The 144,179-nt window shown below is 37.0% G+C and overlaps 7 protein-coding genes across 18 annotated transcripts in view; 2 read left to right on the plus strand and 5 right to left on the minus strand.

Annotated features, from left to right (window-relative positions):
- The first annotated feature begins 1,220 nt into the window (after positions 1–1,220).
- On the plus strand, positions 1,221–13,564 carry LOC129256534 (uncharacterized). The gene is made up of 5 exons (XM_064096395.1): positions 1,221–1,281; positions 7,955–8,091; positions 9,108–9,311; positions 10,431–12,658; positions 12,793–13,564. Exons 2-4 carry the CDS (start codon positions 7,983–7,985, stop codon positions 10,706–10,708), a joined length of 591 nt encoding a protein of 196 aa, XP_063952465.1. The 5' UTR covers positions 1,221–1,281; positions 7,955–7,982; the 3' UTR covers positions 10,709–12,658; positions 12,793–13,564.
- Positions 13,565–19,375: 5,811 nt separating this feature from the next.
- Positions 19,376–33,257, minus strand: LOC129267283 (uncharacterized). 2 transcript variants are annotated; one of them, XM_064096397.1, is made up of 9 exons: positions 33,040–33,257; positions 28,533–28,818; positions 28,038–28,235; positions 27,350–27,443; positions 25,508–25,687; positions 25,074–25,274; positions 24,361–24,541; positions 23,861–23,937; positions 19,376–22,582 (listed from the first exon to the last, which is right to left on the minus strand). In XM_064096397.1, coding segments are annotated over exons 1-9 (1,491 nt in total). In that variant the 5' UTR covers positions 33,041–33,257; the 3' UTR covers positions 19,376–22,309. The 2 variants fall into 2 exon arrangements, with proteins under 2 accessions (XP_063952467.1, XP_063952466.1); XM_064096396.1 differs by lacking the exon at positions 33,040–33,257 and having other exon boundaries at positions 28,533–28,954.
- A 21,057-nt stretch (positions 33,258–54,314) lies between these two features.
- On the plus strand, positions 54,315–77,167 carry LOC129257813 (uncharacterized). The gene is made up of 8 exons (XM_064096398.1): positions 54,315–55,102; positions 63,031–63,141; positions 68,520–68,696; positions 70,368–70,544; positions 71,289–71,495; positions 72,632–74,748; positions 75,309–75,703; positions 75,949–77,167. Exons 1-6 carry the CDS (start codon positions 54,871–54,873, stop codon positions 72,853–72,855), a joined length of 1,128 nt encoding a protein of 375 aa, XP_063952468.1. The 5' UTR covers positions 54,315–54,870; the 3' UTR covers positions 72,856–74,748; positions 75,309–75,703; positions 75,949–77,167.
- A 4,187-nt stretch (positions 77,168–81,354) lies between these two features.
- Positions 81,355–93,340, minus strand: LOC129257810 (serine/arginine-rich splicing factor 3-like). 4 transcript variants are annotated; one of them, XM_054896218.2, is made up of 5 exons: positions 93,256–93,340; positions 86,691–86,961; positions 85,922–86,176; positions 83,850–83,915; positions 81,355–82,602 (listed from the first exon to the last, which is right to left on the minus strand). In XM_054896218.2, exons 2-5 carry the CDS (start codon positions 86,933–86,935, stop codon positions 82,596–82,598), a joined length of 573 nt encoding a protein of 190 aa, XP_054752193.1. In that variant the 5' UTR covers positions 86,936–86,961; positions 93,256–93,340; the 3' UTR covers positions 81,355–82,595. The 4 variants fall into 4 exon arrangements, with proteins under 4 accessions (XP_054752193.1, XP_063952471.1, XP_063952469.1 ...); XM_064096401.1 differs by lacking the exon at positions 93,256–93,340 and adding an exon at positions 92,964–93,097; XM_064096399.1 differs by lacking the exon at positions 93,256–93,340 and adding an exon at positions 91,259–91,434.
- A 5,894-nt stretch (positions 93,341–99,234) lies between these two features.
- Positions 99,235–110,026, minus strand: LOC129257808 (serine/arginine-rich splicing factor 3-like). 4 transcript variants are annotated; one of them, XR_010292923.1, is made up of 6 exons: positions 109,917–110,000; positions 107,350–107,620; positions 106,035–106,280; positions 104,852–105,462; positions 103,674–103,739; positions 99,235–100,813 (listed from the first exon to the last, which is right to left on the minus strand). XR_010292923.1 is itself a non-coding variant. In XM_064096402.1 (5 exons), exons 2-5 carry the CDS (start codon positions 107,592–107,594, stop codon positions 100,807–100,809), a joined length of 564 nt encoding a protein of 187 aa, XP_063952472.1. In that variant the 5' UTR covers positions 107,595–107,620; positions 109,917–110,026; the 3' UTR covers positions 99,235–100,806. The 4 variants fall into 4 exon arrangements, 3 of the variants coding, with proteins under 3 accessions (XP_063952472.1, XP_063952473.1, XP_063952474.1); XM_064096402.1 differs by lacking the exon at positions 104,852–105,462 and having other exon boundaries at positions 109,917–110,026; XM_064096403.1 differs by lacking the exon at positions 104,852–105,462 and having other exon boundaries at positions 109,938–110,007.
- Positions 110,027–119,603: 9,577 nt separating this feature from the next.
- On the minus strand, positions 119,604–132,775 carry LOC129257807 (serine/arginine-rich splicing factor 3-like). Of its 3 annotated transcripts, none has more exons than XR_010292924.1 (6): positions 132,692–132,775; positions 128,277–128,547; positions 126,499–126,753; positions 125,337–125,941; positions 124,160–124,225; positions 119,604–121,179 (listed from the first exon to the last, which is right to left on the minus strand). XR_010292924.1 is itself a non-coding variant. In XM_054896213.2 (5 exons), the coding sequence occupies exons 2-5, from the start codon at positions 128,519–128,521 to the stop codon at positions 121,173–121,175; spliced, it is 573 nt and encodes a 190-aa protein (XP_054752188.1). In that variant the 5' UTR covers positions 128,522–128,547; positions 132,692–132,775; the 3' UTR covers positions 119,604–121,172. The 3 variants fall into 3 exon arrangements, 1 of the variants encoding a protein (XP_054752188.1); XR_010292925.1 differs by having other exon boundaries at positions 125,334–125,941; XM_054896213.2 differs by lacking the exon at positions 125,337–125,941.
- Positions 132,776–141,167: 8,392 nt separating this feature from the next.
- LOC129255895 (serine/arginine-rich splicing factor 3-like) overlaps positions 141,168–144,179 on the minus strand; it is a 12,035-nt gene continuing 9,023 nt past the window's right edge. For all 3 annotated transcript variants that reach the window (XR_010292926.1, XM_064096405.1, XM_064096406.1), the window contains 2 exons: positions 143,824–143,889; positions 141,168–142,612 (listed from right to left, as the gene is read on the minus strand). Coding sequence is in view for 2 of the 3 variants with exons in the window: in XM_064096405.1 (XP_063952475.1) it covers positions 142,606–142,612; positions 143,824–143,889 (73 nt within the window). In the remaining variant the exon portion in view is untranslated. The remainder of the gene's footprint in view (positions 142,613–143,823; positions 143,890–144,179) is intronic.

Here is a 144,179-nt window from a genome sequence, read left to right on the forward strand (position 1 = left end):
TGCAACCAACACACTTCCCCGATATATTAACCGGAAGAAATTGGGGGAAGAGAATTGAGCTCATAAGGGATTTTGAGAAACCAAGATACATGTAGTCGCATTTATTGAGTAATATTATTATATGAATTTAAAATTAGGGAGGTCAAACATGGAAACAAGCAGACAGCATCGAAATTATAGCTATGATCTTTTTTTTCAACAAAAGCTATTTACGCCATTGTTTTATATTGGTTTAAACGGTGACTAAAGGTCGCCTCTTTTATTTTCCCTGTAAGGGGCGGCACAGGGTTTTTTCAGGGGAGGGGGCAGCGATGGTGAATCGAGAAATTGGTCAAAGCACTCCCCAGACTCAAGCTCTTAATATCCCCCCAATTGTTTGGTGGAAGTGTTGTGCGATTTTACTTTGCTGCCCGTTAATTTCATCTATATCCCTATTGTATTTATTTATTTGAAGGGTATGGGTGTGTATCGTCATCCTTGGTGTTATAGCAATCAGCTATGAATTTATCTTTTTTACAATAAAATGAAGAAAAAAATACCTTAAAATCATCGTTTCGTTTTCCTAACTCATGAAAATAATATTCTCGCTTCACTAAGGGCATTAATCCATAACTTTCTCAGAACTTTTGTCCTTGTTTGAATAACCAACAAATTAACAAATTTTCAAAGAGGATAACGAAAACAGAAATGCATGAAATTAAAATCATCTTTCGTTTTCGTAACTAAACAGCATTCATGGCAATATTATAAGACTTTCTCAGAACTTTCCTCTTGTTTCCTTTTTGGAAGTTATGAAAATGGAATACTCGCTATACTAAAATCTTTAATATAATAGTTTTCTTATATATATTAATGTTGTTTGTAAATCATTTAGTAGATAAATGTCAATACTTATAAAAAAAATGAGTAAATCATTTTCAAATACAATAAATACGACAAAGTTTAAGAAAAACAATGGAAAGACAACGGAAACTGTAGCAACAGAGAAGGGGTGGGAAGGAAAAAGGGAAAAAGGAAGCGCGTCAATATTATGATATGCAAGTATTACTCATGGTCTGAACAGTATTTGGAATCGGGGTACACAAGTCAAACAGCTGTCGTGTCTACAGACTCGTACAGGACGGGAAGAGTTAAACGAGTCGTCATGTATACGACGCACCTATATCCAGCAGCACCAATGATTTTCGAGAAAAGAGTGTGACTGAATTGCCTCGGATGTGCTTCTCGCCACAAAAAACTGGGTCCCCTGAACAAAGAGGAATCCTTTTGTGATTTCACAAGGTCGGTATATAAGCATTGAGGCTCGGAGGGAGTCCCACAGATATGTTTAGACTTTGCGCGCCAAAAAACCGTCAACACATTATCGAGGATTTGTAGGAGGTTTCAAGGTACCAAGGAAATATAAACAAAGTTCTATATTGATTACTGGCATCTAATTGAGTTTGATCATCGTCGTCTGTCAACTGCATTCGATCACAGAAATTGGTAAGCAATGCTATTTTGAGTTTAATGAGTTTTTGGTGTCGACTGTCAAACGGACTGCAATAATAGTGTAACTTCGGCGTTCATTCATGTCATTAATAGGATTCCAGTTTTATTTTCTGATTCTTCGGTTTCTTTCCCTTTTCTACGTCGCATCTTTATGTTTATTTGAGTTGAATGTGTTTGTTTATGAGTTACTTTTGATCGTCCAATAGTGTTTTATTGTATTCATTTATCATTATATTCATAAAATGTACGTAAACAAAATCTTCCTACCTCTTCAGTCAGGCAAATGCTAATAGCTAAAATGATTAGTTTTAATTATTCGACTAACCCTCAACTACTACAGACATGATAGACCTGAGATCATGAGGGTACTCAAATTTTCACTCTTATTTCTCCTTTCCGTTGCTAAGCATCAATCACTCATAAACTATTTTTAAAGAATGGAATCGGAAATATACCGTCACACACGCCTTTTCTTTTGCTCCTAGGATAACAATCTCCCATGCTAGTTAATACCTGTTATACCGTCGCACCTTGCGCAAAGGGGGCTTGGCAAGACATCACGAGGTAATTACAGTTGGCAAACTGTAAACCTGTCCCAAACCTGTTAATAAAAACAATATCATTGGCAACACGAAAGAGGATTGTACATGAAGGGGGAACTTATATAGGAAATGCAATTCGATTTATTTCCATGTATGTACATGTAGGTCAGTGATTGTCAAAAATGGAGTCATATTTCGGCCTATCTCATTTTTCCATCGTTGCTCACACGGATGTATTTCAGTGAGGGGTAGGTGCCGGTGTGGATTTTGAGGGGAGAGAACTGACTTTCGTTTCATGAAATATATCGAATTGCAATGACTTCCTCTATCGGCTGTCAGACGGTCAAGTTTTGCGTGATTATTAATTGCCGTCAAGATCCCAGATTTAGTCCGTTACTTTTAGACGCGTAGCTTGAAAGAACAATGAAAGCCGGTAAGGTGGTTTTAAAAAAATGAGGATCCTGTTGGCGGGAAAGAAATACATATATTTTGTCTTAATAGCACATACAAGCTCATTGAAATATGATAATTGCAGATACTTTATGTAATGTAAACACTGTTATGAGAAAGGTTCGTCGCACACAGCAGTTGCACTGGCGATGCCAGATTTCACCTCATGCAAATGTCAAAGACATCTGTGGTTAAAGCCATCACCTTTTTAGTTAGGGTCTGAGGTTTTACTGAGAATTGTCATATTGATGTTCGGATAGGATATCGTCAGCCTATACAAGTGTGTGGGAAAGGAATAGGAACATAAGCATTTGGGATTACTATATAGAACAGAACATATGACAGAGGTACCAAATTGTCGACAACCTCAACAAATGTTTCATTTTCTTGTTAACCCATACTGCCTACTGGAACTACATGTAGGTAATCCCTGTACAAAGTCTTGTCTTTTCGTTAATGCCCACAATCATTATATTGATTATTATAAGGGAAGTCTAAGGGAATCTGAAAAATTACTAGTCAACGGTAATAAATGTGTAACATTTTGCTATTTCTTTTTTTCATTACTGCTCGAAAAACGATATCAGCACGGAATCATTTCTTTCAGCTTCGTGATTTAGCCAGTCCGATCCTTTAAAGTCACGATAATCTGAAGAGACTACCGTACCGTTAAGGAAATGTTCAAGACGGAGGACATGTATTATGTTGGCTTCTCCATGAAAAGCTTAATCAGTTACTTCCTCGTGTTAATGATAATTATGCGACCGTCATATCAACAAAATGGACTCCAAACTGACCGATAGTATGTCATTGTAAATAACGCAATCGATTTAGTGGATCATGAGTCGGTTTGGTTACGTGTGACTGTGTGGTATTAAAAATCTGAACAATCAGCATTACACGAAATTTGATTCGAATGAAAATATTAATTCGTTTTCTTTATTTCAGAAGTTTCAACACGTCGTATGTCTGTTTGATGTATAATGGCAAGTTGGTGACAGTTTTGTTCACCGCGACCACAATCATATTAAAGGGAGAAGAGAAATAAGAACAGAAAATGAGAAGAATGAAACTAGATTGTGGAGAGAGAGAGAGGGGGGGGGGGTGGTAAAGCTGATTGAAATAAATATTTGATTTTTTTTTTCACAAAATATGATACGTGATATATATATACATGTACATGATGTACATATACATGTTTAAAAACATTAACCTTAACAATGCACAATCCATATTGTGGCTGTTTGTTTCGAATAAAAGTTTGAATATAATGGAGTACAGTATTTCATTAATTCGGTTTAATAATCATTACTCACATTGGCTCCTGATGACGCGTGCCATCAGTGCGGAAGACATTTATTTAAGAGTGACGTAAGCCTAAATCCGGGACTAATTTCACTTCAAATTGATTACAGAGGACAAAACGAAATTGTGCCCGGCTTGATGCATGTCAGACTAAACTGGATAATGTTGATGGGAACAGTTTTCCATGACGTGCTACTGAATCTACTGTATCCTGAACATAGCTAATCGTTTGGAGGTTGACGAAAACAGTTAACTAGTTCATCGCACAAAATACAGAATAGTATTAAAATAAATGGAAGGCTAATTTAAACTGCAATTAACATAATCGGGATATAAGTAATTTGGTCAGTTAATATTCTTATTGAGGGGGGCGTAGGGGCTTCTGCTAAAGTATGTTAAGCGGTTAATGTTCTTTGCCATTTTCACTTGACTAATTATTGATTCAATTACTTTATTTTAAATGCCCATGTATTTGTTCGTGGTTTTTATTTTATTTCATTTTTTACATTTGTTTCTCTATTAAATATATGTATATATATATTTATATATATATATATAGCTATATATATATATATATATATATATATATATATATATATATATAGCTATATATATATATATATATATATATATATATATATATATATATATATATATATATATATATATATAGCTATATATATATATATATATATATATATATATATATAAATGTGTAAATTTATACATGTACAACAGCTTTGGCAACTCTTTTATTTAAATATTGTAAAGATATTGTATTGTAACATGTTGTACATGTATAAATTTACACATTTGTATACTTTCTCCCATACCTGTACTGTATCAAAGCAATAGCTTTGATCCAGCTGAAGCATGGCGGCTTGTCATTGTTCGAAACCCACCTTCACCCGACAAAGGAAATTATAATTGGTATAGTGTCGAAAATCTGTCTATCTGACGGTCAATCGGATCGGGGTCGTCCTAGCCACTAACCCGTCTCTGTGGTCTAGTGGTTAAGGCACCGGCGTTCAAAGCTGGGGGCCCGGGTTCGATTCCCGGCAGAGACATTTTTTCGGCATCATCAATTTTTCCAAAGGGTAGATAGCTCTGGGGAACCTTGATTTAAGCTACGCCTACCATTGTTCTCTTCATCCATTTCTTTACAATATATATATATATATATATATATATATATATATAAGACATCAGAAATGCGAAACAAATTCACGAGTAATGCAGTTTTTGAAGTGCCAACCACTAAGTTCTTTTATTCACTCTCCAAATTTTCGGTAGACATCTACCTTCTTCAGGGAAGATTCGTGAATTGTGACAAGTTTGAATGACAGTTGTTTTTATATATATATATATATATATATATATATGTATGTATACATATATATTCATAAATATTTCAGGATCTATTCATTATATTTCATTCAATTTAAATATTTTATTTTTGTCATTATGAAAAGCAACAATAGAAGCAAGTTAGTGTAAAACCATGATTAGAATTATAACACGATAAGGACAAGAACTGCTTACAAAATGAAAATAAATTGTTTCCTCTTGTTGATCAATTCAAGAATTCACACATTTTGAAAACGAACGATAATTTCCCTTACGTTTTATATTCTCAGAAAAAAAATAATTACGTATCAAAACCAATTTGTGGGATTTTCCCCAAACGTCACAAATATTAATTGCCAAATTAGGGTAGCACTCCCTGTCAAACTATAGGAAATCCCACATAATGTCCGATAATAATATAATATTTATAATTAGTTATTATACAGTGCGTCCCAGAAAAAACGAAACCGAGATTTAGCGATAATTTATCATAACTTATCCATAAATAAAATATACAAATGACTTACCAATGTAAAGCTTAGAATCTTCTCTTTCATCTGGTATTACTTAGATTATTCCTCATTCACGCATGATTGAGCAAAAAAAAATCGAAGAAAGGATGCCAAAAACTCATTTGGCGGGGGGTATCTGAATTTCAAAAAGAAAATCACATGACTAAAAAGTTCAATATCTTCTCTTTTCTTTGATACCTAAATCACAGAAAATGGTCAAGTAGTAAAAAAGTTATGATCCCTCGAAACAATGCTTGTATTTCCATAATTTCATGAAATAAACGTGTTTTCACCGGTTTCCCACTGAAGCTATCGCACGGTAACAAAAGACTTAATGCATGGCTGATCGTCAACAAAACAGAGTGTCGAGTGAGTTTGAACGCTAGCCTGTAAAACCTCTTCATTTTATGAAATTATTGAAATTCAAGCCTTATTTTAAATAACCATAACTTTGTTATTTCTTGACCATTTTCTGTGATTGAGGTATCAAATTAAAGAGCAGATATTGAACTTTTTAAAAATTTGGTTTTCTTTTTAAAACCCAGATACGGCCCGCCAAGTGACTTTTTTTTATCCCCTTTTCAAATTGTTTTTGCTCACTCATACGTGAATGAGAAATAATCTAAGTAATTTCAGATGAAAGAGGAGATTCTAAGCTTTAAAATAGTAGGTCATTTGTCTATTGTATTTGCGATTAAGTTATGATAAATCATCGATGAATCTCGGTTTCGTTTTTTGTTGGACGCACTGTATATTCAAACTTAAGGTAACTGATAAAAAAAGCAAAAGCTACCCCGAATTATGGGGATAAAACCACATATATAATATCCATGGATATTTTTTTTAATTTCATTTATTTATTTATTTATTCATAAATATTACTATTATTATACTTATCATTTGTTTCTGCGGCTGGTGCTTCTATTGATTTTAAAAATTTCGTCTTAGAATTAATAGAATTGGCATGACAAATATGAGAGGGAATATTGTTTAAAAGATATAAATAGAAAATCAATTTTGTGGAAAGTAATAATAGTTAGGTCTTCTGATTATTGTGTGTTACTTTCAACGAAATCTTGAATAATTTGCGCCAATACCAATAGCGTATAATGAGACAACAAATTTAGAGGACCAGACACAATAATATCAGATTTTGTGATAGATTTTGACATGATATTTAGAAAATAAAAATCATACTTCACCCTCTTCCTTTCCTTTGCTTTTTAACTCTTATTTTCTTGGTGGTTTTTTTTGGGGGGGGAGGGGGAATGGCCCCAAGCCCCCACCCCAACCCTCTTCTATCATGGACCTACTAGAGAGGTCCATGCTTCCATACGCCAGTGACCAATGTAGTTTTGTTCTGTTAGAAGATTCAAAAGGGGGCCTCTTAATGGAGGTCGAGGAAGGCTTCAAAACTTTCCTCACAACAAATACTCTAAAAGTGACAGATTGTTTCAACCCTCTCACTCCACGTGTGCCCTGGCTTTGATTAGCTGTCTGTGTTGATTATTACTAGACCGGTGTGAATCGGTGAATCACCATCAATCTCATGTCCGCCCTCTCTAAGATGTGTTTAATCTTTGACAAATAATAAGGGGTGATTCGAGGGCTCATGAGTGCGTTAGTCATGAAGTATCAAAACTTAGTCATCTAAGAAGATGAGATTATTCGGGTGCTATATCGAGACGCTTGAATCTGGATGTCAACAGGTCTGTTATTCTTGGCTAGAATCTTCTTTAACCGTTTGTGAAATTACTCTTACGCTTCTATTCATTTCCTTTAGATTTGATGATGCATGGATTAAACTTGTTAATCGAAAGCTTGGATTAAGATATTTTATCCCAAAAAAAAAACTTCCCGTGTTACCATTATGACTCACATCATTATAAATCAAAATAGACATCGATTTTCATGCTATCATAAACATGATAAAGTGTTTGTTGGAAAATTGTTCCAATAATAACCAAGAATTAGACCTCACTGAAAGGAAATTTCGTCACCACAAGAAAAAGGATACAACGGTCTATTACTAGATCCACTGGGGAGTTTACGATTCACAACTGGAGTTCGTATTTATAGTATTATAAAAGTTAATTGTATTAAATTTAACAGATGATAACAACAAGAATCGAAATCATACTAATAACTGGCATATAATTGTGGCAATATTGACATGACGAATGAATGATTTAATAAAATGATGAAAGAATTGGTGAATGGATTTATTTATCAAGTTATTGAGTAAAGAATGAATAATACACTGGTAACCGTTGTGAAACTGTTTTTCTTTTTCTTTTTTATTTACAGACCTTTATTCGAGAACGGAGAGAGAGAGATGAAGGCTCCATACGTCATCATCCTCTTGGCATGCATCATTCTCCATGGCAACGGAGATGATAGTGAAGAAGGTTCGGAGGATGACAGTTCAGAGGAACAAGTGCCAGGTAAGTGTACAATTTCTTACAAATTACAAAATGAGTGAGGTGTTGCTAGTTACACAACAAAATTCCCCCAAAAATCACTTTATTATTTATTTTATATTCCATTTCTAAATTAAAAAAAATTATAAAATAAAATAAAGATGTAATTTAACAATTTAATTGTACTAGTTAAGAAGTTTACGAAAAGATGGCGGACGGCATGCAGGATGGAAGGCTGAAATATATATAAATAAATATATATATATATATATTCTGCGCATGCTCTGTCCTGGAGTGCCTTTGACTAAACACGGGCAGCCAATCGGTCTTTTTTCTCATCCGTCATGTGTTGCAAGCTCCCTCATAGCGATTTTGTTCGCAATTACAACTGGAACGGATTCTACAACACAGTAAATCAATGAAAATGCCCGTCAAATAACAATGGACAGCTTAAATGACTTTGTCGAAAATTGGTGTTACCGGGACAGCAGATCGATCGTCCTAAGATTCGGAGCTCACGAAAAATTGCAAATAATTTCGTTTGTCCAGAGTCCAGGATGGCACTGCTGTTTTGATTCACCGACTTTCGACAAAGAATTATATGTCATGAAGGGCTTTTGACAATAAATTCTCAACGTTCCACAAAGTGTCTGTGTTGTGCTGCGAAACCTCCCTAAATATTGCTTGACTCTAACCCTTCATGGCTTAAAAGGCAGACTGTGATAGAAAATGATTTATTCATTAAACCCTAGTGTTAAATATTCCATGCAGTTGATTTTCTGGTGACACGACATTTGTTCCTGCGACAAATGCTCTTGGCTTAATTTCGTCCAAGATTTGGGTTTGGGGATAGGTTTAGGACAGGGTATAGTGTTAAACCCAGGGTTGAAGTTGGTCATTCAGTCAGTGTGTGGAATGTAGAGCGGAGCAATTGTCGCCGGAGCAAATGTCATGGAACCGATGTCCTTCTTTTAAGCTTGGAGAAACACAGATAAAACAAGTTATATTTTTATGTTTTCATTTTTTTTCTTTGGTTGCAGCCCAAAATAATTGTCCAAGATGCCATCCAAACCCTGATCCGAGATCTACTGTGTGTGGTATCATTGGTGGTATATATAGAGGAATATATAGATCGGAATGCCACCTTCGACAAGTCGCCTGTTACAATGGGAATGCTCAGTCGAGAGTAGTGCATTGGGCAGAATGTATGACACGCCCACCGGTCAAGCCAGTAACACCAACCCGTAAGTTACATCGTATTTATTAAAAACATGAATGAAGTTAATAACTTAATAGCAGACGAATCAATGTCGCGTCATCATGGTCATGTTGCTTGTTTAAAAAAGTTTAGATTTCGACGTTGATACCCCCAAAATTGTCAACTTTCTAAGTTATGGTGGCATTTCAGAAACTTTACCCTTTTTACCTGGGTTAAGATGTTAACGACGTCTATAGTCTACCTCTACTATGCAGGCGAGACCCCCCCCAAAAAAAAAAATTAATAATAATAAATAAATAAATAAATAAAGAAATAATAAATAAAGTGATAATAAATAAATAATAAAAAAAATGCAAAAACAAAACAGAAGAGAGAGCATGTCTTTTGGAGAAAAATTTTACCCTGCCAATAAGGTGATTTCAATAAAAGCAGGATAAATAAATACAATAATAATTAGTAAAGCTTTGATGAAAGTCTGTCAAAGAATAATGCAGATATAAATGTTAAAAGATTAAATTTACAGAAACGGGAGTTTTAACTCCATCCTTACTAAATGTATGCTTGACATGGCTTTTGATTATGAATGAAGTAGCAGTCACACCAATTGGTCCATCTCTTGACCGATCAAAACTTATACGTTGCCGTAAATGGCATACCGTGGTCGGTTTGGGGTCTTGTTTTGTCTGTGTGAAAGGGGCAGTATTGGGAGTTTCCGCAAAACTACGCAGACGCCTTCTGGAACGTTGAGAATCTATTGTCTAAAGCCCTTCACCACGAAGGAGTCTTTGTCGAAAATCGCTAAATCCAAACAGCAGTGTCGTCCAGGACTCTAAACAAGCGACATTTTTCGCCTGCTCCGAAATCTAGAAGGATATCCTTAGTGTCCAGGTTCACTAATTTTCGACACTGGCATGTTCAATAGATTTTCAACGTTCCAGAAAGCGGCTGCGTAACGTTGCGAAAACTCGCTAATCTTTACTCAACTAATCACAGGTCTCCCAAACCAACCAATCGTGTGACACTGAAAATAATAGCTAGACTGGTCTGGAGTTGGTTCCGTAGATATGACTGTGGTCATATCCTTTTACAGTTCCTTATGCTGTTCACAACACTTAAGTTCTCCAAAATGTCTGTCTTATTCTAGGAGTCCCTACTACCAGGAGAATTAAACCAACTCGTCGTGTTACTCCAGCTCCAACGACAAGGAGATCGACTCCGGCAACGACCACGACGATGGCCCCCGTGATGACGACGCCATGTCCAGATTCGTGTGACCTGGTACTAGAGCCGGTATGCACGACCGTAGGAACCTACCAAAGCGAATGCACTTTTAATTTAGTGCGATGTCGAGGTATCATAGCGTCTACAGAAACCATTCTCTATATGGGGAGGTGTATCGATACATCTACAGCGGGCCCGTGATCGATCGGAACTAGGGTTCACCCGGAAGTACTACAAACTTATCAAACTTATCGTCTTAGACCTATTCATCCACCTTTATCGGACTGAGTTCTTACCTTCCAGCGAATAAAGATCATCTGGACCCTATCCTAATAAGACAATCGAAGGAACTACACAGACCTGTTGGTCATATTTATTGAACTGGTGCAAAAAATTTGTTTATAATGTGGATATATTTTTATTTAATATGGGCATGGTCCAGGTGCAGACCCTCCATAATGTGTGCCTTTATGTCGACATGTGGGTTTGTGCGGGTGTGTACATTTATGCGTTTGTGTAAATTGTGTGTACGTGTGTCGATATGTACTTAACCATGATGGAAAAGGAGGACTCATACGCGAACTTAAACCGAGGACACAAGTCATATAGGATGTCCTCAATACGGGGAACCATTGCTCGAGACGGTCCCAATTAGATATAACATGTATAAGATGTCCTCGGATGTAGAGTAAAGTTTCATATCCATATACGAGACCGGCACAAGAGTCTTCGCATATGTAATAACGTATTTCCATAAACAAAAAGTGTTTCGATTTCCGCCATAAACGCATTTAATAAATATATTTGTATACTACTGATGTGAGCAGTCAGGAAAGCAAAGTATACCTTCCTGAGACCCGCGAATAAAAAGGTTTTTACAGCATTTATTTCTATAAGGCCTATTTTGGTGTGCGGTAGGACATGTAGGATGGATTTGGATGTCCATGTTGGGATGTGTTTGTAATTTAAATGATAAACTGGACCAATCGAACCAAGCTATTGAACCAAGACATTACCAAAAAAATGTTTGTGTGTGTATTTGCAATGACTCGATGGCCAACTCGATGGGAAGGTCAATATTGTAAATATATTAGCTTATATTCTGGAGTCCAATTTTACATGGTCTAACCCTGCGCTGAAATTATGGAAAGCCGAACGTGTCAAAATGATGTTTACATTGTGTCTCTTATACTTGCTGTGCTCTCTCCTTATTCTTTGAAGCCAACTATCTTATTTATCATTCCTAGACAGTTAACAATCATGATTTGAGTTGATTGATCCTCTACAGTGAGAGGAGTACAGTATGTCACATTTGGCTTTCCATAGTTAAACCACAACTTTAGAACAGAGTTTTTATCAAACCCGACTTCAGGATACGGGTCTTGGAATTGTATTAATTCTAAATTCATTTCATGTGGATGAAGCGTTGAATGACCTCAGATGATGTTAAAGTATCTCATATTTATTTTACTTATGGAAAGGTTCAGATAAACTGTCAGGGGAATGAATGTTTTGAAACACTGAAAAATCGAATGAATTTGAATATAAACTATCAAAACGATGATAATAGAATTTTAAACATCATAAATATCCCTTTTTTGGTTGAAAATACATTGTTCCCACATCGTGTTGATATTGTAATTACAACGTGTTCACATTTTGTCCACAGCGTGATTCACAGTGAATTTAGTTTGATCACAGTGCATTCACTTTCTGATCACATTGTCTTCATATTGTGTTCACAGTGTATTCACAGACTGTGTGTTTGCAAGATGTTTACAGTGTGTTCACATTGTGTTCTTAGTGTGCTCACAGTGTGTTCAAAGTGTGTTCAGATTGCGTTCACGTCGCTTTCCTTGGTTTCACATCGTGTACACGGTGATTCACAATTGGAAACGATCGAATTGAACACACAGGGGATGGTGGCACACTGTGGGCATCTGCTGTGTGTTAATTACAACAAAGTTACCTCACTACAAAGTTACTATTTTCAGTTTAATAATTCGCAATCTACTTAGCAATTGATAATACGTGACACAACACTTAAAACTAGCTCTTTCATCCCGCAATAAAGGCAATGTGTGACACACATTCCATATTCTTATTTTTCAACAAAAAAGACTATATCTTTTTGTTAAGTGAAGTTAATACGTATATATATATATATATACATATAGGTTGAAACAAAGAAAAGTATAAAAACTCCGTGGACAGTAATATTACTGTCCACGGAGTTTTTATACTTTTCTTTGTTTGAACCTACTTATAATCTCCGAGCAGATCATTTGACTATATATATATATATATATATCTTGAACGTCCACATAAATCCTTATTTTGTATGTACGGAATATACAGAGAGAAATTTATCAAAATATATAATAAAGGATAAATCAATTAATTGCTTGCAATACATTATATTCACCTCTTGAAGTGAATGGAAACAGTTGCTTATAAATGTGTTATCTCACATAATTTTAATTGTTCATAATATATTTCAAAATGATTCGATGACACAAAAGATAAATCCTTCCATGCAATTTACCCTATAATTCCTCAACTTTTTGAAAGTAGTGTTTGAAACAATTGGCAATAATTGACCATAATTTCAATCTTCAAGGCGAATACCAAATAAGATGACATTTCTTAATTATGGAGTGTCAATGACGAATACTGTGCCCTAATATTTAGATTTTTCAATTAAAGTTCTTTTTTTTTCATTTCGAGAACTAAGGTTGTTTTTTTTTTCTATTAATAAAACACGTTTAATAAACATTTTATATTTCGAATGTTAAAATGTCTGATGCAGCACTTCCCCCAAAAATTGTGATTGCTTTCACTGAGTCCACAGTTTGATGTACCACAGTTCTGAGCTCGTAATCACGAACTAGATACAATAATCAACCAACCGACTAAGAGCCTAAAACAAATTGCCTTTATACATTATTTGTAATATTACCGCATTTTTACAGTGATTGCATTGTCAATATATTATTTTAAGTGAATTGTAAATATTTTCAATAAATATTAAAAATGATGCAAGAACACTTTATATCATTTCAGCCTATCCCATCGAATTCGACTATCGTGTCATAAAATGTGATGTAAGACAAAGCATAGACCTATAGATCCATGAATAAAGAGAGGGAGAGGGGGTTGGGAGAGAACAGAGAGAGAATTAAAGTGGAGGAAAGAGATAGAGAGGGAGATGGTGATAAGGGGGCTAAGGGGGTCACTTGCCCGTCCTTTGGGATAAACTGAAGCCCCCTCTTAACATACACTATTCTTGTCTGACTGCCCTGCCCAGACAGAGGCAGGGTGAAAAAAAATCATCCCATCCTATTAAGACGCTTTCAGTGAGGTAAAAGCAGGAATGTGTCGGAATTTCGGCCTGCTCCGACTAGGGTAGAAGTGGCCTGGGGTAGAAAAACAACTCCACCCCGCCAACACCCGGACGCATGTTCTGTTAAGACGCTATCGGGGTGCAGTCTGTCTGAAAAGCTCTCTCCTCTCCCATTCCTTTCTCCCTTTCTGACCATTCACTCATCAACACTTTCTTTCTCCCTTTCTTCCATTCCATTTCTCTCCTCTCTCTCTCTCTCTCTCTCATTTCCCCTAATTTTTCATTCCTTTTTCCTTTTCCTTTCTCTCTCATTTCTTTTCTTTCTTTTTTATTTCGCCTCTCCTTTCCCTTCATTGTTTTCTTTCTCCTTTCCTCTTCCCTTAATTCCTTTATATCTTCCCTTCCCTTTTCTCTCCCACCTTTACTTTGTCTTTTTCTCTTTCTCCCCTTTCTTTTCAATGTCCTTTGTTACCCCTTTTCATTTTCTTTCCCTTCTTCTTTTGCTCCATTTTCCATGTTCTTCTCTCCCCTCTCCTTTCTCCTTTTCTTTCCTCTTTCTTCCCTCACCCCTTTCTCTTTTCTCCCTTCTACTTTTCTCTCTTTTTCCTCCTTTTCTGTCCTTTCTCCCTCTCCATTCTTTTTCATTCTTTTCCCTCTCCCTTTCTTTTCCATTTACTTTTTCTTTCTCTTTTTTCCTACCTTTTCTTGTTTCCCTTCCCTTCCCTTTTTCTTCTTCTTTTTTTCTCTCTCTTCCCCTTCATTTGCTTTCCCGTCTCCCTCTCCGTTCTTTTTCTTCACTTTTTTCCCTCTTCCCCCTTTTTTCTTCTCTCTCGCTTCGCTCACTCGGGACCTATTAAGCAACTTTTTACCACAAGCGCCATACTGTGCCCCCATCTCTTTTTTTTTTCTTTTAGGGATAAGCATAAAAAAATCTTGTTCACAGAGGCGTATACAGACCAAGAAAAAATAAAGAAAAAAGGAGAGAAAAGGGTGAAATATTAAATTATTTTTTCAATATTATGTCGAAATCTGTCACAAAATCGGAGTTTTGTAATAAAAATGTCGAAATTTTTACTCGCTTGCAACTTTTTTTAAATGATAATTTTTGCCCAATACGCCATTTCTGGCCCCCTCAAAATGCTTGCCTTGTTAAGCCATTGCCTGTTCAAACCAAAATATGACCGGGAATTTTTTTGCTCTTGCCAACCCCCCCCCCCCTCCCCGGCTACAGACCCCTAATACGACCCTGCACTCTGGTGGAGAACCAGCCCATCTCCATTCTGCCTACCACTGAAGTTTTGAATACCAATATTTGTGAAACTAAGAAAAACTTTAAGATATAAAATAATATCTTGAGAAATTAGTTTTCGATTGTTTTTTTCCATCCAGATCACTTCGGTAATCAAATTATTTAAATTATGGACCTATTACTTTCAAATCAAATAATTCCATGTAACACCACCCCGGAAAATAAAACGCGCACACTGCAGCTTCATTATGACGTCAGACTAATCCAGATAGCCAATGATTATTACGTCAAAGGCAAAAGCGCGCAGGCAGTGCGCTTCGATGGGATAAAACTGATATGTTTCTAATGTCAACATTAGTCTATCGTTCTCGAGTGACTTTACAGCTAGCTAGCTATCATTAGCTCTCTTATCTTGCTAATCATTTAGCTCTCATTTGCGATATCATTTCGTATTTCTGATTGCTATCAAAACTGTTATCAGTATGGGGTGCAATCGATCTAAGGTTATAGTTCTAACTAAACCTGGTAAGAATAAAAGAGGCTTCAAGGAGTTTCTTCGATGTAAAGTAGGCCTACAAACGAAGGTCGACTTTGGATTTCGGTCATTCAGACGTCAAAACAAGGTAACTGCATATATTCAGAAAAATAGGTATTATTTCTTTCTTCTTCTTGTCGATGAAATGTTTTTCATTGTCAACACAAAAAAACCCATCCTTATTATTTTCAATAATAAAATAACAGGTTTTAACTTTAAAAAATATCATGTTTATTGGCATTTTCTCATTACCGAAAAGAATGTGACTAAAAAACAAGTAGATAATCGGTTGCCCCAGGTCGCCCACTATCATTCTTTTTTTCTTCAAAAATCTACCTCTTTCTTTCTTCTTCTTTGCATCGTTTCTAAGGTGATGCCACTGCTTGTCCAACAAGCAGAAGAGCCCATTGTTACGTCACTAAACCAAAATGTTCAACCTGTTACGCGCAATACCACTGCGCCTCATCGCCACGTCACAAAGACCATCACTGCATCAGCCAATGTTCTGCCTCGCTGCTGGGACGAAACAGAGATCTCGAAAGCATTTGGAAAGCTTGGCCCTGCCGAAAAGGATAGTGCTTTCGAAAAGGAAGAGGACTGTCCTAGCAAAAGTGACGTAGATAAGGCGATCGACTTCATCCTTAGTCCACCTGCAGGTGAGAAGCAGCTTTTAACTACTATCATCTTCTCTTGGAATGAAAAGAAGCTAATTACACTCGTTTTGCAGGGATATAATTTAATAGAAACTTTGCTCAATAGGAGAATTATCGATTCATCATAGTTTTTTCATGTTATACACAGCTACATATTTATTTTTACTTTTTTCGACAGCGTCATAAATTTTGTTTTCTTATCCTGCTTTTCTTTGGTCATAGGTCGTGTTCTTATTTGGTTCTTATAGGGTTGCTTTTTTTAAATTCAGATTTCTTTTCTGTTTTGAAAACGTATACTGACTGACTCCTCTCCGCTCATTTCTTTACATTCTACATAGATATGATGACATTGGACCATTCTACGAGTGGACCCCCTAACATCTCTTATCAAGTCCAGGAATTTCCAGACATCCCAGGACTTGTCCCAAGTCCCACCGACCCTCGACCAATCTTCAAGGAGCTCGATATCTCATCATCATGGAGCGTTGGTCTTCGTCGTCCAAAAGGAAGAAGGCGATCAGTCTGCATCGTGTAATAACTTTGATTAGAGTGTTACTGACTCTCCCATCTCTAGAAAGCGAATCAATAGCCTTGCATGGCCTTTCGTTGGGATGGGAAGGATGTCCAAATATTGTGATGAAATCATGATAAATAAAGACTACCACTACCATTAATCGATGTTCTTTTTTGTTGTTGATTGACGTGGAATACAAATAAGAATAGGCAGATGAAGTGGGGAAATAAAGAGATTCCAGACCTAAGTCCTAGGGTTTCAAAATAAATCCCAATCAGCTGTGAATACTGCATTTATTATTACCACCAGAGAACTAACTTTTGAATATAAGAAACACAAATCTTTTAGCTTAAATCCGCAAGTTTTAAACAGCAATTGACCAAGTTTCGAAAATGGCAGGTTGCGGGTCCTAAATATGAAGACACCCGAAATGCCAATTCATCTGAAAAAAAAATATTCGAGCAAGACGTAGTATCAACTGGTGACATTAAACGGGGGAGGGGGATGAGGCATTTGCCCCGTCCCCCTCCATTTTTTTACCGTCGCCGCTCCCCCCCCCCCAAAAAAAAAAAAAGAGAGAGAGAGTATCCGCCCTTGCCCCGCCCTTGCCCCTCCCACCAACTTTAAAAATCTTCGTATATTGCCACTGTCAGTATCGCCCTAAATACTCTGGAATGTTCCCAGAGTGCATTTGTACATGAAAAGCCAAAGTATAGTCAACCTTTATCGTCAAGTTCTTTCAGCTATAGCGTGACTATACGTTTTTCCCTTGAGGATTACAACAAGAGGGCGGTTGAGGTATATACTACAAAAGTTACATCCAGTACACCACTTCATTTTTTCCCCCCAAATTTGACCGTTTGCCGACAGAAAAAAATATGTAAGAACTTCTATCTGTTCATGATGACAAGTCAGATCCTCTACAAATATCAAAATCATTTTTTTCATTCACTCTATATCATACGGAACTTCTCTTTATCAGAATTGTCATGTTTTTTTCACACATTCCACATTTCACTTTGGAAATGCCTTCTCGTTTGTTCAAACTTAATTTATTTTCAGTTATTTGGTTTCTTGTTTTAAGTCTTTCTTTCGAATCCTTCTCGGCATATTCCGGACTTTTCGCATTTTCAACGGAAAAACTCTCTACCACTCACTCATTTCTTTGATATTGCAAGTCAAATCACAATAGAGAGCTGAGGGGCTTTTGTCGAAAGTTGGTGGAACGGGACAGCATCGAAATCTCTTGACTCTGGACAACGACATATTTGCAATTGTTCGTCCGGTGAAAATCGTCTGATGATCTGCTGCCCCAGACCACCAACTTTCGAAAAAAAAGATTCTGCCAGTTCTCCATTGTGATCTAATTTGCATTTTCAAAGGAATCAATGCGTTGAAGAGAGTTTCCGCCGTAATAAATGGGAAAACTACCTATTGACCAATGTGTTGAAATATACTAAAAATCCCACCGCTGCCACCAGTCAGTTAAGAAAGTTATAGAAGATTGGAAATTACAAAGTCACTAGTCAACATAGGCTTGCACGGATCTCTATGATTTCATCAACTGTTCGTCACCTCTCACTGTCAATGCATTGATCGTCAACTTCTCACTTGATTTCTCGCTCTCAGACCTAAAAGCTCCTATCACGTTGCACATGTTGACAGATTATCTCTGCAGGTATCTATAAGGTCTCACGTGGCAGAAAAATGACAAAAGAAGTTGGATTTCTCTTTTCAAATAAAACATCTTCTTTCCGATTATTTTGTTCATAAGATCTTTGAAGAATATGACACAGTCAATCTAACTACGATCGATTGGACTAAAGTCCAGCAGTTGTGCTGAAAGACTGCCCTCTCACTTTGGAATTACTGGCTTTTATACACACAGAGAAATTAGGGTACAAATTTGTACCCCTAGGGGTACAATCCAATGCAACACCGGCTGCACCCTATAGGGTTCAAAGTTGTACCCCAAAGTTGGGGTACAAGTTTGTACCCCATGATGGGGTACAATATTGTACCCCCGGGTACTCCTGGGGTACAAATTTGTACCCCTTTTGGTAAAATTGTATACCCCTTAGGTAGAAATCTTTACCCTTTTCGTACAATTTATACACTTTTTCATTCATTTCCGGTGCAATATAATACCCCTTTGGTATAATTTTATACCCCATTTGGTACAAGTTTTTACCCATGTGGTACAATTTTGCACCCTTTTTGAGACAATGTTATACCCTTTACGGTATAATTTTATACCCCTTTTGTACAATTTTACACCCTTTTGGTACAATGTCCTCCATGTAGGGTTCAAATTTCAGACCCCTTAGGTACATTTTCATACCCTTTGTGGTACGATTTTATACCCTTTTTGGTTCAATTTTATATGTTTGGGGTGCAATTTTTCACCCCGTTGGTACAATTTCATTCCCTTGCTGGTACAAATAATACACACAACCACACACGTACACACCCACCTACCCACCCACAGCACACACACACGCTAACACGCACAACACACACACACACAATAAAAACAAACCAACTAACAAACAACAACAACAACAATAATAATAATAATAGTTATAATAATATTTTCAAATGAGCTGCAATAGGTCCTAATTGTGACACATGTATATGTATATGCCAATGAGGAGCTATTACAGTACATGTACTAGAAAGGAGAGTAGTGAATATACATTTGGAGTTCAACACATTTAATACATCATACATATTAAACACCATTTCTTGGCACAGACTTAATCAAAATCTGTAAACATGCCTTCAGACGAGCAATAATAATTATGTAAAGCAAAAAGGATGTAGCCTCACACTCTTTGTGGACATACAAGGCAATCTGACGTGTGGAATATCTATAAGCTTATACATTGTGATGTAAATAACAAACCAGCTGAACCAAGTGTCACCTATTGCGAGAAATGATGAGAAAGAAATATTTTCTCATTCATTGAAAAGGTACAAAATAATCGCATCGGTATCTTAAAAGTTTTGGTATCTGTTTTTGGAGGAAATATATGGACAAAAGTTTATATTAAAAAGTACAATCTAAGAAAAAACAAGTGGAGTGCCTCTGGTGGTTTTGCCTGCTTCAGGCAGCAGCACTTTTACAAAGAAATCAGGAAATATCACATGATACTCCTACCATAATACAGTCCCAACACCAAATTTGAATGTGACTGGACAAAAACAATGACTAAAAGAAATCTGAAAAACCATGATTACCATGGCAATAATGATTATGCCCACACCCTAATTCAATAGGCTTCTTAATATTACACATCAACACCAAATTAGAATATGAGCAGATGAAACATCTGGCCTGTAGAGTGCTCACCCTGAAATCTTCATTATTTCTTTATAAAAATTGTTACCATGGCAACAATGACCCTGCCCATATCCAAGAATCGACAGCTTACTTCCACTTGCCATAATACACGTCCACACCAAATTTGAATAAGATTGGATGAAAATTTTGGTCTGTAGAATGCTTACTAGACAATCTTAATTTTTTTTCAATATAACCATGGTTACCATGGCAACAATGACTCCACCCACACTACTAATGCATACGGAACGATTGGTGATGCTTAATGACCCTAATTACAAAGTTTCATGGAAAGAGACAAAAAAATTTTAAACCTACGTTGACATTTCTAAAATATAACCTCCAAGTTAAGTTTTTGATGTTTTTGGCTTGACATACCAAAGTTTGATGACCTCTGGTAACCTTTGACCTTGACCATGTGACCAGAAACTCATATTGTAACGATTTTAAGAACCCACTAAATAGTTAAATTGACGTTTGCAACAAAACTTTGCCTTGTTTCAGCACATTAAAATGTAGCAAATGTAACAAATTAATACTTTTGAGTTGATATAGGATAAAAAACTTGACTTCATTTCAGCACATAAAATAAATGAATCAATCGTAAAAAATTAAAATGTTTGAGTTGATAAAAAACTTTGCCTCATTGCAGCACATAAAATAAATGAAGGAGGTGTAATAAATTAAAATGTTTGAGTTGATACAGGAAACAAAACTTGGCCTCATTTCAGCACATAAAATAAATGAATCAATCGTAAAGAATTAAAATGTTTGAGTTGATAAAAAACTTTGCCTCATTGCAGCACATAAAATAAATGAAGGAGGTGTAATAAATTAAAATGTTTGAGTTGATACAGGAAACAAAACTTGGCCTCATTTCAGCACATAAAATAAATGAAGCAATCGTAATAAATTAAAATGTTTGAGTTGATAGAGGAAACAAAACTTGGCCTCATTTCAGCACATACAATAAATTAAAACGTTTGAGTTGATGTAGGAAACAAAACTTAGCCTCATTTCAGCACACAAAACATGAAATAAATGTAGCAAATGTAATAAATTAAAGGGAAACCAACCCCTGGAATTATCCTCACCTCAGGATATGAAGAAAATCCAGATGAACAAACTGAAAATTTGGGCAAAATCGGACAACCCGTTCAAAGGTTATGAATTTTCAAAGTCACAGAGATTTGACGATCACTGCCGCTCATGGGCATCCGTGCGATCGGCAAATTCGACGGAATCTGTGACGTCACGTCGGACAACTCCTCATTCACTCTGTACACCAAACTTCACATTTTCTCCTTTTTCTCGGAAAAGTCAACAAAATACCATTTTTTGGTTGCGGTATAGCATTTCTATATTGTTTTTGCTTGTATTTTGAAAAGATTCATGCTGCAACCTCACTCTAAATTTGACATTGATCAATTTTTAAATATTCTATGTACAAAGTGAATGAGGAGTTGTCCGACATGACGTCACAGATTCCGTCGGTTTTGCCGATCGCACTGATCCCCATGAGCGGCAGTGATCGTCAAATCTCGGTGACTTTGAAAATTCATAACTTTTGAGCGAGTTGTCTGATTTTTATCAAATTTTTACAGTTTGTTCATCTGATTTTTCTTTATTCAATGAGAGCACGATAATGTCAGGGGCTAGTACCCCTTTAAAACAAAACTTGACCTCATTTCAGCACATTAATGTAGCAAGTGTAATAAATTAAAATGTTTGAGTTGATACAAAACTTTGCCTCATTTCAGCACATTAATGTAGCAAGTGTAATAAATTAAAATGTTTGAGTTGATACAAAACTTTGCCTCATTGCAGCACATAAAATAAATTAAGCAGGTGTAATAAATTAAAATGTTTGAGTTGATACAAAACTTTGCCTCATTGCAGCACATAAAATAAATGAAGCAGGTGTAATAAAAAAAGTTTGAGTTGATCATGTTGATACAGGAAACAAAACTTGGCCTCATTTCAGCACATAAAATAAATGAAGCAATCGTAATAAATTAAAATGTTTGAGTTGATACAAAACTTTGCCTCATCTCAGCAAATGTAGCAAGAGAGTGTAAATCTTCTCATGTACACAGAACAGTCTTTAATTTTAGGGCAAAATAATAGAAATTTACGGCGGAATTTCCAACCAGAAATAAATCAGTCTAAACAAGGCTGTTAAGAAATCGCTGGACTCTGGGTGGTAGGGGACTTCCATCATCCAGTCCTGCAAAAAATTTCTGGTATAGCTGTAGGGTCCTCTTTCCACGTTGTGGGTACTGGACCCCAAACACATAAAAACTTGAGAATGTTGCAACAAACCCGGATGTGAGATCTGATGCTCGACAAACTTCTATCCCGTCCATGAATATGGCTAAATCACGACATTCAAAGGGGTTCCCTGATATCACTAGGGTAGGAGTAGGGCTCTGGGGTTCCTGACAAAATTGAGAAAGAGAAAGCCAATCGGAAATATAAAAACATATAAATCTTTAACCCTATTCCAACTGGGGAGGGGGGGGGGGTCAATTTGACCCCCCCCCCCTCGACAAATTTCGCGATCACTCAGCCGCGCAAAATTTTTTCACCACGAGACTCGCTGACTTTTTTCTTTAACGTCTTGCGCAACTTTTAAGACTGTTTTCGCAAAAATCGGGTATGTGGTTATGTTGCCGCACCACTTTTTGTACATGCATGTCAGACCGAAAATGGCTCAAAAACGTGATTTTGTGTGCAAAGTCAATGTAAATTGTGATTTCAGTCAGAATCCATAAAGATGTAGTTATTTTTTGTTTGATGGGCTGAAACTAATTTATTTCAGCACAAAAATGCTTCAAAAATGTCCTGCAATAAATTTCATAGAAAAAACAATAGAAAACACAAGGTCTAAAAAACAAAGAAATACATAAGAAATTCATAAATCAATAAAAAACATAAGAAATAAATTGTCATACCAAATTTTTTTCAAGTTGTGTCATGAGGGATATTATAAAGAATATTCACACCAAAAATTAGCCTTATAGGTGCTTTATTGAGGGAAATAGAGCAGAAAGTGTGATTTCATGCATAAATTTGCATAATTAATTATTTAAAAATAGAAATTAGGAATTTTCGGAAAATCAATCCATACAGTCTTGTAGTTTACACTTTGCTCTATCCGTGTGCAAAATTTTGCGGCGATTGCGCGATCCACGGCCGAGATCTGAAGTATAAACTTGGTCTCAAAAAGCCCAGTTAAAATAGGGTTAAAAAAGATTCTCGATATTCATTATTCCCTTGGAGGGAAAACAAATCAATGCAAAGAACTCTGACCAAAAACATTACTTTAATATACATGCATCAGTGATCTTTATAAAGAGGTTAAACTGTATTATTGATGGTACATTTCAGGCACCATGGAACGTTTTTGAAGAGTGGGGGGGGGGGGGGGCTGAGAGTGCGGGGCCTGTGGATAACGATTTTTACACATTGCCATAGGCTTGCACGCAATTTTTAAAAAGTGTGGTGGCTGCAGCCCCGAGCACCCACCCCCCCCCCCCTCCCCCCGCCCCCGGTTCTGCAGTCCCTGCAATTGGTGTCTATCTTAAATTAGAATTGTTAACATAAAAAAATGATAGCCTGGAATGACCTGGAATGACAATTAGATAAAGCCGACAAATGCAAAATTTAATCAATCCCAAGGAAAGTAGATACTAAATGCGGAATCTGAATGTTACCTTGTTTATAGTGTACATGGAGTCCTTTTCCCCAAATATCAAAGGAAACAGCAAGCATGACAATGCCACCAGTAAATCTAAAACAAAACCAAACAAAATAGATACATGTAAATACATTGTATTTCAGTTTTACGCTTTTGGAAGCTATTTCTTCTAGATCATAATCATGAAGGAAAGATAACGAAATATCCATGTTAATTGTCAAGGAAACACGTCCATTTTTTCTTCTCTTCTCTGAAAGGGTGATGACAGGGAAATTGAGCACCATAATAAATTATGATAAGAATAATAAACAAAGACTATGACAACTAATGTGGGATAGTTATGTTCCTCCTCATGCAATTAACTGATTTTGAAGGCATGGACGACAGTGACTTTAGCAGTACCAATTCCTTTTTATATGTAAGCCGAAATAAATGTAAATATCGCAAATAATTCCATAGCTTTTGGTACTATCCTCTACACCATAAAATAAATTGGAGGTATGAGGCACAAAATACCTTTCTTCTGCTTGTCTGTAGTCGCACCATCAACTTTGTCCTGATATTGCTCGATCACTTCTTGTGCTGCTGGCACCTTCAATCCTTCTCGGAGAATCACTTCTCCACTAGCTGTAACCGATTCGGCAATAGCGGCTGCTATTTCCTTTGCCCCATACGTATTTTGAAGCTCACGTATTAGCTAAAAAGAATGGATGGACACAAATTAAACAAAATGAGCCAATGTTCATAGAAGGTAATCAATAGCGCACTTATAACTAGCGCCTGGAGGGCATTTCATGAGGCTTGTTGCAGCAACAATACAAGCCTCATTCTCCGACACTAATATTTATTAAAGAGTAAGAGACGATGCTTTTTATCCAATCAAATTCATGGATTTCATTTGATTAATCCGCGCTGATTAATTTTCATTAAGTTTCATCAAAATATCCTCCATATTTCTTAAATGAAAACTGAACATCACACATGAATAAAGTAGTTAACTTGGTCGAAGATGTGCAGTATCTATAATCTATTGCATTTTCATCCATTTATTCCGAAAAATAGGAGCCGATATTTATAACTTTGCAGTTTCAATATTTTTTTGTACATGTACAATTTTAATAGTAAATAATAATCAATGTTGCGTTAAGATCTGATTTGGTGCGCGAAGAGATTGATGTGTACGTAGTAGTTTTAATGTTATCAAAGAAAGAAATACATTTAGTACTAACCTGTTTTTCAAACCTCAGTATCGGATATTCATTCAGAACATCCTGCAAAGCATTGGCTTGAATAAAACAAAGTCTATGACTTCGCGTCCGCTTCATTTTGTCCTGAATAATTGACGGGTCTGCGCCCCTCTTGGATGCCAGATCTTTTAATGACGCGATGTGTCTTTGGATGCTGGCTTCGTCTTCTCCCCCATGTGAGGTCTAAAAAAAAAAAAAAAAGAGCACATTAATTTTAAACAAAACGTCACATGAGTTCTTGAATGCATGAAAAATCATCGGCACACAAGATTGAAATTTCATTTGTTTCTATATATAAATCGACACATGTATTACAACCAACAATCTAATAGATGGCTTCTTTCACAATAAGTCATAACATTGAAATGCCAGATAGATGCTACAGATAACTCTAAAAAAGTATACGGTTGCTTTACCTCAATGCTATCCCGCTTCTTCCTTTTAACAGGAGATGGGGCCTTTTCCACGTTGTCCTCAGCACGCTTTCTGGGGCCATTGCGGCCATACAACTCCCTCCTCCTGGCTACATCAGTTGATGGTGTTCGAATCCCTCTCTCGTGTTTAAACTTTGTCCTCAGCGACTCTTTTATTGTATCCTACAATGCAAAAATAATGTGAGACATGAAGCATAACAGCATATTAAAAAAAAAAACCTGGTTATTTTAATAATTAACCCTGCATTAACCCTAACTAGGCCGGGGGCCGACGGATTTCGCGATCGTTTCGCTGCACGAAAATTTCTGATAACGCGGCTCGCTGACTTTTTTCTTTCAAGTTTCCCGCAACTTTTAAAACCGTTTTCATGATAATCGGACTTACCGTTACGAAATTACGTAACATTTTATACACGCATGTCAGCCTCAAAACTGCTCCAAAACGTGTTTTTGTGTACAAAGTCAATGCAAATTGTGTTTTTTCAATTAATTCACATAATAATTCATGTTTTTGCTTTCAGTGGCAGAAATCAATTCATTTTAGCATAATTATACTTGAAAAAATATTTGTAATAAATTGTGCCCAAAAAACAATAGAAAAAAAAGGTCGAAAAAACAATGAAATACATAAGAAATTGAAAAAAAAAAAAAAAAAAGAAATTCAATTTGTCAGTGCAATTTTTTTTATGTGGAATTGTTAGATATGATACCAGGAATACTTAGACCAAAAATTAGTTTGCTATCACTAGTATTTTGTGATTTAGAGAACAAAATGCCTTTTTATGCATAAATTAGCATAATTAATTAATTAAAAATAAACGGTGTATTTTTTCGAAAATCTGACGATGGTAATTTGTAGTTTACATGATGCTCTACTCGCGTGCAAATTTTCGCGGCGATAGCGCGATCGACGGCCGAGAACAGAAGGGGGGGGCCTGGGAGGCCCCCCCCCCCCCCCCGGCTCTGAGAACTCTCAAAATAGCCCAGCCTATTTAGGGTTAAAGGCCAAGTACAGTTTTGGTAAAAGCGAAATTTTTTATCACCAAATTTTGACTTCAAATCGGTATAAAATGAAACATGATATCATGAACATGTTGTACAAAAGATTGTGCAAAAAATGAACAAGTTTTGGAAAAGTTATAACCTAAAATGTGCAAAATATTTCAGCGTCGTGTCCCCCGATGCGAATTCAATATTTTCTTTCTTGATAAAGGACAACTTCTCATGCATAGAATTGGATGAAAATTTCAGAATTTATTCTTTGTGTATTCCTTTTTATCATGCTTTAATCAAGTCTTGGAAATAACTTTGTATATGCCCGATAAGAAGCAAATTATTGTTACAACCAATAGAGGGCGCTAAATACGATTTAACGGTCAAATTCAAATTTCCAAAAGAATTAGCTCGTAGAAAAAATGCTATGGTCTTAAAATGTGTATAAAAACTATATGTCATGGTAGATATCCCAAAAATTCACATTTCTTAATCCTTACCAAAACTATACTTGGGCTTTAACGTAATGAAGTGGAATGATTGAAAAGGTATTTAACAAGTTATATATTCTGACACATAATACACAATCAAGTTCCAGTCAAATCTGTGCAAAATCGATCTTTTTCATGGTATTTTTCCTCCATTTTGAAGTGGTATCAGACTCGCAAACACAAGATGTGTAAGGAAACACAAGATGTGTAAGGAAAAAAAAAGAACAAAAAATGTTTCAATATTGCATATTTGTTCACTACAATTTACTACTTATTATATGTTATCATCTCAAGAATCATTATCATTATTCTCACACACATGCGCGCATGTAAAACTTACATATCCCGAACCATTTATGGTTCGATCCTTCAAAATCGGGTGCTTGTTAATCAGTGCACTGCACACAGCATTGTACTCCCATGAATGAGGGTACCTGTAGTTAAAGAGAGAGAGAGGGAGAGAGAGAGAGAAAGAAAGAAGAGAAGACAGAAACACACACACAGATAGAAAGAAAGAGAGAGAAAGAGGGAGAGAGGAGAGGAACCAAACATAATAATGTACATGCACAAGATTCGATTAAATTTTTGAGGGTACATCAAAGCAATACAAAAAAATTGGTAAATCTATAAATTATGTACAGCTGATCCCCTGCATACAGGGCCTTCATAAATTAACTTTCCATCATTCATATCTGATTTGCAAACTCGGTGTAATGGTCTTTCATGATGATGGCCCAAATAGTGAAATAGCAAAGTAAAATAGCAGAAAAGTGAGGTCGGACGTACAAAAGGTTGATCAGTTTACGGAATTGCCCGTATACATGTATAATAATGATACAAATGTTTGAATATGTACACAAACCAAGCAATATATATTTTGTTCAATACAGACTTAATATTGTAGGGTTATAATAAGCTTTATATGGTTTATTATAGATTATTGTAGGGTTCGGGCGCTGATTGAGCCAATATATGTCCTAATAATGAAAACTCACTGAGGAGAAAGACAAATTTTAACGCAAACTTACACTGCCACTTGAACCATGTTGTCATACAGATGCGACACAATTTTTCTCCTCCACTTCCTTTCCAGAACAGCCTTGTTGTTGTCATTTAAGAGTTTTTGCACATCGTGGGGCATTTCAGGCACTTTAAAATTTACAAAAAAGCTACTCCTTGCTCCTTCAGATGTCAGCGTCTGAGGACATGTGGAAGCGACTGAAGTCCTGCGCAAAAAGATGATGATAACAATTATAATGATAATAATACTAATAATATTAATGGCAATAACAACATCTCGTGTATATAAAAATCAGCCAAATGCTTAATTGATTTACAATAATAGAAATAAATCATTGAGTGAATAAATTACAATCCGATTAAAAGAAACATGAGGAAAAATATAAGTCTATGACATTTACTACTCCAGGCGTTTGCCTCACGCATTAAAATGGAAAAGATGAACAATATATGCGGATAACGTCAACATAATATGCATACAGAACAGACAAAAAATAACCTACTGTCTTGATGGGACCTCCCTGTCTTCATGGATATCAGAACTCGCTTTGTCTTCTGTGTCCTCGTTTGGGTCATCCAAAACCTTCACCCTTGACATTGTTGGAGGAAGTTCATCCTCTTCTTCCAGGTCCAGCCAGTCACCAAAGTCTTTATTGAAGACCTGCAGGCTGTCGGGTCTCCTCATGTTAAATTTGGAGGCAATCTTCACCCTCAAGTCATCAATTGTGGCATTTTCTTCAATGATAACCTGCTTCTTTGAAGTCCCACAAGAAACATGATACTGCAACACTAAAGGAAGAAAGAAATATGCACGATATGTCATTGATTGTCTTGATTGGGTGTATTGTTGAAGCAAAACAGTGCGCAAAATATCTGAGAAGTATTATTGTTTGTTGTACTGCACTTATTATATAGAGTAGCCATGAACAATGACAGTAATTATCAATAAATAACACTGCTAACAATAATAATAATAATAATAATAATAATAATAATAATAATAATGATAATAATAACAATATTATTATTATAATATTATTATAATAACAAGGCATTAGCAATATTGTGTCTCGCCCACTTGAGAAAATAACCAGAAATATTGTGATCTCTGTTGCCACGCAAAAGAATTGTATCTATGGTTGATTGTGAAATATCTGCCATAGAATGTAATATCCCATGAGAAGGGTTATTTCATGAAATGCTACTTCCTCTATCTACTCCCCCTTCCCCCACCTTCCCCCGTCTTTGAGACAGAAGAAAAAATCCATTCGTATGATTTTTCTGCTTCTAATCAAAGCAAGATATTTTTTGGCCGGAGCGAGCCTTTAAGCCCGTGCAGGTAAGTTTTTTTCTGGTCCCCAAATAGCACCTGGGTGAAAGTGGCAGATGTAGTAAAATTTCTTGCCAGAAAGTCCCAGGAATTCACATCTAGACCACGACACCTCCACTATTCATGACAAATTTGTGAATTTCACACTATCAACATCAAAATCGTATCACACTGACATTCAGAGAGGATTATACATACCTTTTAGTCGGCTTAGAGATGACCAACTGACAAGCTGGGTCGATGCACTCTCACCCCAAAATTGCCATGATAGTGGCTGTATAATCAACCTACATCTCTCTCTATATATACATTAATTTATTCATTCAATTGTTAATTTACCATTTAGAGAGTAGCAAAACTACTTGAACGCATTGGAAAATATGTTAGATACTTATTCAGACTCAGTATCTAGACTATTAAAAAAAAATCTTCTTTGCTAGGTGAGATGAGCATTTAAATTGTAGCCATTATAGAACCACAAAATACAATATATGTTAATTGGAAAAACACGAAGTAAAAGAGCCTGAGCAGTCAGTCCTAGCAGAACCTTTGTCAGAGACAAATGACACATGTATGAGATAAACGAAAAAGTATATAAAGAAGGAGAGAAATAAAAAACTACTAGAAACCTAAAAAGAAACTGGACAGCACAGGACCTCTACTGTTTTCTGAACACACCACAAAAATAGCAATAATTGCATGAAATGCTGAAAATAGGTTAATAGAGGGCAAGATTCAATTTTCCTTACAACAACAAAGGTCTATGTTTCAACGATACCATGCACTTGTCATCTATCTCATAAAGACTAAGACTCTGGAAATCCCTTCTTGGTCCTGCCTTCATCACACTCCATCTTTCTGTTACACCAATTTCATATGCATGAAGATGCCTGTTAAATCTGCACGTATCAAACTCCTTGATGCATATATACCAATGTGTGTCACATTGTAAAATATGCTTAACCTTCCCAAAGACAGGAATTTCTTCATGCTTTATATCTATGATGATAACATCATCATCTTGATAAGTCATGGAATTTACTTGCACAGAATTTGTCTTCCACAAATTGCCTTCGTGGACAAGACTCATTTCAGTCAAAACTCTTTGGAGAGCACGAGGCAGTTTAAGCACTGAAATCTGTCTGCAATTACTAAGAGCACTCTCTTGCTGCTGGAAAAATGACCCTGCATTCATTTGCCAACATTGGAGAGACTGATGACGTGTTGTCAGGGTTAAGGCAACATTTCTAAAGTTACGGACCACAGACGATAGATTCTTGAAATATTGGTGCTTAGATTCAAATCTCATACACCAAAAGTTTCTAAGAGGTCCAAAGTCTGAAAGATGTCTGTGGTAATGGATCAAATAATGAAGTTTGCAAGGATATTGATCTTGTGAATATTTTGCAAACAATTCACTTAGATCGATTACCTCTTGCTGCAGATATGGAAGCCATGATTTCTTTACAATGGGTGAGAGGCAAATATCCACAATCTCTCTGCAAGAAAGATAAAGCTCCCATATATCTGCATCTTCAGGCACAAATTCACCTATCAAAAAAGGCAATAGCCTGAACAAGCATAGTTTCTGTGACGCAGAACCAACTATATTGGGCTCATTGTGCTTCACATTTTTGGCCTGAATTACAACGGGCTTGCTCATTGCATCATTACTACCATATTTAAATTCTTCCATTTTCTTCTGCAGTTTACTACTGGAAAAATTCAAACATCGTTGTGTCAATAACTCTTTGAGGACAACTCTTATCACATGATGGACAACTCCCTCAAGCAGATCATGCATGGGATCAGGGGGTAAACACTTTGTAACATCAAAATATCGCAATTCATCGAGAACACATGGACGATAAACACCATAAACAGAACAATTGTGACTGTCTGCTTTAATGGCATTTAAATGATATGCATGTACTTCTGTGGTTCGGAGAACAAACTGACTTTCTTCAAATTTTGTGCAGATCTCAGGTTTCAATGCCATACAGTGCCTACAAATACGCCCAGAATTGAAACAACTGGAAAACCCACCAACAGCATGAGCCGAGAGATTGTCACCACACATTGCAATGACAGAACCAAGGCGGTGATGCGTTGTGCCATTCACATTTATGAAGATGCCATCTTTTTCCAGAATCTTTAGGTCAGTGATGAGGGGTTTAAGTATCCCTTCATATCCATATTTTTGAGCGATTTTGTTCCTAACAAGGAGAGCAAGATGGATATTTGACAAGGTTGATCGATATTGAGCCTCAATATTTTCCACCATGTAGTACACTGCAAGCAACTTTTGCTGACCACGTTTTGCCCCCAATGGGTTGACAATTTCGAACTCGTCAGTGTACAACACAATCCTCAATGCATGTGGATGGGCAGAGTAAAATTCACTACTCTGGAAATGAGCCCCAGCTTTATATCCTGCTAATATATCAGGATCAGAAACCTCCATGAAGTTGGCATTCATACTAGCCCATACATCTTCCTGGCCAAGGTATTGTTTTAACACCTCAAGAATGGGAACATACTGCATTGTATGTTTGACCGGCCGACCATTTACCAATTCTTCACCTAAGATCTTTTCGTGAGATTCTATCAAACCTAAATTGGCCTTGCAATATTTCTCAAGAAGAAAATCGGACCCAATCGACTCAAAGATTGTATCACATGTAAGATCATTGAGTTCATCTTCTGGTTCTCGACATGCAGGAAAATTATAAGGACCTTCGTGATCTGTGGTACTTGTATGGGACTCATTTACAAATGACACGAGAGAACGTACACTACTCATGATATCTTGTACAACTACTCTAGGGAGATTATATTTCTCCCTAGTTTTAAGAGCAAACATTGCCAAATGCTTTTGTAGCATTTCCCTGTTTGAACTACGATCTCTTTCTCCCAGTTGCACATCATCAAGCACGTGACCATAATTTTCAAGTTCATCATCAGAATGCTGTTCATCATTTTCCTGGGCTAAGTGGTTAGGGTTCTCTTCAAGATCAAGGAATAATCGATGCTTTCTATACATATGTGATCGATAGGAATGGAATTTGCTAAACCCTTGTACGCAACCCTGTATATTGCATGTGATATAAAGGTTGGGCTCATGCTGATGAACTGCGCCTACATGACTTAGCAGTCTTTGCAGAGACCGTAAATGGATACCACACAATGGGCATCGAAATGGCAAAGGTTGAGGAAACATGACAATAATTACCGTTCTGGTCAAATGATAAACAAACTGATGAACGAAAATTATAAAATCATGAAAATGTATCATCCAATGACTAACAGTTGCAGTTACACATATGCCATATGGCTATGTAAGTTATAATGTAGCATATTTATTTAGATTCCACGTTAAATGCACACTCTCATTGTTAAATTCCTCAATTTTTTAGTTTCTCTGCTCTGGCCAGAAGGAAATTAACTAAAGAAGTTGAAAAATAAGTGTCAAAGTGGTAATTAGTAATTTTTATGTCTCGATTCACGTTAGTCGCACCACAACGAAAATGAAGGAGTGGGACTGGTCAGAATTTCTAACCAGCGTCCGTTCGTGGCAGTTTCGCTACTCATAACTGGAAAAATTTGCAGGTAAAAGATCAATATTCTGGCAAAATTATGATAACATAGAGAATAGATGCTAAGCGGCTGAAAATACTCACTTTTAGACGGATTTGACAATGATTTCCAGAGAAATTGCACCACCGTTCACAGCTTGCACGAGCGTCCACCGTTCACAGCTTGCACGAGCGTCTTGCACGCCGGCTCAAAGTTGGCGGCAAAGTTGACGGCATGGTCTTATCTTTAAAACCCATTTAAGGATGATTCTTATTTTAATTTGAACAGTATTAAATATTCTACCAAGAATGACACTATCTTAGGGCTAAATCGCATAGTAAATAATATATATTCATGTTTAATGCGTTAATCATACATTGGGAATTGAATTATCTAATATTTATGTAATATAAAGCTTATGTATGGGTCTGGAAACCACACTAATCTTAACACAAGAAAGGTTCAAAATTATACCCCTCGCAAGAATCCGCTGTTCTTGGCTAAAAACCAGTACCCCAAGGGTACAATATGATCGCGTGGGTGATAATGTCTCGAAATGTACCCCAAATGTACCCTAATTTTTCTGTGTGTAGAGAGCTATGATACTTCCGAAGCATCCTTGAGCTCATGTCTGTCCTTTGCACAAAAAAAAAAAGAAGAAAAAAAACCACAGGGTTTGTCCACGGCCATTCCGGCAAGGGGTCGCACGCGAATGGGCGTCAGTCCTTGATGTTATGTAATACAAGAGCAGACTCTGTTGACGAGCGAGACCCTAGATTTATGCCAAACAGAATATAATAGAACAGATCTGTCCTCAGCTTGGGGTCAGGCGAGGTCGCACGCGACAGAGATCAGCCATTCCTGGGCGAGGTCACACGCGAATGAGGCCGAGGGACTGGCCTTGTCGTTATGTAAGAGCAGGACAATCTCCCCTCACAACCAAGGTTCTGGTCATAAACAGCGTCTGACCTTGGACTTGGGACGGTCTGACCTCAGGTGAGAATGCCTGGAGGATACGCAGGCAATCGGGATGCAAACATGCTCGCAAGCTCATAAGCTATGCCAAAGGCTATACAATTTATTGAAATACTCAAAAAATACTTTGTTCTCCCCCCCCCCCTCGCTTTCTCTCTCTCTCTTTCTCTTGTTAAGCTACGCTGAGAATGCTGGAAGTGTAATACAAAATTTGATTTTTTTTTTTGCACTATTTTGATCCAAGAATGCATCTCGAAATTTTGAGCATAAGCCAAAGAAGAGCCATGCAGTCTCTGTATATAATAGGCCCAAATTTTTGTTATGGGGAGGGATCCTCGGAAAATGAAAACGCGCATACTACAGCTTCATTATGACGTCAGACTAATCAAGAGATCCAGTGATTATTACGTCAAAGGTAAAAGCGCGTAGGCAGTACGCTTCGATGGGATAAAACTTATAGGTTTCTAATGTCAACATTAGTCTATCGTTCTCGAGTGACTTTACAGCTAGCTATCAGTAGCTCTCTTATCTTGCTAACAATTTAGCTCTCATTTGCGATATCATTTCGTATTTCTGATTGCTACCAAAACTGTTATCAGTATGGGGTGCAATCAATCTAAGGTTATAATTTTAAAACCTGATAAAAGTAAAAGAGGCTTCAAGGAGTTTCTTCGATGTAAAGAAGGCCTACAACCAAAGGTCGACTTTGGATTTCGGTCATTCAGACGTCAAAACAAGGTAACTGCGTACTTTCATAAAAATTGATATTATTTCTTTCTTCTTCGTATCAATAAAACGTGATTCCTTGTCAACAATGAAAAGCCCGACCTTTCCATTGACAACGTTTATGTAGAGTAATCAAAAGTTTCATTTTTTTTCTATCATGATTACTGCTAATTTCCCTTGATATTATCATTAATAATGTGATACAAAACAAGTAGTGATCACTATTCCGGATCGCCCAATATTATTCTTTTTTCTTTAAATATCTACGTCTATTTTTTTTCTTCTTTTCATCGTTTCTAAGGTGATGCCACTGCTTGTCCAACAAGCAGAAGAAACAATTGTGACGTCACTAACCCAGAATTTTCAACCTCTTGCGCGCAATACCAATGCGCCTCATCGCAACGTCACAAAGACCATCACTGCATCAGCCAATGTTCTGCCTCGCTGCTGGGATGAAACAGAGATCTCGAAAGCATTTGGAAAGCTTGGCCCTACCCTAAAGGAAAGTGCTTTCGAAAAGGAAGAGGACTGTCCTAGCAAAAGTGACATAGATAGGGCGATCGACTTCATCCTTAGTCCACCTGCAGGTGAGAAGCGGCTTTTAACTACCATCATCTTCTCTTGGAATTAAAAGAAGCTAATTACACTCGTTTTGCAGGGATATAATTAAATAGAATCTTGGCTCAATAGGATAATTAATCATTCATCATCATTTTTTTTTCATTTTATACATACCTACATATTTATTTTTACTTTTTTTCGACAGCGTCATGATTTTATTTTCTTATCCTGCTTTTCTTTGGTCATAGGTCGTGTTCTTATTTGGTTCTTAGGGTTGCTTTTTTAATTCAGATTTCTTTTTTGTTGTGAAAACGTATACTGACTGACTCCTCTCCGCTCATTTCTTTACATTCTACATAGATATGATGACATTGGACCATTCTACGAGTGGACCCCCTAACATCTCTTATCAAGTCCAGGAATTTCCAGACATCCCAGGACTTGTCCCAAGTCCCACCGACCCTCGACCAATCTTCAAGGAGCTCGATATCTCATCATCATGGAGCGTTGGTCTTCGTCGTCCAAAAGGAAGAAGGCGATCAGTCTGCATCGTGTAATAACTTTGATTAGAGTGTTACTGACTCTCCCATCTCTAGAAAGCGAATCAATAGCCTTGCATGGGCTTTCGTTGGGATGGGAAGGATGTCCAAATATTGTGATGAAATCATGATAAATAAAGACTACCACTACCATTAATCGATGTTCTTTTTTGTTGTTGATTGACGTGGAATACAAATAAGAATAGGCAGATGAAGTGGGGAAATAAAGAGATTCCAGACCTAAGTCCTAGGGTTTCAAAATAAATCCCAATCAGCTGTGAATACTGCGTTCATTATTACCACCAGAGAACTAACTTTTGAATATAAGAAACACAAATCTTTTAGGGTGCGTTTATCCGCCACTTTTTTACCCTAGAATCATGATTTGAATCATGATTCAAATCATGATTCTGCAGAATCACGATTGCGTTTAGTCGAAATTGAATATAATCATGATTAGAATCACAAACATGAAACACGAAAAAAGGGGCGTTTGGAAAGACGTTTCTGCAGTCCGCAAGTTTTAATCAGCAATTGACCAAGTATCGAAAATGGCAGGTTGCGGGTCCTAAATATGAAGACACCCGAAATGCCAATTCATCTGAAAAAAAAAATATTCGAGCAAGACGTGGTATCAACTGGTGACATTAAACGGGGGAGGGGGATGAGGCATTTGCCCCGTCCCCCTCCATTTTTTTACCGTCGCCGCTCCCCCCCCCCAAAAAAAAAAGAGAGAGAGAGAGAGAGTATCCGCCCTTGCCCCTCCCACCAACTTTAAAAATCTTCGTATATTGCCACTGTCAGTATCGCCCTAAATACTCTGGAATGTTCCCAGAGTGCATTTGTACATGAAAAGCCAAAGTATAGTCAACCTTTATCGTCAAGTTCTTTCAGCTATAGCGTGACTATACGTTTTTCCCTTGAGGATTACAACAAGAGGGCGGTTGAGGTATATACTACAAAAGTTACATCCAGTACACCACTTCATTTCCCCCCCCAAATTTGACCGTTTGCCGACAGAAAAAAATATGTAAGAACTTCTATCTGTTCATGATGACAAGTCAGATCCTCTACAAATATCAAAATCATTTTTTTCATTCACTCTATATCATACGGAACTTCTCTTTATCAGAATTGTCATGTTTTTTTCACACATTCCACATTTCACTTTGGAAATGCCTTCTCGTTTGTTCAAACTTAATTTATTTTCAGTTATTTGGTTTCTTGTTCTAAGTCTTTCTTTCGAATCCTTCTCGGCATATTCCGGACTTTTCGCATTTTCAACGGAAAAACTCTCTACCACTCACTCATTTCTTTGATATTGCAAGTCAAATCACAATAGAGAGCTGAGAGGCTTTTGTCGAAAGTTGGTGGAACGGGACAGCATCGAAATCTCTTGACTCTGGACAACGACATATTTGCAATTGTTCGTCCGGTGAAAATCGTCTGATGATCTGCTGCCCCAGACCACCAACTTTCGAAAAAAAAAGATTCTGCCAGTTCTCCATTGTGATCTAATTTGCATTTTCAAAGGAATCAATGCGTTGAAGAGAGTTTCCGCCGTAATAAATTGGAAAACTACCTATTGACCAATGTGTTGAAATATACTAAAAATCCCACCGCTGCCACCAGTCAGTTAAGAAAGTTATAGAAGATTGGAAATTACAAAGTCACTAGTCAACATAGGCTTGCACGGATCTCTATGATTTCATCAACTGTTCGTCACCTCTCATTGTCAATGCATTGATCGTCAACTTCTCACTTGATTTCTCGCTCTCAGACCTAAAAGCTCCTATCACGTTGCACATGTTGACAGATTATCTCTGCAGGTATCTATAAGGTCTCACGTGGCAGAAAAATGACAAAAGAAGTTGGATTTCTCTTTTCAAATAAAACATCTTCTTTCCGATTATTTTGTTCATAAGATCTTTGAAGAATATGACACAGTCAATCTAACTACGATCGATTGGACTAAAGTCCAGCAGTTGTGCTGAAAGACTGCCCTCTCACTTTGGAATTACTGGCTTTTATAGAGAGCTATGATACTTCCGAAGCATCCTTGAGCTCATGTCTGTCCTTTGCAAAAAAAAAAGAAGAAGAAAAAAACCCACAGGGTTTGTCCACGGCCATTCCGGCAAGGGGTTGCACGCGAATGGGCGTCAGTCCTTGATGTTATGTAATACAAGAGCAGACTCTGTTGACGAGCGAGACCCTAGATTTATGCCAAACAGAATATAATAGAACAGATCTGTCCTCAGCTTGGGGTCAGGCGAGGTCGCACGCGACAGAGATCAGCCATTCCTGGGCGAGGTCACACGCGAATGAGGCCGAGGGACTGGCCTTGTCGTTATGTAAGAGCAGGACAATCTCCCCTCACAACCAAGGTTCTGGTCATAAACAGCGTCTGACCTTGGACTTGGGACGGTCTGACCTCAGGTGAGAATGCCTGGAGGATACGCAGGCAATCGGGATGCAAATATGCTCGCAAGCTCATAAGCTATGCCAAAGGCTATACAATTTATTGAAATACTCAAAAAATACTTTGTTCTCCCCCCCTCGCTTTCTCTCTCTCTCTTTCTCTTGTTAGGCTACGCTGAGAATGCTGGAAGTGTAATACAAAATTTGATTATTTTTTTTGGCACTATTTTGATCCAAGAATGCATCTCGAAATTTTGAGCATAAGCCAAAGAAGAGCCATGCAGTCTCTGTATATAATAGGCCCAAATTTTTTTTATGGGGAGGGATCCTCGGAAAATGAAAACGCGCATACTACAGCTTCATTATGACGTCAGACTAATCAAGAGATCCAGTGATTATTACGTCAAAGGTAAAAGCGCGTAGGCAGTACGCTTCGATGGGATAAAACTGATAGGTTTCTAATGTCAACATTAGTCTATCGTTCTCGAGTGACTTTACAGCTAGCTATCATTAGCTCTCTTATCTTGCTAACAATTTAGCTCTCATTTGCGATATCATTTCGTATTTCTGATTGCTACCAAAACTGTTATCAGTATGGGGTGCAATCAATCTAAGGTTATAATTTTAAAACCTGATAAAAGTAAAAGAGGCTTCAAGGAGTTTCTTCGATGTAAAGAAGGCCTACAACCAAAGGTCGACTTTGGATTTCGGTCATTCAGACGTCAAAACAAGGTAACTGCGTACTTTCATAAAAATTGATATTATTTCTTTCTTCTTCGTATCAATAAAACGTGATTCCTTGTCAACAATGAAAAGCCCGACCTTTCCATTGACAACGTTTATGTAGAGTAATCAAAAGTTTCATTTTTTTTCTATCATGATTACTGCTAATTTCCCTTGATATTATCATTAATAATGTGATACAAAACAAGTAGTAATCACTTTTCCGGATCGCCCAATATTATTCTTTTTTCTTTAAATATCTACGTCTATTTTTTTTCTTCTTTTCATCGTTTCTAAGGTGATGCCACTGCTTGTCCAACAAGCAGAAGAAACAATTGTGACGTCACTAACCCAGAATTTTCAACCTCTTGCGCGCAATACCAATGCGCCTCATCGCAACGTCACAAAGACCATCACTGCATCAGCCAATGTTCTGCCTCGCTGCTGGGATGAAACAGAGATCTCGAAAGCATTTGGAAAGCTTGGCCCTACCCTAAAAGAAAGTGCTTTCGAAAAGGAAGAGGACTGTCCTAGCAAAAGTGACATAGATAAGGCGATCGACTTCATCCTTAGTCCACCTGCAGGTGAGAAGCGGCTTTTAACTACCATCATCTTCTCTTGGAATTAAAAGAAGCTAATTACACTCGTTTTGCAGGGATATAATTAAATAGAATATTGGCTCAATAGGATAATTAATCATTCATCATCATTTTTTTTTCATTTTATACATACCTACATATTTATTTTTACTTTTTTTCGACAGCGTCATGATTTTGTTTTCTTATCCTGCTTTTCTTTGGTCATAGGTCGTGTTCTTATTTGGTTCTTAGGGTTGCTTTTTTAATTCAGATTTCTTTTTTGTTGTGAAAACGTATACTGACTGACTCCTCTCCGCTCATTTCTTTACATTCTACATAGATATGATGACATTGGACCATTCTACGAGTGGACCCCCTAACATCTCTTATCAAGTCCAGGAATTTCCAGACATCCCAGGACTTGTCCCAAGTCCCACCGACCCTCGACCAATCTTCAAGGAGCTCGATATCTCATCATCATGGAGCGTTGGTCTTCGTCGTCCAAAAGGAAGAAGGCGATCAGTCTGCATCGTGTAATAACTTTGATTAGAGTGTTACTGACTCTCCCATCTCTAGAAAGCGAATCAATAGCCTTGCATGGCCTTTCGTTGGGATGGGAAGGATGTCCAAATATTGTGATGAAATCATGATAAATTAAGACTACCACTACCATTAATCGATGTTCTTTTTTGTTGTTGATTGACGTGGAATACAAATAAGAATAGGCAGATGAAGTGGGGAAATAAAGAGATTCCAGACCTAAGTCCTAGGGTTTCAAAATAAATCCCAATCAGCTGTGAATACTGCATTCATTATTACCACCAGAGAACTAACTTTTGAATATAAGAAACACAAATCTTTTAGCTTAAATCCGCAAGTTTTAATCAGCAATTGACCAAGTATCAAAAATGGCAGGTTGCGGGTCCTAAATATGAAGACACCCGAAATGCCAATTCATCTGAAAAAAAAATATTCGAGCAAGACGTGGTATCAACCGGTGACATTAAACGGGGGAGGGGGGTGAGGCATTTGCCCTGTCCCCCTCCATTTTTTTACCGTCGCCGCTCCCCCCCCCAAAAAAAAAAAAAAAGAGAGAGAGAGAGAGTATCCGCCCTTGCCCCTCCCACCAACTTTAAAAATCTTCGTATATTGCCACTGTCAGTATCGCCCTAAATACTCTGGAATGTTCCCAGAGTGCATTTGTACATGAAAAGCCAAAGTATAGTCAACCTTTATCGTCAAGTTCTTTCAGCTATAGCGTGACTATACGTTTTTCCCTTGAGGATTACAACAAGAGGGCGGTTGAGGTATATACTACAAAAGTTACATCCAGTACACCACTTCATTTTTCCCCCCCAAATTTGACTGTTTGACAGAAAAAAATATGTAAGAACTTCTATCTGTTCATGATGACAAGTCAGATCCTCTACAAATATCAAAATCATTTTTTTCATTCACTCTATATCATACGGAACTTCTCTTTATCAGAATTGTCATGTTTTTTTCACACATTCCACATTTCACTTTGGAAATGCCGTCTCGTTTGTTCAAACTTCATTTATTTTCAGTTATTTGGTTTCTTGTTCTAAGTCTCTCTTTCGAATCCTTCTCGGCATATTCCGGACTTTTCGCATTTTCAACGGAAAAACTCTCTACAACTCACTCATTTCTTTGATATTGCAAGTCAAATCACAATAGAGAGCTGAGAGGCTTTTGTCGAAAGTTGGTGGAACGGGACAGCATCGAAATCTCTTGACTCTTGACAACGACATATTTGCAATTGTTCGTCCGGTGAAAATCGTCTGATGATCTGCTGCCCCAGACCACCACCTTTCGAAAAAAAAAGATTCTCCCAGTTCTCCATTGTGATCTAATTTGCATTTTCAAAGGAATCAATGCGTTGAAGAGAGTTTCCGCCGTAATAAATGGGAAAACTACCTATTGACCAATGTGTTGAAATATACTAAAAATCCCACCGCTGCCACCAGTCAGTTAAGAAAGTTATAGAAGATTGGAAATTACAAAGTCACTAGTCAACATAGGCTTGCACGAATCTCTATGATTTCATCAACTGTTCGTCACCTCTCACTGTCAATGCATTGATCGTCAACTTCTCACTTGATTTCTCGCTCTCAGACCTAAAAGCTCCTATCACGTTGCACATGTTGACAGATTATCTCTGCAGGTATCTATAAGGTCTCACGTGGCAGAAAAATGACAAAAGAAGTTGGATTTCTCTTTTCAAATAAAACATCTTCTTTCCGATTATTTTGTTCATAAGATCTTTGAAGAATATGACACAGTCAATCTAACTACGATCGATTGGACTAAAGTCCAGCAGTTGTGCTGAAAGACTGCCCTCTCACTTTGGAATTACTGGCTTTTATAGAGAGCTATGATACTTCCGAAGCATCCTTGAGCTCATGTCTGTCCTTTGCAAAAAAAAAAAGAAGAAGAAAAAAAACCACAGGGTTTGTCCACGGCCATTCCGGCAAGGGGTTGCACGCGAATGGGCGTCAGTCCTTGATGTTATGTAATACAAGAGCAGACTCTGTTGACGAGCGAGACCCTAGATTTATGCCAAACAGAATATAATAGAACAGATCTGTCCTCAGCTTGGGGTCAGGCGAGGTCGCACGCGACAGAGATCAGCCATTCCTGGGCGAGGTCACACGCGAATGAGGCCGAGGGACTGGCCTTGTCGTTATGTAAGAGCAGGACAATCTCCCCTCACAACCAAGGTTCTGGTCATAAACAGCGTCTGACCTTGGACTTGGGACGGTCTGACCTCAGGTGAGAATGCCTGGAGGATACGCAGGCAATCGGGATGCAAACATGCTCGCAAGCTCATAAGCTATGCCAAAGGCTATACAATTTATTGAAATACTCAAAAAATACTTTGTTCTCCCCCCTCGCTTTCTCTCTCTCTTTCTCTTGTTAAGCTACGCTGAGAATGCTGGAAGTGTAATACAAAATTTGATTATTTTTTTTTGCACTATTTTGATCCAAGAATGCATCTCGAAATTTTGAGCATAAGCCAAAGAAGAGCCATGCAGTCTCTGTATATAATAGGCCCAAATTTTTGTTATGGGGAGGGATCCTCGGAAAATGAAAACGCGCATACTACAGCTTCATTATGACGTCAGACTAATCAAGAGATCCAGTGATTATTACGTCAAAGGTAAAAGCGCGTAGGCAGTACGCTTCGATGGGATAAAACTGATAGGTTTCTAATGTCAACATTAGTCTATCGTTCTCGAGTGACTTTACAGCTAGCTATCATTAGCTCTCTTATCTTGCTAACAATTTAGCTCTCATTTGCGATATCATTTCGTATTTCTGATTGCTACCAAAACTGTTATCAGTATGGGGTGCAATCAATCTAAGGTTATAATTTTAAAACCTGATAAAAGTAAAAGAGGCTTCAAGGAGTTTCTTCGATGTAAAGAAGGCCTACAACCAAAGGTCGACTTTGGATTTCGGTCATTCAGACGTCAAAACAAGGTAACTGCGTACTTTCATAAAAATTGATATTATTTCTTTCTTCTTCGTATCAATAAAATGTGATTCCTTGTCAACAATGAAAAGCCCGACCTTTCCATTGACAACGATTATGTAGAGTAATCAAAAGTTTCATTTTCTTTCTATCATGATTACTGCTAATTTCCCTTGATATTATCATTAATAATGTGATACAAAACAAGTAGTAATCACTATTCCGGATCGCCCAATATTATTCTTTTTTCTTTAAATATCTACGTCTATTTTTTTTTCTTCTTTTCATCGTTTCTAAGGTGATGCCACTGCTTGTCCAACAAGCAGAAGAAACAATTGTGACGTCACTAACCCAGAATTTTCAACCTCTTGCGTGCAATACCAATGCGCCTCATCGCAACGTCACAAAGACCATCACTGCATCAGCCAATGTTCTGCCTCGCTGCTGGGATGAAACAGAGATCTCGAAAGCATTTGGAAAGCTTGGCCCTACCCTAAAGGAAAGTGCTTTCGAAAAGGAAGAGGACTGTCCTAGCAAAAGTGACATAGATAAGGCGATCGACTTCATCCTTAGTCCACCTGCAGGTGAGAAGCGGCTTTTAACTACCATCATCTTCTCTTGGAATTAAAAGAAGCTAATTACACTCGTTTTGCAGGGATATAATTAAATAGAATCTTGGCTCAATAGGATAATTAATCATTCATCATCATTTTTTTTTCATTTTATACATACCTACATATTTATTTTTTACTTTTTTCGACAGCGTCATAATTTTGTTTTCTTATCCTGCTTTTCTTTGGTCAAAGGTCGTGTCATTCTTATTTGGTTCTTAGGGTTGCTTTTTTTTAATTAAGATTTCTTTTTTGTTGTGAAAACGTATACTGACTGACTCCTCTCCGCTCATTTCTTTACACTCTACATAGATATGATGACATTGGACCATTCTACGAGTGGACCCCCTAACATCTCTTATCAAGTCCAGGATTTCCAGACATCCCAGGACTTGTCCCAAGTCCCACCGACCGTCGACCAATCTTCAAGGAGCTCGATATCTCATCATCATGGAGCGTTGGTCTTCGTCGTCCAAAAGGAAGAAGGCGATCAGTCTGCATCGTGTAATAACTTTGATTAGAGTGTTACTGACTCTCCCATCTTCAGAAAGCGAATCAATAGCCTTGCATGGCCTTTCGTTGGGATGGGAAGGATGTCCAAATATTGTGATGAAATCATGATAAATAAAGACTACCACTACCATTAATCGATGTTCTTTTTTGTTGTTGATTGACGTGGCATACAAATGAGAATAGGCAGATGAAGTGGGGAAATAGAGAGATTCTAGACATAAGTCCTAGGGATTCAAAATAAATCCCAATCGGCTGTGAATACTGCATTTATTATTACCACCAGAGAACTAACTTTTGAATGTAAGAAACACAAATCTTTTAGCTTAAATCCGCAAGTTTTAATCAGCAATTGACCAAGTTTCGAAGGTTGCAGGTTGCGGGTCCTAAATATGAAGACACTCGAAATGCCAATTCATCTGAAAAAAAATATTCGAGCCAGACATAGTATTAACTGGTGACATTAAACGGGGGAGGGGCATGAGGCATTTGCCCCGTCCCCCTCCATTTTTTTTACCGTCGCCGCTCCCCACCCCCACCAAAAAAAAGAGAGAGAGAGAGTATCCGCCCTTGCCCCTCCCACCGACTTTAAAAATCTTCGTATATTGCCACTCTCAGTATCGCCCTAAATACTCTGGAATATTCCCAGAGTGCATTTGTACATGAAGAGCCAAAGTATAGTCAACCCTAATCGTCAAGTTCTTTCAGCTTTAGCGTGACTATAAGTTTTTCCCTTGAGGATTACAACAAGAGGGCGGTTGAGGTATATACTACAAAAGTAACATCCAGTACACCACTTCATCTCTTTTTTGTTGTTGTCATTTTGACCGTTTGACAGATAAAAAATATGTAAGAACTTCTATCTGTTCATGATGACAAGTCAGATCCTTTACAAATATCAAAATCTTTTTTTTTAATTCACTCTATATCATACGGAACTTCTCTTTATCAGAATTGTCATGTTTTTTTCACACATTCCACATTTCACTTTGGAAATGCCGTCTCGTTTGTTCAAACTCAATTTACTTTCAGTTACTTGGTTTCTTATTCTAAGTCTTTCTTTCGAATCCTTCTCGGCATATTCCGGACTTTTCGCATTTTCAACGGGAAAACTCTCTACAACTCACTCATTTCTTTGATATTGCAAGTCAAATCACAATGGAGAGCTGAGAGGCTTTTGTCGAAAGTTGGTGGAACGCGACAGCATCGAAATCTCTTGACTCTGGACAACGACATATTTGCAATTGTTCGTCCGGTGAAAATCGTCTGATGATCTGCTGCCCCAGACCACCAACTTTCGACAAAAGCCTCTCGGCTCTCCATTGTGATTTTAATTGCATTTTCTAGAAGGAATCGATGAATTGTAGAGAGTTTCCGAGTAGTAAACGCGAAAACTACCTATTGACCAATGTGTTGAAATATACTAAAAATCCCACCGCTGCCACCAGTCAGTTACGAAAGTTATAGAGGATTGGAAATTACAAAGTCACTAGTCAACATAGGCTTACACGGATCTCTATATTTTCATCAACTGTTCGTCACCTCTCACTGTCAATGCATTGATCGTCAACTTCTCACTTGATTTCTCGCTCTCAGACCTAATAGCTCCCATCCCGTTGCACATGTTGACAGATTATCTCTTCAGGTATCTATAAGATCTCACGTGGCAGCAAAATGAAAAAAAGGTTGGATTTGTCTTTTCAAATAAAACATCTTCTTTCCGATTATTTTGTTAATAAGATCGTTCGTCACCTCTCACTGTCAATGCATTAATCGTCATCTTCTCACTTCAGTTCTTGATTTCTCGCTCTCAGACCAAATAGCTCCCATCACGTTGCACATGTTGACACATTATCTCTGCAGGTATCTATAAGGTCTCACGTGGCAGCAAAATGAAGAAAAAAAAGTTGGATTTGTCTTTTAAAATAAAACATCTTCTTTCCGATTATATTGTTCATAAGATCTTTGAAGAATATGACACAATCTAACTACGATCGATTGGACTAAAGTCCAGCAGTTGTGCTGAAAGACTGCCCTCTCACTTTGGAATTACTGGCTTTTATAGAGAGCTATGATACTTCCGAGCATCCTTGAGCTCATGTCTGTCCTTTGAAGAAAAAAAGAAGAAGAAAAAAAAACCAGGGTTTGTCCACGGCCATTCCGGCAAGGGGTCGCACGATAATGGGCGTCAGTCCTTGATGTTATGCAACACAAGAGCAGACTCTGTTGACGAGCGAGACCCTAGATTTATGCGAAACAGAATATAATAGAACAGATCTGTCCTCAGATTGGGGTCAGGCGAGGTCGCACTCGACAGAGATGAGCCATTCCTGGGCGAGGTCACACGCGAATGAGGCCGAGGGACTGGCCTTGTCATTATGTAAGAGCAGGACAATCTCCCCTCACAACCAAGGTTCTGGTCAAAAACAGCTGCGTCTGACCTTGGACTTGGGACGGTCTGACCTCAGGTGAGAATGCCTGGAGGATACGCAGGCAATCGGGATGCAAACATGCTCGCAAGCTCATAAGCTATGCCAAAAGCTATACAATTTATTGAAATACTCAAAAAATACTTTGTTCTCTCCCCCCTCGCTTTCTCTCTCTGTCGTTTTCTTGTTAAGCTACGCTGAGAATGCTGGAAGTGTAATACAAAATTTGATATTTTTTTTGCACTATTTTTATCCAAGAATGCATCTCGAAATTTTGAGCATAAGCCAAAGAATAGCCATGCACTCTCTGTATATAAAAGGCCCAAATTTTTTTATGGGGAGGGATCCTCGGAAAATGAAAACGCGCATACTACAGCTTCATTATGACGTCAGACTAATCAAGAGATCCAGTGATTATTACGTCAAAGGTAAAAGCGCGTAGGCAGTACGCTTCGATGGGATAAAACTGATAGGTTTCTAATGTCAACATTAGTCTATCGTTCTCGAGTGACTTTACAGCTAGCTATCATTAGCTCTCTTATCTTGCTAACAATTTAGCTCTCATTTGCGATATCATTTCGTATTTCTGATTGCTACCAAAACTGTTATCAGTATGGGGTGCAATCAATCTAAGGTTATAATTTTAAAACCTGATAAAAGTAAAAGAGGATTCAAGGAGTTTCTTCGATGTAAAGAAGGCCTACAACCAAAGGTCGACTTTGGATTTCGGTCGTTCAGACGTCAAAACAAGGTAACTGCATACTTTCATAAAAATTGATATTATTTCTTTCTTCTTCGTATCAAATAAAACGTGATTCCTTGTCAACAATGAAAAGCCCGACCTTTTCATTGACAACATTTATGTAGAGTAATCAAAAGTTTCATTTTTTCTATCATGATTACAGCTAATTTCCCTTGATATTATCATTAATAATGTGACACCGTCGAAACAACTAACTAGCCCGGGTCACCCAATTATCATTCTTTTTTTCTTCATAAATCTACCTCTATTTTTTCTTCTTTGCATATTCGTTTCTAAGGTGATGCCACTGCTTGTCCAGCAAGCAGAAGAACCCATTGTGACGTCACTAACCCAGAATTTTCAACCAGTTGTACGCAATACCACTGCGCATCATTGCAACGTCACAAAGACCATCACTGCATTGGTTGATGTCTCTGTGAATATGGGGAATCTGCCACGCTGCTGGGACGAAACAGAGATCTCCAAAGCATTTGGAAAGCTTGGCCCTACCGAAAAGGATAGTGCTTTGGAAGAGGACTCTTTTAACCAAAGTGACCTAGATAGGGCGATTGACTTCATCCTTTGTCCGCCTGCAGGTGAGGGAAATTTTCTTAATTATCCCGGTCTTCTTCTGAAATTGAAATAAGCAAGTAAAACTGTCAGTTGTTTAAAAGTGAATTGATTTTTCAACCATTATCTTATACATACGTGGCTATATATGAATATTTTCAAGATGTTATAATAATGTGTTTTATTCAACAGCATCATTAATTTTGCTTTTGTATAATTATGTTTGTTTTGTTTTGTTTTTGATACCTACTGCTTGCAGTGGGTTTGCTAGAGGAGGGTGGTTCATGTACCCCCCCCCCTTTTTTTTTAGAGGTTCTTATGGCTGCCTTTCATTATTACTAGTATTTTTTCTGTTGAAAATGACATGAACACGAATTGAGAATTTGAATTCGAATCATACATTATACAGCGCTATTTGCCCTCTGCATGACAATGACGTTTATACACTGTAAAAAATGAAGTGCTAATTTTGCACTTACAGTGCTTGCATAGTGACTGCACTACGAGTGCTTTTTTTGTTTTTGTTCAAATTTAAACTAGAAAATCAGCACTCGTAGTGCAGTCACTATACAAGCACTTTAAGTGCAAAATTAGCACTTAAAGTGATTGTATATTTTACAGTGTATGAAAGACTCCTCTTAAAGGAAACGTGTAGTGGTGTACTGACTCAATCCCCATTCGTTTGCTTTCCTTCTATTATAATAGATGTGATGACATTGGATCATTCTACGAGTGGACCCCCTAACATCTCTTACCAAGTCCAGGAGTTTCCAGACATCCCAGGACTTGTCCCAAGTCCCACCGACCCTCGACCAATCTTCAAGGAGGACGGTATCCCATGGACCGCTGGTTTTTGTCGTCTAAACGGAGGAATGCGATCGGTCTGCATCGTGTAATGAATTTGATTAGAGTGTTACTAGCTCCCCCATTTTCATGAACCTTACAAGCTGATCAAGAGCTTTACATGGCCTTCGTGGGGGTGAGAAGGATGTTCCAATAATGCGATTAAATTATAAATGAGCACGACTACTCCTACTTGCATACGATATTTGTTATATTTTTTTCCGTTTGTTGGTTGGTGTGGAATACAAATTGGAATATTCAGATGAGTTTGAGATATAGAGAGATGCTATAGACCTATATCATAAGCTATTGACCAAAATTATATATTTTTCAGCGATTTCAAATGAATCCCGATCGGCTGTGAATATTTCTTTTATTATTAATCCGAATTATCTTTTCAATCTAAAGAGATCTTTTCGCATAAAATCCGCAAGTTTTAATCAGCATCTGGGGCATGAGGCAACTGTCCCTTCCCCCTCCCGTTGGAACCTTGCCCCCTTCCGGAAAAATGAAAAGAATGAGGAAAAAAAGATTACCCGCCCTCGCCTGCTAACCCCCCCCCCCCATTTTTAAATTCCTCGCATATTGCCACTGTCAGCATCCCCTAACACTACTTAAAGGTCAAGTCCACCCCAGAAAAATGTTGATTTGAATAAATAGAGAAAAATCAAAGTAGCATAACGCTGAAAATTTCATCAAAATTGGATGTAAAATAAGAAAGTTATGGCTTTTTTAAGTTTCGCTTATTTTTCACAAAACAGTTATATGCACAACTCAGTGACATGCAAATGAGTCAGTCAATGATGTCCATCACTCACTATTTCTTTTTTTTATTGTTTGAATTGTATAATATTTCAATTTTTGCAGATTTGACAATAAGTACCAACTTGACTGAACTACAAAATGTTAAAACAATGGTAATACAACACATTTCAAGAACTTTGTTTCATAGGACAACAGGGAGAAAATTTGAATATTTTATATTTCATAAAATGAAATATAAAATAGATAGTGAGTGAGTGATGTCATCAGTCCCCTCATTTGCATACCGACCAGAATGTGAATATAACTGTCTTTTTAAATTAAGCAAAACTTAAAAATGTCGTACTTTCGAATTTCACATCCGATCTAGATGAAATTTTCAGTGTTATGCTTGTTGGATTTTTCTCTTTTTATTCAAATCAACTCTTTGTTGGGGTGGACTTGTCCTTTAAGAATGTTCCCAGAATTTGTACATGAAGAGCCAAAGAAAAGTCACCCCTAATCGCAATCAAGTCCCCTTTCAGCGTAGAGCGTTCGCCTGAAGTTTTCCCTTGATGATTACAACGAGAGAGGGCGGTTGAGGCATATACAACAAAAGTAACATCCAGTACACCACTTCATCTTTATACCATTTTGACCGCTGGAAAGAAAGAAAATATAATAACTTCTATCTGTTCATGATGATCATTCAAATCCTTTACAAACAATCACAATCAATCTTTTTTATTCACTCTACAATCTACAACATACGGAAGTTCGCTATATCAGAATCGGCATGTTTTCCATATACTTCTGAATGCAGTGCTTGTTCAAACTCAATTTATTTTCAGTCACTACTTCATTACTTGTTTTAAGTCTTTCTTTCGTCTCCTTCTCGACATGTGTTGAAGTATATTAAAAATCCCACCGCTGCCACCAGTCAGTTACGGAAGTAATAGGAGGTTGGAATATTACAAACTCACTATTCAACATAGGCTTGCACGGATCTCTATGATTTCATCGACTGTTCGTTCGTCACCTGTCACTGTCAATGAAGTGATCTCCAAGTTTTCACTCTAGTTCTTGATTTCTCGCTCTCAGACATAATAGCTCCCATCACGTTGCACATGTTGACAGATTATCTCTGCGTGTATCTGTAAGATCTCACGAGGCAGCAAAATGGGGGAAAAGTGGATTTTTCTATTCAAATAAAACACCTTCTTTCCGACTGTTTTGTTTATAAGGTCTTCGAAGAATATGACACAATCTAGCTACAATCTAGACTGAAGTCCAGCAGTTGTGATGGAAGACTTCCCTCTTACTTTGGAATTACCGGCTTTTATACAGAGCTATGATACTGCCGAAACCGTGGAGCTCATGTCTGTCCTTCTCCCAAGAAAAAACTGCGTTTGTCCTCGGCGAAGGAGGTCGCACGCGACTGAGCGTCGGTACTTGAAGTTATGTAACACAAGGGCAGACTATGTTGACGAGCGAGACCCTGGATTTATGCAAAATATATCTGTCCTCAGCTTGAGGTCAGGTGAGGTCGCACGCGACCGAGATCTGTCCTCACTAGTGGAGGTCGCACGCGAGTGAGAGACATCCCACTGTCCTAACCGTTACGTAAGAGGGGGTAAGAGGACGACAACTTTGGGACGAACCATCTTGACAAGGCAGAACCTAGCCATAAACAGAGTCTGACCTCAGCTGAGAACCCTAGGAGGACACGCAGGCAATTGCGGATAAAAACAAGCTCGTAAAGTAGGCAGGGGGTATAGGCTTTCCTCTCTCTCCTCATAAGCGCCGAAAAAAAGTTTTGAGTACGAGTCAAATATTAGAGCCAGGTTCATTTTCGGCCAGAACACTATTTTGTAATGCTCCCAGAATGCAGGAGAGCCGAATAACAGTCACTTCTGATCGCATTCAGCCTGCGCGACCAGTGTGGCTAGCGTATTGACTTGGGGTTTAAAAACAAGAGAGGGCGGTTGAGGTATAAACCTTACAAGTTCCATCCAGTACACAACTTCATCGGTAAAGGATAGAAAGAAAATCTGGGAGTGATGGCTGGGCTGGATGCGACTGAATGGCGCGGATACAGTTGAGGGCGGATCAGGCGGACTTTGCTGGCCCACCCGTAAATTAAGTACCCCCCCCCCCCCCCCAAGAAAAAAAAAAAAAAAAAAAAAAAAAAAAAGTGTTTATTTTTACTTGATGCTCTTTCTTTTTGGCATCTCATTTTTTTAGGGACGAAAAGCACCCCTTTAACAAAATGCTGGGAGCGGTGGCTGGAGTGAATGGGCGGGGATTTATGGGGACCAATTGACAACAGATGGTGTTTGTCATGTTCAGCCTTGGTCTGATCATAAATCATTAACTGACACTTTCAGCCCATTATACTTTGACTAATTATGCTATATTCTCGTAGTAATACCACGAAAGGAAAATTTTATTTACTTAGATTATTGTGTTAGTGTGGAGGAAACATTTCATTTTATCCTAATATAATTCACAAGTTACAAAGTATTAGAACTTCTATCCATTAACTGACACTCCCAGTTCATTATACTTTGACTAATTATGCTATATTCTCGCATTAATACCACAGGGATGTTTCATTTGCTGGGGTATTTGTGTTAGTGTGAAGTTAACATTTCATTTTATCGTTATATAATTCACAAGTTATAAAATATTAGAACTTCCATCCGTTCATCATGTTCATGTTGTACAGTCAAATCTTTCAAAAACGATGATCACAAATCCTGTATTTTTTTTTCTTCAATCTCATTGCCTCATTGTGGACTTTAAAGGTAGATTGATAATTTCCTGTTTACCTGGTTTTTATGTAAATGGGGCGATTTCAGCACGTTACAAACGAAAAAGGTGCCAAACTTTATGAATGGCAAAATATATGTAGGCCTATAGAGGTTGTAAGTCATGCTAAAGTTATTGAATGCCAGGGGCGGCGAAACGGAGGAAGGTAGGGGCGACCACCCTGCATATTTTTTAGGTTAGAGGGGGTGAAGACGGAGAAAAGGTCAAAAAGAGAGGAAAAGGGAAGAAAAAAAGTATAAAAGTATGAGAGGACTGAGCCATGTAACCCAATACCCCTGTAATTCAATTGAGAAAAAAAATGGTTCCAACTCAGAGTTGTTTTGCGCCCCCCCCCCCATGCCGCTCCTGGTGCATTTCGAATACTTCTTTTACCGCCACTTCGACATGTTAGATATATAGGGCCTAATAATTGGTAAATCTTTGGTTTTTCTTTGGTTTATAAAAATCACAACAAAATACATTGCACAAGATATGAGATTAAATATAAATATATAGAAATATACGGATGGATCACTTTATTAAAAAAAAACATTGATATAATGACTCTATTCTTCTTAGAGGTCTAGTCAAAGTAACATGAGAAATAATATGACATATAAATATAATGATACATTAATGATTACACGTATTTGAATTACTATTAATTAAAAACAAAAAATAAATACTACACAAAAGCGAGTGGTAAACAAAATAATAATTAGACACAAAAAAATCTGAGCACAAAACGACTACTGTATGAATTTGGTCTGTCACTGGTGAGAGTAATAATTTTATCGCTGCAATTATGATCTTAGAATGAATATCAGTCGCGTAAAGATGGGGGGCTTGTGTGCACTTGCCCCCCCCCCCCCCACCCTCCCCCAAAAACATGACCAAGAAAAATAAAGAGAAAAGGAAAGCAAGAAGGGTGACATGATTTTTTTATATGATATGTATGGTTTACAATTATGTATGTTTGAAATTATTTGAAAATTGATATGTAGGCCTACATATTCATTAAAGGATACTAAATAAACTTTTTGAACGCTCGATTACAAAAAAAGTTTAAGTTAAAGAGCACACTGCCATGACAGAAGCAGCAAAGAAAATGATAAACAACCGGGCCTGTGTAGGTTACTATGTTAGCAATGAGAACATCAGAAAGTTGACAAAGGGTAGAAGGACGCCTGAGTTTCAATGTCATCGATATTATTTTGTTGTGGTAGTTTCATTCAATAATCATATTAACCCTCAGTGAACAACGAGAACAGGAAATCCGCCATATTGCAACGTCACCGTCTGCTAGTCATCGTCTCGATTATCTTTTTTTTTCTTTACCGATCCTAAGAGTGGTCTTTGTAGCTTTACTATAGTTATATAACGTATTTCCCCCGAATACATTGTCTTGTCCTAGATATACTGGTAGGTTAGTAACCGTCTAAGGAATTTTATGCTCACAAAGCAATATTCTCGTTCTGAGAAATTACAGGAGGAGATGTAGCAAAAGTTTAAGACGAGTTCATAGCCGTATATAGAATGTTTTCTTGGTGGGGGGGGGGGGGGGCAAGACGTGAAAAAAAAAGGTGACCGAGGTTGACATAAGGACGTTTTTGCATTTTCTTAAGTGAAATCAAAAGATTTCGTACACATTTTTGGTGAATTCTGTGAATTATCTTCAATAAAATAACATAAGTTTTCAAAATTTCGGGGAGGGGGGCAATTGCCACCCCGGCCCTCTCTAGTTTTCGTACGTTGCTTTTCTTTAATTGTGTCACGTCGTCACATGTGTGAGTGACGAAAAGGCTGAAACTTTTTTAAAACTCACTCTGTGCATGTGACTTGAAGTCCCCATTAGCCTTCTCGCATAGCTCCACCCTCTTTTGTCGATGTACTGCTGGTAGAAACGTCATAAAAATTAATTCTCCCCGAAGCGACATTTCTATGTAACTGTCTCGTGCTGTGAAATTACAGGCGGGATTGTAGCCAAAATTAAAGACTAATATTCATAATTTGCTATATGCTTACGTCACAACATATATTTGAGTGACCGACAAAATGACATCAGGACCCCTTAGCCCCCTCTGCGCAACCCTATAGACCCCAAACAATATCATGGTTTTCTATCACGTACACGGGAACCTGAGGGTGGAAAAGCCAGGACAGGTGGTCGAGGGCGGCCTGCTGTCAAGTAAATCCGGGGTTTTTTTAGCAGTCGTTCCCGCTTGACGGGAACACGACACGGCACCTGTGAGCAAACAGAAGGGTATCCCTGTGGGTTTCGTACCCGGAGCCATTCCCACATCGCCTAGGTCTCCACTTACCAGCGGTATCCTGCGCTCACCATCGTCACAGGTCATGCATACCAAACTAATTTGAGGGAACATTCACCATTTTCTAGCTACCCGCACCGGATGGTAACATAAACTACTCATGAATGACGAATTAATAAATACGTTCTGGAAACTATCTGGACTATTAAATTCGGAATACATATATCCATTGTTGTACGTGTGGGAGTGTACGTCTATTCAGGGAGGTGGATGGTCTGAGCTAGCCTATACCCGCGAACCTGAACTCATTGACCGCTGCTGTACGTGGAGTTTCTCCAACATCGTAGAGGGTAACAAATATTTGACATCATTAACCTGACTTTTTATAAAACATGGCTCTACGAAAAGCTGTGAGGACTGTATCCGTGATTCTCTTCGCCATCGTGATCAAATGCCAGACCTCGTCGACGAGAGCTGGCGACGATGACGACGGTAATTCATCTAAAGAGTACAGCGAACCCTTAACCAGATCTTCGTCGGCATCAAGAGCCCTGTTTAGTACGGTAGCTACCATGAAGCCGCCCTTGCGCAGAGCACCGAGAGGGCTAAACAGCAACAGAAATGGTAATGAATTTGTCATGATTTAACTCGTTTTGGTATAATTCATTATTGATAGAAGTATAGTCATGATATAGTGGCCATTTAGTCTTAGCATGGGGCCAAAAGAAGTGGCTTTATTAGTAACAATCCCAAAGTAACCCATTCATCTTGATTTCATTCCCCCTTTAATACCATCAGTTCTCGAAAAGAGAAGAACCCATATGGCACTGCACATCTGCTTATTTTATACAACATAAATGTAATCATACTTAATATCTCTCAGCTGTATTGAGTTTGTTATGGTTGAATTATGTAGAAAATATTATTTCAAAAACAACATCTATAGGCCTACTGTAATTTTCATAGTAGTTGTGGCGGGTGATGGATTTCAGAAAATACATCGGTGGTTATATTATCATGGTGAGATTAATGTCCGAAAGAAAATGTTAGTTCAAGATTGAATGGGTAGTGAAGTTGAATAATAGATATTTATAGAAAAATATTCCAATCGTGTGAGTGACTCAAATAATGAGAATAATAACAAGGCTAGAAGAGACACATGATACAACTGAGTAATTGTCCAAACATACGATTGCCTTGAACCATTCCAGTGTAATAATGCATAGCTTTGATATACGAGTGTTGACTTAGTGCGGGACAACTAATATTTAATCTTTTTGGTATATATCACGTGATTATAAAACTCTATACATATAGACCTAGTATTGTGGCATGAACAAAAATAAAAGGAATTCAAAACCTGCCTAAGTTGTCTAAAAATGTATAACAGAAGTAGATAGTTTAAAAGTTTGGGGGAATTTCTGACAAATAGAATGATACGATTAAAGTATTATCGCAACACGTTATACCTAATACATCTAGATTTGATTCGAATTAAGTAAGTTTAGGATTCATCCATGGCCAGACTCTTAGTAGACTTTTAGAAAGAATCATGGTCATGGTGACTAGAGTCATATCAAATAAAACAAAGAAGGGAATAAAAATGGTATACAAATTAGTTGTAGCCCAATGTTTTGGATAAATTTGTGAAGTTATTGGGAATATTTTGGTTTGGTCTGGTTGAGTTTTATTTACGTTCAGTTTAATGAGGAATGACTGCAAATGAAATAATACTTAAAGAGATAAGGATTGAACGCTGAAGTGTATTGATTCAGAGCCATTAATATAATGGCTCTGTTCTTCCGAGAGTTCCAATTAATAAATAAGAAAGCTAGGCACCCCCTCCCCCCTCCCTCGAACTTTGATAATCTGCAGAAAAAATAAGTGTACTAAACTTAAATACAGCATTCTAATTTCCGCTCCAAGGTATTAAGGGTCCCCTCTAAAGTAATTTATATACAGTCGGATAGAGGAGGAGTGTAAAAAGATACGGGTATACATCGTGTATATTACAAGTCATTATTATGGACCTGTTTAATTAATCTGTTGCGTAATCAGGTAATTGCTATTCATTACTCATTAGTCGTCGAGGTTAATTATCATCTACAGCGGAGTACACACAGGGATAGCTAATGAATGAATTATAATCTGAAAGCCAATGGCTTAGGAATTCAAAACAGTTTTGTTTGCCATTCCTGAGCGATCGAGGTTCTTGTTGATTTAACCATGGACCTATTGTAATAGGTCCATGGTTTAACCGTGATCTGTTTCTTGGAACTACAATATCATCTGCGGATGATTAGTTTTCAACATGTGAATATAATAAAGGTGACAATTATGAAGCAAAAAACGAATATGAATATGTAACATATTGACATCATTTGAAATTTAAAAAAGTAAGCAATCGAATGCTTGGCGAAAAGTGTAGGTCTCGAGAAATCCTAGGCTACCAGTTCGAAGAGAAGATAGTGATGGGAGTGATATTTCAGATTGGTCTCATGCCAATTCGTCCAATTCCCAACCCGTCTACTATTATTTTGGTCTACCATCAGTTCGTTTACTATCCACATGGTCTAATTGCCATTTCGTCTAATAACCAGTTGGTAATAGCCATTTAGTCTAATTGGAATTGGTGTTAATTGGGCGAAATTAATGAAAATAAAATGGATATTAGACCAACTGGTTATGACGGAAGTAATTAGGTAAAGGAACTATAGCACAGTCGGCTACTATCATCTAGTTTTCCGGAACTGGTTTGAAATTTCTGCTTATGTGTTCCATTTTCATAGTTGTTGTTTTAAGGTTATTTGCAGAATACATTATTTTTATGGAACTATTCTCCTACATCTTTATTTTGATTATGAGTGATGTGATGACGTCATAGTTTTTTTCAGTAATTTCCTTCAACGATTCAAACAATAGTCTATAATGGAACAATATGAACAAACAATATTGTCATAGCAATAATGCCTTCTTTTTATCCCTTCCTCTTTATGAGATTTGACGTAGACCTCCTCTACAGAAGGAGGGCGGGGGTGGGGGCTGTTTTCCTCATTTTCCTAATTTCCAGATGAAAATTGTGCTGGAAAAACAAGCCCCCTTTCACAAGCTTAACTACAGCCGAAACCGCTAATTCAACAAAAAAGGAAACCGCAGACACTTGGCCGAAGTTCAACCTCGGGTTGGTTTACATGAAAACGTTAGAACGTCCAATTAGTAGAGGTTGTCAAATGGGTCAATCGAACATATTGTTTTGATTTCATCATGGTCGGAATGGGTTACTTTGCGCCTGAACTTCATCAGCCGTGATAGGATACCTAATGAAGGATTAGGCCTACAAAACATGATAAAAATCATTCCGCAGGTCATGATAAGGTTATGTGGTATGCGATGATCGAATTATTTGGTATCTTAAACAATTACAAAGACAAAATTTTAATTTTCAATGGTTCTAAATATGAACTTCAGTTGTGACTTAAATACTGCGATTGATCGTGAGAATTGCGCAGTTCCCGGTGACACGGACTGATGGTTGCATTTCGCAATTTCACGATAATTTTGCGGAAAGTAAATCTACAAAAATTAGCAAATGCATGTATGTTAATTAAACTTACATAGATACTTATTTTCCTCTTGCGTATAAAGAAAAGGCTGTTGTTACTAAATATATGCATTGACAGAAGATGATGAAAAACAGGAGCTTGCAGGAAAATTCATGACAGGAAGTAATCAAAACAATTGGGCTGTTCGACTATTACCCCGAGCCAAATGTAATTATTTTGCCAGCAATAGTACAGAGCCACAGGTCAGTTAGCAAATAGATTACACCAAGGCATCTACTTTGGATATACACAAATAAATAAAAAAAATCGGACAAATCTCGCATTATTATAAGACAAATTGCTCAACCTACCTCAAAACAATCTAGAATGCTATTATGGATAATATACCAAAACTATCGTATACATGTAAATGGAATACAAGATGAATAATGAGGATTTCACATCAACAGCATCCCCATCAATTATACTACCCATTATTTTTGCGCATATCACTAAATTTTGAAACAAAGAAAAAATAATCATTTTCCATTTCACATCTAAGATTTGAAGAAATTTGTATCCCCCTCTCTCTCTCTTATTGAAATAAACTGGTATCATGTATATAGTTGATCTGAACTCTTGAGGGTGAATCATAATGATATTTCTCTTATATCTTTCATCATTCTAGCAATGTTATGTAAAATCATTTATACTTTTTCGATTTTGTTATTATTAGTGCTAGTTGGGTATTCACCTCTTTTTTCATTTTTGATTTATAAACTTACTTTCTCTTTCGATTTATCTTCTTATCAGTGTATTTGTTTCACATTAATTTACATTCATTAATAATTTCGTTTATTTATTTATGTATTAATCAATTAATTCATTCATTCATTTACTTGGTTCACGTATCATTTCATTCCGTTATAATCATTATATCAATTTGCATAATAAGATAAACACTCATCTAATACTAATCTGTTCATGTATTTATTTCATTCATTTGCTTGTTCATCTATATGTTCACTATGTAACGTTGCATATTATGTTTATTCACATATCACTGACTTTCGATTCATGCGTTAATAAAGCATTAATTCAAAAAATCATAATTACGCATCTCTCTTTTTGACAGAATGATAAACAAATTTCCCCTCATTGAACCAGATATCCTTTAGCAAAATGAACGTTGATAACAGAAATGCGAAAAGAAAAGATACCAGCATACCTCTTGTTATCGACGCGGATTGTGTTTCAGATTTTTATTTATTTTAAGCTCAAGTAGCCTTGGGCCGTTGTCTGAACTTGAAGTCTTACAGAAGTTCAAATTGGTGATGATATGGTACTTGATGTTTAAAGATCTTGTCTGTAACTTGATGATGAATGGGAATATATTTAGGAAATGGCTGGTGGAGAATATGGGGGGAGGGGTGTCGGTAAACTGCTATATGGCGTACATATGACGGCTTGGCTGTAGCCACCCCCCCCCATCAAAATAGTTCCACGGCCACCCCCCTCCTTCCCGCCAAGTTTTCCATATGAAGTCTGAATTTTGGGGGCCTCTTTTTGTTTAGCAAAGGGCACATTCAACCTGGCGCAGGTCTGTGGGTGGGGATTGTGTGCGAGCGGCCCCAGCCCCATTCTCACCCCCCCCCCCCCACTTTTGGTGCTTGTCAAACATATAAAATAAACATGTTCCTCGTGCTCATCGCGCGTGGTATTTGTTTTTTTTTCTTGTTTGTCATATTTAAAGTGCCCCCCCCCCTCTACGGGACAATCCTGATCCTACATCCAAGTTATAATTATCACATCCCATCTATCCCTGATAAAGCCCACTTTTTTTTACCTCTTTAATTGTAATAGTCGCGCCCTTTAATTTCCCCTTTCCATTCTCGCAAATGCCCTTATTAGTTGCTAATAACTAAACCTCCCGCCTGTTCGAGTTGTGATAGCTGGCCTCTGCAATTCAACCTTTCATTAGTTACCCTTACCTTCTGTTCATGACCAATATGTGTAAGAAAATTTTCATTTTGTAATTACCTTGTCCACATTATTTGAACTGAAAATTTCCTATGTTATTTTCTGAATTTCTGTATTATGAAAACTCTGAGAATCGAATAAGGTATGATTATAAGATGACTGTGTTCCATCCCTTCTGTTGATCTCCATTTTTATCGCCCTTTTCCCATAAAATTTGTAGGTCCTTCTTTTTTTTCCACAGAGTCTTATTGCGTGCTTATACGGGTGTCTGCCTCTTTTCTTTTTGATAAGTGTCATTTTCATATTTCTTTTATGAGAGCCCCATAACTTAATTACAAAGAATATTCACATATCAGTGGTAGATGTGCGATAGAGGAGGGGGTGGGGGTCGGAGAACTTATACCAACAAAGGTAAAAAAAGGGTAAAAATGGATAATCATGGATTTTTATTTTAGTATGAATAAGCATTCTTCACGAAGTGCTTGGCCCATTGCATAACTGCAGTGTATAAAGAGCTACCTAAAATCACTCACGATTATAAGATTATTAAATCTGTTAAGATTTTTTTTAGAAATACGTTGGCCTCTGATAGGAATTATCTTGTTATTTCATGGAACAAAACCGGTCATCTGATCTCTTATGTTGTGAATGAGTCATTATTCATGTTTAGGGGCTCCATATGGTAGCCTCGAAGCTATGGGTTGATTCAGCACTCTACCAAAATTAGAAGCAAAATATTTTTCCCTCAACCGGCATCTGTCATGTGTTGACAGGAATATCTCAATCATACCAAGTCTCTCTTTGCCAAGGTTATGTTTAAAGGAGGGTAAAACCCTTGGACCTTTTGGTTCTTACTTTAAGGTAACTTAAAGTTACCTTGTACACAGAAAACAACGCTGTTACTATGGGAACTTTAAAATATTGCTTTGCGGCTTACACAACAATTTCTGATTTATTGAAGTAAAATATTAGAAATTAAACTTTTTAAACACATCTGATAAACAAAATAATACTGCAAAGTTCATATAGTAAACATCGTTGTATTGTAAATAACGTTTTTACTGTTAGTTTTGACAACATAAAAAAAAATCAAACAAGAGGATTGATTAAAGTTTGTGCACAATTGCACCAACAAAACAATTAGAAAGTTATGATCGTTTGAATGGCGAAATCATTAATGATATGGAGATTCCCCCATTGGCAATGCGACCAATAACACGACGTGTGATCACGGTGATGTCGTACAGGTACATTTCTTCAATTACTTTTGTAGGCCTCCATATTTAACTTAAATTGATACTTTTATCAAGTCTATCCATGGATATAAAGTTTCATATGAGGACATGAATGAATGGACGAAGATTTGTTTTTCCATTTTCATTAGAATGAGCAAAAATTGATATCTTGGTGTATGCCTTCAGTGTACAAACATTGATAAAGGGTGGATTATATATATGTGACATCACACATCATAGTCGCATTGCCAATGGGAGGATCTCCATAATTATCATCAGTGATGTCAATTACTAAAATGGTCATAACTTTCTTATCGTTTGTAAAATTGTCGTCAAGCTTTCATTTATCTTATTTTTTAAGCTTTTATCAATCTTATTTCCCAAGGATTTCATTCTCCTTTAAAGTTCACATTCTTTGTATAACCCGAGACCTTAAATGCCATTTCCACCCAGAATCTAATTTGATTTGATATAAAGGAGTAACATCAAAGTGGCAAAACCGTAAAAAATGATCGAAATTGAATGAAATGTAATCTGGTTACAACCGCATGTAGAGCTTTTGCTATGTTTAGTGAAATAGTGATACAGCTAGGGGCGGAGTCATGTATTGATAAAGGTATGGGGAAGAATAATAACGAAATATTACAAAGTTTATTTCATTTTCATTACATTTTGTAAATCATAATTTTACTTCCTGTGGTATGGAAATCGAAAAGGATTTGTTATCTTGAAATTCACTAAACAGTCATCTTTAAATTATCATCTAGAGCATATTAGAAAAATTATTACTCGAAGATTAGAAGGCAATGTGAAGACACTTTCCGCAACTTACTGAGAATAGTTCATGTAAATTTGTTATTCGTTGATGAGTATATAATGCCTTTGAATGAGGTTTTATCAATTTATGGCACACAGAGCATGCACTTTTTAAGGACTGCATTAAGTTGTTATTTAAATGAAAAAAATATTCGTTAATCAAACCAGATAATAATTATTTTGTCAAGCCGATAACAGCGTATTTTAGTATCCACTTCGCAGACGCTTTCTGCAACGTTGAGAATCTATTGAAAATGCCCGTCAAATCACAATGGACAGCGTAGAGGTCATTGTCGAAGATTGGTGGACCTGGACAGCACATCGTCTTAAGCTTCGAACCGGATAAAATTTTGCAAATAATGTCCAAGAGTCCAGGACGACACTGGCGTTTTGAATGACCGGTTTTCGACAAAGACTGCTCTGTTATGAAGGGCTTTTGGCAAGAGATTTCCTGCGTTATAGAAATTGTCTGCGAAGTTATTGCTAAAATACCTTGTTCTCCTCCATCCCCAACAGGCAACGGGTAATTTTTTTTTAAGAAAGTGAAAAAAATAGCAGTTCTAACCAATCCCCAATGTATTATGCGTACAGATGAGGGGACGAAGCGAGCGAGCGAGCATAATAACACTTACATTTTTCTCTCTGTTCTTTTTTTAAATTATTTGTTTTATTGTTGCAAATCAATTAAACCAAGTCACAAAATTTGCATATAATTGTTAGTCATTTCGAAAAGAAAAGAAAAGAGGTAACAGGACCACTTTTCTTATGAAAACTTAATACAGAATAAAAAACCCAACATGATTTTTCATTAATATGTCCAATACTCTTGTTTATAGGAACGTATTCTATTTTAATGATGTAGATTACTAGAAGGGTTGATTAATAAGTTATCACACAATTAATGGGAAGGGTTAACTGGCATATGGCATAGATTAGAGGGAAATTATATTATTATTTTCTTTCATTTCCTTTATTTCAGACGTCTATATAAGCGAAAGGGTTTGTGGAGATGACGGGGTTTTCTATGACAATATAACAGAATTGAACAAAGCTGGCGCTAAGCTTCTGTTGGAAATATTTTGTGAATCTGGTAAGTCATGTCTTGGTGATCGTGGGGCGTTTACTACAAATTAGATCTTTATGTGGTCCTGTAATATTATTTATGCAAAACTGTAAATACTGGTTTGGGAGTGCACTTGGGTTAGAATCTGTAACATGTGTTTGCCGTCTAACATGCCTGTAATAGGGAGTTTCCGCAACCACTACGCAGACCGCTTTCCGGAACGTTGAGAATCTATTGTCAAACGCCATTCACCACGAAGCAGTCTTTGTCGAAAATTGGTGGATCAAAACGGCAGTGTCCTCCTGCACTACGGACAAACGACATATTTGCAGTTCTGCGTCAGCTCCGAATCCTTGGAAGATATGTTGTCCCGGTTTGCCAGTTTTCGGCAATGACCTCTAATCTGTTCGTTGTGATTTGACGGACATTTTCAATAGATTCTCAACGTTCCAGAAAGCGTCTGCGTATAGTGGTTGCGAAAAGTCGCTATTAAGATCGGATTGGAGAACATCATATGAACGAATTAGTGTTTGTTTCATAAACGGTCTCCGATACGTCCATTCCAGTTGTAACCCTATATCATACCCACATCATACCCATATATCATATCCACAGGTCACTTCATATCAAAGACAGAATTTTATCAATACGCCCTTTTCATGTCTTCGGTCCGTTCATATTCATCTGTTCATCCTATTCTAGGGCCAGGGGTCCGTTGAAGAAAGAGTTGCAATCAATCGCAACTCTAAAAATCATGCGCAACTTGATTTTCAACCAATCAACAGCGCGCATTTGGGACTTGCGATTGATTTTTTGACTTGCGTTTAAACGCAACTCTTTCTGCAACGGACCCCAGGAACATCTTTGTGCAGGCTCATTATTTGGGTACACCAACCTGACCGACCTACACTTAGTTTGCCACCCCAAATAAATGTTAAACATATCGCGGAAATTACTGCTATTATCTCGTACACTATTTTCATCTCTTTTCATTAAACATGCTTCGATTGATGACTTGTTTAGGTTATGTTTCATAAAGCTGTTCGTAAGTTAAGAGCGACTTTAAGAACGACTGGTGATCCTTTCTTGTGGTAAATGGTATATTCATTAGAGATGGTTTAGCGCGTAAGAAAGGATCACCAGTCGTTCTTAAAGTCGCTCTTAACATACGAACAGCTTTATGAAACGGCCCCCAGGATAGTCCAGGTTCATCACAGCTAACTTATACGACATTACATTCACAAGCGTGGGCGGATAAAAATAATAATAATAACGTTTTATTTACCCAGAGTAGTCACTTAAGTTAGGAAACTGCTCTGCCAGCGGGCCCTGCATAACATAATAATTAATGTTATTATTACCCTTCTCCAATCTCAATACAGAATTTCATGAGGGGGCACAGAGAGGGAGGGGGTTTCGGCTAAAATCCACCAAAGTGAGGAGGGCTATAAGTAAAAGAAGGTGACACATCTCAAGTTACAATATACATACAATACAAAATTTGACAATAACAACCAACTTGACTTAACCATAAAATGTTAAAACAAAGGTAATTCCACATTTAAGGAAGATATAAAACTTTGTATGACTGGACAATAAGGAGAAATTTACAATATTTCATATAAAGAAATACAAAAGAAATAGTGAGTGGATGACATCATCACTTCCCTCATTTGCATACTAACCAGTATGTGCATATAACTGTTTTGTGAAATCAAGCAAAACTTCAAAATGCCATAACTTTCTTATTTTACATCCAATTATGATGAAATTTTCTGTGTTATGCTTGTTGGATTTTTCTCCTTTTATTTAAATTAACTTTCTGTTGGGGTGGACTTGTCCTTATTTCTGGTTCGATTGCAGAAATCTTGTCTTTCCTGCATTGGATAAAAACCTTGATTTGATGAAGGGCTGTGAGCAAAGGTAGCAATTCTCACGAATTTGGCATCGAATATCAGGATGAAAAGGCGACCGATTGGAAAGGGGTGTCGGGTGGATAATTTAACAAGTACCTGTACCTATAGTCAGAAAGTCAATGAGTTGACTGAGGAAAAAACGGGCAGAGATGAAGGCATCGCCACATCGTGAAATGTATAACCAATATTTTCTAAACAGTTTCTGAGAAAACAAATTCTTCACTTCCTCCCATTCAAAAAGAATATATCGAAGGGCCTCAAAGTTGATGCATGTATTTGTAATTTGAAAAAGGCATAGTTACGTAAGTCTTTGTTTATCGAGTGATCGAAGCGAGCAAGCCATAATTTCGTATCTTTGCCATAAGCATGATTGTTCGCACTCTCTGGCATATCGTTCATTCAATACAATTGGGCAACCTTGCTTTCCAATTATCATTCTTAGCACGATGCTCATGCGAATGGAGCTAGCGAAATAAGACACATAATATTGTTGAAAGTAAGTTATCCTTGTCTACATGGAGTTTATAGATAGGTAAATAATTCATATGTTTCTTTTTATATTCTTATACTGACCTGAATGGAGGTAAAGGGGTGTGGGAAGGAAGACCTGTGGGTCATGGTAATTTAGTTATCTTTTCCAAACCCAGACAGCCCCTTCATCTCTATTCCAGGTCCTTTGTACTATGTCACGTATGTCCTATTGTTTATGTAATTTGTATTGTACTATAATTTAAGTATTTTGAAATGCCGAATAAATAATGATAATTAAAAAAATCAAATACGTTTTTAAGAGAGAAGTGATCACTTGCAAAAAGGGGTCGGAAATTATTATTTTCGTTTCGTATATAGTTTCCAGCAGAGTTTGAGTGCGGAGAGGATATTTTAATTTCTGTTGAAAATTCAAAAAATGTGAATTTCAGTTTTCCCCTCCGTTTATTTATATATACGTGTCGTCAAGAAAGTAAAGAGTAATTGCGACTAATAATAACAATAAGGCAAAAACAACATAAAAGTGGAATATTGAGAGCTATCCGATACTTGTATCGGTTAATTTCATTTGCGTATAGTTTGCAGTTCATGACTGTGTGCGTTTAAAGTCAATTATATATATATATATACAGTGCGTATCAAACAAAAGTTTACACTTTGAAAAAGCCCTGGGAATTAAAAAATACACAACATGTGGGTAATTTTTTCACATATAATCTTAGGTTTGGGTCTCATCTAACCAATGAAAGTAAAAGTTTTGACAGAATGTTACACTTGAGTGAGCACTGTCCATTTTTGTAAAGCTCGCAGAAATCTGTTTGCGCAGAAATGCTCGTTTTCACGCTGTGTCAAGGGGAAAGGGGGAAATCAAACTTACCCTGCGAACCGTTTCTCATACATTTCCCTTGCACTTTTAGTCCATTGAAATAAAACGGATACATTCAAGCATTTTGTAACAATTTTGCCACCCAAAATGAAATTTCAATAATTAGTAAGCACAACCTTTACCCTTTTTGTGCCAGCTGGATCTGAGGACATTACTGAATTTTAACAAAAGTTTATATCAGACATCTCCAGCAAGTTTTTATTATTTAAAGTGGGTTTACATTTCATTTTTCATTTAATACTTGTTTCTCCGCACTTTTTCCAAGCTTGACAATGATTAACAAAATGAAAATCAAGCCTAAGCCATTTCATGTCAATCACAGCTCAGCGTAAAGCAAATATCGTCACGATGGTCTCGGTGTGTGGGGGAGTGGGGTGGGGGCGCAATGCACTCTTCGAAGTGTTTTGGGCAAGGAAACAACTTAAAAAGGTAAAAGATATCTTCAAATCAGTTTTACTAGCTAAACTCGACGTGTTCTTCATGATTAAGGTATATTTTTATTCGCATTTCTATTTCAAAGTTCTGCGCAAATCATTTTTCACTAACTTTTCAAAAGTAAGTGGTGCTCACTCAAGCGGAAATATTTTTCGACAGTTATATTGTCATTTGCTTAAATGGACTTGTACCAATGTTGAAAAGTGGAAAAATATTCAGGATATTACAAATGTATAATTTTACAGGATATTTTCTAAGTGTAAACTTTTTTTTGATACGCACTGTATAGTGCATGCATAAAAATGTAAGAAAATTTCAATGCGATCCAATCCAAATCACATTCATTGGGTATGAAATAAAAATTGAAATATGATAATTCTAAGAAATAAATGCCTGGGTCTATATGAAATCCCCATACATAAAACATACAGGCAAACTAAAATATGTTGGAAACTACCCCTAGTGCAATGAAATGCAACATAATATCTTAATAAGTATATTAAAAAAAGAAAAAAAAATCAACACATTTTTCATTTTAAGAAATCATTTCAGTGGCAATGAATAATATCATAAATCTTCCATTACCTATGTGTAATTTGTGACACCCATTTAATTTTCACTCTTTTTTGTGGAGTTAATAAGAGTTAAAGGACACTGATAAGAATCCATCTTGATAAGAGACCCTTCAGACTAAATTAGGATATATATATATATAAATGTGTGAAGTTATACATGTACAACAGCTTTGGCAACTCTTTTATATAAATATTGTAAAGAAATGGATGAAGAGAACAATGATAGGCGTAGCTAAAATCAAGGTTCCCCAGAGCTACGTATATGTATTCCCGGCAGTTACATTTTTTCGGCATCACCAATTTTTCCAAAAGGGTAGATAGCTCTGGGGAACCTTGATTTAAGCTACGCCTATCATTGTTCTCTTCATCCATTTCTTTACAATATATATAATATTTATATACTACAGGTTCAAACTTTGACAATGAAAACATAAGCACTTATTCTCTTCAGCTTGTTCCTGAAGGTCGTTGATCTGGGTTTTCCGTGTTTTAGGTACTTGGTATCTAATTGTTGTCAATTTTTCTTTTTATAGAAATCAGTTTTTTAATCTAGGGTTGTGGAAGTAGTCGTTTTTCTCCTTGTAGTATAAGAGAGGAAACCTATTCTTATATGAAAACTGTCATTAAAATTTAAGGTTAAATTGCATTTTTAGTTTGAACATAAATAATGAATTACCTTGAAAGTTTAAGTTTAAAGAATGTTTTGTAGAACAGTCCTAGCTAACTCTTGTCAACACCAATGTTAGTTTAAATCTTCTAATGTGATTTGTTATTATTAGAGTTTATTGTCGATGGCAACTACTTAGAAATTTGCGAATTCATTTTGTTCAATGCAGTAATTATTGGCAGAAAATAATGTTTGTTATTTTCCCCCTTCTTCATCTTCTCCTCTTCCCCTCCTTCTTTTTCTCCTTCTTCCATTTCTCCTCTTTCTCCTTCTTCCCCTTCTCCTCCTCCTTCACTTTCGTCTTCCTCTGCTGCTTCTTCTTCTTCGTTTTTTTCTCCTCTATCTCACCGTTTTCTATCTCCTGTACTCTTAAAACTCCGAACTGATAAATATGTATATCTTTCTCAAATTCAATTTTCTCATCTCCTTTTCATCAGGTTGTCTATTAGCTCAAGAAAATCCATGCTCGAGCTCGGTACCAGTTTGCACGGGTCTTCCTGAAAACCGCAGAGTCTACGAGAACGAGTGCGAGCTCCGAAGGATTAACTGTGAAAGACTTGAAGACGGTCTCCCGCTAATAGAACAAGTTGTTCCAACATTCTGTGAACTAGAAAGTAAGTCTGAATAGTGTCGCAAAAAAATGCATTCAATTCCAATGCTGCGTTTGATATACTGTATGTCAATTTGATTTATATTTTTGAGCAAGAAGCAGACAATTGTAAATTTGAAATCGCAAGATATATGATTTCATAATTTCTAAAGATGGCTTGTAGAGATTGTCTGCTATAAAGTGAATTGCATCTTTTATTTTGATTTTTACATAATCACTGCTACTACTACTATTACTACTACTACTACTACTACTACTACTACTACTACTACTACTACTACTACTACTACTACTTCTACTACTACTACTACTTCTACAATCATTTATCATTAGTATTAGTAGCATTGGTCGTAGTATTAGTTATTATCATTATTGTTGTTATCACCATCATAATCATCATTGATAATATTCTGTCCTCATTAGGCCGAGAATTGTTGTGATTATTATATTATGAGGATAAAAATAGTATTTTGGTATACCATCAACCATTTTGCTCTATTTTGTTGGGGTCAGTGAAGTGATTCGTTTCAGTCGCAACTCCCACATAATAATTGTTCATATCAAAGATTCCTAATCAAACAGTATGCCACGGTGTACTATGTGTTCTGTTGGCGGGCCTACCTTATTTTCGGTCTACCTGATTAGTTGAGGCTAAGTCTTGGGGGAAATTGAAGATTTGGAATAATTTCACTTTATTTCAATCAACAGTGTGGTGACAATGAAATGAGTAAGAATACGATTAAGACATTATTATTTTTCCGTCATATCCCGTTAATTAAATATGTAATAATCAATAGTCCTAGCCCTCTAAAACTTAATTAGGTCTATCTTATTCTGATGGCTATAGCTAGTTCACAGCATCGCCACAACAAAGCATATATTTTTTTCTCTCTCTCATTGATACAAATTGTAGGCACCTTGGCAAAATTAAGAGCCACATATATCCCGCGGGCATCCTGCAAACCGCCTTCCATTACAAAATAATAATCACAGTCACCAAAGGCAAAACAATGGGGTCTGCAGGAAAGCTGCAAAAGCGGAATTCCTGCTAAAAGGCGCAACACGCTTTTTTTATTCAATTTTATTTCATTTCTAGGAACACAATTACACACATTACAATAGTAATTATTCATCATACAATATTCAAAATACAATATCAGAATGAAAGAGAAAAATACAGACCAAAGAAAGAAAATAACACCAGCTAATGGCTGAGGATTATCAAAAGAAATCAAATTTCTGTTAAAAGACTCTCCTCCTTAGCTGCATGGTGATAAAAAGAGCATGAACATTAAAATACAGTTCAAAATTATGAACAAATAATAATAATAACTCTTATTTACCCAGGGTAGTCACTCTCAGCTGTAAGCTGTTCTTCCAGCCAGCCCTGCATAACATAATTCATGTTATTATTACCCTTCTCCATTCTCATACGTCGAGCGCCCGGCAAGAAGGCAGAAGGTCCCATTGGTATGACTCGGCCGGGGATCGAACCCACGACCTCCCGTCCATGAACGGGCGCTCTACCACTGAGCCACCATGTCAGATAACAGATAACAAAGACATTTATAGACAAAATTCGCAAATGCAGGTATACAAGTTTATAAAGAAAAAAAAGTTGTCTTACATTATTTTTTTTCATGAAATATGATCTTTATTGTTGTTCTTGACCCAGGTTGTGGACAGCCCACACCCAGCCCATGTCCTACTAAGGTACCTGTGTGCGCGGGGCATGGAGAAAACTACACGATCTATGATGATATGTGCCATGTCGACCAAACAAGATGTAACCGAAAGGGAAACGATCTCAGACCAATAATTAGTGAAAAAATTGGCCGTTGTCAAATAGAAGGTAAATGTATTTTTCTGTTGCCGTGTTTTTTGTGTGTTACCTGTAAACATTTGTAGACAACGGTGACCATTTTTCTGTCGTCTTTCGGGGTCCACATTATACTTTTCCTTTTTAATAGATCCCCTTATTTCCAAGGAAAGATGTCCATTTGCAATTACAATGTGTAAGCTATTAGAATTAACCAAACTTAGGTAAAGCCATGTTTATGTATAATTATACATATTCAAAAATAATTATGTATAAACATGGCTTTGCCCAAGTTAATTGGCAAAAGCATTAACTGGATTTGGCTTGTTTTGAAATATATACATATACATGTATATAATCACATAAAATCGTAGATTTTGAGAAGGACCATAGCTCTCAAAAATGAAAGGTAAAATAACGCTCTTCGTCACTGCGCATATGACAAAAAAAAGAGAATTAAAAGTCCGTTTCTGAAACAGTCGTGAAAAAACGTGGGCATGGTAATACTTTCAAAACTTACTTTTTACACTGCCAAATTTCCAAAAAAAACTCCCAAAATGTCCAATAGATCTGAGGAAAATCACTCTGGTCGCCAGCTTGGACGCTTTGCCCCCCGCTTTTTAAACATAATTAGAACGTTGGATGCATCCTTGCTCACCCCTGAGTACGAAATTGTATAATTATTTCGGTCGCATAAACTTAAAAAGTCAAGTGAATTTCGTAATGAAATATTTAACGTTCACACAAGGGATTTTTGCTTTTCTTTCTTTCTTTCAGTAAATGAAAGCCAACTGACCTGTCACGATATTCTCCGGGGCAAGTGCCCAAGAGGAACCGTCGGGAAACAGGTTTGTGACATCACAAACACCACGACAGAGGTCGTGGCAAAAACCTTTCGGAATATTTGCAGAGCGTTACACAAGCGATGCAAGAAGATGGACGACACGTGCTATTCGATCGAAGGCCACTGTAAATCTCACGTCGGTAATGATTTCAATTACACCAATGTTAATTATGATAATGGAATGGACAACAACAATATCAATGATAACGATAATACTGACATTGATTATCAAGATCATCATAATGACTATGATAATATTAATTGATATTATAATTGATAATAATAATGATATCATTAATGATAATGATAATAATACTAATGATAATAATAATAATAACAACAGTAACAACACAAAACGGATAATAATAATCATGACAATGTTAACATACTAACAGTACTCCCATCATACGACTGTGCAAATATTGAGCTAGTTGTGCTACATGTATTTTAAGAAACGTGGCGTTGGTCTTCAAAGGACTGCTTAACCCTCAAAGGGCTGGGGGAGGGGCCATTATCCCCCCAACGCTTCGCGCGAAATTTCCGAAACGCAAAAAGGATAACGCTGCAAAATGTTATGCCTTTTGTTTAAATCTCGCGACATACGGGTATTTCATCGCGACGCTACATGACTTATACAAGACAATGTCATGCCGAAAATGGCTCATTTTTATAGTTTGTGTACTAAGACTATGGGAGATGAAATTCATAAAAGGGTGATTATTTTTTGTTCAAATGGTCTGCTTAATTAATTTGGTTGTTAAATTGGTCTGTAAAAATTTCCATTGAAAAACAAAAGATAAAAAAACAAAGAAAACAAAAAATTCCAAAAACAAAGAAATACATATGGAAAAAATTGGCTTTCGCAATTTTTCTTTAAATTAAAATTACAAAGATGACATTTGAAAAAAAAAGGAAATTTGAAGTGAAATTGGGTGTTTAATATGCAAATAATGTTTTTCACGAATAAATTTGCATATTTTATTCATAATACATAAAATTATTAAAAAATCTTAATTTTCAGATGTGTTTTATACTGGCATTTAGTTTATGTGGTAAAGAATGTGCGTGCCAAATTTTGGCGCGACCGCGGGAAGGGCGGCCGAGATCAGAAGGGGGCATCATAATTACCCCCCCCCCCCTGATCTCAAATAGCCCAGTCCTTTTAGGGTTAAAGGGTATTATCGCAATATATTTCGGATTCATGCATGCTTGTTATAGAAAGAATTTGATAATGTAATCGCTAATCTATTCTTAATTATCATCTTCATTTCTCCAGATAAATACAACGTCACGAATTACCCTCCGAGGCAAGATTGCGCAAGGTACATCCGACATAGCTTCCCAATGGTGGATGTCGGTAGACCCTGTTACCACATGCCTGCGGCGGCGGCAGCAGCAGCAGCAAGTAAACGGTACTGCAGGTGTGATCCTGGAGCTCTCTACAGTGCACCGACAATGCCAGAATACCCAGCAGCAATGGAACCGTCTTGGCTATCCTAACTCAAACTCTTCAATAAATCATTGTGGACCTATATACCCCCACCTTTGATGGTAGGTCCATGATAAAACCGATTGTGATATCAATATTGATAGAGGGTATGTATTTACCTGTGCAGGTAGACAAGGAAGAGCTTACTGACTCGCTACTCTTCAAGTAGACCCTACTTGATCATGATGATGAAGGCCTTCTCAGTTCTGAGGCCGAGTGCCTGGCTTGATGGCAGGACATTCTATTTTAATAGTCTGTATGACGCTTTGACCAACTCTTGAGAAGACGTTGGCCATTAAGACAGTTATAAGTAACGCTTGCTCATCATGATAGTAACCTGAAAAGAGGCGGTGAAATAAGTATGTTTTTGGTTTGCCCGACATGCCATCCGAGAGATGCAACAATGAGTCGTATCAGAGGGTCTAAGAGGTATTATATTGGCCTATATAGGCCTTACTCGTGAGCATTAAGTGCGGCATGCACTATTGTGTCGATAGTGTTCAAGTCTAAATTTCAAAGTTATACGGTTCCTCGACCCGTCTTACCAACAGGAGAGGTTAAGTTTTCAGCACATCTGGTGCTCAATTTATTCATCCACTATACTTTCTCGGAATAAATACTAAAGTAAATTCACCATTAAAGCACGGGTGAAGAAACAGAATAAACATGAAAAGCAGACAAAGTGAACAAAGTTTTGACATTTTCGGCTGCCCATAAGTTTAGTTCGAGGAAGACCATGCCCGAGGTTATACTGAACTTTTAGAATACGGGCCAAAGTGTCAAATTATTTAGATCTCCATTTTCTCTATGCATTAAAGGCAATGAAACATTTTAATGTGCCTGCGGTATGTAGTAAGTCTGATCATATTTAATTAGTCAATTAACTATTGTATACTTATCATTTCCACATACTTTTAATACTAGTTTGAATTGCAAAATTCCTGTTTAACAGAATATCTACTAAGCTGTTTCTTTGGGTGCTGGATGAAAAAATGTTGACATCCGGGGTTGACATGTAAAATTTGAGTGTTTAGAATTAGAATAGGCCTTCGGGTCTAACTCCGTCGGTATATTAGAGCAAGCAGCGATTGCCTACATCATTAAGGGAATTTTCCTTCAGCCTTGAATTATGAGTCTGTTTCTATTCGATTCAACAAACACAATGTATTCATTGATTATGTTATGAGATAAAATTGGGCTATTACGAACTATGCAGCAATGTGTCCATGGTGACGGGTCCTATTGCCAAAAGTGTCTATTTTAACCAATGTAAATGTGTAATCAAATATGAATCGATGTCAATGCAGAAAACCTCACTCAAAATCGTAATTTGCTCGTGCAAATGAAAGTTGGTAGCACCATTTTCCATTGCTCTAACTCAGTCATGCGTGCATTTTGAACGTTGAGATTGGGCTCAAAATTGAAAGAGGAGAAACACATCTTTCATTCATTTATATTTCACGAAGCACATTTATGATCGTGATAGATAAAAAGTACACTGAATCACGGTTTCCTTTTTCCTAGGACGCACTGAATCTGATTGCTCGGAATGGGATACCAGAAATAATACTTAGAATGTGGTATCCCATGGGGAAAAGGCATCCGATGTGACTACCATTACCGTTAATATGTTCATTATTCATTAGACTGTGCAATACAACACGATCATGACGATAATGCACATCAAGTTTTATCCTATAGTCTATAATATGGTAATTAGATTTCGGCGCATCGTGCAATATATTTTGATATTGCACAGGCAAACCATTCAACTAATACTGTTTCATCACTTCTTGATCAGTGTGCCGAACGGCCTCTTTTGATATTGATATTTCTGACACAATAAAAATGTTCTGATGGGTATTGAAATTTAGCAACATGAATTTACAGTATATTTTCCATAGGTCTTCTCTCTAACATCCCCATTACTCAAGTCGATCGCATTCAAAGGCTTCAAAATTGGGCAGCTCGAATAATTTATCAAGTAACAAGATATCATTTCTCTAAACCACTCCTTGAATCGTTACACTGGCTTCCCATACGACATCGTATAGTTTTTAAGTTACTTTTGTTAGTTTTTAAGTCTCTTAATAAGCAGGCACCTTTATACTTGCGTGATTGTTTGACCCTATACACCCCTCGCAGGAATGTACGATCCTCCAGTGACCCATTCCGTCTCACATATAAAATCACTAAGAAACTGGCTGGAGATAGGACTTTTACCATAACCGCTTCAAAATATTGGAATCGCTTACCCTTTACTCTTAGACAATCACCATCTGTTGCTTCATTTAAGAAAGGACTTAAAACATTTCTTTTTTCCAATCCAGATTTTTAGGATTGCATGGTTTCATTTTTATAGTTGTACTAATTTATTTTTCTTGTTGTAAGCGCTTTGGGCCATTCTGGGAAAAGCGCAGTATATAAATAATAATAATAATAATAATAATAATAATAATAATAGTTAGTAAAAGTCTGCTTACTGTCAGTTTGGGTTAGAATCAGAGTATTTCATCAGGAGCATTCCTACATAATTAGAATCGTAATGCATGTGAGATTCCTGAATTAAAACAATAACCAAACGAGTAACACGTGATAATATTTGTTGATTGTTCAATTGCTATGGTGGGCACGTAAATGGGAGTGACTGAAGTTCTTAACGATGTAGTAAGGAAAATGGTACGCCGCCCGCTGGATAATATTTACTTTATTGTTTCCATGATGATGCAGATTTCGAAGGAAGGAATTAGAAAGAAATGATGTATTTTTGCAAGAAAAATTTGTACGAATTTTGCATGACTGACATATTTGTTCATGTAGGCCTATCCTGTAGCTATCATCATGACTATGATAATTCTAGTACACAGCAAAAACTGTGGTGTTAACCGGTGTACATAGAGGACCACACCAGTTATTTTACACCGGTGTTAAATTGACAGTGTTATTTTAACACCTATAGGTGTTATTGCAACACCATCGGTTGTTACATTTACACTATTTGGTGTTATGGTAAATCTCGAGGGTGTAATTTTAACACCTCAGGGTGTGGTCCTCTATTAACACCAACTGGTGTCCGTTTTAACACCACAGTTTTTACAGTGTAGGTTATGACTTTGCTCTACAATTTCCTATTCCGTTCAAATTGGTTCGCCCAAGTACAACAGCGTCACAGAATGGGAAGGAGTGGGGGCGACCTCCCCGTGATTGGAATAGATGGAAAATGTGAGGAATCCGTTTTGGGCCGTGCAACTATACCATCATTTCTATTTAAAATACAGTGACCCAAAGACGTCACCTTCGTTCGATTGTCTTTCTATCGAAATACCAGCAAGTTGTTTGTGTTTATTACAAATTAAGCACGTTGCGGGATACAAAATAGGTAAAATTTACCAAGAAATTGTACAGAATGGTTAAGTGTGACATTACAAACATCCTCCGGAAATGTGAACGTTTTGTAACGTGTTTTGACCGTATAAAACGGCATTTACTGAATTGCCCTAATAGCATCATGACCCGGAACGAGATGTAGATGCGGCCCTGTCACACCTCTTCAGAAACATATATGGGATCAACCAGAATCGGAATGAAGATTAAAAAAATCGCGAGACATTCGAGATGGATTTCAAAAGCTCCCAGGATGCAGTATGAGCACTTGAAAACCCGAATGATTTACATTCCTAATATTGCCTTCTCCATGCATACTGGGGTTTCAGTGATATAACATCTTAGTATGACATCATCATCAAAATTCATCAATGGTTGTGGTATACCGATTTGTCCATAATTATTATGACGCAATCGTACCCAGCAGAGAACTGCGTACGCACATTGACCGATACTGAAAAAGCACAATGAATCGCCTTAAGTTTATCTGAGTCTGTTTCATTGGGAAATTGGGGTGGTATTAAAAGTGTCTCAAACCTCGGATTGAAATTGTTCGAAATTTGGCAAATTGTATCCATACTCAAACCTCCTTCTCACGCTATGATGCCGGGTTTTTTATTTTTTAATTAGTATTTTTATCAATGGTACATTATTTCTATGACCTCATCCATCATTATTGCCAAAATCTGATAATGCTATTACTGAGCATCCGTTCTCCGTTTTGGCTGTAACCGCTGTGATGATTTACCAAGAATTTGGCTTTTTTAATATTCTTGTTGATAACATTGCCTGTTGTGTTTGATTTATAGATGAATTTCGTGTCGTTGTGTATAGTGTCTTTTAAATGATGTAGATTATCTGATTATAGCCACACTTTCTTTTGACAACGCCCTATAATAAAGGCCGCTTTAACCGTATTTAAACTAGTATACAATTCTATTCATATGACTTTTTGTTTCAATCTGTCATTGTCTCCTGTGTTTACTTTCGTGCTGAACCAAACTTTAAATAGCTGATGAAATTTCTCATATTTTCAATTGCTATCTATTTTTCATACCGCTGTTTTCAAGAACACGACATTCAAATTCATATCGTTGCATTAGATAAGAGTTGGAGAAAACGAAGAGAGTTTGATTGGGAAATAGATGGGGTTCGTTTGGGAAAGAGAGGGGCCGTGGAGAGAAGGGGCGCGGGAAGAAAGCGATTTTTCCTTCAGTACTTGTGCACCCGACGCGAGAGGGCAGTATACCGTCTGGTGTCTGGTAGCGGCAACTTTTTTTCATGAATAAGTCAATGGAAATGACGAAATAATAGCATTGGCGTAACAGGCAGGGGGCAGGCTGCCCCCCTGGCGGAATTCACCGGGAAAATTAAAAAAGCGGGAAAAAGAGAAAAGGCGGTAGAAAGAAAGGGAAAAGTGAAACATACAAATATAAAAAGTGAAAAGGAAAACTAATAAAAAACATAAAAAATGGAAAACGGAAGGAAAGCGGCAAAAGGAACGAAAGAAGAACATGTGAGAAAGAACAAACCATTCCGAAATAGCCCTACTAATACATTAGCATGATTAAGAAAGGGAAACGAATTAAAAGATGACAAATTGGAAAACAAAAGCGGGTAGAATGGAGTGAGCCAAAAGCTAAATTGGAAAACAAAGAAAAGGGACAAAAAAGAAAAACTTAATAACACGGCCGGGCTGCCGAGGATTGAAAATAAAGAACGGAAGAAAGATGGACAGCATAAGCTTGGTAAATTTTATGCAATAATTTCGGTCGCAATCGTTTCTTTGGCAAAATTTCCAAAGCTACCGGAGCCTTTGCCCCAGACCCCCCCCCCCCCCAGACCTCACTCAGTAGGGGCTTCATCTGTGACCTTCAAAGGGCTCTATTATGCCCCCCCCCCCGTATGGACCCTTCCTTCATTAAGCTTTACGTTCAATCACTGGCGTACAGGGAGGGGGCTTGATTCCACACCCAAGGGGAAACAAAAGAAAATATAGGAGGCAACGTAATGAAATGAATGGAAAACAATGAAATGTTATTTGCTAATTATAATGGAAAATCTGTTACATGATTTGAATTTCATTACAAAAGGTCATTTTTTTCGGGCTCGCTTAGCTCGCTAGCGACTTTTTACAAATTTTCCCACATTGCTATGTTGTGTCCCCTCAAAATGTTTGGTTCATTACGCAACTGCGTTGAATTAATGTGTTGTGTAAAAGCTATATTGACCCGCGATTTGATTTAAAAAATTAAGAAAATATCTTAAAGTTAGATTCTCAAGAAAAGGTAATTTTTTCTCGCTTGCTTCGCTCGCCGGGGATATATGTTAAGCAGCTTTTTGGCACATGCGCCATACGGCGCCCCTCTTTTTCGCGCACAATCCTGTGCACAGTGGCGCACAGACCAAAAAATTAAGAAAAGGAATAAGAGAAGGGTGAAATATATTGTTTTTTTAATATTTTGTCAAAATCCGTCACAAAATTGCATTTTTGTAATAAAATTGTCAAAAAAATGTGCTCGCTCGAAGCCTTTTTTCAAAAGATAAATTCTGTACGATAAGTCATATCTGGCCCCCTCAAAAATGTTGCCTCATTACCTCAATGCCTGTTCATACCATGATATGACCCGGAATTCCGGGAAAGCTTGCAGTGAATACTCACCTTTTTATTTTTACAGTGTGATAAAAAAACAGTAAAATGATCGAGAAAAACGTAAAAGGGAAGAGAAAAAGGACAAATGCGATTTATTTTCTGTTGCAAAACACTTTCGAGATTTTAGGGTAGGAGTAACAATTTTGTAAAGCTCGGTCGCCTGGTTTGCTCGCATGATTTTTTTTTCAGAATAGCACAATTCCGCACCCTAAATAACATTGCTGAAACGACACCCCCCCCCCCCCATACTCATGAGCTAGAGTTGTATTATATATATTGAAACTTTTGTTGTGAACAGGGAGTTTAAAAAAGAAAATAATTAAATGACACAATAAAAAAAGGTGAGAAGAGAATTCAGACCCAATTTGGTAAAGAACAGAGGTTTTGAAGTCCTCAACAAGACAAGAAGTTTCAGTCATACGCCACTTATTACCGCCATCTAGCTTTTTTCCCCTTTCACTTTCACTAGGTTATCTCCCAACCGTCCCCTCTCAACCCAACTTCTCCCTCTCTCTCTCTTAAACGATCTCACTCAGTGGCGTAAGGATGGGGGTACTTGGGGTGTTCCCCCCCCCCAAAAAAAAAAAATATATATATTCCAGACCAATCCCAGCAAAGAAAGGAAAGAGAAAAGGGTGAAATTTGATATTATTTTCCGAATACTATGTCAAAATCTATCACATAATCATAATTCTACCCCCTTTTTAAGTAGGTTTCCATTGTCTTCTTTTCTTTATTGCGCCATGTCTATGATGGATACCGGTGCATTAATTTTCATATTATTAGTAGTAGTATTATTACATACTTAATTAAATTGTCGAAATTTTTGCTGGCTCACTTCGCTCGCTCACAACTTTTTTATATTTGGCCCAGGACACCATATCTAGCTCCCTCAAAATGTTTGGCTCATTACGCCAATGATCTTGCTCATACAGGCAGCTCACCCGTATTATATATTTTCCCGTCTTTCTCAAAGGGGACTCCAGGCTAAAAGAATATATAAAATTCAAGGAGTAAAGGGACATAGTTTGTAAACAGTAACTGAATACAAAAGTATAGGTCGGGAGCTAATATCATCAGCTTGCTCACTACATTTTCATGAGAACGGGTGTAGAATTGTTATTCCTCATCCATTTTTTATTAAGTGGCTTGTTTTGTTCATCTGATTTTACTCTTTCTGTTCAAATCACTCCTTTTTTCAGCCTGGAGTACCCCTTTGATAACTCATCTACACACTCTCTAGCTCACCCGCTGTCTCTCAACTATCGGACCCCCCCCCCCCCTCTCATTCATCTTTCTCGTGCCCTCTCCCTCACACCGGCCCTCTCTCTTCACACCACACCAGTGGCGTACCTAAGATTTCCACAGGGGGGCAAAACCGTCCGCCAAAAAATTTGACAAGCAAAAAAAAAAAAAAAAAAAGGTTTTCAATCACAACTAAAGGATTTCGTACCAGAAAAAAAATTAAGAAAAAAAAAAAAAAAGTCTTCAATCACAAATAAAGGATTTCGTACCAGAAAAAAAATTGAAAAGCAAAAAAAAAAAAAAAAAAAAAAAAAAGTCTTCAGGCTCGTCAGGGGGGGGGGGGGGGGGGCAAAAAAGGTCTTTCAAGCTCGTCAGGGGGGGGGGCAGGGATACGTCCTTTGCATGGGTTGTGGCTCGTCAGGGGGGGGCAGACTGCACCACCCCCCCCCCCCCCGAAAAAAAAGAGAAACCTTTCTAGCTTTTTTTCATCACTACTCCCTTTACATCTATGTCCAGGGTTCCCACATAAATTTGAAAACAGAATTCATGACTTTTCTATGACTAAATTGCTGCTTTCCATGACTTCCTCTGACGTCCCGGGAGTTATGAATTTGGGATGTCACAAAACTGGGAAAAATGGAAATCATGAACACCAATTATAATAGCAGAGTATGATCACAGGGTATGAGAGTTGCGACAAACTGGAAAGCTGCCGAAGCCAAGAGGTAAATGCAATATCACGACTTTTCCATGACATTCCACAAACTTTCAAAATTCCCTGACTTTTTCCTGACCACAATTTTTTTCAGGATTTTCCACGACTGTGGGAACCCTGATGTCCGTTTCCCCTGTCCATGTCGCCCCATCTCTTTCCACATTATCACATCTCCTGATAGTCTAGGCTCTCTCCCTTCCATCCCACCCCTTGTGAAATTTACAATGACAGAGAATCTCACCCGGCTCCTTACAATCAAAATACTTTCAAATACTATTGAATACATTCAAATACTTTCAATTACACTCAAATACATTCAAATACTTTTGAATACATTCAAAAACATTCAAATGCATTCAAAAGCTTTTGAACACTTTCAAATACTTCCAAATCCATTCAAATGCGTCTGAACGCGATCATGAATTACCTTTACCATGTGGAACTCTGTAGACTACTCGCCACTCTGGTTTTACAATTACTCTCAAGAATTCCAAACTTTCATACAAGTATGAATGTGATAGTGATAATCTTATTTATTGGTCTTTATATGACAAAAACTTACAATAAATGGTACTTTGTTATTACATCTGACAATCATTACATTTACACACTTAACACCCTGAACAATAAAAAAAAATTTTAAAACCCATGTGGTCAGAAACCAGGAAATATATTAAAATACAAGACTTGACTAATTGCAAGTTTGTGTCAATAAATAAATTTCTTTCAAGAATGCTGATGTTTTAATATTCTTGCATCCCCCCATACCAATACAATCATTTAAAACAGTATATCTTCATGCTATCTGTTTAAAAAAAGTTCTTAATATTGCATTAACAAGATGTGCCCGTAAAATGATAAACTGGTCAAAATGAAAAGCGCTGAATGGAGCAGATGTGAATTGATGCATGAATACACAATATGATAGTCCAAATTTGCATCTACATTCTACAGTAGACTAAATTTAAAGGCCCCTTGATAATATACAAATGCAGTTGGAAAGCTGTGTTTTGTACACAATATCATTGCCAGAGCTTTTGAATCCTTAAATATCCATTTACTCAAAAAATTATGAAAAGAAAAAAAAGCAACAAAGAAAATTAAAGACACTGCCATTCGCACCCTATTTCATGCATTTACAGTTTCAATAGACTTCCCAATACCAAAGGTTATTGTGAGGAAATTAGGATACTAAAATGGTATGAATCTCACATCACTTACATTCCCTTAAATGGTATATAGTTAATAACCGATGCCACTGAGTATCGACATAGTACAAATTAATTTCCTTCAATATTTCGCCAAGCGCAGGGAACAAGACATGATTCGAAATCAAAATCAATCTATGTCTGAGGTTCAAAAGCTTCCATTATAGGATGGTAGCACAAATTCAATGAATTCAATAACTTACAGGAACATTATAAAAAAATAATGCAGATACACAAACAAATGACTAAAAAATACATAGAGAAGAGCCTCTCCAACTTGCACAAAGAGTCGTACAGCAACCGCAGTAAACAACCAGAATATTGTGCCATGACCGGCAACAAGATCAGACAAACTTTCGCAACATCATGTAATATACGGATCAACCACTTACTCCACGAGAAAGATTATGGCTGGTAATTGGTGCGTTTGAAGAATGCTTCCAAAGAACCAGCCAATCAGAGCAGAGCTGGATTGATCCTCCACTTGATAATTTTAATCCATTACATTTAAAGCACATGTTGATCTTGCGACTACGCCTGCATCCCTTAACGACTGTAACAGAGAAAGGAAAAACAAACAGAAAACATCAATGTTGGTCATTTTTAAGATAAAAAATTTGAATTGTTTGATCTTTGAACCAAAGATGCATTCAAGATCTTTGACAGGTGTATGAAAGAAGGACTGTAGTTTCGGGAGACAATCCCAGACAAGGGAAGTACTTATCACAAGCTGTTTGTACTCTACAGGCAATGCAGTGTATTGATGAAAAAAAATATAAACAGTAAATTCAATTATTCGCCCCAAAATATACATCTTCTTAACCCTAAAATAAACTCAGTTCGTTACTCCATAAAATTAGCTTTTCACTTGATGAACAGAGTTTGGCAAAAAGTGCTGTTTCTCAAGTAAAAAAAACTAAGTTTATCGAGAAAACCTCTGTTGATTTTTTGTTGATAAACAGAGTTTGTCAAGAAAGTTTGCTTTTTAAAAGAAATACCAATTTTATCCCGAAACAGTGTTTTTAAATCAACAACTGTTGATCAAGAGATAAACTAATTTATTGGTTGATAAAACAACTATTTTTCTGGAAAAATAAGTTAATATTAATAAATCAAAATGTTTGTGAAAAACTTACATGTAGTTTACAGTAATAGACAGAGTTTTTCGATGACCTCTGTCCGTCGATTAACAGTTTAATAAAAAAATTAATAAGACACACTTTACACAGCAGTTGCTTATTACCCTTGTGATATTGCTGGCGAAAAATGAATATCTTCTTACTCGTCTTTATCACTTTGATTTGATATCTAATTATGGGAAAGCTTGAACACAAATCACTTAGGGCACTCCTGTGGTCTAGTTGTTATGACACTGGTCTAGTAATCCATAGGCTGTGGGTTTGATTCCCACCCTGTCTGCCTATGATTTTTTTCACAGGCAGACTTCACAACAGTTGCTGTGTTACCCTTGTGATATTGTTGGAGAAAATGAATATCTTATTACTTGTCATTATCACCAAATAAATGTATTATTCCTATGATGTGCTTTAATATCTGTGTTGGTGATTTACAGTGTGATCATTTTATTTTTAGCTTAGATTTGATGATTTCATAAAGTTCACTTTGATGGATCTAGATCACTATATCCACAATGATATAGTGGCAATTGATCTCGGTTTTACAGACTTTCTTGTGAAATCAGTGCTTACTTCAACTGTACTTTCAATGATCTTTAATCATCCGTATCGCTTTGTGAAACAGACCCATGCCTGTGCCCTTTTAAGCATGGCTATTAATTACCTTCGACTTCTGCTACGACTGTATCCACCTCGTTTTTGGAATGGAGAGCGAGATCGGGATCGAGATCTGTTAGGAAAAAGAAACAAAATATTTTGAACCCTGATTTCTTACTTATTAAGTCCAATACAAACCTTCCTGTTTCATGTCAGATCCTGCTGCAGACAAAAAATATGCTAATTTATACAAATAATAACAATATAGATGACATAAAACAATCTTCTTCACAAAATCATCACACCATAATTCCTGCTATTCGTCAAGCAATCATTGGGTACAGAAGCAACTTGAGGAAATCTCATTTGAAAGAGATTGCTTAAATACTAAACAAATCAATTTTGGAACATAATTTTCAAGCTTCTTTTGTGTATTCAAATATGAAATACAGTTAGATACTTCCCTATTAAAAAAATAATCAGAATAAAGCATGAATTTAGAGATTCCTACTTCTTTTGTGACTCGTAGTGAAGCAACAAATAAATCCGAAACTTGTTTTATAAAACAATTTGCAAGATATGCATGACTTTACGCACGACTGGTGACCCTTTCTTGTGGTAAGTGATGTAATTGGTTGAGGACCCAAGAGCATGTTCCAGTCATGAGTTCCAGTCATGAGTCACAAAGAGTTGCATGTGACTTACATGTGGAGTCACCAACACAACGCATAATCTGATTGATTAATGTCGTTGGCCTACCAATGAGCTGATGCATTATATACTGCATGAAACTTAAACTTCAACATGTATGCATATTGCACTGAATCTTTGTGAAACATCCCCAAGGTGTTGAAATATGAAAATGAAATATGAAATCTGCTATTAAAAAAATATACTCTTTAACATTTTACATATATAAATATATTTTAAATAGAAACCTGGACTTACTACCTCTTTTGCCTGTAGAAACAGAAGGGTGAAGAAATTGGACAAAAAGGGAGCTTAAGGTTCCCTTTTTGTCAGCAGCGAAGGCCTAGCGAAGGACTAACGCAGGAGAAAGCAGTAGGACGCGCATTGGATTGAGGAAGCCCGACGTATACGTGATCTTTTTACCAAGTGCAGAACCAAGTGACGAAAGTAGCATAACCCTGAAGCCATTATGAATTTGAAGGCCGCAGTCTCCGACTAACTGAAGTCACAAGTCGCAAACGTTGCAAATGAGTGCATATCGGCGTGACCTGAATCGAAGCCTTTGCAAGAAGGTGGTGGTGACTTGCCAATTTTGAAGCCCCTTTTTCGTCGCGATTTTGAAGCTTTTTATGATTTTTCTTAATGAACCCGAAGTGCAGATTTGGCGTAATGGTGCAATGTGAAGAAGAGGGTTCAAGCGCAAGACTTCTTTTTACCCTCTGCCGAACAGGTCTTTATCATGAAAAGATCACATTCCGTCGACTAGCTGCTCAAGGGTATAGAATGAAAGTGCATTATGGTGGATTCCTGAAGGGCTTTACAACAAGGCTCAAGGCGTTAGTTGGCTGTGAAGCCGTTAAAAGGAGAGTCCTGAAAAGGAGGAAGGATTGAATGGTCACAGTATTCTGACCAAGGTTTGTATTTATCATCATAAAATCTATAATACAAAAACACATAATTTGTAACATGCATGCATAATAAACACATAATATTTAAACAAAAAATTTTCTTGCACCAGCGAGTAAGGACCTTGGAGACATCTCTTAAATAACAAGTATCAAATCAAGAGGTAGCAGAACTTATAATGCTCCAGGAATAATACATAATGCCACAATTACAAATTCTATGTTTTAACTTTTAAGTCAATAAAGATTTCAATAAAAATATTACTAAGTAAGTAGCACATTCTGTTAAAGAAACAGCCTCATCTGAAACAAATCTAAATAATTTTTTTTGCAATCCTTTTTCTTCATAAAATAAAAGACGTCCATACACAAAGTAGGACATATCCTTGGTATGTCATTTCATCTTCAAAACACCTCCTTGAATTGAAGAAAACTGTTATTTCCCCATACATGATTGCACTACTTAAAATGAGATAGAAATAATATATATATGTTCAAAAACTTCATACAAATCTTGTTCAGTTTGTTAATAAACTAAGCATACCTGGAGTAGCTCCTTCGCCGTCCACCACCACTGCCTCCAAAGCTGCGCCTCCCACCACCCCCTCCTCCTCCTCCTCCTCCATCGGGACACTCTCTGGCAAAATGTCCATGATCCCCACAGTTATAGCACTTGCTATCTCCCCTTGGGGGACCACGGTTGCCTCCTCGGAAACCTCTTCCACCGCCGCCACCACCACCTCGTCTTCTTGATTCCCCCCGAGCTAGTTCCACACGAGCCCTCTCTCCACAGATGGTTCTTAATTTCAACAGGAATTTAAAAAAGGGGAATAAATAATCAATTCAAAGTTCTGGAACAAATTAAACAAACACCCCAATATGGCCAAAGCTCATTAGCCTTAAATGACCTTTGACATTGGTCATGTGACTTGAAACTCATGCATACTTGATTACTCTTATGTCCAAGTTTCATAAATTAGATCCATATACTTTAAAAGTTTTGGCATTTAAAAAAACTTAACCTTGGTTAAGATTTTGTGTTGATTCCCCCCAACATAATCTAGGTTCACAGACTCTAAATGGCTTTAACCCTAGTCATGTGACCTGAAACTAGCAAAGGATGTTCTGTGATACTTGATTACTCTTATGTCCAAGTTTCATGAACCAGATCCATAACCTATCAAAGTTATGATGGCAATTCAACAAATACCCCCAACATGGCCAAGGTTCATTGACCCTGAATAACATTTTGACCTGGTCATGTGACCTGAAACTTAAAGTCTGGGTGGTTTCAGGAAACGAGTGATACATACCTTGAATCCATACCTTTTACGGCATCTGATGCATCTCTGGGATCATCATACTCAACGAACGCGAAGCCTGAAGGATTCCTTGCAATCCAGACATTCTTCATGGGTCCAAAGGTACCAAATAGTTTCTCAATTTCAGACTTGTTGGCAGATTCTCCAAGGTTTCCGATGTACACTTTACAGCCCCTTTCAGCAGAGGACCTACCACCACCACCACCACCACCACCACTACCTCCATAACGAGACATTCTGATTTAGCCGGTGGTTTGTTGAGCTGAGATGTAAGAAATAATGAGAAATAAATGTACATGAGCCTTACCATGGATTAAAGATGTACATGTTAATGTTTGTATTAAGGACTGCATGTCCTCATAGAATAGAATTGGTTCACTGGACCTATTGTTCTTTGCTCATTAGTGTAATAGTGAGTTAAAGAATTGTGAATGGCAGCAGCTTGTTTAGATCTATATGACATCACAAATAAAAAAATAATAACTTTAAAATTGATTGGATTTTCTTTAAACCTTCACCAATACTATTTTTTATTTTATATGCGACAAACTTTTCATCAGGGTGAACTTAGCATTGCGCTAACTGCACTGGTTGTGCCCAGGAGAATGAGATAAGGGTACATACTTACATATGCAACGTCACATAACTAAACTTTCTCTTTGGAGACAGCTCGCCGTGCGCTGTGTCCGACTGATTACATGGTTTTTCAGCCATATGCAAAATAGTTTTTTAAATTCTACTGTGATGTTACACTAACAAACTATTTTGATCTTCAAATAATTTTATTTTTACTTTTTACTAATTTTTGTATGGTTCACAATCTTCACATGAAGGGGCTCTCGTGAGTCTCGACTAACACTAATAAAATAAAAGATAAATTTTGTTTGATTTATTTTTTGTAAAATGCAATCTAAGTAATATCGGTTAGTCCAGCAATTCTTTCTTTTTTTACTAGAGCTGTCTCCCGGGTAGCCTGGAGGCTTCTGGGGAGTAAAAGTCTTTCTACTACACGTAGGCTTACTCCCCATGAAGCATAAAATACTTGCATCGGCCGGTAAATATCATGGATTGTATATTATGAAATTTATCGGCCGATGCAAGTATCTTTTAAAATCTAGATTGGCACTGCTCATGATTTTGCCGCCCTCTATAGACGCGTTGCGTCGCTAAGATGCAATCACAAAGGAGACAAGATGGCGTCAATAACATGTAAGTAAAACGCTCTTCTACTTTTAATAATTTCATTTCATTTTAGCGTCATTCTTTAACAAAAACTAACAATTTTTTGCCAAACGTTGCCAACCAACATTATCGCCCATTTACATAGGTGTTAACATCACATTCTAAACATAACTAGCAGTTTGGCGCATTATCATTGTTGCCCAATTCGTTGGTACTTGTTAGCCAATGCCATCCCGCCCCAGGCTTCATGGGGAGTAAGCCTACGTGTAGTAGAAAGACTTTTACTCCCCAGAAGCCTCCAGGCTACTCCCGGGGGCCACTTCCATTGACAAGTGGATACCATGCGTGACCATGGAGTCTCGAAAAACACCCTAAACACGTATTTTCCATATTCTGAAAATGCACCCCTTAAAGGACAAGTCCACCCCGACAAAAAGTTGATTTGAATTAAAAGAGAAAAATCCAACAAACATAACACTGAAAATTTCATCAAAATCGGATGTAAAATAAGAAAGTTATGACATTTTAAAGTTTTGCTTAATTTCACAAAACAGTTATATGCACATCCTGGTCGATATGCAAATGAGGAGACTGATGACGTCACCCACTCACTATTTCTTTTGTATTTTAATATATGAAATACGAACTATTCTAATTTTCCAATCATTGTCAAGTGAAACAACGATTAGTTCCTCCCTGAACATGTGGAATTAGCATTATTTAATCATATATGGTTCAGTCAAGTTGGTCCTTCTTGTCAAATCTGTAAAAAATGAAATATTGTATCATTCAAACATTAAAAAACAAAAGAAATAGTGAGTGATGGACATCATCGACCGACTCATCTACATGTCACTGAGTTGTGCATACCACTGTTTTGTGAAAAATAAGGGAAATTTTAAAATGCCATAACTTTCTTATTCTACATCCGATTTTGATGAAATTTTCAGCATTCTGCTAGTTTGATTTTTCTCTATTTATTCGAATCAACATTTTTCTGGGGTGGACTTGACCTTTAACAAGTATTGGCATGTGAAACCCTACCCTTAACAAGTATTGGAAACAAACGATACTATTGGCAAGTATTCCCTGAATTGAACCCCTAAACAAGTAGAGCGATATTTCAATGTTATGTCACGGACGTCGGTTTCACCTTTACCTACATCATTGGGTTTAGTACAGCCCCACCTCCCACACCTCGTGCAAATCATACTCTAAACACGTACTGTTGACTCTTGGGGCAAAAAGTACCTCCTTTATAAAACATAGTCTTAATTTTTTATACCCTCGCAAATTTGATCCTTAACTAAACACGTAGCTTTCCTAGCGAAAATAGATACCCTTTGTTTCCTTGTTTTAGTGTTTTTGACACCCAACGTACGTAACATGCCCTTGAAAAAGACATCCTTTTTACGTGTTTTTTGGTCGCGCATGGTATCCACTTGTCAATGTAAGTGCCCCCCCCCCAGGGGCTGTCTAGGCGCATGTTTCCCCCTGGCCCTCAGCGCTGATCAGTCAGGATCTCATCCCCAGTAGACCAAAGCTTCGGTCTCTGTTATATATTGGTTGTTCTGCTGAACTCCGTTGGCTCCACTCACCAATTACAGAGACCAAAGTTCTAAGTAACTAACTCGATCTGTACAGGGACTCAATGACAATAGTTTAAGGACGTTCCACAGTTAAAGTGAAATCCATGTCATTTTCACCAAACTTTGCACATAGATACTTTAGAACCTTAATATTCGAAATATGCAAAAATTAACATAGGTCCATGTGCTTGATTTTTTGCTATAGAGCTTCAAAGTTCACCCAAATTGATGTTCTTAAGAATTGCGCATTCAAAAGAATTTGGCATTTTTAGACCGCCCAAGATTACTACAATGAGTTTAAACCTCCATTACTCATTCAAAATACATGAAAAAGTCATCAAATTTCGCAAGAGAGTTAATAATTGTATCGTTAGAATGGAGAATCTATTAATAGTGCTATTTGTTTGCAATTTTAAGTTTAACAGCACTGTCAGTTCTTAAAAATGGCGTAAAAGATAACAAAATCCCAATCTAAAAAATGTAAAATTTCAGTAACAAACTACAAACGTACAATAAATGCTGCACTTTATTCAAAATCCATGTCATTTTCACCAAAATTTGCAGAGTTGTAGAGGAAGGTATACCTAAGAGGTACAAACATTAAAAAATAGGGGTTCATGTGCTTGTGTTTGAACTATCAGCATTTTTATTAGAGCAAATGTGCTTTTTAAAACACCAAAAATGGGCCGAATGCTTAGTATCTATGTGAAGAAAAAATCAAAACCACTCTACCATTTATTCAAACTCGGGCTAATATTCGTGATTCTTGGCAGCACTGCAGAGTAAAGTATTTTGAAATTGTAGAGAATATTTTTTTGAATGGTCCATGGAATAATTCAATTTTTTAGCTTCATGAAATAACGCATCGGATCTGCAGTTAAAGTGCAGAAGATGAGAAAAATCAGCTCATACCCGCAGCTAATTAATCACCTGTTCATCCATTGTGACGTCAGTGCGCAGAGTGTAAACTATGCGCAGATCATAATGCGCACAAATATAACTGTGGAACGTCCTTAAGTTCGGATAAACCAGGGAAGTGGGAGTTGCGCGACAGTCACCATTTTTTGCTTTTAAGTTTATTTTTTTACGATTTGGTGCATTTCAGGCCAAAACGGAATAAATATCTTCATTTTGGTTTAGTTCTTTTTATATATTTTTATGAAATAAAGACAAGAATTGATGAGCCCCGTTGCCGTCGGGGGGATTTTGCATTATTAACCCCTTACAGTAATAATGGCGGCTGCACGATCACCAGCCGTCTGTGTACAAAGAGAATTTTTTAAAAATGTTTAAAAACTCCTCTAAATAGACAGCTGCTAGCTGTCTACATCCCCAGCCGCTTTCACTTCAATTAAGTGGGTCATATACAATAATACAGCCACAGGATCATGCATACATGTATGGCAAGTTCCCCCATTCCCCCAAGTCTGCGCGGTCCCCCTTTTCTGCGCACACGCATATCTGCGCGATTCTAGTAAAAGATATGCAACGAACACAGACATTAGCATTACACATGCAATATATAGACAGATATTCATTAAAAAATCCGACTAAAAATGGTGGAAAAATAATTAATTTCGGGCATTTCATGTGACGGCCTCAAAATGCAGCCTTTCTCATCAAAATCCCCAAATTGTGTGCAAAGTGAATGGGGGCGCAGACATGAGATACCAACTACCTTTTTTTTTTCAATCTCATGACTGCCCGAGATTTTTTCCAAGAAAATCCTATATTTCTTTCAAATTTTTATGAGATATTTAGTACACTTACTCATAATGGTACACTTACCCAGGTGAGGTAAATGGGTACCGGTAGGAAGTAATTCCTTAAAAAGCTGTGTGCACTATGAACGCCTAGCTTAGCCGGGTAATATTATAGTACAGAAGAAAGAAAGGTGACATGATTCAAGTGTACAAGATCACTCATGAAGTTGACAGGCTTAACCCAGACCATAACCTTGTTCATAGACCTTATCGCAAATAGATTCACGCAAAGGATCATGGGATCGCAAAGGGGGCAATAGCGCCGCTGTTGTCCGGATGCGACCATGCGAGCGCAAGCAGCCGACAATAAAGTGTACGATTTCCATAGTGTATCAAAATACGATCGACGCCCGCAGCCAACATTTTGCTAACTTCCAGTAAACGCCTCGTCATATTTGTTCCAGAGTCTAACATTACTTTTCTTCTTAATCATAGGTGGCAGAGATATATGTGCCGTCTATAGCTGCAAGAATTACCACAGATTTTATGAAGACAAGTGCAATTTTCTTTCATTTTCGCGCACTGTCTGTGCGTATTTTGAGCTGTGCAGCTGCTGTGTGCTTTGAATTGTATGCACGGACAGCGGGCATGCACTCTCGGCCCAGGGGTACGTCGGCGAGGCAGTGGAGGAAACTGGTCCCAGAATTCCAAGCAATAATAAAATGATGATCAATAAAACAAACTCTGCAGTAGATTTGATTACTTTATTCTAGTGTTATATTTTTGTAATATCAATCGATAGTCAAGAATACATGTTTCATAAATAATTATCTCAATCATGATTTTATTCAGAGTAGGCCTATAAACCGAGCTGTGTTTTCTTTTTCTCTCCACAGATAGGCTACATAATATTATTGCAAATTATTCAGGATCGTGGTCGGACATTCTGAAGTTTTATAAGTGGCATGCATAGACAAAATAATGAATGAAATATAACCAAAAAATGAGAATAGATGAAAGTATATTGATAGAAAAATAAGCACAAAAAAAAAGAAAAAAGAATTTAATGAGGAAGGTGATCTGAAAGAGAAGTGACTGAATGCGATGAAATTAATTGAATATGTAAATGTTGAAATAAGATTTATTTCAAATGAATGGAATATATATCATTTATATGAATTAAATATCCAGTTTCAGACAAAATAAAATTACAGAGGTTTGAGGGATAGGGCCTATACGGGATCATAAAATGTTTTTAATTTTATTAAAACTTAAAATGTTTTAAATTTAAATAAATTCAGATTTATAGTATTCTGCATGTCATAGGCCTATTAATATTATTATGTATATATAAATATATATATATATATATATATATATATATATATATATATATATATATACTAGCTTATTTTTGGCTTTAGATTTGTCTCATGCACCCCCTATATAGAAATTGTATGATCAAACTAAACAGCCCGACTTGCAAAAAAGGACTATATTTCCCCCAAAATAACAAAAAACTTGGATTTTGAGTGACACTACACAAAACATATGGCGTTGTATGGCTTCCCGAAAGCCGATTCCGCGTTTGCCCCCTTTCGCATCCCGTGATCCTCTGGCTCTGCGATGACAGACGCCCTCACGCGACAGATGCTATTTGCGATAAGGTCTATTGAATGAGTGACCCAGACCACTTTTTTCAACTAGTTGACAGTACTACAAGAGGTCATAGGTTCAAACTTGTAAAGCCAAGATGCAGAACAAATGTGAGAAGGCAAGCTTTTAGTCACCGAGTGGTCAATGATTGGAACTCTCTCCCACTCCCAGCCGAGGTAGTTGAAATGAAGCTCCCACACTGTCAGTGTCAAGGCCGGGGAAAGCCAGGCAGCGCAGTCTGACTCTGACTTTGTCTTTGAGTTTGAGAGAGGAAAGCCGGGTCGGCCGAGTTAATTTTGCACTCATCTCCATTCAATAATCACCAAAATCATCAAAAATTATGTACATAATCCGAAAAACCATTTCATAGTAAACTATTTTATCATATACGGTATAATACCCGATGAAAATATGTAATTTACTCACATGAAAACCGGCAGCTTATTAATGAAGAGATGTTTAACGCATGCAGCTTGAGCTCTATTACGGGCGCGCAGCGCAGGCACACGATATCGGCGCACGCGCACGACTTTTACATGACTATAGGCTATTCCTAAAGAAACATTATTCAAATTTTCCATTTTGTCCAATTACCAACTCATCTACTATCATTTGGTCTTCCAGTTCGTCCACTATCCACATGGTCTAATTGCCATTTCGTCTAATAGCCAGTTGGTCCAAAATAGCAATGTAGTCCATACCACTTTGGTCGAATTAATAAAGCGAAATTATAATGGGTATATTATAGACCAACTAGTTATGAGACGAAATGGTCAGAGACGAACTGGTGATTAGGTGAAGTGATCAAGGGGTGCATTTTCAGGATTTGGAAAATGCTTGTTTAGGGTGATGCTGGACCAAACGGTTGTTAGACGAACGGATGGCATTAGACTAAATGAAGGTAGACCATGTGAAGCGGCGGAACAAATAGGCTAAAAAAGGGCACTTACATGTATGTTACAATGGGGTTATTCATATATTGAGATTATATCTGCGTGAAGTAGTTGTGTGTTTTGAAGTAATATATCAAGTTGAGCGAAGCCTTTTTTTTTTATAGTAATTTCTGATTCATAAGATAGGCATTATTATTTTTAATTTTTTTAATTGGAAAAAAATCAAATCCGAAGTTGTAAAATTCGCTTTTTCTGGTCGATTATGGCGCTAATTACTGTGAAAAGGGCCGAATTGCGAGCTCAAACTTTTGGACAGACATGAAAATTAAACATTCATAGCAGTTTTTGAAAAATATGATAATCTAACCAAAGAATTAACACGAGCGCGAAGCGCGAGATATGCATGAATTTTGAAGTAATTGAGTTGAGCAAAGCCGTTTTAAGTGATTTCTGATTCAAATCTGAAGTTGTAACACTCGCTTCTTGGTCAAGGGCACGTGCCTTATGCGAGCTCAAACTTTTGGACATTTCATGTAATAAGACATGAAAAGTAAACATTCCGAGCAGTTTTTGTAATCATGAAAGAGATGTGTATCTAACTAAAGGATTACTCCGAGCGCGAAGCGCGAGATGAAATTTTTAATATAATGACCAGAATAAAAAATAAAAAAAATCTATACAGTGCGTATAAAAAAGGGACAGATTTGAAAATCTATAAAACATTTGTTTCAAATTATGATGTCTATATTTTGGTGTTAATAGAGGCTCTGAAGTCGTATCTTTCAAATGCCATTAAAAATTTTTAGTTTCGTTCTTGCTTGAGCGAACACGGAATGTTTTTGTCTTGGGTTAAAAAGGAGGCTTGCGCCAAAATGGCATACAATGATAAATAATATGATGATCGGAGTTCTTGCTAATCAGCAGACCCGGGCAGCAGACTTCATCTTAACCTTTTCATTATCTTTGCTATAATATTCAAATTATGTGGTCAAAATTCATTTACAAATCTATTTATTTGCCTGAATTGTTATGTCGTTTCTTTTTAATATGTTCTCTTTTAGCTTTGAATATTCCTTCTTCAAGCAAAAACAATATTTTGTGCGCGCTCGCATTTTGTTTAGTGACTAATGTATACATCTGTAGTAATTTTAGAACAAAATCCTTTTTAATGAAGATTATCAAAAATTTCGGCTCGTGATTTGCGCTTGCATTAATTGTTAAAAATATCATAAATCATGCATTCTATTCATATACAAGTGCTTAAAATGTCAAGTTTTCAGGCCTTAATGTCAAATTTTACGTTCTTTTTTAGATTACTAAGATAATAACATTTTCAATTAAATTGTCCCTTTGTTCAGAAAGAAATATCGGAATATCAAATATTTTCAGCTCGCGCTTCGCGCCCCCATTATTGATTTTCATGATTAAAAAAATGTGTTTAAGATGCCCAGATTCATGGTCTAAATCTAATATCTAAATCTAATATTCTTCCCTGCTGGGTAAAGGCATTCATTCATTATCTGTGTTGGAAACTACATTACCAAAAATAGCATATAAAATGGGGGGTATTAATCACCTTCAGTGTGGTATTACTTTTCTGCATCTTTATTCCTTTTCTCTTTTTGATTTACTTGTATTCATTTGAGCCCCTTTTCCTTTTGTTAGCCCCCTGAATATGGCGCCCGGGGCACGTGCCCCCATTGCACCCCTAGATACGCCACTGTTCCAACTTGAAAACTGGAAATTCCGAGCATTTTTGTAACCATGAATAAAACGATAATTGATGCGAGCGCGAAGAACAAGCCAACATTTTTGTGATTATCTAACCTAAAATGTATCATGTTTTACTTCATAGGGTATTTCATTTTGAAAAAGGGCACATTTCATTTTGAAAAAAAAGGTAATTTTCCATTTTGAAAAAAAAAAAATCCTATGGGGAATAGGTGGGGAAGTGCCCCCTGCCCCCGGTTCCGCCGCCCCTGTGACAAGTGGACGAGTTGGCAATAGAAGGATTGGCATTTTACCAATTTAACCCCAGAAATTGTCAATTTGAATTTTAAAAAAAAGAGACAAAATCAAACAAGTTATGACATTTTAAAGTTTTGCTTTTTTAACAATACAGTTTTTATGCAAAACTCAGCTCAGTGATAATGAGAGTCGATGATGTCACTCATTCACTATTTTTGCTTTTCAGTGTAAGTATTACATATTTCAATTTTTAAAGAATTGACAATAATTACCAACTTGACAACCACAAATATTAATACAATGGTAATTCCACATGTTAAGGGAGGAATAAAACGTTGTTTCACATGAAAATATGGATAAAATTAAGATACTTAATACATTTATCCAAAATAAAAAGTGAGTAGGTGATGTCATCCCTCATTTGCATACCGATCAGGGTGTGCATATAACTTTTGAGAAATTAAGCGAAACCATTAAAAATGTTATGACTTTCATATTTTAGATCCGATTATTTTGATGAAATGATAAGTGTTATGCTTTGATTGTTTTTTTTTAATTTTATTCATAAACTTTTTGTAGGTGTAGACTTGCCCTTTAATAACTTTTATGGTACAGACTTACAGACTAAAGAGTCTTCACTTGCTCAGTGCTGGGGCGGCGGAACGTATTTTCGTTTGGGGGGGGGGGGTCAAAGCAAAAAAGGCACTTATAAAGTGCGTCCTAAAAAAAAACGAAACCGAGATCATAACTTAATCACAAATACTATAAACAAATGACCTATCATTGTTAAGCTTCGAGTCCCCTCTTTCATCTGGTACAACAAGATTTCTCATTCATGCATGAGTGAGTAAAAACAATTTTAATAATGGATACCAAAAAGTCACATGGCGGGTGTTATATATGGGTTTCAAAAAGAAAATCACATTCTTAAAATGTTCAATATCCGCTCTTTAATTTGATACCTCAATCACAGAAAATGGTCAAGAAATAACAAAGTTCTGTTTATAATTTATATGAAAAAATGCTTGAATTTCAATAACTTCATAAAATGAAGAGGTTTTTACAGGCTAGCTTTCAGACTTACTCAACACTACGTTTTTTTTTACGATCAACCATACAAAAGTCTTTTAGTAAATAAAGAGGCTTAAATATTTGGAGAAAATTATAATTTGTAAAAAAAAATTCGGCACTACTCCTATGTGTTTAAGTCTTTTGTCAACCATGCGATAGCTTCGGTGGGTGAAAACACGTTTGGTAAACGAAATTAATGCAATACAAGCATTGTTTCGAAGGAACAGAAGTTTGTTATTTCTTGACCATTTTCTGTAATTGAGGCATCAAAATAAAGAGTAGATATTGAACTTTTTAGCATATGGTTTTCTTTTTGAAATTCAGATATCCCCGCCAAATGACTTTTTGGTAACCTTTCTTGAAATCGTTCTTACTCACTCATGCGTCATGCGAAATATTTTATGTTGTACCAGATGAAAGAGGAGACTAATGTTTACAATGATAGGTCATTTGTCTATTGTATTTATGATTAACTTATGATAAATCATCGCTAAATCTCTGTTTCGTTTTTTATTGGACGCACTGTATATCAAAACGGGCATTTTTATGCAAACGGATATTTTCACCATGAGATTATCATCTGTGTTAAGTAGTTGTGTGTTTTGTAGTAATTAAGTTGAGCAAAGCCCTTTTTGAAGTGATTTCTGATTAAATATATATGGTCAATTATCGCACAAATTATCTGTTAAAAGGGCATCCTTGCGAGCGCGAATAGCGAGCTCAGACTTTTGGACATGTACTAATAATACTGAAAATTAAACATTCCGAGCAGTTTTGTTATCATGAAAAAGATGTGTATCTAACTAAAGAATTGACCCGACCGCGACATTAAATTTATAATTATAGAAACCAGAAAAGGAAGCTGGTAAGGACTGCATTATAGTTACTGATTTAGAGAATATATATCTCACCAATCGAATAAGGCGAGTGCGGAGAGCGAGCTGAAAATTCGTCATATTCCAACCTGAAAACTGGACACTAGCACTTTTTGTAACCAAGAACAGAATGAGTACCTTACTAATTAACAATAATTGATGCGAGCGTGAGCCAAAAATGTAATTTTCTAACCTAAAATGTATTGTTTTACAAAAAGTGTATTTTATACTGAAAAAGGCACTTTCCATTTGAAAAAAGGGCATTTTTCCTACTAGCAATTACTTTTTTTGGGGGGGGGGGGTAAGTGCCCCCCCCCCCCCCGTTCTGCCACCCCTGGCTCGCTCAAGTCTCCTTTCACCTGGGAGGATAATCGTTACAATCTTAAGCAAAGAAGGAATTTTGCGAGGATAAGTTTATAATCATCTCTATTGTTCAATATGATCAGCGTCTTCTTTTCATTTTGGTTTCATTGGCAAAGGTCGGGGAGGGAGGGGCGCGATTCCAATGAAGCCCTGGACGTCATATCAGGAAGATTTTGCTCTTTGTCATGACGGGCATGTGACAGAGTACTTCATTTTCTCATTTCTTGAAGGATTCAAGAACTGAGAAAAACATGCCCGTCGTGACAAAGTACAAGTCTTTGTCGAAAATTGATGAACCTGATCAGCAGTTTCGTCCTAGTTTTGGAGCTGATAAAAAATTGCAAAATGTAGTTTGTCCAAAATCAAGGACTATTGATTCAACAATATTCGATAAAGATTTCTTTGATGTTCTTTGCCATGACCACTACCCCTTCCATCCATTTCCCTCTCCTCTCTCCACGCGTCACCCCTTCCCCCCCCCCCCCCAAATTATCAACTTTCTCTCCCTTCGATCTTTCTCCCACTTGCCCAAGTTTAATCACTTGGGACCACATAATCTGAGTCAGAAAATGTAAATAAGATTGCAAACTCAGGGCCCCCGTATCATAAAGCTGAGATGCTCATGGGGCCGATATTTACAATACATCATACACAATAATATACTCAATGCAAACAATCATAGAAATCGGCCCCATAATCAATCATTAGATTTCATGTTACGGGCCCTGGTCTGAACAATGCTTTAACTTACGGTATGTTTACCATCACTTGTGATGAAATTTACCATGACAGAGAATCTCACCCGGCTCCTCCCATTCAAAATACTTTCAAATGCATTCAAAATTTCAAATACGTCCAAATACATTCAAATACATCCAAATATATTCAAATACTTTTGAATTCATTCAAAAACATTCACATGCATTCAAAAGCAGGGGCCGCGGAACGGTTTTCACTTTTCAGAGTGGGGGCTGACCATGCAAAAAATCACAATCCTATGATAATTTTTACCTTTTTGTATACGGTTTTGGAAAAAAGTGGGGGAGCTGAAACCCCCCCCCCCCTACCGCTTCCGCGGCCCCTGAAAAGCTTTTAAATACTTTATATACTTCCAAATACATTCGAATGCATTCAAATACATTCAAAATTTACATTTACAAATGTGCAGCTCTGTACACTACTCACCACTCTGGCTTTACGATTACTCTCAAGAATTCTAAAATTTCATACAAGTATGAATGTGATAGTGATATCTTATTTATTGGTCTTCATATAACAAAAACTTACAATAAAATGGTTCATTTGATACAATATCTAACAGAGATTCCCTTTAAAACACCCTTTACAATAAATAAAAAAAAACTTCTGTAGTCAGAATCAAGAAATATATGAAAATACAAGACTTGACTAGCTGCAGCTGGTGTCAATAAAAGTAAATGAATTTCTTTCAAGAATGCTATGTTTTCATATTCTTGCATACCCCCCCCCCCTACCAATACACTCCTTTAAAAACAGTATATCTTCAAGCTATCTATCTGTTGAAAAAAGTTCTTACATGAAAAAAAATGTAGTCAGAACTAAGAAATATATGATAATACAAGACTTGACTATTACTGCAATTGGTGTCCATAAAAGTAAATGAATTTCTTTCAAGAATGCTGATGTTTCCAATTCTTGCCATACCAATACATCCATTTAAAACAGTATAATATATCTTGTTCATGCAGTATTAACCCGTTGAATACTGAATTATGTCATTCCCATAGACTTTGTACAGGTAAAAACCTGGTTCCAGTTGTCAACGGGCTAAGAATTTTTTTAATAGATTGCATCTTGATGCTCTCTATTAAAAAAGTTAATATTGCATGAACATGATTAGCCCATGATGATAAATTGGCCAAAATGAATAGCACTGAATGGAGCAGATTTTTTTAATCGATGTGAACTGATGCATGAATACACAATATGAGAGTCCAAATTTGCTTCTACAGTGGACTAAATTTAAAGGCCCTTTTATTAGTGGAAAGCAATACACTTTCGATTTTGAATCCATAAATTTTAATTTACTCAAATTATAAAAAGAAAACAAAAGCAATAAAGAAAATCAAAAGGTTTTTTACATCAGTAATGAATGTCATTGCGCATCTATTTAACGTATTTATATAACAATAGATTAAAGACCTCCCCAATAACAAAGATTGAGGAAATTAGGACACTAAAATGGTACGAATCACACATAATTTACAATATACATTCCCTTTAATGATATGCTACTGACGAGGTATCAACATAGTTCACATGCTAAGAATTCCAAATAAAATGCATAACTTGTTAATTTCTTTCGATATTTAGCAATGTGTGAGGAAAATGACATGATTTGAAATCGAAATCAATCCATTTTCACTGTTCACAAGGCTCCATAATTTAATGGTGTAGGATGGGAGCATAAAATAACTTACAGGAACGATATAAAAAAAGATTACGCTGATACACAAATAGATGACTACCGGTAAAAGTACATAGAGAAGGCTCTCTCCAACTTACACAAAGAGTTGTACAGCAACTGAAGTAAACAACCAGAATATTGTGCCATGACTGACAAGATCAGACAAACTTTGGCGATATGATATAATGTACAGATCAACCTCTTACTCCACGAGAAGGATTATGCTGGTAATTGGTGCGTTTGAAGAATGCTTCCAAAGAACCCACTAATAAGAGCAGGGCTAGTTTGATTCTCCACTTGATAATTTCAATACATTACATTCAAAGCACAGCATGTTGACCATGGACTACGCCTGCATCACCTAACGACTGTAACAGAGAAAGAAGAAACAAATGTAAAACATCGATGTCAGTCACATTTACAACAATAATTTTAATTGTTTGAACCATAGCTGCATTCAAGATTTCAACAGATGTATGGAAAGGGCTGTAGTCTTGGAGACAATCACAGACAAGGAATGCACTTATTACAAGCTGGCGGGGTAAGTTGAGCATAGGGGCAAGTTGAGCCACTAGCCCCAGGCCAATAATTAATGAGTCAGACATTGTGGTGGTGTCATGTATTGATGACCCATTGCATAACCCCTAACCCCACCACATTGTTTTCAACTTTGAAACAAAAAGTACTTTTTTAGAGGGAAAATACAAATTTCAGCAAAAAAGGTAAAAAAGGGTGTGAAATAGATCAGTGCTTTTTACACACACGTCTTTAAATATAATAAAGAGATAAGAACAATATTGTTAGTCGGAGTCCAGGTATGGATCTTCATTCTTGTCATAGTCGTTTGCATGATGGATTCATAAGAAATGTGTGGATGCGAAATTGTCGCATTAAGTTTGGACTGGGGTAAGTTGAGCCAGCCAACATGGGGCAAGTTGAGCCATAAAATTCTTAGGGTAATGTATATAAAAATAAAAAAACCTTACAAAACCATCGATATGTAGGCAGCAGGGGCAAATTTACATGACTCATTTTAGAGGATGTTAGTATTTACAATGTATAGAGAATTAGCAAATGAAAGACTTTAAATAAAAAAATGACATGCTGGTTCTTCCCGCATACATTTTGTACATAGTTTTTGTGGCTCAACTTACCCCACAGATGGGGCAAGTTGAGCCATTTGACATCTCTTTTTTCAAATGTGACAATGCCTTTAAGTGTGGGGGAAAAAGTTATATGTGTGAAAAATATTTAAGAAGAATTAAATTTTAAGGCAAGGTACTTATTTCTACAAGATTATTAATCATATCAATTCTAACATACAAAAGCAAAAAGTGTCACAACTTACCCCGTCTTCCCCTAGTTTATCCCCGTGGGGGCCACTTACATTGACGAGTGGATACCATGCGCGACCAAAAAAAACACGTAAAAAGGATGTCTTTTTCAAGATAGGGCACGTTACGTACGTAACGTGATAAGGGTGTCAAAAACACAAAAATAATGAAAAAAGGGTATCTATTTCGCTAGGACAGCTACGTGTTTAGGGTCAAATTTGCGGGGATGATAAAACAAAATTAAAATGTTTTATATAAAGGATGTCCTTTTTGCCCCAACACTACCTGTTTAGAGTCAGATTTGCAAGAGGTGTGGAAGGTGGGGCCGTACTAAACCAAACGTGTGTAAAGGTAAAACCGACGATAACATAATCAAATATCGCTGTACTTGTTTAGGGGTTAATTTCAGGGAATACTTGCCATGAGTATCGTTTTGTTTCCATACTTGTTAAGGGTAGGGTTTCAGACGCCAATACTTGTTAAGGGGTGCATTTTCAGAATATGGAAAATACGTGTTTAGGGTGCTTTTCGAGACCACATGGTCGTGCATGGTATCCACTTGTCAATGGAAGTGGCCCCCCCTGGAGTTTATCAATGAATTCAATTATTCGACATAAAATAAAATTGATCACTGATAAACCTATATGCTTATTTTTTTTATATACAATGTTTTACATCTTCTTTTCCCTTCAATCAACTCAGTTCATCAATCAATAAATTTAGTTTTTTACTTGATGAACAGTTTGGAAAGAATTGCTTTTTCTCAAGTAAAAAACTAAGTTTCTCAAGAAAACCTCTGTTGATCAGCCACGTTGTCACCCCAAATATAGTTTTTTTTTATAAACAGAGTTTGTCAAGAAACTCTGCTTCAAGAGAAATACTAAATTTATCTCAAAACTCTATTATGAAGCGATGAACTAATTCATTGGTTGATAAACAAGTTTACTGAGGAACTGTCTTTTCATGAAAAATCAAGTTATTGGAAAACTGTTTATCTGCCAAAATGTCGGCGATAAACTTACATGTAGTTTACAATAATAAACAGAATTTTTTTCATAAACTCTGTCAGTCGATTAAAAAAATCTGTTTTTCAAGCATAAGTTCATCATGAAAAACTTGTTTATCAATGATAGTTTATCGAGAACACCTCGATTGATCGGACACGTTGTCAGTAATAAACAGAGTTTTCTTTTTAAAAAGCCAAGTTTATCAAGCGACAAATTTTATCAGTGAAAAGCCAAGTTCGTCATTGAATTTTTTTTTATTAGTAATGAAGATAACCTTTTCAAAAGGGATCAGCCTATTGTCCTAATACCTGCCTGGATGGTCTAATGTGGAACATCATATGCATACAAAATTATTCATCCCCATAGTATAATATTTGGCTTTGTTTCTCAGATGGAATGAAACATGTACATGTCCATTGGCACTTTAAGCATGACTTTAAGGACAATGCCATATATTGTGGAAGCGATTTTGAAATAATTTTATATAGAAACCAATAAATAACCAGCCATGTGTTTATTTGAATAGAAAATATATACCAAAGCATTCTGGAAGAAATTGTATAATAAATTACTGAGAAATTAGCAAAACAAGCATGGGATTCTGGCAAAATGTTGGGTCTTTTTCTGAGCAATAATAACACAACTGTCTCACAAGTGTTTATCTGCGTTGGTGATCTACAGCATAATTTATAGCTTAGATTTCATGATTTCAAAAAGTTCAGTTTACCAGATCTAAATCCAGTGATATAGTGACAATTAATCTTGGTTTTACAGACTCTATTATTGTGAAATTATTGCTTACAGCTATTTTAATTGATCTATATCAACTTTATCGCTTTGTGAAACAGACTCAAGCCTGGGCCCGTTTAAACATGCCTATTAATTACCTGTGACTTCTGCTACGACTGTATCCACCTCGTCTTTGGAAAGGTGAGCGAGATCGGGATCGAGATCTGTCAGGAAAAAGAAACAATATATTTTGAACCCATATTCTTACTTATTTAGTCAAGTAAAAACCTACCTGTTTTAAGTCAGATCCCGCTGCAGACAAAAAAGCTAATATTTATATGCAAATAATGACAATATGAATAAAAACAATCTTCTTCACAAAAATATCACATCATAATTCCTGCTCTTCATCTAGCAATCATTGGTTTTGGGAGTGACTTGAGAAAATCTCGTTTCAGCAATGAATGTTTAAAACCAAAACCAACTTTGGAGGTAATATCATCATGAATCTTTTGGCACATTTAATTATGAATTATATGTACAGACCTGTACAGTTTTTCCTATAACAATAAAGCATAAATTTAGAGATTTCTACTTCTTTTGTGACTCATAGTGTAGCAACAAATTAACCCGGAAGTTGTTTCATGAAAACTGCTGGCAAGATACGCATGACTTTACCCACGACTGGTGATCCTTTCTTTTGGCAAGTGATGTAGTTGGTTTAGGACCCAAGAAAATATTCAAGTCATGCATAACATGCAGGGCTTGGCATTAGCAGTGGCCCGGGGCCACCAAAATTCTGTGAAAGCCCACGCTTGGTGGCCCAGTTGGGCTACAAATTTTTTGATGAATTGCAATGTTTTCTATTGTTTTAGGGCCACCAAATTTGCATTGCGGGCCACCAAAAATATGAAATTGATGATTTTGGTGGGCTGATCGGGCCACCAAGAACAAAAGTTAGTGTGGAGCCTTGCGTAAAGACATGCATAACTTTAGGAACAGCTATATGAAACACCTACCGGGTGCCCAGTCTGATGGTCTTTAAACCACACCAGGGGGTATTTCACAAAGAGTTGCGTGTGACTTACATGTAGAGTCACCAACACAACGCATAATCAGATTGATTAATGTCGTTGGCCTTCCAATGAGCTGATGCATTATATACTGCATGAAACTTAAACTTTAACATGTATGCATATTGCACTGAATCTTTGTGAAACATCCCCCAGGCAAGGTGTTGAAATATGAAAATGAAATATGAAATCTGCTATTAAAAAAATATACTCTTTAACATTTTACATATATAAATATATTTTAAATAGAAACCTGGACTTACTACCTCTTTTGCCTGTAGTAACAGAAGGGTGAAGAAATTTGACAAAAAGAAAGCTTAAGGTTCCCTTTTTGTCAGCAGCGAAGGCCTAGCGAAGGACTAACGCAGGAGAAAGCAGTAGGACGCGCATTGGATTGAGGAAGCCAGACGTATACGTGATCTTTTTACCAAGTGCAGAACTGACGAAACTAGCTTAACCCTGAAGCCATTATGAATTTGAAGGCCGCAGTCTCCGACTAACTGAAGTCACAAGTCACAAACGTTGCAAATGAGTGCATATCGGCGTGACCTGAATCGAAGCCTTTGCAAGAAGGTGGTGGTGACTTGCTAATTTTGAAGCCCCTTTTTCGTCGCGATTTTGAAGCTTTTTCTGATTTTACTTAATGAACCTGAAGTGCAGATTTGGCGTAAAGGTGCAATGTGAAGAAGAGGGTTCTAGAAGCGCACGACTTCTTTCTACCCTCTGCCGAACAGGTCTTTATCATGAAAAGATCACATTCCGTCGACTAGCTGCTCAAGGGTATAGAATGGAAGTGCTTTATGGTGGATTCCTGAAGGGCTTTACAACAAGGCTCAAGGCGTTACTTGGCTGTGAAGCCGTTAAAAGGAGAGTCCTGAAATGGAGGAAGGATTGAATGGTCACAGCATTCTGACCAAGGTTTGTATTTATCATTATAAAATCTACAATACAAAAACAAATGATTTGTAACATACATGTACATGCATAATAAACACCAATATTTAAACAACGATCTTGGAGAGATTTCCAACACATAAATAACAAGTTTCAAATCAACAAGAAGAAGCAGAACTTTTAATGCTCCAGAAATAATACCTGATATTGCAACAATTACAAAGTCTATATATGTTTTAAGTGAATAAAGATTTCAATAACATCCCTAATTAAGTAGCACATACTGTTTGAGAAACAGCCTCTTCTGAAACAAATTGGAATAATTTTCTACAATCCTTTTTCTTTATAAAATAAAAGACATCCACACGTAATGTAGGACATATCCTTCATGTCATTTCATCTTCAAAACAGCTTCTTTAAATTAAAGAAAAATGTCATTATTTTCCCATACACGATTACACTACCAGTGCTTAAAATAATGAGAGATAAGTATATTTTCAAAAAACTTCATATGAATCTTGTTCAGTACAGATGTTAAGAAACTAAGCATACCTGGAGTAGCTCCTTCGCCGCCCACCACCACTGCCTCCAAAGCTGCGCCTCCCACCACCCCCTCCTCCTCCTCCACTGGGACACTCTCTGGCAAAATGTCCATGATCCCCACAGTTATAGCACTTGCTATCTCCCCTTGGGGGACCACGGTTGCCTCCTCGGAAACCTCTTCCACCGCCACCACCACCTCGTCTTCTTGATTCACCCCGAGCTAGTTCCACACGAGCCCTCTCTCCACAGATGGTTCTTAATTTCAACAGGAAAAAAATATGAATAAATTAGTCAATTCAAAGTTCTGGAACAAATTAAACAAACACCCCAATATGGCCAAAGCTCATTGGCCTTAAATGACCTTTGACATTGGTCATGTGACTTGAAACTCATGCATACTTGATTACTCTTATGTCCAAGTTTCATGAATTAGATCCATATATGCTTTAAAAGTTTTGGCATTTTAAAAAACTTAACCTTGGTTAAAGGAGAATGAAACTCTTGGAGCAAGTTAGCTTTTGTGAGAGCAGAAAAATCAAAGAATAAGATCAACAAAAGTTTGAGTAAAATAGGACTAGCAATAGAAGAGTTATGAGCATTTGAATGTCGAGATCACTAATGCTATGGAGATCCTCCCATTGGCAATGCGACCAAGATCTATGACTATGATGTCACAGATGAACAACTCTCCCCTTTTGGACACTGAAAATATACCCCAAAACATCTCTTTTTGCTCATTCTAATCATATGACAAACGATTCATCAATTATATAATGTTGTGAAACCTCTGTACTTGTCCTCTCATAAAGAGAACACCTCACCTTGTGATAGACTCTATAAAAGTGAGAATATAAGTGAAATAAGTACTAAAGTAATGAGGGAGTTGTACGTGTGTGACATCACATATCTTGGTCGCATTGCCAATGGGAGGATCTACATGGCATTAGTGATCTCGACATTCAAATGCTCATAACTTTCTTATTATTCATTCAATCTTCCTCAAACTTTCAACAATATGTTTCTTTGATTTTTCTCTTTGATATGGATTCAGCTGGTTTCAAGGGTTTCATTCTCCTTTAAGATTTTGTGTTGATTCCCCCCAACATAATCTAAGTTCACAGACTCTGAATGGCTTTAACCCTAGTCATGTGACATGAAACTAGCAAAGGATGTTCTGTGATACTTCATTACTCTTATGTCCAAGTTTCATGAACCAGATCCATAACCTATCAAAGTTATGAGGGCAATTCAACAAATACCCCCAACATGGTCATGTGACCTGAAACTAAAATCTGGGTGGTTTCAGGAAACGAGTGATACATACCTTGAATCCATATCTTTTACGGCATCTGATGCATCTCTGGGATCATCATACTCAACGAACGCGAAGCCAGCGGGACTCCTTGCAATCCAGACATTTTTGATGGGTCCAAAGGTACCAAATAGTTTTTCAATTTCAGACTCGTTGGCAGATTCTCCAAGGTTTCCGATGTACACTTTACAGCCCCTTTCAGCAGAGGACCTACCACCACCACCACCACCACCACCACCACCTCCATAACGAGACATTCTGGTTTAGCCGGTCGTTTGTTGAGCTGAGATGTAAGATATAATGAATTGTATATTATGATATTTACCGGCCAATGCAAGTATTCTTAAAAATCTAGATTGGCACTGCTCATGATTTTGCCGCCCTCTACAGACGCTTTGCGTCGCTAGCATGCAATCACAAAGGAGACAAGATGGCGTCAATAACATGTAAGTAAAATGCTCTTCTACTTTTAATGATTTAATTTCATTTTAGCATCATTCTTTAACAAAAACTAACAATTTTTTGCCAAACGTTGCCAACCAACATTATCGCCCATTTACATAAGTGTTAACATCACATTCTAAACATAACTAGCAGTTTGGCGCCTCCAGGCTACTCCCGGGGGCCACTTCCATTGACAAGTGGATACCATGGTCCATGCGTGACCATGGAGTCTCGAAAAACACCCTAATCAAGTATTTTCAATATTCTGAAAATGCACCCCTTAACAAGTATTGGTGTGTGAAACCCTACCCTTAACAAGTATTGGAAACAAACGATACTATTGGCAAGTATTCCCTGAATTGAACCCCTAAACAAATACAGCGATATTTCAATTGTTATGTCACGGACGTCGCTTTTACCTTTACCTACATCATTTATAGGTTTAGTACAGCCCCACCTCCCACACCTCGTGCAAATCGTACTCTAAACACGTAATGGTGACTATTGGGGCAAAAAGTACCTCCTTTATAAAACATTTTAGTCTTAATTTTTTATACCCTCGCAAATTTGATCCTAAACTATTAAAACATGTAGCTTTCCTAGCGAAAATAGATACCCTTTGTTTCCTTGTTTTCGTGTTTTTGACACCCAACGTACGTAACATGCCCTTGAAAAAGACATCCTTTTTACGTGTTTTTTGGTCGCGCATGGTATCCACTTGTCAATGTAAGTGCCCCCCCCCCCCCAAGGGGCTGTCTAGGCGCATGTTTCCCCCTGGCCCTAACAAGGCTCAGCGCTGATCAGTCAGGACCTCATCCCCAGTAGACCAAAGCTTCGGTCTCTGTTATATATTGGTTGTTCTGCTGAACTCCGTTGGCTCCACTCACCAATTACAGAGACCAAAGTTCTAAGTAACTAACTCGATCTGTACAGGGACTCAATGACAATAGTTTAAGTTCGAATAAACCCGGGAAGTGGGAGTTGCGCGACAGTCACCATTTTTTTGCTTTTAAGTTTATTTTTTCACTATTTGGTGCATTTCAGGCCAAAACGGAATAAATATCTTCATTTTGGTCCAGTTCTTTTTATATATTTTTAGGAAATAAAGACAAGAATTGATGAGCTCCGTCGCCGTCGGGGGGATTTTGCATTTTTAACCCCATAATTTAGGGGCATAATGCCAATGGCGGCTGCACGCGCACGATCACCAGCCGTCTGTGTACACTACAAAGAGATTTTTTTTTTTAATGTTTAAAAACTACGCTCAAATAGACAGCTGCTAGCTGTCTGCATCCCCAGCCGCTTTCACTTCAATTAAGTGGGTCATATACAATAATACAGCCACAGGATCATGCATACATGTAGTGGATCGTATTACCGAACACTTTTCATGAATTCAATCATATCAAACACATTATTCTCATCAAATTCATCAAACTTTCACCATAAATACACAATTACCTACAAAATATAAATATGTACAAATTTTGCCGAAATCGTTTTTCTGTTTTACGATATTATTAGCTTCCAATCGAACCCCTCTTCGCATGTGAAATATTTTGGTCACTTGAAAAACGTATCGTATTACCGAACGTGTGTTTTCTAATGGGAAAAATTGAGAAAACAACAAAATCACCGATGGCGATGAGGTTTTTTTACCATATCTTATTATTTTTAGAATATTAAGACTTTGAAAATGTGTTTTTGAACATTTTTCATCATCTTTATATTCAGTTTCTCTTTGGAAGAATGTTGCAAAGTTTTGAGCGTATGAAATTATTTTCTGACGTGTATGATGCGCGCGTTCCGAACAGTTCGGTAATATTACAAGGCCTGTCGGTAACTAATACAATCACTCACTATATAGACACACGTTACAACAACTGGGTATACCGGGCGGTACGGCGCACTGGCACTGCCAAGGCCGGGGAAAGCCAGGCAGCGCAGTCAGAGAGAGGCCGAGTTAATTTTGCACTCATGCCTCATGGCGTCATGCATCTCCATTCAATAATCACCAAAGTCATCAAAATTTTATCCAAAATGTCTACATTATGTACATAATCCGAAAAGCCATTCCATAGTAAATGATTTTATCATATACGGTATAATACCCGATGAAAATGTCATTTACTCACGTGAATACCGGTAGCTTTAACGTTAATTATTAATATTAACGAGATGTTTTACGCACGCAGAGCTAGAGCTCTATTACGCGCGCGCACGCATACGATATCGGCGCGCGCACGTGCACGACTTTTACATGACTATACATTGCGTATCAAAAAAAAGTTTACACTTAGAAAAAATCCTGTGAAATTTAATATTTGTAATATCCTGAAGATTTTTCCACTTTTTAACATTGGTACAGATCCATTTAAGCAAATGACGATATAACTGTCGAAAAATATTTCCACTTGAGTGAGCAGAGCTTTGAAATATTTATGCGAATAAAAGTATATAGACCTATAATCATGAAGAACACGTGGAATTTATAGCTAGTAAAATTGATTTGAAGATATCTTTTACCTTTTTTAACTTGTTTCCTTGCCCAAAACACTTCGAAGAGTGCATTGCGCCCCACCACACTCCCCCACACACCGAGGCCATCGTGACGATATTTGCTTTACACTTTACATGAATGGCTTAGGCTTCGATCGATGATTTTCATTTTGTTAATCATTGTCAAGCTTGGGAAAAGTGTGGAGAAACAAGTATTAAATGAAAAATAAAATGTAAACCTACTTTAAATGATAAAAACTTAGTAAAAAAATGCTGGAGATGTCTGATATAAACTTCTGTTCAGATTCAGTTATGTAGTCCTGAGATCCGGCTGGCACAAAAAGGGTCAAGGTTCAGTGTGCTTACTATAAGTGTTGAAATTTCAATTTGGGTGGCAAAATTGTTACAAAATGCTTGAATGTATCCGTTTTAAATACTGTTATTTCTATTGACTAAAAGTGCAAGGGAAATGTATAAGAAATGTTTCGCACGGTAAGTTTGATTTCGCCCTGTCCCCTTAACACAGCGTGAAAACGAGCACTTCTGCGCAAACAGATTCTGCGAGCTTTACAAAAATGGACAGTGCTCACTCAAGTGTAACATTCTGTCAAAACTTTTACTTTCATTGGATAGATGAGACCCAAACCCAAGATTATATGTGAAAAAAAATACCCACATGTTGTATATTTTTTAATTCCAAGGGCTTATTCAAAGTGTAAACTTTTTTTTGATACGCACTTTATTCCTAAGAAACATTATTCCAATTTTCAATTTTGTCACATTATCAACTCATCTACTATCATTTGGTCCAAAATAGCAATGTAGTCCATATACTACTTTGGTCGAATTAATTAAGCGAAATTAATGGGTATAGACCAACTAGTTATGAGACGAAATGGTCAGAGACAGTGGCGTACCGTGGGTCACGGCATTGGGGGGGGCACCAGCAAAAATTTTGAGTCGCTCAGTGAGCGCGCAAAGCGCGCTCAATTACCAGGTATAGGCCTATTGACCTTATATACAGACATTTTAAGGACTGTGCCATTAAACGGATATGTAATGTATCTCACTGATCAAATGATGCGAGCGCGAAGCGCGAGCTGAAAATTTTTGAAATTCATACCTAAAAAGGGTCAAAATAAGCTTAGTATTAAAAAAAAAAAAAAAAATACGTATCTGTCTCGCTAAACAAACAATGCGAGCGCGAAGCGCGAGCTGAAATTTTTGTATTTATTGACCCCAAACAGAGACAGTTTAAGGATTATTTTTTAGAAATCAAATAAGAGAATACATATCTCACCATACTCATCTAATTTGAGTGCCAAGCGCTTGCTGATTTTGTTAGAAAACATGAAACACCTTTTGTAGTCATTGTAATCATGATTAGAATACGCATCTCACTAATCAAATATTGCGAGCGCGAAGCGCGAGCTAAAAATTTAGGAAATTCAGACCTGAAGAGAAGCATTCTAAGGCTTGTTTGTAGGAATTTACGAAGACCATACGTACTTCACGTACAAAATGATGAGAGCGCGAAGCGCGAGCTGAAAATTTTGTATATATTGACCCCAAACAAGGACATTTTAAGGACTATTTCTTTTTTTGAATCCATTAAGAGTATACATATCTCACCATAGTCATCCAATGCGAGTGCCAAGCGATTGCTGATTTTGTTAGAATCACATTCAAACACATGAAGAGCTTTTTGTAGTCATATAGTAATCATGATTATCATACGCATCTCAGTAGCGCTATGTACGAGCTGAAAATATAGGAAATTCAGATCTGAAGAGGGGCATTCTAAGGCTTGTTTGTAGGAATCTATTATGACCATACGTATTTCACTAAACAAATGATGCGAGCGCGAAGCGCGAGCTGAAATTTTTTGATATTTACATTAGAAAAAGAGACATTTTAAGGACCGATTTCAGGAATTCATGAAGAGCAGACAAATCTCATCAATCCACTAATTCGAACGTAAGCATGAACACGAACAAGGATTTTTTTTTATATACAGACCTTAAAATGGGGCTATCACTTTAAGTAGTCATGAAAAGAAGCATATGTCACTACATAAACAGATAAAACAATAATAACTCGAAGTGCGATGATATATATTTGGTGCATATTGACTTGAAAACAGGACGTTTTGGTACAACATGATTGTACATGTATATCTCGTTAAACAGACAATGCTAGTACCAGGAATAATGAACAAATAGGCCCTGAGCACATTATGTTTCATAAAGTTATGAAAAAAAAAATTCTTATGTAATATATAACACAACATATAATATATTATAACATTATAATGTACAATAAATTCTTCTTTCCCCCTACGTTTCTTTCTTCTCCCTCTTTTTCTCCCTTTTCTCCCGTTTTTTTTTTTTTTTTTTTTTTTTTTTGCCAGCCGATTGGGGGGGCACGTGCCCCCCCATGCCCCCCCCCCGTAGTTACGCCACTGGCAGTGGCGTACCGTGGGTCACGGCATTGGGGGGGGGGCACCAGCAAAAATTTCGAGTCACTTCGCGCGCTCAGTTGCCAGGTATACTGACCTAATAGAGACATTTTAAGGACATGCAGTGCCATTAAACGGATATGTATCTCACTAATTAAATAATGCGAGCGCGAAGCGCGAGCTGAAAATTTTTAGACCTAGAAAGGGACATTATAAGCAATTTTTTGTAATCACGATACGTACCGGATCCCTAAACAAACAATGCGAGCGCGAGCTGAAATTTTTGTATAATTATATTGACACCAAACAGGGACATTTTAAGGACTATTTTTTTGGAATCCATTTAAAGCATAAATATCTCAGCATAGTCATCTAATGCTAGTGCCATGCTTTGCTGATTTTATTAGAATTACATTTCAACACATGAAGTCATTGTAATCATGATTAACATACGCATCTCACTAATCAATTATTGCGAGCGCGAAATGCGAGAAGAAAATTTAGGAAATTAAGACCTGAAAAGGAGCATTTTAAGGCTTGTTTGTAGGAATTCATGAACGTATTTCACTAACCAAATGATGCGAGCGCGAAGCTCGAGCTGAAATTTTTGTATATATTGAACCCAAACATGGACATTTTAAGGACTATTTTTTAGGAATCCATTAAGAGTATACATATTTCACCATAGACATCTACTGCGAGTGTCAAGCGCTGCTTCTGTTAGAATTACATCTAAACACATGAAGCACTCTTTGTAATCATTGTAATCATGATTATCATACACATCTCACTAATCGAATACTGCGAGCGCTAAACGCGAGCTGAAAATTTAGGAAATTCAGACCTGAAGAGGGGCATTCTAAGGCTTGTTTGTAGGAATTCACTAAGACCGTAAGTATTTCACTAACCAAATGATGCTAGCGCGAAGTGCGAGCTGAAATTTTTTATTATTCAGATCAGAAAAATTGACATTTTAAGGACTGATTTTAGGAATTCATGAAGAGCAGACACCTCATTATTCAACTAATGCGAACGTAAGCACGAACAGGAAATGTTTTATACTAAGACCTTTTAGTAGTCATGAAAAAGAAGCATAATATTATCACTGTTACCTAAAACAATAATAACTAGAATTGCGAGGAAATATATTTGGTGTATATTGACTTAAAAACGGGAGGTGTTAGTACAACAGGATTATATATCTCGTTAAACTGTCTATGCGAGCACCAGGAACAATGAAGACACATGCCCTGAGCAAATAATGTTTCATAAAGTTATGAAAAAAAAACTTCTTATGTAATAAAACAGAACATAATTACAATATAACATTATAATGAACAATAATTTCTTCTTTCCCACTACGTTTCTTTTCCTTTCTCCCTTTTCCCGTCTTTTTTTTTTTGCCAGACGATTGGGGGGGGGGGCACGTGCCCGCCCCCATCACATGCCCCCCCCCCCCGTAGTTACGCCACTGGTATTACATATTTCAATTTTTAAAGAATTGACAATAATTACCAACTTGACAACCACAAATATTAAAACAATGGTAATTCCACATGTTAAGGGAGGAATAAAATGTTGTTTCACATGAAAATATGGATAAAATTAAGATACTTAATACATTTATCCAAAATAAAAAGGGAGTAGGTGATGTCATCCCTCATTTGCATACCGATCAGGGTGTGCATATAACTTTTGAGAAATTAAGCGAAACCATTAAAAATGTTATGACTTTCATATTTTAGATCCGATTATTTTGATGAAATGTTAAGTGTTATGCTTTGATTGTTTTTTAAATTTTATTCATAAACTTTTTGTAGGTGTAGACTTGCCCTTTAATAACTTTTATGGTACAGACTTACAGACTAAAGAGTCTTCACTTGCTCAGTGCTGGGGCGGCGGAACGTATTTTCGTTTGGGGGGGTCAAAGCAAAAAAGGCACTTATACAGTGCGTCCCACAAAAAAAACGAAACCGATATCATAACTTAATCACAAATACGATAAACAAATCGCCTGTCATTGTTAAGCTTCGAGTCCCTCTTTCATCTGGTACAACAAGATTTCTCATTCATGCATGAGTGAGTAAAAACAATTTGAATAATGGATACCAAAAAGTCACATGGCGGGTGTTATATATGGGTTTCAAAAAGAAAATCACATTCTTAAAATGTTCAATATCCGCTCTTTAATTTGATACCTCAACCACAGAAAATGGTCAAGAAATAACAAAGTTCTGTTTATAATTTATATGAAAAAATGCCTGAATTTCAATAACTTCATAAAATGAAGAGGTTTTTACAGGCTAGCTTTCAGACTTACTCAACACTACGTTTTTTGACGATCAACCATACAAAAGTCTTTTAGTAAATAAAGAGGCTTAGATATTAGGAGGAAATTATAATTTGTAAACGGCACTACTCCTATGTCCATGCGATAGCTTCGGTGGGTGAAAACACGTTTGGTAAAAGAAATTATGGCAATACAAGCATTGTTTCGAAGGAACAGAAGTTTGGTTATTTCTTGACCATTTTCTGTGATTGAGGCATCAAAATAAAGAGTAGATATTGAACTTTTTAGCATATGGTTTTCTTTTTGAAATTCAGATAGCTTGTAACATCTGCCAGTGAAAATCACAGACAAATCTTTTTTTATGGAATGCTCCCTGGATCATTCCTCTCGTTTGTTACTTTGTGAGATCATTAAAAAAAAGCAATTTGACATCACCTATCTAACGCATTATTCTATGTACGAACATGATTTTGATTACAAAATATATTGCATTGACTTTTTGGTAACCTTTCTTGAAATCGTTCTTACTCATGCGACATGAGAAATATTTCATGTTGTACCAGATGAAAGAGACTAAGGTTTACAATGATAGGTCATTGTCTATTGTATTTATGATTAACTTATGATAAATCATCGCTAAATCTCTGTTTCGTTTTTTATGGGACGCACAGTATGTCAAAACGGGCATTTTGATGCAAACGGATATTTTTATCATGAGATTATCATCTGTGTTAAAGGAGAATGAAACCCTTGAAACCAGCTGAATCCATATCAAAGAGAAAAATCAAAGAAACATATTGTTGAAAGTTTGATGAAGATTGAATGAATAATAAGAAAGTTATGAGCATTTGAATATTGAGATCACTATAATGCCATGTAGATCCTCCCATCGGCAATGCGACCAAGATCTGTGATATCACACACGTACAACTCCCTCATTACTTTAGTACTTATTTCACTTATATTATCACTTTTATAGAGTCTATCACAAGGTGAGGTGTTCTCTTTATGAGATGACAAGTACAGAGGTTTCACAACATTATATCATTGATGAATCGTTTGTCATATGATTAGAATGAGCAAAAAGAGATGTTTTGGGGTATATTTTCAGTGTCCAAATGGGAGAGTTGTACGTGTGTGACATCACAGATCTTGGTCGCATTGCCAATGGGAGGATCTCCATAGCATTAGTGATCTCGACATTCAAATGCTCATAACTCTTTTATTGCTAGTCCTAGTTTACTCAAAGTTTTGTTAATCTTATTCTTTGATTTTTCTGCTTTCACAAAAGCTAACTTGCTCCAAGAGTTTCATTCTCCTTTAAGTAGTTGTGTGTTTTGTAGTAATCAAGTTGAGCAAAGCCTTTTTTGAAGTGATTTTTTATTAAATGACATGGTCAATTATCGCGCAAATTGTCTGTTAAAAGGGCATCCTTGCGAGCGCGAATAGCGAGCTCAGACTTTTGGACATGTTATAATAATACTGAAAATTAAACATTCCGAGCAGTTTTGTTATCATGAAAAAGATGTGTATCTAACTAAAGAATTGACGCGACTGCGACATGAAATTTATAATTATAGAAACCAGAAAGGGAAGCTGGTAAGGACTGCATTATAGTTACTGATGTAGAGAATATATATCTCACCAATCGAATAAGGCGAGTGCGAAGAGCGAGCTGAAAATTCGTGATATTCCAACCTGAAAACTGGACACTCTAGCACTTTTTGTAACCAAGAACAGAATGAGTACCTTACTAAACCATAATTTATGCGAGCGTGAAGCGCGAGCCAAAAAGGTAATTTTCTAACCTAAAATGTATTGTTTTACAAAAAAGTGTATCTTATACTGAAGAAGGCACTTTCCATTTGAAACAAGTGGAACGCCTCTGGCAGTCTCGCCTGCATTACGCAATTTAATATAGCAGCAGTGCTAACTTTGAAAACTACTATAAAATAATCATTCACAAAAACATCATTTATATAATGACATAATACCACGTTCATTGACCATAAATGACATTTGAACGGAGACTTAAGACTGTCAACTACACCCATGTCCACATTTCATTCACTCTATCCATAAACTTTCAAAGTTATGATGGCACTTCAACAATTACCCCAACATGGCCTGAGTTTATTGACCTTAACTGACCTTTGACTTGGTTTTGTGACCTGAAACTCACAGGGGATGTTCAGTGATGCTTGATTACTCTTATATCCCAAGTTTTATGAACTAGATCCATAAACTTTCACAGTTAGGATGGTAATTCAACAAATACCCCCAACACGGCCAAGGTTCATTGACCTTTAATGACCTTTGACCATGGTCATGTGACCTGAAACTCGTACAGGATGTTCAGTGATACTTGATTACTCTTATGTCCAATTTTTATGAACTAGATCCATAAACTTTCAGAGCTAGGATGGTAATTTAACATATACCCCCAACACGGCCAAAGTTCATTGACCTTAAATGACAATTGACCATGGTCATGTGATCTGAAACTCGCACAGGATATTCAGTGGTACTTGATTAACCTAATGTCTAAGTTTCATGAACTAAATCCATAAATTCCATATGATAGTAATTCAACAAATAACCCCAACTTGACCAAAGTTCATTGACCCTAAATGACCTTTGACCTTGGTCACGTGACCTGAAACTCGAGCAGGATGTTCACTAATACTTGATTAACCTTATGCCCAAGTTTCATGAACTAGGTCTATATACTTTCTAAGTTATGATGTCATTTCAAAAACTTAACCTTCGGTTAAGATTTTGAAAATAATTTTCCCAACATGGTCGAAGTTCATTGACCCTAAATGACCTTTGACCTTGGTCATGTGACCTGAAACTCAGGCAGGATTTTCAGTAATACTTGATTAACCTTATGTCCAAGTTTCATGAACTTGGTCCATATACTTTCTAAGTTATTATGTCATTTCAAAAAATTAACCTTCGGTTAAGATTTTGAAAATAATTTTCCCCAACATGGTCTAAGTTCATTGACCCTAAATGACCTTTGACCTTAGTCATGTGACCTGAAACTCAGGCAGGATGTTCAGTTATACTTGATTAACCTTATGTCCAAGTTTCATGAACTAGGTCCATATACTTTCTAAGTTATGATGTAATTTCAAAAACTTAACCTTAGGTTAAGATTTGATGTTGACGCCGCCGCCGCCGCCGTCGGAAAAGCGGCGCCTATAGTCTCGCTCTGCTATGCAGGCGAGACAAAAAGGGAATTTTTCCTACTAGCAATTACTTTTTTTTTTTGGGGGGGGGGGGGTAAGTGCCCCCCCCCACCCCCCCCCCCCCCCCCCGTTCTGCCACCCCTGGCTCAGTGGGTCACTCAAGTCTCCTTTCACCTGGGAGGAAAATCGTTACAATCTTAAGCAAAGAAGGAAACTTGCGAGGATAAGTTTATAATCATCTCTATTGTTCAATATAATCAGCATCTTCTTTTCATTTTGGTTTCATTGGCAAAGGTCGGGGAGGGAGGGGCGCGATTTCAATGAAGCCCTGGACGTCATATAAGGAAGATTTTGCTCTTTGTCATGACGGGCACGTGACAGAGTACTTCATTTTCTCAGTTCTTGAAGGAGGATTCAAGAACTGAGAAAAACATGCCCGTCGTGACAAAGTACAAGTCTTTGTCGAAAATTGATGAACCTGATCAGCAGTTTCGTTCTAGTTTTGGAGCTGATAAAAAATTGCAAAATGTATAGTTTGTCCAAAATCAAGGACTGTTGATTCAACAATATTCGATAAAGATTTCTTCGATGTTCTTTGCCATGACCCCTACCCCTTCCATCCATTTCCCTCTCCTCTCTCCAAGCGTCACCCCTTTTCTCCCTCCCCCCCCCCAAATTATCAACTTTCTCTCCCTTCAATCTTCACTTGGGACCACATAATCTGAGTCAGAAAATGTAAATAAGATTGCAAACTCAGGGCCCCCGTATCATAAAGCTGAGATGCTCATGGGGCCGATATTTACAATACATCATACACAATAATATACTCAATGCAAACAATCATAGAAATCGGCCCCATAATCAATCATTAGATTTCATGTTACGGGCCCTGGTCTGAACAATGCTTTAACTTACGGTATGTTTACCATCACTTGTGATGAAATTTACCATGACAGAGAATCTCACCCGCTCCTCCCATTCAAAATACTTTCAAATCCATTCAAAATTTCAAATACGTCCAAATACATCCAAATATATTCAAATACTTTTGAATTCATTAAAAAACATTCACATGCATTCAAAAGCAGGGGCCGCGGAACGGTTTTCACTTTTCAGAGTGGTGGGCTGACCATGCATAAAATCACAATCCTATGATAATTTTTACGTTTTTGTATACGGTTTTGGAAAAAAGTGGGGGAGCTGAACCCCCCCCCCCTACCGCTTCCGCGGCCCCTGAAAAGCTTTTAAACACTTTATATACTTCCAAATACATTCAAATGCATTCAAAATTTACATTTACAAATGTGCAGCTCTGTACACTACTCACCACTCTGGCTTTACGATTACTCTCAAGAATTCTAAAATTTCATACAAGTATGAATGTGATAGTGATATCTTATTTATTGGTCTTCATATAACAAAAACTTACAATAAAATGGTTCATTTGATACAATATCTAACAGAGATTCCCTTTAGAACACCCTTTACAATTAAAAAAAAAAAAACTTCTGTAGTCAGAATCAAGAAATTATGAAAATACAAGACTTGACTAGCTGCAGCTGGTGTCAATAAAAGTAAATGAATTTCTTTCAAGAATGCTATGTTTTCATATTCTTGCATACCCCCCCCCCCCCATACCAATACACTCCTTTAAAAACAGTATATCTTCAAGCTATCTATCTGTTGAAAAAAGTTCTTACATGAAAAAATATGTAGTCAGAACTAAGAAATATATAATACAAGACTTGACTAACTGCAATTGGTGTCCATAAAAGTAAATGAATTTCTTTCAAGAATGCTGATGTTTCCAATTCTTGCCATACCAATACATCCATTTAAAACAGTATAATATATCTTGTTCATGCAGTATTAACCCGTTGAATACTGAATTATGTCATTCCCATAGACTTTGTACAGGTAAAAACCTGGTTCCAGTTGTCAACGGGCTAAGAATTTTTTAAATAGATTGCATCTTGATGCTCTCTACTAAAAAAGTTAATATTGCATGAACATGATTAGCCCATGATGATAAATTGGCCAAAATGAATAGCACTGAATGGAGCAGATTTTTCTAATCGATGTGAACTGATGCATGAATACACAATATGAGAGTCCAAATTTGCTTCTACAGTGGACTAAATTTAAAGGCCCTTTTATTAGTGGAAAGCAATACACTTTCGATTTTGAATCCATAAATTTTAATTTACTCAAATTATAAAAAGAAAACAAAAGCAATAAAGAAAATCAGAAGGTTTTTTACATCAGTAATGAATGTCATTCCGCATCTATTTGACGTATTTATATAACAAAAGATTAAAGACTTCCCCAATAACAAAGATTATTGAGGAAATTAGGACACTAAAATGGTACGAATCACACATAATTTACAATATACATTCCCTTTAATGATATGCTACTGACGAGGTATCAACATAGTTCACATGCTAAGAATTCCAAATAAAATGCATAACTTGTTAATTTCTTTCGATATTTAGCAATGTGTGAGGAAAATGACATGATTTGAAATCGAAATCAATCTATTTTCACTGTTCACAAGGCTCCATAATTTAATGGTGTAGGATGGGAGCATAAAATAACTTACAGGAACGGTATAAAAAAAGATTACGCTGATACACAAATAGATGACTACCGGTAAAAGTACATAGAGAAGGCTCTCTCCAACTTACACAAAGAGTTGTACAGCAACTGAAGTAAACAACCAGAATATTGTGCCATGACTGACAAGATCAGACAAACTTTGGCGATATGATATAATGTACAGATCAACCTCTTACTCCACGAGAAGGATTATGCTGGTAATTGGTGCGTTTGAAGAATGCTTCCAAAGAACCCGCCAATAGGAGCAGGGCTAGTTTGATTCTCCACTTGATAATTTCAATACATTACATTCAAAGCACAGCATGTTGACCATGGACTACGCCTGCATCACTTAACGACTGTAACAGAGAAAGAAGAAACAAATGTAAAACATCAATGTCAGTCACATTTACAACAATAATTTTAATTGTTTGAACCATAGCTGCATTCAAGATTTTAACAGATGTATGGAAAGGGCTGTAGTCTTGGAGACAATCACAGACAAGGAATGCACTTATTACAAGCTGTTTGTACTCTACAGGCAGTAGGCGAAGGCGGGGTAAGTTGAGCATAGGGGCAAGTTGAGCCACTAGCCCCAGGCCAATAGTTAATGAGTCAGACATTGTGGTGGTGTCATGTATTGATGACCCATTGCATAACCCCTAACCCCACCACATTGTTTTCAACTTTGAAACAAATACAAATTTCAGCAAAAAAGGTAAAAAAGGGTGTGAAATAGATCAGTGCTTTTTACACACACATGTCTTTAAATATAATAAAGAGATAATAAAGAACAATATCGTTAGTCGGAGTCCAGGTATGGATCTTCATTCTTGTCATAGTCGTTTGCATGATGGATTCATAAGAAATGTGTGGATGAGAAATTGTCGCATTCAGTTTGGACTGGGGTAAGTTGAGCCAGCCAACATGGGGTAAGTTGAGCCAGCCAACATGGGGTAAGTTGAGCCAGCCAACATGGGGCAAGTTGAGCCATGGTAATTCTTAGGGTAATGTATATAAAAATAAAAAAACCTTACAAAACCATCGATATGTAGGCAGCAGGAGCAAATTTACATGACTCGTTTTAGAGGATGTTAGTATTTCCAATGTATAGAGAATTAGCAAATGAAAGACTTTAACTAAAAAATTGACATGCTGGTTCTTCCCGCATACATTTTGTACATAGTTTTTGTGGCTCAACTTACCCCACAGATGGGGCAAGTTGAGCCATTTGACATCTTTTTTTTTCAAATGTGACAATGACTTAAAGTGTGGGGGAAGAAAAATATATGTGTGAAAAATATTTCAGAAGAATTAAATTTTAAGGCAAGGTACTTATTTCTACAAGATTATTAATCATATCAATTCTAACATACAAAAAGCAAAAAGTGTCACAACTTACCCCGTCGTCCCCTAGTTTATCCCTGGGGGGGGGGGGGGGGGGGGCCACTTACATTGACGAGTGGATACCATGCGCGACCAAAAAAATACGTAAAAAGGATGTCTTTTTCAAGATAGGGCACGTTACGTACGTAACGTGATAAGGGTGTCAAAAACACAAAAATAATGAAAAAAGGGTATCTATTTCGCTAGGACAGCTACGTGTTTAGGGTCAAATTTGCGGGGATGATAAAACAAAATTAAAATGTTTTATATAAAGGATGTCCTTTTTGCCCCAACACTACCTGTTTAGAGTCCGATTTGCAAGAGGTGTGGAAGATGGGGCCGTACTAAACCAAACGGTGTGTAAAGGTAAAACCGACGACCGACGGACCCGTGACATAATAAAATATCGCTATACTTGTTTAGGGGTTCATTTCAGGGAATACTTGCCATGAGTATCATTTTGTTTCCATACTTGTTAAGGGTAGGGTTTCAGATGCCAATACTTGTTAAGGGGTGCATTTTCAGAATATGGAAAATACGTGTTTAGGGTGCTTTTCGAGACCACATGGTCGCGCATGGTATCCACTTGTCAATGGAAGTGGCCCCCCCTGGAGTTTATCAATGAATTCAATTATTCGACATAAAATAAAATTGATCACTGATAAACCTATATGCTTATTTTTTTTATATACAATGTTTTACATCTTCTTTTCCCTTCAATCAACTCAGTTCATCAATCAATAGATTTAGTTTTTTACTTGATGAACAGTTTGGAAAGAATTGCTTTTTCTCAAGTAAAAAACTAAGTTTCTCAAGAAAACCTCTGTTGATCAGCCACGTTGTCACCCCAAATATAGTTTTTTTTATAAACAGAGTTTGTCAAGAAACTCTGCTTCAAGAGAAATACTAAATTTATCTCAAAACTCTATTATGAAGCGATGAACTAATTCATTGGTTGATAAACAACTTTACTGAGGAACTATGTTTTTTCATGAAAAATCAAGTTATTGGAAAACTGTGTTTATCTGCCAAAATGTCGGCGATAAACTTACATATAGTTTACAATAATAAACAGAGTTTTTTTCATAAACTCTGTCAGTCGATTAAAAAAATCTGTTTTTCAAGCATAAGTTCATCATGAAAAACTTGTTTATCAATGATAGTTTATCGAGAACACCTCTATTGATCGGACACGTTGTCAGTAATAAACAGAGTTTTCTTTTTAAAAAGCCAAGTTTATCAAGCGACAAATTTTATCAATGAAAAGCCAAGTTCGTCATTGAAATTTTTTTTATTTTTTTACGAAAGGTAAAAAAGAGTGGATTAGTAATGAAGATAACCTTTTCAAAAGGGATCAGCCTATTGTCCTAATACCTGTCTGGATGGTCTAATGTGGAACATCATATGCATACAAAATTATTCATCCCCATAGTATAATATTTGGCTTTGTTTCTCAGATGGAATGAAACATGTACATGTCCATTGGCACTTTAAGCATGACTTTAAGGACAATGCCATATATTGTGGAGGTGATTTTGAAATAATTTTATATAGAAACCAATAAATAACTAGCCATGTGTTTATTTGAATAGAAAATATATACCAAAGCATTCTGGAAGAAATTGTATAATAAATTACTGAGAAATTAGCAAAACAAGCATGGGATTCTGGCAAAATGTTGGGTCTTTTTCTGAGCAATAATAACACAACTGTCTCACAAGTGTTTATCTGTGTTGGTGATCTACAGCATAATTTATAGCTTAGATTTCATGATTTCAAAAAGTTCAGTTTACCAGATCTAAATCCAGTGATATAGTGACAATTAATCTTGGTTTTACAGACTCTATTATTGTGAAATTATTGCTTACAGCTATTTTAATTGATCTATATCATCTTTATCGCTTTGTGAAACAGACTCAAGCCTGGGACCGTTTAAACATGCCTATTAATTACCTGTGACTTCTGCTACGACTGTATCCACCTCGTCTTTGGAAAGGTGAGCGAGATCGGGATCGAGATCTGTCAGGAAAAAGAAACAATATATTTTGAACCCATATTCTTACTTATTTAGTCAAGTAAAAACCTACCTGTTTTATGTCAGATCCCGCTGCAGACAAAAAAGCTAATATTTATATGCAAATAATGACAATATGAATAAAAACAATCTTCTTCACAAAAATATCACATCATAATTCCTGCTATTCATCTAGCAATCATTGGTTTTGGGAGTGACTTGAGAAAATCCCATTTCAGCAATGAATGTTTAAAACCAAAACCAACTTTGGAGGTAATATCATCATGAATCTTTTGGCACATTTAATTATGAATTATATGTACAGACCTGTACAGTTTTTCCTATAACAATAAAGCATAAATTTAGAGATTTCTACTTCTTTTGTGACTCATAGTGTAGCAACAAATTAACCCGGAAGTTGTTTCATGAAAACTGCTGGCAAGATACGCATGACTTTACCAACGACTGGTGATCCTTTCTTTTGGCAAGTGATGTAGTTGGTTTAGGACCCAAGAAAATATTCAAGTCATGCATAACATGCAGGGCTTGGCATTAGCAGTGGCCCGGGGCCACCAAAATTCTGTGAAAGCCTACGCTTGGACGCCCAGTTGGGCTACAAATTTTTTGATGAATTGCAATGTTTTCTATTGTTTTAGGGCCACCAAATTCGCATTGCGGGCCACCAAAAATATGAAATTGATGATTTTGGTGGGCTGATCGGGCCACCAAGAACAAAAGTTAGTGTGGAGCCTTGCGTAAAGACATGCATAACTTTAGGAACAGCTTTATGAAACACCTACTGGGTGCCCAGTCTGATGGCCTTTAAACCACACCAGGGGGTATTTCACAAAGACTTACGTGTGACTTACATGTAGAGTCACCAACATAACGCATAATCAGATTGATTAATGTCATTGGGCCTACCAATGAGCTGATGCATTATATACTGCATGAAACTTAAACTTCAACATGTATGCATATTGCACTGAATCTTTGTGAAACATCCCCAAGGTGTTGAAATATGAAAATGAAATATGAAATCTGCTATTCAAAAAATATACTCTTTATTATTTTACATATATAAATATATTTTAAATAGAAACCTGGACTTACTACCTCTTTTGCCTGTAGAAACAGAAGGGTGAAGAAATTTGACAAAAAGGGAGCTTAAGGTTCCCTTTTTGTCAGCAGCGAAGGCCTAGCGAAGGACTAACGCAGGAGAAAGCAGTAGGACGCGCATTGGATTGAGGAAGCTCGACGTATACGTGATCTTTTTACCAAGTGCAGAACTGACGAAACTAGCTTAACCCTGAAGCCATTATGAATTTGAAGGCCGCAGTCTCCGACTAACTGAAGTCACAAGTCGCAAACGTTGCAAATGAGTGCATATCGGCGTGACCTGAATCGAAGCCTTTGCAAGAAGGTGGTGGTGACTTGCCAATTTTGAAGCCCCTTTTTCGTCGCGATTTTGAAGCTTTTTCTGATTTTACTTAATGAACCTGAAGTGCAGATTTGGCGTAAAGGTGCAATGTGAAGAAGAGGGTTCTAGAAGCGCAAGACTTCTTTTTACCCTCTGCAGAACAGGTCTTTATCATGAAAAGATCACATTCCGTCGACTAGCTGCTCAAGGGTATAGAATGGAAGTGCATTATGGTGGATTCCTGAAGGGCATTACAAGGCTCAAGGCGTTACTTGGCTGTGAAGCCGTTAAAAGGAGAGTCCTGAAATGGAGGAAGGATTGAATGGTCACAGCATTCTGACCAAGGTTTGTATTTATCATTATAAAATCTACAATACAAAAACAATTGATTTGTAACATACATGTATAAACACCAATATTTAAACAACAATCTTGGAGAGATTTCCAACTCATAAATAACAAGTTTCAAATCAACAAGAAGAAGCAGAACTTTTAATGCTCCAGAAATAATACCTGATATTGCAACAATTACAAAGTCTATACATGTTTTAAGTGAATAAAGATTTCAATAACATCCCTTATTAAGTAGCACATAATGTTTGAGAAACAGCCTCTTCTGAAACAAATTAGAATAATTTTCTACAATCCTTTTTCTTTATAAAATAAAACGCACCCACACGTAATGTAGGACATATCCTTCATGTCATTTCATCTTCAAAACAGCTTCTTTAAATAAAATGTCATTATTTTCCCATACACGATTACACTACCAGTGCTTAAAATAATGAGAGATAAGTATATTTTCAAAAAACTTCATATGAATCTTGTTCAGTACAGATGTTAAGAAACTAAGCATACCTGGAGTAGCTCCTTCGCCGCCCACCACCACTGCCTCCGAAGCTGCGCCTCCCACCACCCCCTCCTCCTCCTCCTCCTCCACCACCGGGACACTCTCTGGCAAAATGTCCATGATCCCCACAGTTATAGCACTTGCTATCTCCCCTTGGGGGACCACGGTTGCCTCCTCGGAAACCTCTTCCACCGCCACCACCACCTCGTCTTCTTGATTCACCCCGAGCTAGTTCCACACGAGCCCTCTCTCCACAGATGGTTCTTAAATTTCAACATGAAGAAAATATGAATATATTAATCGATTCAAAGTTCTGGAAGAGACTTGACCTACTTTGAATAATGTGGAATTGTGGCAGCATTGAGATTTAAACCATGCCAGGCATGCATTTTCATATTTTAAGGATACATGTCACATCAAATGAAAATAGAAAGAAGTTCCATGCTTTTTGTCTGCCCTGCCTTTTTTAACCAAATAAAATATTTGTAGAAACCGAATACATGATACCATGGATTGTTAGGAAGGAGTTAGAACTCTTGTAAATTATGCAAAATGCATTGATGGGTTCCAATGCTTTGAGCTTCCACACAATTCTTCAGCTGAGATGATTTTAGAACTTACATGTAGAAGCTCAATATCAGTTTTCAATTTATAAAAATAATGGTTTAACCTCATTTTGTGTTAGAAATAGGACATCAAACAAGTTTCTTCAACCTCAAATCTACATGTATAGCCCACCTCATAAAGGAAAATTAGATTTCTCCTAAATTATCTGAGCATCACACATTATACATTTGACCAGTCACTGATAAAACATGGTGGTTTGCAAACCACGAGTCTCACCTGATTTGCGATCAATAAAATGCATATGACTACTGTACCCTAGATGATCTTTGACCTTATCTTCCTCATTAACACACATGTGGCATTACCAAATTATCATTTGTAGTTTTGTACCAAGTAATACAGAAATTAAAAATAAGGCAAATTGAACAAAAACCTGAGTTATTGAATCTTGGTTCTTTGACCCCATTGTCCTCAACACACATGTGGTATTATCAAAGGATCATTTGATTTATGCATGCAATTTGCCTGTAAATCTATAAATAAAGCCATTTAACAGCTAATTTTTTGTAGAGACACTTAGTGAGATTCTGATCAAATTCACATCATAATATTTTCATTATGTATTTATTGGTTTCAAATTTTCTTTTGTTTTAATGTTTATTCAATGAAAATTGTTGGCTATACTTTTCTGATCATTAACATGAAAAAAATGCGATTCTAATTGGTAAAAATTGCATATCACCAGTTAGTCACTGTATACTTGGACCAAGTTTGAAGTTGATTCGTCAAATGCTTCTTATAAGGGACAAAAATGGGACAGATGTCCAGACCACCACAAAACATAGTATGCCTCTAGCAGTCACATTCAATGAGTAGAGTAAATTATACACAAACTTTTGAAAATGATGTAATTTAGATTGTCTGTAGGGGGCAGCAGAATTTCAATACAGTCTGGGTGGTTTCAGGAAAACGAGTGATACATGCATTTGTGCTTCAATGTAAAGTGAACCCCATTACAAAATACACACCGTCATTGTGGGTGTTGAATGTAAACAATAGCACTACAATGTTTGGCGAGCCCAGATATACAAAGTTTATTGCATGTAATAATATATCACCGAACTTCACAATTAAATAATTAAAACATGACAGAACCTGAACAGTTCAAATATGTTCATTTTCTGGTGGGGTTCACTTAAACTTTTGAGCACCACTGTACCTTGAATCCATATCCTTCACTGCATCGGATGCATCTCTGGGATCCTCATACTCAACGAATGCGAAGCCAGCAGGATTCCTTGCAATCCAGACATTCTTCATGGGTCCAAAAGTACCAAATACTTTCTCAATTTCAGACTTGCTGGCAGATTCTCCAAGGTTTCCGATGTACACTTTGCAGCCCCTTTCAGCAGAGGACCTACCACCACCACCACCACCACCACCACTACCTCCATAACGAGACATTCTGATTTAGCTGGTCGTTTATTGAGCTGGGATGTATGAAATAATGAGAAATGAAATGTAGATAGAAGCTTTAACATCAATGGATTAAAAATGTACAAGTTAATGTTTGTAAATTGCATGTCAGTCACACATTTTAACTCACAGAATAGATTTGGTTCTCTGAACCGGTAGTATACAACTATACATGTAGTACTTGCAGGTGGTCGACATTTGACACACGCTCCTAAAAAAAGAAAATGAAAAACACATTCAAGTCATCCCGAACCAATGAGATGTTATATTACATAAAATATGGGGCAGCAGCTCGTTTATGACATCAAAAATAAAAAACTTGTTAATTCTAATAACATGAAGTCCTGCGCTGGTTGCGCCCCGCAGAATCTGATCAGATAAAGAGTAAGACTAAAAAGTTTGCACTTTGGACCATAGCCATGGCATAGCCGAGGCATAAGCATTTCTAAAATGTAAACTTTCTCTATATAGTATGGAGACAGCCGCCGTGCGCTGTGTCCATGTCCGATTGATTACGTAATTTTCAGCCAGATGCAAAATAGTTTTTTTTTTATTCTACTCTGACGTCACAATTTTTATCTTCAAAGAATTTTAATTATAATTATTTTTACGTTTCACATGAAGGGATAATTTCATTTGATTTGATTTTTTTAAAGCTATTGCAATCTGCATCTAAATGTCGGTTTAATAGCAATTCTCTTATACCCCCTGGTCGGCCCTGCCCTCTTTGATATAGATCTGATTTGACATAAATTTCATTTGCGGAATTCTAACCGAAGTTCTACGAGGTATCGGATAGAGCGCCCCCTGCTCGCGTTTGAGAGACATAGCCATAGGGAGTACTTTTTGTACTCCTTAGACGCCATCGAAACGCACCTCGAGCCACTTGTTCACTGCAACCATCCTTGTGGGGAATCTACAGGTAGGACTATGGTATGCCAATGCTGTACATAGCACACACTTTAAAAATCATTTAAATATCACTTCTGTGATCAAAATTACTAATTTCCATACAGTTGCATTTTATTTTTCATTAGTAACTTGGGAATAATTTTTGTATTCACCAGAGCGCTCAAAAACATGAATTTTGGGCATATTTTTGTGTACGCCCTCTATTGGTGGAAAGTAATATGGCAAGAAAATTTTCATTTTTCAATCTCTATTTTTAATTAAGAAAAACTAATTCAAGAATCAAATTTACATAATACCAAGTTATATGATAAATAGCTGCAATGGAAACTGACAGTGTAAGAAAATCAAGCATTTGTCCCATAGAAAAAGAGAAAATAAGCCAAACATTGCCACCCTTATTTTGCCACACATGGAGATGTAACTGAGAACAAGGTTATAATATATCATAACCTTGTTCATTGAATGAGTGCCTCGAGCGGGCTTGTCAGGATAACGTGCAGAACAGGGCAGGAGAGCTGGTCTTGCAGTTGCACGATTTCCTAAGAACTTTTCTTTCCTCTCTTTCCTTTATACCCAGTTGTTGTGTGTCCGGACAGGTTGTGTGTCCGGACGATCAATTTTAGAAAATCATTTGGAAAAATTTAGAAGGGAAATTTTATCAATTTTTTGTACAAAATGTCAGGAAATATTATAGAGAACAAAATAGAAGATGATTACAACTACCTGGTATTGATTTCGTTACGTATTTTTAGTGTAATCCAAAGACAAAAAAGAAGGCTTCAAAAATAGAAAGTGTCCGGACACCCGACCCCCCATCCTACCATGTTTACTTTTCTAACCGATATAGATAGGGTGTCTGAAGCCACGCTGAAAAGTGTCAGCTTAAAACAGGCTGATTTAGGGGAAAATATGGCACATTTTTTCTGGAAATTCAGGCTGCTATAAAAATGTGATCTGAATTAATTACCGGGTATTAACTTGTGTTTGGCATGTATGGAAAGAGAAAATTCAGGGGCTTCTTTTGACAGTAAGGACAAGTTTATAGGATTATTTGAAATGAGGTTTTAGAGATAAATTGCAAACCCTTATTTGTGTGTGTGTTGAGATTGCCATTTCCCCATGCGTTTTCTATGGGAAAATGAAATTTTTGTTTTGCACAAATTTTTTCATTCATAGTGATCTGCCTGGTTTCCAAATCTTTATAAAAATCATACCATCAGAAAGAGCATAAAAATTCCTATTAGGCACTTTATGGACAAGTTTTTGGCATTAATAATGAATTTTTAACAGCTCTCGGAAGCTAAAATAGTAAAAATTTGGATTTGTGTGTGTCCATTTCTTAACTACACAGTCTACAGTAGAGGCGCACGGCCAATATTGGAGACTGTCTCCAATGTGGGAGATTATCTCCAATATCAGAGACTTTTGTAAAGAATTTGGGTATCCAATTTCAGAGACAGTCTCCAGTTTTGGAGGATTACCTTGGCGGCAAATAAAAATGTGATAAGCAGATTCCTCATGAAAAATTACCCCTTTTCACCGTCTACTTTAAAAATTCACCGTCTACTTTTGTTTTGATAAGGATTTTTGTTGTCAATCACACACAAAACAAATGGGCTTCTGACCTCAGTGAGACAAAATTTTGGGTGGAAAAAATCATGCTTTTGTTGGTGTTGTTTCTTTTGTCCTTTTGCAAAGCAAGTCTCCAATGTGGGAGATTGTCTCCCCTATTGGAGAGAGTCTCCCATACTGGCCGTGCGCCTCTACTGGTCTAGGCCCTATGGCAGGGAAATGCTGAAAATTGACCTAATTTCATTCTTTTTTTGCAGCCAATAGTTGGATTTAAAGAAAAAAAAAATTTCTGTCAGTCTGATGGTTATTTCTCTTCAAATTCACAAAGAAAATGTGATATTTTCTTGAAATAAGAAAACAAAAATTCTCCAGACACCCGAACATAGATTCAACAATGAAATTATTGTTTTGAAAAAAAAAGGGAAGCAAATTAACAAGACAACAATAGTCAAAACTGACTAGTTTGCCTATTCAAAATAACAACAGCTCAGCTCAGTCAGGGCCGCCTCATCCTCCCACTCGCTTTGTTCAGTTACTACTGATTTTGTATTGGGTCATACCATGGACCTATTACGAATGGACATTCAACGAGAGCATTTTATGACCACCACCTGTTTCCAGCTGTGAAAATTGCTGTCTAACCCTTAACTTTCTCTTTACGCGGTTTTTACAACGACCGCCCGGGGTGATTGTTTACACAAGCTCCTTTCGCCCGATGATCGTCACCGATCGATCACTGGCCCTCTTTCGACCAAAGACGGTCATGTTGTAGCCCCGATTGCCAATAGGGAAAGTCCTTACATTACCTAGAATGCAATGCGCAATTCATATCCGGTTTTTCAGTACATTATTTTAGGCTCTCTATAATGTGCGATTGTCGTCTGTCCATCAAAAAAAATCCCGTTAAATTTCATCAATCCTGTGGAATTTTATGCCCAAATGAAAATCAACTTCTGACCGAAGGTAAGCGCTACTATCGACATCGATACTGTCCGAAAGAGCTGAGATTTTAACGTTTTTCCGCAGATTTTTTCGTCGAATTTCAACTGCTTTTTTGCCGTAGATATACGGATCTGCAAGGTGATGTCAATGCATTTCATTTCCGGTTGTTAGCGATGTACGTAAAAAATACGTTTATGCACGCCTGTTTTCTTGTTTCTGCTATCATTTTCATAGCGCTAACGTTCGCTGCTGTGCGTTGCTTTTGATAAAGTGAACGAACAACATCGCAATGGGTAGGAGCAGCGTACAATTGATTTCCGCTGTCAATCAGTGAGAGCATGTTTTACGACCGGCTTGATGGGTGTCAGCTGCCAGCGCTCTGTTTATAAGAGGATTAGCGGCGACGGTCTCTGTGTCAAAGGAGGGGATTCGTTGAATGTCCATTCGTAATAGGTCCATGGTCATACACAGCCACACGATCCATGCATTCACACGCACTGGTACGACACACTGCACCGTCACTGGCAGTGCAGTGCAGTGACAAGGCCAAGCCCAAGCCAAACAAGGGAAAGCCACAGACTAGTTTTTTATTTCACACTCATCTCCATTCAATAATCACCGAAATCATCACAATTTGAACCAAACATGTCTACATTATGTACAGAATCCGAAAAATAATTCCATATTAACCGAATTTATCATATAATTGGTGAGAATATGTCATTTACTCACATGAATGCACGACTGCTCCTCGAGTTGTTGTACGAACGCCGAAAATGCACGCGAAACGCGCGCGCACGCGCACGCACGTGCATATCACGCGCGCATAGACAAAATAATAATCACGTCATGCGTCAAACGCAGCCACAATACGTAGTCTTCGCCAGATCAGACGTATCGCTTACGTTCAGTATAACAGCCTCCGCCTATAGATTATACAGCTACCTGCCAGGGACCTGGGAATTATTTTTTCAGTGGGGGTGCTGAAATCTCTCCTCAGAGGTGGGGGGGGGGGAGGACAGACACAATTGAGTTTTCCATAATTACACACACATCACACACACCCCCCAACACACACACATATATATATATATATTATATGACAGTCACTTCTTAGCTTTCTTCTTATAAAAGAACACAAATATATAATTAGATAATTGGAGCGCGAAGCGCGAGCTTTTTTTTGTATAAATTTCATGTATTTTGTCCTGAAAATTGAACATTTTGAGCAATGTTTGTGGTCCAAGATGCGTATATAACAATTTATGTAATAATAATTGTGAGCGCGATCAGCGCGAGTAGATATTTTTTATATACGCTCTGGCCTGATCGAAAGGGACGTGTTATAAGGACTGTTTGCAGTTATACCCATGAAGACGATACATATATCAACAATCAAATAATGCGAGCGCGAAGCGCGTGCTCAAAAATTTGACATTCCGACCTAAATATTGGACATTCTAAGCACGTTTTTTAATTATGAACAGGATAGGTATATATAAAATTGATGCGAGCGCAAAGCGCGAGCGGAAACAAAATTAAGATTTCAGACCAAAAAAACGAGAGATTCTAAGTACTTTTCTAATCATGATGAAGATAGGTATAAAACTATACAATTGATGCGAGCGCGAAGCGCGAGCGGAAATAAAAATGAGATCTCAAACCTAAAAACGAGACATCTTATGCACTTTTCTAATCATGAACAGGATAGGTAAATAACTATACAATTGATGCGAGCGGAAACAAAGTTGAGATTTCAGACCTGAAAACGGGACATTCTATTCATGTTTTGTAAATCAAGAAAATTATGGGTAATTGGATATATTCTTAAATTAATAATGTGAGCGCAAAGCGCGAGTAGAAAATTTTTGATATTCTGATTTGAAACTCACACTGAATGTAAAATGGTTTGAACGGATAAAGAAAACTCAAACGAACATAAGAATAAAGATTTGATCAAAATCAGACAAGGAATATCACAGTTATTGCATTTTAAAGATTAGCATTATTCCCCACTTGTTCCTTTGTATTTTATTATATAAAATTAGGTTTATTCAATATTTTCTTTTCAAGAACCAAAACAGTTGAATTGACAACTGATTTAGTCCATTAGATATTCTTTGTTACAACTTATTTCATTATAAGGGAGACATGTCATTCATTCTGGTATGAAAAAATTGAACAATTTTGATTCCACAAGGAACAGCTAGGATAGTGGGGATGTGACAGCATCAGCCCACCTATTAAATATTCATGACGACATGCATATCACCATTTTCATAAAATATTACTAAACTTTAGAACTAAATAACTAAACTAATCGTTATCAGATTTTGATAAAATGTATTTGATATAAATATTTTCAGCCCGGAGTATCCCCCCCCAAAAAAAAAATCAAGCTGCGTATCTGAATAAACATGAGTGCGCATGTTTAGAGTTAGACCTAGTATCTGGGCATTCTAAATACATTTTTTTATTATAAAATCAATAATGCGAGCGCGAAGCGCGAGCAGAAAATATTTGATATTCCGATCTGAAAGAGGGTGAATTTAAACACTATTTCAAGTAATGTGTCGGAAAATTCTGAAGTGGGGGGGGGGGTTCTACAAAACGTCGTTCATTTTCATTACATTTCTGTTATTTATCATACCTACCACTAGATTTCCAGGAGGTGCGCTGCCTATATGGAAAATAACACACAGCACCCCCCCCCCCCCCCAAATTTTGGGGGTGCTTCCCCGGGGTGCTTCACCCCTAGCACCCCCGCTTCCCAGCCCGTTGGGACATGGGGCAGGGCGAAAAAGACTGTAAAGTTTGATTTCTATTGTCTGACTTATAATTATAAGTATACATTACACGGGCGGTCGGGCGCCCGCTCACTCAATTGATTCGAACCTGGAAGTTTCAAGTCCAACCACCCCATGTCCCTCCCTGCTATCGAAGAGTGTGTATGGCTATCACGTATTGCGCGCGACCACGTCTGTATCGGAGTGCTGCCCCGCTGGAGCTTGATTGAGTCGCGTTATAGGAGGGATGTTATTGGAATATGTGAAAGACTATTAAATGATTTGCGATTGTCGGATGTGATAATTATGTACATTATAACATATTTAAAAAAATACAGGGGGGAACCTGGTTTCGTGGGGGTGCTGTCAATGGAAAATAATACACGCAGCACCCCCAGGATAATTTCTGGGGGTGCTTCAGCACCCCCAGCACCCCCGCTTCCCAGGTCTCTGCCCCCCTGCTACCTGCACCCTGGCCTGCATGCACAGCTCGGACATTGAGCTTTCATTATTTCATTTTAACAAATTGATTTTCAAAATTATTTATTTGAATCAAAAGAGACAAAATCACACAAGCATATAATTGAATGTAAAATGATAAGTTATATGACATTTTACAGTTTTGGTGTTTTTTCACAATACAATTTTTATGCAAAACTCAGCTCGGTGATAATGAGAGTCGATGTCCCTCAAACTTGACTGAACCACAAATGTTAAAACAATGGTAAGTCCACTTGTTAAGGGAGGAATAAAACCTTGTTTCACATGAAAATGATGATAAAATGAAAATACTTTAATTACATACAAAAGAAATAGCTCAGCAGGTGGCGTATCCCACATTTGCATACCGACCAACATAGACGGATCCAGGGGGCGAGGGGCCCGCCCCCCCCCCCTATTGGCAGAGCAAATAAAGGGGGGAAAAGGAAAGAAAGAAAAAAAGGAGGGACAAAACGAGGAGAAGAAAAGAAGAGGAGGAAGATGAGTTAATGAATAAGATGAGGGGAAGACTTAAAAAGAATCTTTCATGTCCCTATATAGGTCCTATATAAAATTTTCGCTCGCACTTCGCGCTCGCATTGCCTGTAGGGTGATTTCAAATCATTTTCAATATGCAGCTTAAATATCAAGTTTGGAAATCAATATACTGTATACAAAACATATTTCACCTCGGAAATCGAACTTTCATTATTTTGTTTGATTTACAAATTGATTTAAAAAAAATTGTTTTGTAAAAATGTCAGTTTTATGGTCTGCATATCAACATTTTCTGCTCGCGCTGCGCGCTCACAAATTTTGATTTATCAGGTAGATAATAATAATGTTTTATTTACCCAGGGTAGCCACTTCAGTTAGGAATTCTGCTCTACTGAGCGGGCCCTGCATAACATATGTTATTATTACCCTTCTCCAATCTAAATGCTGAGCGTCTCGCAAGAAGGCAGAAGGTCCCATTTTTATAAGTCTTTGGTACGACTCGGCCGAGGATCGAACCCACGACCTCCCGTTCATGAGGCGGACGCTCTACCATTGAGCCACCATGCCCTATTATTTCGTGTATTCCATAAAGTTTTAAAGTTTTAAACATATCCCTTAATTTTCAGGTCTGATTGTCAAAACGTATCAGCTAAAGCGCAGCACGCTTGCATTTTGATTTGCGAGTTATCCCACGAATTATATATGTCCCAATATTGATTATACAACAAACTACTTAAAATCCCAATTACATTACAATATTTATCAATCAAAAATTTCAACGTGTTTATTCAGATACGCAACTTTTCTCTTTTTAAATCATCCAGGTTCAGATCATATCATAAATTTTCTGCTCACATTATGTAAGAAGATCCCATTACTTATCATTTTAATGATTTACAAAACATGAATAGAGTGTCCAGTTTTTAGGTTTTTCCGCTCGCGCTTCAATTTTTTTTGTTATATAGCTATCCTGTAGTACAAAAATTGATTAAATTTTCCATTCTTTATGTAGAAATGCAAGTTTTCAGATCGCGCCTCGCGCTAGCATTATTTGTGTTGATATATACGTCTTCATGGCTAACTTAGTGCAAGCAGTCCTTAACAGGTACCTTTTCGATCAGTTCAAAACACATATAAAAATTATAAAAATTTTCTGCTCGCGCTTTGCGCTCGCATTATTAAGAAAGATCCCTAATAGCTCATCCTTTTCATGATTTACAAAACATGAATAGAGTGTATATTAGTCCTAAATCTCGAAATTTTCCGCTTGCGCTTCGTGCTCGCATCAGTTGTTACCTATCCTGTTTAAGTTACAAAAAGGGCTAAGAATTTCCATTCTTTAGGTAGAAATGTCAAAAGTTTTCAGCTCACGCTTCGCGTTCGCATTATTTGATTGTTGAAATAGTTAATGTCTTCATGGCTAAGTGCAAGCAGTCCGGTACCGTTTCGATCAGTTCAAAACGTGTATTAAAAATTTCTGCTCGCGCTTCGCGTTCGCATTATTTGATTGTTGAAATAATTAATGTCTTCATCATGGCTAAGTGCAAGCAGTCTGGTACCTTTTCGATCAGTTCAGAACGTGTATTAAAAATTTCTGCTCGCGCTTCGCGTTCGTATTTAGTTGCATAAACATCTTTTTCGAGGATAACAAACATTGCCCAAATTTTAGGAAAAAATACATAAAATTTCAACAACCAAAACAAATTAGCTCTATCGCGCTCTCGCATTATATAAATAAGGATTATGATATTATATATTAATGTTGAGTTATAAGAATAAAGCTAAAAAGTGACTGTTCTAGGATTACCCCTTCAAAGAGACAAACAAAAATCACTCGCTTCGAGCCGGGTCGATTGGGGAAAATATGGCTAGAAAAATATTCCGCCCCCCCCCCCTATTGGCGAAGGCTGGATCCGCCCCTGGACCAGGGTGTGCATGTAACTTTTGTGAAATTACGCGCCACCATTAAAGGTTAAGTCCACCCCAGAAAAATGTTGATCTGAATAAATAGAGAAAAATCAAAGAAGCATAGTATATAGCGCAGGAAATATCAAAATCGGATGTGAAATAAGAAAGTTATGATGTTTTGATGTTTCGCTTATATTTCACAAAACGGTGATATGCACAACTCAGTGACATGCAAATGAGACAGCCGATGATGTCCCTCACTCACCTTTTCCTTTGTTTTTTTTTATTGTTTGAATTATACAATATTTCATTTTTATAGATTTGACAATAAGAACCAACTTGATTGAACCATATAGTATTAAAACAATTAATTCCACATATTCAGGGAGAAATTAATCGTTGTTTCATAGGACAACAGGAAGAAAAGTGGAATATGTCATATTTCATACAATAAAATAAAAGAAATAGTAAGTGATGTCATCAGTCTCCTCATTTGCATACCGACAAGGATGTGAATATAGCTTTTGCAAAATTAAGCGAAACTTTGAAAGGTCATAACTTTCTTATTTTACATCCGATTTTGATGAAATTTTCAGTGTTATACTTGTTGAATCTTTCTCTTTTTATTCAAATCAACTTTTTGTTGGGGTGGACTTGTCCTTCAACAAGTGGAGGATGTGGAGCGCCTCTGGCAGTCTCACAGTACGCGATTCAATATATAGCAGCAGTGCTGACTTTGAAAACTACTATAAAATAATTATTGACAGAAAACACCATTATTTTATCTAATGATACAAGGTGACAGCCCGCAAGACCGACATTTTTTCCCCTTCATCGGGTGCCGCGGTCGAGTGATTTAAGGCGCCTCGATCGTTGCAGCGGCGTAACAGGTGCCTGTTTTCAGAGGGGGAGAGGGCAGAGCCAAATGTTTCCCAGTAACTCCGTCTAGAATTAGTGACATAACTAGGATTTCAGTTTAGGGGCAGTATAGTGAGCACGGGAGCGCATTCCGGGGGGATGCAGGGAGGGGAGTGTACCCCCCCCCCGCAAGAAGCGCGGAAGGTCCGACGTTCCTTTGAATGGTTCCTTATCTGCTCTCGCTCATCTTAATACGTCCCAGGGGCGGAAATCTCTCCCAAAAGGTAGGGGGGACAAGGGGCTGGAAAATTTGACAAGCAAAAAAAAAAAAAAAAAAAGGTTATCACCCCAAATGCAAGGTCATTTCGACCAAATACATGTTTTATTTCGATTTTGAATGATGTATTTCTTTCCATCATGAAAGACCAAAAATAGTAGAGGGGCATTTGCGGGGCATTTGTTGTGTCCCCCTACTATTTTGAGGCCGGGGGACGCGTCCCCCTGTGATTTCCGCACATGATATGTCCTCTGCCTGTTATCGGAGGGGGGGGGGGCAGAGCAAAAATTCCAGGTAACTCTGAGTCCAGAATAAGTGGCTTTGCTAGGATTTCATTTTAGGGGGTGGTAGTGAACACACAAAGTGTGCGAAACACTTAGTAATGAGCGCGCGAAAGGCGCTCCATAAATTATAAGGGGAGATTTCCCCCTCCCACGCGAAGCACGGAAGCTCCGACGTTTTCTTCGAATTGTTCCTTGCCCGCTCCTTCTCTTCTTACGTTCTCTGCCTGTTACCTGCTGGGAGGGGGGGGAGATAAAAAAAATCGAATTGCGGAAGCTCCGTTTCTTTGAATCCACAAGATCATGAAGCAGAATTACCATAAAAATAAACGTTAAATGAGTAGAGTTAATAATTGTGTAGTGTCAGTAAAATTAGGCAACGTAAGTTTATAGCTGCCCCTCCCTGCACCCCCCCCCCTAGAAAGCCGTTTCGTGCGCGCAGTGTTTATTCGCACGATTCGCATGCTCACCACCGCCCCCTAAAATGAAATCCTAGCAACACCACTGATTCTTAATTTAGTTACCGGGAATTATTTGGCTCCCCCCCCCCCCCGATAACAGGCAGAGAATGTAAGAGGAGCGGGAGCAGACAAGGAACAATTCCATGCTTTGCACGGGAGGGGGAAAACTCCCCCATATAGGGAGCGCCTTTTGCGTGCGCAGTATAGTGTTTCGCCACTTCGCGTGCTCACTGTCGCCCCCTAAATGAAATCTTTCTGTTCTGGACTTAGTTACCGGGAAATATTTTGGCTTTACCACCCCCCCCCCCCGAAAACAGGCAGAGGACGAATTAAGATGAGCGGGAGCAGACAAGGAACGATTCACAGGAACGTCGGAGCTTCCACGCTTATCGCGGGGGACACCCCCCCGGGCCCCTCGATCCCTGCACTCTCCCCCCCAAGGGAGCACGCTTCCCGCGCTCACTACCGCCCCTAAACTGAAATCCTATTCTAGACGGAGTTACCGGGAAATATTTGGCTCTGCCCTCTCCACCTCTGATAACAGTCATACGCCGCTACAACGAGGCGCCTAAAACCACTCGGCACCTGACGAAGGAAAATAAAATTTAAAAAGTCGGTCTCGCGGGCCTTCGGTCAAGTGGTCGGACCCCTGTACAATACTATACGTTCATTGACCCTAAATTATATTTGAGACTTGTCAGTGATACTTGATTACAGGCGCATAGCAAGGGGGGGCGGTCGCCCCCCCCCCCCCCAATTTGAATTCAAAAGTTGAATTACCTACCCCTTCCATCCATTTCCGAGCTTTCCTCTCTCAACGCGTCACCCCTTTTCTCTCTCCCTCTCCCCAAATTATCAACTTTCTCTCCCTTCCATCTTTCTCCCACCTTCCCAAGTTTAATCACTTGGGACCTCACAAATCTGTTTGAATTAGATGATGCAAATACCGTAACATATGATTGCAAACTCAGGGGCCCCGTAACATAAATCTCAGATGCTCATGGAGCCCATATTTACAATACATCATATACAATACTCAATGCAAACACTCATAGAAATCAGCCCCATTCGTTAATACCTCGGTAACAATTGCTCTACGGCGAGTCGAAAACAGCCGTTTTAACATTGTTTGTAATAGCTACATAATTATAGGTGGTTTGAATAAAAATGAATAAAAACGGCTGTTTTCGACTCGCCGCCGGTACAGCCGCCGTAGAGCAAATGTGTTTCATGTTACGGTCCTGGTCTAAACAAGTTTAACTTACGGTATTTTTACCATCACTTGTGAAATTTACCATGAAAGAGAATCTCACCCGGCTCCTCCCCCGGCTCCTCCCATTCAAAATACTTTCAAATATATTAAAAACACTCAAATACTTTTGAATACATTCAAAATTTTGAATACATTCAAATACTTTCGGATACATTCAAATCCGTCAAAATACATTCAAATACGTCCAAATATATTCAAATACATTTAAAACATTCACATGCATTCAAAAGCTTTTTAAACACTTTAATACTTCCAAATACATTCAAATGTGTTAGAATGAATTCAAATACATTTAAAAGTCATTCAAAATTTACATTTACCATGTACACTACTCATCAAATTGGCTTTACGATTACTTTCAAGAATTATAAAATTTCATACAAGTATGAATGTGATAGTGATAACTTATTTATTGGTTTTCATATGACAAAATCTTACAATAAAATGGTATTTCGATACAATATCTGACAGTCATCACCTTAAAAACACCCTGAACATTTTTTTTTAAGAAGAGATGTTTAAAACTTCTGTATAGTCAGAACTCAGAACCAAATGTATGAAAATACAAGACTTGACTAACTGCAGTTGGTGTCCATAAAAGTAAATTAATTTCTTCCAAGAATGCTGATGTTTTCATATTCTTGCACACCCCCCCCCCCCCCCCCTTCCCCATACTAATTTACTCATTCAATACAGTAAAATATATCTTGGTTAATGCAATATTAAGATTTTTTTAATACAAAGCATCTCGATGATATCTATATAAAAAAGTTCTTAATATTGCATGAACAAGATCTGAATTGAGTGGAATTTATTCATTGTCCAGTTAAATGGAAATTTGGCCCATGATAATAAATTGGTCAGAGTGAATAGTGCTGAATGGAGCAGATAATTCATCAATGTGAATTGATATGTGAATACACATGTGAGAGTCCAACTTTGCATCCACAGTGGACTAAATTTAGAGGCCCCCTTTGATCATATATTATTAGTGAAAATTTATACAGTGTATTATTGTGTTTCGTACACACGACCGATTTTGAATCCATAAATATTAATTTACTCAAATCATAAAAAGAAAAAGAAAACAAGAGCAATTAAGAGAATTAAAACCATTTTTTTACATCAGTAATGAATGTCATTCTGCATCTATTTAATGTATTTATGTAACAATAGATTAAAGACTTCCCAAAACCAAAGATTATTGTGAGGAAATTAGGATACTGAAATAGTACGAATCACACATCACTTACAATATACATTCCCTTAAATGGTCTATAGTTAATAATGCTACTGACTACATATCAACATAGTTCACAGGCTAAGAACTCCACATATAATGCATAATTTGTGAATTTCCTTCAATATTTCACCATGTGTGAGGAACGCGATAACATGATTTGAAATCAAAATCAATCTATTTCCACTGTTCAAAAGCCTCCATTAATTAAAGGTAGAGGATGGTTGCATAAAATAACTTACAGGAACGGTATTAAAAAATGACGCTGATACGCATATAAAGGACTAAAAAATACACAGAGAAGAGTCTCACAAATTACACAGTCATACACCCACAAAATAAAACTAGAATATTGTGCCATGACCGACATCAAAATCGGACAAACTTAAGCAATATAATATACACTGTAATGTACAGACCAACCTCTTACTCCACAGGAAGGATTATGCTGGTAATTGGTGTGTTTGAAGAATGCTTCCCAAGAACCAGCCAATCAGAGAAGGGCTGGTTTGATTCTCCACTTGATAATTTTAATACATTACATTTAAAGCACAACATGTTGACCATGGACTACGCCTCATCACTTAACGACTGTAACAGAGAAAGGAAAAACAAACAGAAAATGTCAATGTCAATCACCGTTTATTAAGAAAAGATAAGTTTTTAATGATAAATTCAATTATGTGCCAAAAATATAAGTTTATAAAAATATATATTGTTTTTCAACTTAGGTTTTTGATATACAATGTTTTACATCTTCTTCTTTTTTTTTTACTTCATGAACAGAGTTTGGCAAGAAATGCTGTTTCATGTAAAATAAGGGTTTATCAAAAAAGCCTCTGTTGATCAAGTTGACACAAAACTCTTTTTTTTTTTTGATAAACAGATTTTGTCAAAATATTAAAATATTTTTAATAAACTCTGTCAGTCAGTTTATCAGTCGATTAAAAACAAAATAAGTTTTCAAGTGAAAACAAAAGTTCATGATGAAATACTTGTTTCTCAATTAACTTAGATTTTCAGAGATAAAACGTTTTCTTTAAAAAAAAAAGGATTATCAAGCAAAAAATTGAGTTTATAAATTATTTAAAAAAAACAAGCTTGTTTTTGAAAAATTTACCAGTAGTTTTTTACCAAAGGTAAAGAACAGTGGATTATTACTCAAGATAACCATTTTGAAAAAGGGATCAGTCAAACTGTCCTAATACTTGTAGGGAATTTCAAATGAGGACATTCAGTCTACATACACCTGCATAAAAAATCATTAAATCCCAGAGTACAATGTTTGAACATGTTTCCCATATGGAATGGAAAATGTTCATGTCCATTGGCACTTTAAGCATGATTTTTATACAGATAGTGCAAGTGGTAATGATTTAAGAATGATTTTGAATATAATCTGAGGAAATAACCATCCAAGCATTTTTTTTGCATTAATAACAAATATGTGCAAAAGGATTATTGCTGAGAAATTAGCAACATAAACATCTGCATGGGATTCTAGCAAAATGTTTGTTCTTTTTCCAAGTAATAGTCCCACATGCGCTAATCAATGTTGGCGATCGACAGCACAATCATTTTTAGCTTTATTTCACAAAGTTCACTTTACCAGATCTAAATCCAACATGATCTAGTGACAATTACAGGGTAATCCTGGTTTTTAAGACTCTATTGTGAAATTAGTGTCAACAGTAACTTTACTTTCAGTGATCTTTAATCATCCTTATCGCTTTGTGAAACCATAGTAGGTCCATGGTGAATTAGACTGAGTCTGGGCCTTTTCAAACATGCCTATCAATTACCTTCGACTTCTGCTACGACTGACTCCACCTCGTCTTTGGAAAGGTGAGCGAGATCGCGATCGAGATCTGTCAGGAAGAAGAAAACAAAACATTTTGAACCAATATTCTTACTTATTTAGTCCTGTACAAACCTACCTGCTTCATGTCAGATCCTGCTGCAGACAAAAGTAGGCTAGTATATGCAAATAATGATATAAATAACAAAACAATCTTCTTCACAAAATTATCACATCATAATTGCTGCTGTTCATCAAGTAATCATTGGGTTTAGAAGCAACTTGAGGAAATCTCACTCAATGAATGTTTAAATACAAAATGAATTTTGGAAGTAATATCATCTTCAATCTTCTTTTCAT

The sequence above is a fragment of the Lytechinus pictus genome, chromosome 3, assembly GCF_037042905.1.
Source record: "Lytechinus pictus isolate F3 Inbred chromosome 3, Lp3.0, whole genome shotgun sequence".
NCBI classification, from domain to species: domain Eukaryota; kingdom Metazoa; phylum Echinodermata; class Echinoidea; order Temnopleuroida; family Toxopneustidae; genus Lytechinus; species Lytechinus pictus.

Bases quoted from the DNA above. Each gene is read 5' to 3' on its own strand.
- LOC129256534 (XM_064096395.1), top strand. From the start codon at position 7,983: ATGAAGGCTCCATACGTCATCATCCTCTTGGCATGCATCATTCTCCAT. The intron at 8,092-9,107 runs GTAAGTGTACAA...CTTTGGTTGCAG, and splicing joins TTCAGAGGAACAAGTGCCAG to CCCAAAATAATTGTCCAAGA. The intron at 9,312-10,430 runs GTAAGTTACATC...GTCTTATTCTAG, and splicing joins CAAGCCAGTAACACCAACCC to GAGTCCCTACTACCAGGAGA.
- LOC129267283 (XM_064096396.1), bottom strand. From the start codon at position 28,852: ATGACATATCGTGCATATTTCTTTCTTCCTTTAGTGTTGCAGTATCAT. The intron at 25,688-27,349 runs GTAAGTTTTACA...TTTGCATTGTAG, and splicing joins CCATAAATGGTTCGGGATAT to GATACAATAAAAGAGTCGCT. The intron at 25,275-25,507 runs GTAAAGCAACCG...TTTTTTTTTTAG, and splicing joins AGAAGCGGGATAGCATTGAG to ACCTCACATGGGGGAGAAGA.
- LOC129257807 (XM_054896213.2), bottom strand. From the start codon at position 128,521: ATGTCTCGTTATGGAGGTAGTGGTGGTGGTGGTGGTGGTGGTGGTAGG. The intron at 126,754-128,276 runs GTACAGTGGTGC...TTGAAATTTAAG, and splicing joins GTGAAGGATATGGATTCAAG to AACCATCTGTGGAGAGAGGG. The intron at 124,226-126,498 runs GTATGCTTAGTT...TTTTCCTGACAG, and splicing joins CGGCGAAGGAGCTACTCCAG to ATCTCGATCCCGATCTCGCT.
- LOC129257813 (XM_064096398.1), top strand. From the start codon at position 54,871: ATGGCTCTACGAAAAGCTGTGAGGACTGTATCCGTGATTCTCTTCGCC. The intron at 55,103-63,030 runs GTAATGAATTTG...CCTTTATTTCAG, and splicing joins GCTAAACAGCAACAGAAATG to ACGTCTATATAAGCGAAAGG. The intron at 63,142-68,519 runs GTAAGTCATGTC...CCTTTTCATCAG, and splicing joins GGAAATATTTTGTGAATCTG to GTTGTCTATTAGCTCAAGAA.
- LOC129257808 (XM_064096402.1), bottom strand. From the start codon at position 107,594: ATGTCTCGTTATGGAGGTGGTGGTGGTGGTGGTGGTGGTGGTGGTAGG. The intron at 106,281-107,349 runs GTATGTATCACT...GTTGAAATTAAG, and splicing joins GTAAAAGATATGGATTCAAG to AACCATCTGTGGAGAGAGGG. The intron at 103,740-106,034 runs GTATGCTTAGTT...TTTTCCTGACAG, and splicing joins CGGCGAAGGAGCTACTCCAG to ATCTCGATCCCGATCTCGCT.
- LOC129257810 (XM_054896218.2), bottom strand. From the start codon at position 86,935: ATGTCTCGTTATGGAGGTAGTGGTGGTGGTGGTGGTGGTGGTGGTAGG. The intron at 86,177-86,690 runs GTATGTATCACT...GTTGAAATTAAG, and splicing joins GTAAAAGGTATGGATTCAAG to AACCATCTGTGGAGAGAGGG. The intron at 83,916-85,921 runs GTATGCTTAGTT...TTTTCCTAACAG, and splicing joins CGGCGAAGGAGCTACTCCAG to ATCTCGATCCCGATCTCGCT.